The sequence below is a fragment of the Mesocricetus auratus genome, unplaced genomic scaffold (assembly GCF_017639785.1).
Source record: "Mesocricetus auratus isolate SY011 unplaced genomic scaffold, BCM_Maur_2.0 Super-Scaffold_100018, whole genome shotgun sequence".
Taxonomy (NCBI): domain Eukaryota; kingdom Metazoa; phylum Chordata; class Mammalia; order Rodentia; family Cricetidae; genus Mesocricetus; species Mesocricetus auratus.
Genome location: NW_024429199.1, coordinates 26,542,326 through 26,673,808, shown reverse-complemented (window position 1 = coordinate 26,673,808; position 131,483 = coordinate 26,542,326). Strand labels below are relative to the sequence as shown.

The 131,483-nt window shown below is 42.2% G+C and overlaps 2 protein-coding genes across 3 annotated transcripts; both read right to left on the bottom strand.

Moving 5' to 3' along the window:
• Positions 1–61,661: 61,661 nt before the first annotated feature.
• Slc35d3 (solute carrier family 35 member D3) lies at positions 61,662–64,846 on the bottom strand. Its single transcript, XM_005065838.4, has 2 exons — positions 64,383–64,846; positions 61,662–63,437 (listed from the first exon to the last, which is right to left on the bottom strand). Exons 1-2 carry the CDS (start codon positions 64,819–64,821, stop codon positions 62,608–62,610), a joined length of 1,269 nt encoding a protein of 422 aa, XP_005065895.1. The 5' UTR covers positions 64,822–64,846; the 3' UTR covers positions 61,662–62,607.
• Positions 64,847–73,745: 8,899 nt separating this feature from the next.
• Pex7 (peroxisomal biogenesis factor 7) lies at positions 73,746–129,603 on the bottom strand. 2 transcript variants are annotated; one of them, XM_040728135.1, is made up of 10 exons: positions 129,365–129,602; positions 127,735–127,792; positions 126,425–126,575; positions 114,372–114,449; positions 113,878–113,986; positions 104,504–104,610; positions 102,964–103,077; positions 101,436–101,491; positions 86,104–86,203; positions 73,746–74,210 (listed from the first exon to the last, which is right to left on the bottom strand). In XM_040728135.1, exons 1-10 carry the CDS (start codon positions 129,477–129,479, stop codon positions 74,142–74,144), a joined length of 957 nt encoding a protein of 318 aa, XP_040584069.1. In that variant the 5' UTR covers positions 129,480–129,602; the 3' UTR covers positions 73,746–74,141. The 2 variants fall into 2 exon arrangements, with proteins under 2 accessions (XP_040584069.1, XP_040584070.1); XM_040728136.1 differs by lacking the exon at positions 114,372–114,449 and having other exon boundaries at positions 129,365–129,603.
• Between the last annotated feature and the right edge of the window lie 1,880 nt (positions 129,604–131,483).

Sequence of the window (131,483 nt, the reverse complement as noted above, 5' to 3'; positions counted from 1 at the left end):
AGGCGGGCTTCTCAAGCTTCACTCAGTGTGACAGTGAGTCAGTCCACTTCCTGTTGCCTCTGAGTCAAGATGGAGGACTCTCAGCTCCAGCACCACATCTGCCTGCAGCCGCCATACTCCCCATCCTGGTGATAATAGACTGACTCTCTGAACTGTAAGCGAGCCACCTCACTGCATGATTTTATTTTTAAGAGTTGTTGCGGTCATGGTGTCTCTTCACAGCAATAAAAACCTAACCAAGGCACCCACTGAGCCACCTCCCCATCCCTAAAATTATTTGAAATGGAAACAGTGGAAATTCTGTTATGAACACATTTAATCTGTGATTAGTATCTCCCTCAGGAACAGAGAAGCCTTTGGGGCTAGTGCATCCTTGAGGACTAAAGCCTCTAGAAAAGGTTAAGAAGATGGAAGAGTGAGAAATAAATGGGTAGTATCCTTATAGGCATGTTAAAAAGACAGACATGTCATAGAAGCTCAGATAGGAACATTCAAAATGCATTAGAAGTAAGGAAACACTAGATGACAACACCTGGCATGAACCATTCTGAGACAAACAGCAGCCTACTGCTGTCGGTAAGAACAAGACCAGTTGTTCAGGTCAGCCACAGAAAAGGTGCTGTCAACCCGTGGACGCTTCAACTGTAATTGTCTAAAATAGCAGTTCTCAATATCAGGTCTAGACTCCCACAGGAGCAATATCTGATATTTATATTACAATTGTTAACAGGAGCAAAATTACATTTGTAAAGTACCCCACCATATGAACTATATTAAAGGGACACAGCAATAGGAAGGTTGAGAACCACTGGAAGAACAGGGGATATAGTTCTGTTTGCCTGCCGTAGACTGCGTCTCCATCATTGGAAATAAATGAGTCAATGAACCCAAGTTTACTGTGCCGAGGATGAACTTCCTTCTGTTTTAGTGTTAGGCATGGAACAGGGGTTCACTTAGGAAAGCTGTGCTGGTCTTGATTAGAATGTGTAATTGTATAAGCAAATGTCTTAATCCATTCAATATCCTCTGAGGCCACACGTTGTATATAATAGAAAGCAAAATTACCATGGATTCGAAGTTTGCAAGAATTTTACAAAGACCTGACATGAACAGTGGAGGAGTGAGTAAATATGGCCATTTCCGGTTTGGATTTGCATTTCCAGCTTGAGTACAGAAGACTCAGTTTGCAATTAAATTTTGGAAATGGGGGAGGGGAGATTCTTTGCAGTACCATGAATGGCAAATACAATATCCTGGATTCCATCCCTATTACCAAACAGATGTGGAGTTTGAGAACAGCAACAGCACACACCAACTTTTCATTTATTGTAACATGCACTAACTCAGCCCCCTCTCCCTGTGTGTCTGTCTCTCTCTGTCTGTCTCTCTCTGTCTGTCTCCCTCTGTCTCCCTCTGTCTGCCTCTCTCTGGCTTTCTCTGTCTCTTTGTCTCTGTCTCTGTCTCTCTCTGTCTCTCCCTCTGTCTGTCTCTCTCTGTCTCTCTGTTTCTCTCTCTGTCTCTCTCTGTCTCTCTCTCTGTCTCTGTCTCTGTCTCTGTCTCTGTCTCTGTCTCTCTCTCTCTCTCTCTCTCTCTCTCTCTCTCTCTCTCTCTCTCTCTCTCTGTCTCTCTCTCTGCAGCACAGAAGGTTCCCGGTGTTACTTTTTTCCTAGGGAGTTGTTACACCCAGTCTAAATCACTTTCCTCTGACTACTCGGGTACCCTCTGCTCTCGTGCAGAATCGCAGCAATTCTGGCATTTGAGATGTTGCGCAGTGTGGGACAGAATCATGGCTGCCTGCCACGTCTCTGCGGAGCCTGCAGATGTGCTCTAGGAAGGTGGGTGGTTAAGTGTGGGGAGAGGAGTGCAGGGAGGCAGCACACAGCAATTAAGTCTTCCTCGAACTGCGGAGAAGCCGCATGCGTTTATATCCAAAAATGACTCGATCTGATCTCCGTCTTCTCAGAAAACTCTCGTGTCCTGATCACCCTGGAATCTTTCCTAATAGGGAGATGACAATGTCCGTGACCCCCGCCCCAGTTCAGAAGTGGAATAGAGGCATTCACTGCCCCACCCACCCACCTCGCCACTGCCCACCCTCCCGCTTCGCTTTCTTCTTGTCTCTCCCACAGTGGGTCAGTCTGTCCCACACTAGCCACCATGGCCCCTCACTGGGGACACTAGAATGAGAAGAGCTACAGCGGCCCAAGTGTCCTGGCTCTCGTGTCACCCTCTTTCTGCTCCAGGCAACCTACTAAATGTTTTCAGAATGAACTCCCTGCAAGATGTGGCTAAGGGAATAAATAGCTCACCTCAGGTTTGCAGAAAATCGTTACAGTTTCCAAAAGAATTGAAAGAAAGCAGATAAAGCAAGAATGGATGGTCTGGCCAAGAGACATCATAAGCTAAGCCCACTGCTATATTTCTGTTGTAGTTTAGTGATTTACACGAGGCTGCCAACCAGAGATTTGGGAGTGCAAAATCTGCTATTCAGCCTCACAGATTTGGTGATCTGATTCTGATATAACAGAGTGTATTTTTCATGCAAGAATGAACACAATTGGGAGGGTTTTAGGATCTTGTTCCCTTGTGAGATTTTTGTTTTGTTCCTGCTTTCCAGTCAACTGAGGTTTTAAGTTGCGTTTTTCTTTTCCTTTTTTTCTTTTTTGTTCAGAGAGATCAACCATGACTCAGAACTTTTTGATAAAGGATAAAATGCTTCCATTTCTCAGACTTGAAAATTAAACACCCAAATGAGAAAAAAATTAAAGTAATTGCCACAGTAGAGGTCAGTAATTAAAATCATGAAAGCATTCTTTTCCAGGAAGCTTTATCATGCATCTAGACTGTTCTTTCTCTGTGTCCAAACCTGACGTAATTCATATCTTTTCTTTTGAGTACATCTCGATTTGTTTGTAGGTAAAGATGAGCTCCCCACCTCCATGCCCACCCCCATGAATGTACTAAGGAGAAGGGAAAGTTTTGGGGCACAATTTGCTCTACACGTTGGAAAATGGAAGCTTCCTCTGTTGAAGGAGTGGCAATCCTTGCCTGGCTGTATAAGTATATCGATGGCACAGGGCCTTGAGGATCAGGAGAGCTCCTGAGGTGCTCCTTTCTCTGCTGAGCCAGGCAGGTGATTAACATCAGCAGCTTAAAAAAAAGCCAACAACAACCCAAAAAGATCAGCTGGAGCCTGAAGATATGGAAAGGGTGATGTCACAAGCTCTTGTCCCATTAGACAATATGGGCCTTTCACTTCCTTGCTGAGAAACAAGGTGTGGTGTATGACTTGATTCAGGACATGGAAAAAAAGATGAGGAATTCAAGGCCAGCTTTAGTCGCATAGCAAGTTAGAAGCCAGTCTGAACTCATGAGATCCTGGACGGTAGGAGAGCACCACTATTAGTTAAGGGACCAAAAACATCTACACATTTCTTTGTCTTATTTCACTTGCTACTGGAAGTGGTGATGAGAAAAAGTCAAGATGACTTTGACTGGTTTCTAGGAATCAAATAAATGCATTATTATTATTACGAATCTACCATGGGCACTGGGGATGTAGGATAAATGATGTATGCTCTACCCTCAAGTAACATCCAAGGCTCTCTGGGTACCAGCCATTTAAAATGAGATGCTTCTTTCCCTGGCAAGGAAGTCAGTATTAAGTGGATTTTGTACTCCTCTGAGCTGTTTTTTTTTTTTTCAATTTCCAAGTCTTCATTTCAAATGTCAGCTGGATGAAAATGATGACAGCATCCAGAGACTCAGGAACCCCAAACATTTCCACAGCAAACAAACTTTTGAGCTGTACCCTAGACTTTCTCCTCCCTTACACCAGGTCTCACAGCCTCCACCAGTAATTCTGTTCACATCCTTGTTCAAGTCTTACCACTGCCATAGCTTGAATAAGAGTTCCCCCATGGGAACTCAAGTGTTTTTTTGATCCTCAGCTGGTGGTGCTGCTGGAGAAGGTTTAGAGGGCGTGGCTTTGCTGGAGGAAGTATGTCACTGGAGGCAGGCTTTGGGAGTTTAAAGCCTCCTATCACTGCCTTGGGTTTGGTTTGAGCTCCTTGCTGTTTTAGCTGCCTTACCCTCTGCCATGCTGTTCGCACTACCAAGTACTCTAATCCTCTGTAACCGTAAGCCCAAATAAGCTGTTTCTTCTCTAAGTTGCCTTAGTCTCGGTGTTTAATCACCAAAGCAGAAATCCAAACTTACAGATTCACTCTGCAATTTTATGGCCACTGTCTTAATTCAGGCTTTTAATCTTCTTTTGGGAGCACTTAAAGGCATTTTAGCTTATTGCTCTGGCATAAGCCCAGTCAATCTCCATTTACATTATCATAGTGTTGTTTGCTGCTATGTTATAACTCTCTGAAGTAGCCACCACGTTTTTGACTGTTGGATCCTGGGAGTGCACACTGTGATTGAGAAGGAACAGTCCCTTAACTCGGGTTTACTATAAGTATTCAAGAGTAGTGAATGATAGATACATGTGCCATTGACTGTCTCCAAACTACTGTGAATTTTTTTCTTTTTTCTTTTTTCATTTTCAACATTTTATCTAAGAAAAGTGTTGTTTTCATCTGTCATGGGGTTAACAAACCAAATCAGCACACACTGGACAAAATTTAAATCAAGAGGGTGAATTCTGTGAGTCCCTCATCTCCAATAAAGCAAAGGAGTTTCATGGCATTGATTTTGTGGACACTGTCTCAGTGGCTTAGAGAGCTTTGTTCTATGGCTTTGGTCCAGGGTACAGCTACCACTTACTTCTAGCTCATTAAAGTGCTGCATTGATACTTTTTTAGTGATCAGTGATCCTGCTTCCCACTTTCATTTTAACAGAAATCTTCCAAATTCACCTGTGAAAATATGACAAGAGTCTTTGTATTGTTACATTTTTATTATTTGTTATCATTGCTGTGTGCATGCCAATGGCATGCATGCAGAGGTCAGAGAACAACTTTGTGGAGTTAATTCTCACCTTCTATCTTTGTGTGGGTTGCAGGGCTCAAATTTAGGTTGTCTGGCATGTGAGACACTTTATCTACAGAGCCATCACACTGATCATTAGTGTCACTATATTTTTATGACAAGCATATGTCTAGACCTGGGTTCAAACCCCAATAATACACGCACACACACACCAGACTAGAGCCCCACCCTCACAGTGTTCTTCAATCCTGCCTTTAATCATTAAAGACCCTTTCTCCAGATCAGTCCCACTGGAACTCAAAGTGATATCTTTTTAACACACAAGAGGGAATACTAACCCATAGTTCATTGTCTTAGTCAGTGTTCGATTGCTGTGAAGAGACACCATGACCATAGCAACTTTTATAAAGGAAAACATTTAATTGGGCTGACTTACAGTTCCAGAGGTTTAGTCATTATTGTCGTCACAGGACACAGTAGCGTGCAGGCAGTCATGGGTCTGGAGAAGGAGCTGACAGTTGTACATCTTGACCTGCAGGCAGCAGAAGGAGACTGTGTGCCATACTGGGGATAACTTGAGCATAAGACCTCAAAGCCCACCCCACAGTGATATATTTCCTCCAACAAGGTCGCACCTACTCCAACAAGGCCACACCTCTTAATAGTGCCACTTCCTATGGGCCAAGCATTCAAACATAAGAGTCTATGGGAGCCATCATTTTTACCAAGTAAAATGTCATAATCTTGGATACTAAATAATACTTTATGTGATATCTTGGCCAAGCATATTTTTCTGTCATTTCTGCGTAATTATATACTAGGTCATCAAAATGTATTCTTTTGGCAGCTTTATTTCCAATCAATATAATTAAAAGTAATACAAGTTTCTCTTGGAAAATAAAGATTGCAAGCATTTTTTTTTGGTAATTTTAACTTTGAGGAAGGTATTTCTGCTGATGCAACCATTAAGAGTATTTTATGAGCTGTGAGAATACTGAGCAATTTCTGATAAATTATTTTTGAAATATGAATATTGGCAAACCTAGGGCTGATAATTATTACAGAAGAATATTCTACAAAGATTTGATTTTTCATAAAAATCAGTTTCATGTCAGCCTGAATTTGATTTTAAATGCAAATTTGTACAATGGTATTTTAATGTTTCCTTTTACATTTTCTCTGCCTTGTGCAAAAAAACTTGACCCCACAGTTTGAGTAAAATCCAAACTCCTGTTTATCTGCTATCACCGAGTCATTAACTGCAGAAGAAAATTGAATTTGAAACTGCCTGCTTTGTTAATGACTGCGTCATCTGAGTCTTCATATGTAAATAGCATTCTATTCCATCAGTAGGATATGCCTTTAAAAATGATTTTTTCCAAGTTTTTAAATATTGTTGTGATAATTTTCAAAACAAGTTTAAACTAAAAAATATCCTCATAACTCCCCAGAAGACATTATCACAACACCAATGTGTTCATTTTTATTTTGTAATAATTTACCAGCAAACGTTTGCTTGCCAAGAAGGATCAATTATTGGCTAAAGATGTGTGTCTGTACTTCCAGGACAGACTGGTAAACTGGACTCTGGGCAGGGTCTTGGTGTAACAGGCACAGAAAACTTCCCGCTGCTGCTGCTGCTGCTGCTAATGCTGCTGCTAATGGTGATGATGATGATGTTGATGATTTTGATGCTGCTGCTGCTGCTGATAATGATAATAGTGATACTGCCACCACTATCAACCAGGGAAGGGCAAAAATCTTGACTATGTGGCCAAATGCATTGCAGACTTCTTCACCTTTTGTTTGACTCTAAAGAAAATATATTCATACATCAATGACTGAAAAATGAGGACATGTTCAACTTAGCAGAGTTGATATCAAAATACAAAAAAAGAAAGCCCAAAGATTTGAAAGATGATTGTCTTAGTTTCATTTCTCTCACTGTCTGAAATATGCCAACATAATCTACTTTAAGGTAAAAAAGTGTTTATTTGGTTCACAATCCAGGTTAAGTCCATCCTTGTGGAGAAGTCAAGGCAAGAACAGCTAGTCACAGCTACAGTCAAGAGATCAGAGAGAATGAATGCACTCAGTCTGCTCTCTGCACTTAAATGGCCATCATATCCTGCCTAGGGAATGGAGTCACCAAAGATGGCTGAGGTGCCCCCACATCGATTAACACAATAAAGACAATTCTTCAGCTAAGTTGTTTTCCCAGATGATTCTAGATTTTCTCATAACGACAATTAAAATTAACCATCATAATACTTACTTACTGTTTGATTCACACTCCCCTTGATTACATTAGAGAGTATTTCTGGTATGTTCCCAACTAAATCTTAATGGTGTAATTTAGTCTCCACAGATGAATTACTCATCTTTCCATTAGATCTTATTGTCTCTTCTTTTTTTAACCTTTTCCTTCCTTTCCTCTGCACCCTGAAAATGATCAACAAAATACTTTGAAAGGCAGATATGCCATTGTGTAGGCCACTTCCTTATAAAACACAAAATAAATCTACTTCTCTTGAAAATAAATTTTGAGCCTCAATCTGGTTGTACAAGCCTATAATCTCAGCAAATTCTGAGGGTGAGGCAGAAGTCAAAGGTTTAAGACTTAATTGAGATATGGGGTAAATTCAAGGCCAAGCCAAAGTAACTTAGTGAGACCCTGTCTCAAAATATAAGGAGAGAGAGTTCTGGAGACACAGTAGTTCAATACTAGAGCCCTTGCCTCCTTCATGAAGCCCTGGATTCCGCTACTGGGGAGACAGTTGTAGAAAGAGAGAGACTGATTAAACCTGTAAGTGTGCTAATCAATGCCAATATACTGAGCCAGGCTTGGGTTTGCACTCTTGACACCCCAGCATTTGGAAGATGGAGGCAAAAAGCTCAGGAATTCAAGGTTATTTTGTCCTTCCTTAGCTGCACAGTGAGCCCCAGCCCCAGGCTACATGAAACCCTGTCTCAAACAAAACATAAAACACATTTTTCTTTTTCCACGCAGTGCCACAGGCCTAAGCCACGGACTGTGTTCTGCCTCATACAGCACAATCATCCAATCAGATTCACTTACAAAACAGAAGCTCAAAGATGAAGTTAATCTTTATTTTAAGATGGCAAGGACAGATATTCACCCAAACATGGAGTCCCTTCAGAGTTCAAGGCTCTTATACCTGTCCTCTCTCTAGTTCTGATTGGCCAGTTCTCCTACCTTCCCAAGTTCTCTTTTTGTCTTCTCCACGGAAACTCATAAGATGGCCTATTGTCTTTTCAAGAAGAAAGAACGGAAAAGAAGGAGAAACAGAGAGAGAAGACACACAGAGATTTCCTAGTGGATACCTACTACTACATGCCCATTAATTTTACTTGAAGAAAAATGTGGTTCTTCTCGGGGGAGCTATGGCCACCTTCCTAAAATGTCTGACCTCAAAAGTATGGGATTATCAGTTATGGCAAATTAAAGCAGAAGTTGTCTGATAGAGGTTTCTGGAAAACATTTGCCTTCTACCTGTTCCCCTTCCTCTTCTGAGGAGGAATGAAGACAGAAGGCTGGAGGTTGAAGGATCGTCTTGCCACCCTGGGAAGACAGAGCTGGAACACTGTTCGTGGATAGCATCATGAGGCTGCTACACAAAGCCTAAGCTGTCAATCAATCTCTGCACTTGGTGTTGCAGTGGAGACATTCCCTCGGTTACTCATTAAGTCAGGTTTCTAGCCCCTGCGGCCAAATGCAGGGTTAATTCAGATGCCATGTACAGCTTGCTGCTTGTCTCTGTCCGCAGTCTCTGCTATCTCTTCTGTTGTCAGCGCCTTCCTTCATTGTGCTTCCACTCCTGCCCAGCAGTACCCATCCCTCTGCAGTCTAGGACTGACCTCAGACTGAGCCCGGGGAATTTCCATCCTCTGGCTGCTACTCTTACTCTTATCAGTTGAGAAGTTACATTGTATACTGCCTTGGAGTACTATATTATATATCACCAGGAATGGTATGGTGTGTATCCCCAGGAGTGTTACATTGTGTACTACCAGAAGTGCTACATTGTATACTACCAGGAGTGTTACAGTGTATACCTGGTACATTGTATACCAGTAGGAGTAGTGCATTGTGTACTACCAGGAGTGTTACAATATATATCACCAGGAATGTTACATTGTATACTACTTTGTACAGTTCCTTGACTTCCAATTCCCTGGCTCCTACCAGTTTCTCATGGGCATATTTCCTATAGATCATTCTCAAAGTATTCCTCATTTTCTGGACCACTTCTTGAAAACCCAACCTAAAAGACATTCAGTGGTAGCTGAGTAGACCAGGTGTTACCAGGGGTTGCCCGAGAGTGATTTATGAAAGAATCAGCTTCGTATTTCCTTGCTTTTTTAATTTTATTTTTAAGATGTGGCCTTTCTATGCAGCTCTGACTGAGCTCACAACCATCATCTTTCAAGTGATGGGATTATGGGTATCACTACCATGCCCAGATGGCAAACCAAATTAATTTAAATGACTGTCCCATGTCTGAAGAAACCCATGAGACTATGCCAGGAATCTTTAGAAAGTTCAAATGTAATAGTTATAAATACATTTAATTGATTTAAATACACTGTAGCTGATATTACTACCAGCCAAGACTGCCCCATGCTGATACCACAAAAAGAAAGAAAAACAGAATAAAAAACATAGTTGTTCCAGTGTTGATTGGGTCTTTCTCGCATCCGAGAGCAGTGTTAGTGAAGACACTTTGCAGCATGGTGTCAGCTCCTGTAGGAACATAGCTTGACACCCTCAGCCTTCTGTCATCTCAAAAATGTGGTTAACTATTATATTGGAGGGGGTGCATTCAAGACAGGGTTTCTCTGTGTAGCCCTGGCTGTACTGGAACTCACTCTGTAAACCAGGCTGGCCTCAAACTCAGATTCACCTGCCTCTGCAGGTGGTATTAAAGGTGTATGCCACCACCACCAGGCTGTAATTACCTATTCTTAAAGTCCCAGAAAGCATGCTGGTCTTTTCTATTGGTGATATGAAACCCATTTCAGAGTTCTGTTTGGCATGAAAAAAGAAAAACTGTTTTATTCACAGATAGAACTTTCTTATCTTGATGTTGATGAGGCTGGCAATTGACTCTAATGACCTAAACCAATACTTTCACTGAGAAAACTTCCCAGTTCTGGCACAGAAACACAGAACAAACTGAACTGAGCCACTGAGGCCCTGTCTATCAGTACCCAACTGAGGTCCAAGATGGAAACTGATGGCTCATCCTCCCTTGAGGTGACTGGATTATCTCTCATTGCTTGGGGGCCTAGTGGGTTAATGGGGAGACACAGGACAGCTGTAGTTACACCTCTAAGGAAGCAAAGGGACCCTTTGAAGTCAATGCTGGAAGGGCAAAGTATTCTTCCTGGTTTACAGAAGAAATAATTTTCTTAAAATTGCCAAGTTCTCCCTGCCTTGAGGAATCTTTGTCAATAATACATTGCCTTGTGGCTCCTACCTTTTATTGACTCTTTTGTTAATTTAGCATTCTACCAAGCTGGGTTTGAAAAATGTCCCCAATATAAAGCTTCATTGGTTTTAAAGATTCACTGAACTATATGGCTGGGAGGAAACTTCCACTTCGGGTTCATTTAATGTTGAACTCAATGCTTTTGATTTTAGAGAGAGGCAAGTGACCCTCTGCCACTGTGAGTCCACAGAGCCATACTCTTTGCCCTGATCTATGGTGCAGAAGGAGGTGGCGATGCGCCCAGGAAAGGTTTTCTAATGCATAATCAGAGACCTTCTCCAAGTGCCCTAAATAAAGAGGAGGAAAGTGTTTAATAGTAGCAACCCTGCAGTCTTTCCACAGCATCTGAGGACAAAGAGTATGTGTGAACTCACCGGAAATGCGAGAGACTTAAAAGAGCACCCTGTTCCGCTCAGAAACCTCAGGGATTGCTGCATATCTGCATGCTCATCTTGCACGTGGCCCAACACGCTTGCCACCTGCTCCTTCTGGCATGCGCTCTCAGCTCGCTCCAGAGCTCATCACAATTGACTGAATAAGCTAGGCCCTCAAGAGGGAAACTTAATTGGTCTCACTCACTGTTGTGCCAACCTGGCCACTGGCTTCCTACCCCGGGGTCAGATGCTCAGTCCTAGCAGCCACCTGATGCCTATTGCTGGAAAGAGCTGAGCCACTTTACATCAGTGACAGAAAGCAATGAGCAATGAGAAGCTCTAGATCATTTGTTTTCCTACAAATACTGTCAAGCAAAATTATATCATGTGGTGTATATTAGCGGTTATGTAATATAAGAGTAGTCCAGCATATAATTTATCTTTGCTGCAGTAGTATAATGCATCTATGGATTTAAAAGCAAGAAAGATTATCAATAGGCACCAATGAGGCATTTGATAAAATTCTATAGTAACTATTCATGGTTATCTAAAAACACCATTAAGAAGACAAATTGCAAACCTATTAAAATTTGTTATGGACAAGAAGTTAGAAGCTTTCATATAGAAAGAATTCTTACAAGATAGTAAGTTCTTTTATGAGCTCTCAGTGGGGAAAAATGGATGGGGAGTGTGAATATATCATTCATACATACAAAAAGAGTCTCATGAGAGATTAGTATGCAAATAAGTGAAGATTGAAGCCTATAAATTCCCAAGGGTGTCTGGTTTGGATTATTTACATAGTTTCCTGCAATGATTTTAGATGAGATCAGAACTTCTTGGGGTGGTATGACTGAACACCCTGCCATGATCTCAGGAGTACACCTTGGAGAAACTTTTAGGTGCCTTTTTTATATCATTTACCAAAAGTCTTAAAATGTTTTACCAGTCATTTTCGCAGAAGACAAAAGTCACTTGGGCTTATCATTCCAGAGGGGTAGGGTCCAAGGTGACAAGGTGGTGGGCATGGAGGCTGGAATAGCAAGCCCAGAGCTCACATCCTGAACTACAAGCATGAAGCAGAGAGAGTCATACTGGAAATGACTTGGGCCTTTAAACTCCCAAAGCCCATCCCCAGTGATGTACTTTCTCCAACCAAGCCACACCCCTAAGCCTCCCCAAACAGTTCCAGCAAACTGGGGACCAAGTATTTAAATGTATGAGTCTGTGGGGGGCATTCTTCTTCAAACCACCACAAATACATTATGTACTGTTACTAGGAATTCATCAGACGTGTACCAATATTTATGTATGTAGATTACTATCCAACATCCCTTGCAATGCAGGAAATTGTAAACAATGAAATTATATGGCAAATATGAATTATAATGATTTATAGCATTTATTATAAAACAGAGGTAACATGAGAAACCAAGAAAGAATTCACACAAAATAGTTCACAGTCTGATTTTCAGGTAGATTATGTATATGCTGTCTGTGGTTTTTATTTTATTTCATTGTGCTTCCCCCAACCCCCAAATAAAATTTCATAATGTGTAGGAATTACTCATGGAGGGGGAAACACTTATAAATGAAAATAAATTAAAATTACAGAAGAAAACTGTGAAGATATACATTTCTTCCGGATACCAACAGCAAATACTACAAGCATGCAACAAACTCACATTTTGCCAATCCAAGGAATCAGACATAACAGGACAGAGGTTAATCCACAGCAAATAGTTTAGAAAAACTAGTCAGATGCAATAAGATAGCAATCAGGGGCTATGAGCCCTCCCCTTTCCAGGCACATACGTTAGGAAAGGGGCTGAAGAGGTTCTTCTGATAACCTGAGTCCTTTATCTGCTCAGGAAGGGGTGATTCTGCCATAGACAGCCTTTGGGGTACAATTACAGCAGCAGATACCACTGCTGAGTGCCAGTCTTACTGACTAAAGTCAGTGCCTAGAGCTGGCCATCAGACCCTCCATGGGGAAAAAACGTGGGGGGATTTCAGCTGAGTTCATCTCCAGATTATTGCGAGTAGGTCAGCAGATAAGACCTGGTTCATCTCAGTCTTCTAAAGACATGAAGCTCACTGTTTCCTAGCAAGGATTGTCCCTGAACTCTGCCAAGACTTTGGGTGGTGTGAGCTTGTTTTCTGGGCTTAGTTTTTAACAAGACTGGGTGATCTCTAGAGTTCTCCTCTCTCTCTCTCTCTTGCTCTCTCTCTCTCTCTCTCTCTCTCTCTCTCTCTCTCTCTCTCTCTCTCACTCTCTCTCTCCCTCTCTCTGTTGTTGCTGAGTGCCATTGCTACATTCTTATGTTGAATTCCTTTTGTACATACCACACAGAAAGGGCTTTTAATTTCATTTGCATTTCATTGTTGCTGAAACATAAAATTACTAGGGAGGCTATGGCAGGACTGCAAGTTCAAGACTTGGCTACATGGTAATTTCAAGGCCAGCCTGAACTTACTGAGACACTGTCTTAAAAAACTAAAGGAGAGTTGGGGATACAGCTTAATGTTAGAACACTAAGAAATTACAAGTACATATGCATCCAACAAACTTGCCAAATAAATTCATGCATTTTGTACATCCATATTATGGGATCTTATACACATATAGTCATATCTTCTGTGAGTAATAATACTTTATTCCTCTTGTGCTTGTGTGTGTGTACCTGTATGTGTATGTATGTGTGTGTCTGTCAGTGTCTGTGTATACAGATAGGTAGATAAGTGATTACATGTATGCAGGTAACCTTGTGCATGCAAGTGTGCATTCATGTGTGCACATGTGACGGTCAGATGTCAATGTTGAGTGTCTTCCTCCATCCTTCTCTACTCCACCTTATTTTTTGAGACAGGGTGTCCCAGTGAACCTGGAGCTGACAGATTGGTTAGACTGGCTCTCCAGCCAGCCCACAGAAACCAAAACCCACGTTCCCCCATGAGGATACATTCATTGTTAACATCCAGTAGAACAAAGGCATAAAAGAGAAAGATTCATAGCAAATAATTTTTTACCCCCTTTCCATGACCACCCTACATCTTTCTGGGCTTGACACACAGAGAAAGCAACACATGAGGAGAAGGCATTGAGGAGCCCTCTCTCTCTCTCTCTCTCTCTCTCTCTCTCTCTCTCTCTCTCTTCTCAATGTAGGTTTTTATTTAAATTAGAAACGTGAATGTTTCACATGTCAGTCCCAGCTCCCTCTCCCACCCCTCCTCCCCCCAACCCCCCACCCAATCCCCACATCATTCCCCAGGGAGGGTAAGACCCTCCTTGGGGGGGATCTCTAAAGTCTGTCATTTCATCCTGGGCAGGACCTAGGCTCTTCCCCATGTGTCCAGGCTGAGAGAGCATCCCTCTATTTGGAATGGGCTCCCAAAGCTCATTCATAAACCATGGTAAACACTGATCTACTGCCCAAGGCCCCAGTGATTTCTGTGGCCTCCTCCCTGGCCCTACATTCATGGAGTCTGGATCAGTCTCAGGAGCCCTCTCTTAGACAGCACAAGAGCCTTGAACATAAGAAGTGCATAGAAGCTGACCTACAGTTATGATGCTGTTACTGTCTAGTACAGTGGTCCCCCACCCTTCCTAATGCTGTGACCCTTTAATACAGTTCAACATGATGTGGTGACCCCCAACCATACATTTATTTCATTGCTACTTCATACCTGTAATTTTGCTACTGCTATGAATCGTATTGTAAATATTTTGGGGGACAGAGGATGCCAAAGAGGTTGAGAACTGCCGGTCTAGTAGGGGGCAGGTGTACACAAGCCAAGGTTATTTCTGCTCTCCAGAATGTGTGAAGGAGTAGGTGTCATCCTGACACGGATTAAGAACCACCTGTGAAGGGCGCGCCCATGAGAAATCGTCTATCTTACTTTGACCTATAAACAGGCTTGTGAGAATTTTCTTAGTTGGGTTGGCTGGGGAGGGACAATAGATGTGGGCAGCATGACATTGTGGACTGGGATCATCCCAAGTGGGTGAAAAGAAGAAAGGGGGCTGAGCATTGGCATGCATTCGTTACATCATTGCTGTCTGCTCTTGGCTAGGGCTGTAATGTGACTAGCTATTTCAAGTCTTTGCTGCCTTGGCTTCCCCTAGAGTGATGGATTGTAGCCTGGAATCGTGAGCCAAATACATGCTGTCTCATGGGAAGTGCTTTTATCAGGATATTTTATCACAGTAACAAGAAAGGAAAATAAGACAAAATAGAATTTTCCCTAGAAATTCAGAGGATTGGGGCCAGAAGAAACAAAAGCAGAGGCAGAGAGTTTAAGAAGAAATTAGAGTACCTAATTATTAAGGTGTGCCTGGCACTACAGAGATGGCTCCGGTGTTACGAGCACTTTCCATGCAACATGAGGATCTGAGCTGGTACCCCAGCACCTGCACAAAAACACAGGCACGACTGCAAGCGCTTGTATCCGCAGTAGTGAGGGTTGGAAACGGGCAGATTCCCAAACTTGCTGGCCACGCAGCCTAGCCAAAACGGCAAGCTTCCAGTTCAGTGAGAGACTGTCTCAAAACGATAAGACTGAAACAGATACAGGAAGACAACCAAAATCCCCACCTGGCCTCCACATGCACACACACCTACACACTCACACGCATACACTGCACATATAATATGGTTTTGTGTGTACCGTGGAGAGCACAGAGAAGAAGGAAGTAGGGTGGGAGAGGGAAGGGGGGAGGCGGAGGCAGGGGTAGGTGGGGAAGTGGCGATGATTTCGTGTTTCGGGCCAAGTCTCCTAATCAGACAGGCACAGGCTCTTAGGTATGGACAGCTTGCCTAGGAAAAATTATCCCCTCTTGGGAGTTTAGAAGTACCTCATCTACATTGTTGCACAGTTCTCTGCTTTTCCAGGGAAACAAACTCCTCAGCCGGACAATCGATTTCCACTAGACTAGATCTTGGCCCAGCCGCAGTTTCGCCTCTAGACTGCAGATAAAGCACTAGGAGCTAAGGCTCGGGGAGTGAGCAAGTTCTGACTTAAAATACTGCTTCCACATTTGAACTCAATGTTTCCCTTTCTCTCGTTCTGTTTACAGACCCCCAGACCTATCACTGCAGGGAGTCTGATGTAGCTCTGTCTGCTCACCCAATTATTCTAGGGCAACGGCTTCTCATCGCCGGAGTACTCACTTGACTTCAGCAAAGACTGAGCTGAACACAGACCCAGAGGTGTCAGTGAGACAGGGACGACTTTAGAAGGCACGTGGGACCAGAAACAATAATTGTTGACAGGAAAAGTAATGCGAAAGTTGAGAATTGATTTAGGAAGGCAAAGGTCATTAATGGCCTTGGGAAGAGCAGTGTCAGTACAGAGATAGATCAGTAATGTGTACTTAGTGTATGATTAGTGCCTTAATTCTTTGTAATTTTTCACCACTTTAATTTTCCATTGATATTTTAGGCTTTTTCATTTTGAATTCAAAGAATTCTGCACGTGTTCATTGTGTCAATTATGTGTGGTTCCCCTGGTTTTATCTTTTTTTAATTTTCATTTTCCTAGACTTTTTAATTAATTTAGATTTTCACAAACATCTGCTATTACTTTTGCAGTTAGAGTCATTGACTTCCTAAGAAGCAATAAATAGGCACCTGTACTCTTCTCCTTTTCTTTTTTAACCTTTTCGTATTTTATGGTTAACCTTATCCATTTGAAGCCTATTTTCCACCAAGGAATCTGTCTAACTCCCTCACCCTAACTCCAATAATTAAAACATATCTACATTCCATTTATTGAGCAATCATCTCTTTCCTTCCATTTTTATGTTACTACCTATTACAGGTTCAATTGTGCCTTCCAGAGAGAACTCACCATTTTCCTCATTTAGAAATAGGGTCATTGCAGATGTGGCTGCTGAAGAAGAGGTCATATAAGAGTAGGGTGTGCCCTAAATCCAGATGACTAGTGTGATGTCACAGACACAGATGTGGAGAGGAGAATGCCAAATGAGTAGAGACACAGGATGAAGAAGACAGCCGTATGAAGACAGAGGCTGAAACTGAGTTGCTACAATCCATGGCATAGACAGAGCCATAGCAGCTGAAAGATATTGGTCCCCAGAACCTTCACGAAGTTCATTCTCTACCAGTGTCTTGGTTTCAGACTTTTGGCTTCTAGAAAAATAAAAGCATAAGCTACATGGTTTGAAGCTGAGCTGTGATACTTTCTTGCAACAGCCACAGGAAACACATACATCCTCAGAACCATACAGAGAATTTTCTTATAAACTGGGGTCCGTCCTTGTGACTTCACTAATTTATATTGATTATGGTAACAATGATTTTACTGAGAGTATTATTTTAATAGCATTTTCCCATTGGCTATCTTTTTCTGTATTTTGTAGGTAATCTTTGAAGTATCTCTTAGTTATTTTTCTATTGCTGTAAAGAGACACCATGGCCAAAGCAGCTTATAAAAGAGAGATTTTAATTGGGGACTTGCTTGTAGTTTCAGAGGATTAGTCCACAGCCATCGTGGTGAGAAACATGGCAGTAGGTAGGAGCCTATAGTGCTGGAGCAGTAACTGAGAGCTCCCATCTGATTCACAGATGCAGGCAGAGAGAGAGACAGAGTGGGAGAGAAAGTGAGGGAGAGGGAAAGGGAGAGAGAGAAAGAAGACTGGGCCTCGCATGGACTTTTGAAACCTCAGAGTCCACCGCCAGTGCTCACTTCTTCCAATGAGGCCACGCTTGCTAATCCTAAACAGTCCACCAACAGGGAAGCAGCCATTCAAGTATGTGAGACTACTGGGGCCATTCTCACTCAAACCACCACAAAGTTGGTCTTCACACTAGCATTATTTCTAGAATAGATGTGTCAAGCCTTGTTTCTCCTAACACAAATCCAATAATTTCCATATATACATTACTTGATAACTTAATAATAATGAAATCACATTACAGGGTGGAAATTAAGCTTAGTGGGGGAGCTTTTGCTAAGCATGCATGAGACCCTGGGCTCAATCCATAGCACTGAGAAAAGAGAAGTGGTATAAGATTACACTAAACAACAAAATCTGCAGCTCCCAAAAAAGCCGTTTGCAATTTTTAAAATCGGCTTACACTTAGCCAACTTACATCTTTTCCAGAAATTTGGCACACTATGTTTTAAAAAACATTTCTAGTTCATAAAGCATATCAAAAATGCACTCTTAAAGAGAACTTTAAAATAATTATTACTGATCATTATGTATATTGCTTTGATTTCTTCATGATTAAAAAGTCCTTTCTATCTCTTATTCCAAGTAAACAGTGAAACAGGATTGCATTCGATGAAAGCTTCCACATCCACCACACACCCAGCATCAATCATGGATGTTTATCCCAAACCCCACCCTGTTTTCCTACATCTTCCCCTTCCTTGGATTCTTGCCTGGATCAATCGTTCAAGGCCGCTCAGGAACTGCTTGCACCATGTTTCAAGCCACCCATGTTAGAAGTATTTCTTTCCCTTGCTAAAGTTACCACTTCCTGCCTGTAGTTCATCTTGTGTATTACAGCATTAACTACCTTTTATCTATGGCTTATTAACTTTTATTAGTTTCACCAACATTTTTTTTTTGCTGCATTACATCTGAACACCCATTAGCCAATAAAAAATTAGATTTGCTAATTCCTCCTTTTCCTCCTAAATCTGTTTGTTCTTCCAGATCAACAGTTTGGGGGCTATAAGTGATGAAAACCGGTGGTTTTATAGAGAAGAACCCAGCATTTAAACGCAGCGTTACACAGGACGTAGCTAGTCCCTGTAACCGTGCCTCCACACACTAGACTCCTGCGATGTTTTCCAGTGAGCTCGCATGCTGAAATCAGAAAGAACGCACACGGGGTCTGGTTTTGCTTTGTCCTCCGTCCTGTGGGCCCCTGTTGCTTCATCCATTTAATGATGTTGTTCCAGACTGCTGGGAGTTCCCCGGGCTTTGGGGCTTTATTTTGGTTTTGGTCCATATGCAGCAGCAGGAGAGGCTGTGAGAAAATTCAGGTGGGGGAGGAGGCTCCAGTCAAGAGCAAGCCGATCTGTTGGGAGATGAAGAATGGGGTGGGGATGTGCCATCTCAGAGCGGCCTTGGAGTCTTGAAGCCCAGGTTAGTGCTTGAGAACACTCCCTGGACCAGTGAACTAGGTCAGGGTTACCCAAGCGTAGCACAATTGCATACCACCTTCGCATTTCCTCCAGAATCACTTTTTATCCAGTCGTCCATTCCACAAAGACTTAAGGAGGACTTGCTCTGTTCTGGGACCCAGAGACCCAAAGCTCTTTGTCCAAGGTCTGATCATGTTCTGGAGAGGTGTGTTTTCTGATGGTTGGAAGTCTGGATACTCAGTTCAAATTCTTCTGAATCTGGCTGGATTCAAGCAGATTTGCCTTCTCAATATGGCAAATGGGGGCAAAATATGCAACTTTCCTTTGTTTCAATCCAGGTTTTTTTTTAAATAGAGTTCAATGAATCAAATATTAAATGGGGAACTGTATTCAAAGCATTGAATGCTAGCTGTTATCTCTGGTCTGCCTTTTTTAACAAAGTGTTTTCTTTAGCTCATTCTTAGCAAAGAAGTACAATATACTACTTGTGATGTGTCTAGTACACTTTGAAAATATATGCACGATAACTCTGCAAGTCATTTTATAATGCATATGACACATTTGAGAAGCAAAGTACCCCTCCTTCCTTTTAGTACTAGCGGTGTGTGCCCCTGTAGGTTGGCGCGGCGTGTGAGGCTTCATGATAGCATATCTTTCCTTTGTGTGCTATCGCTCCCACCCATCTTACAATAACAGCCATTAAATGCTTGATTACTGCAATGTTTGGTACCTAGGAAACAGCCTATACCTAGTCCTTACCATGCAAATCAAAGCTACACAAGACGCATCAGACCACAGCCAGCCCTTCTGGAACATCAATAAAAATAATGAATCAGTGACTAGAAAGGTGACAATACATTTAATCATATGAAAGTTGGATATCCCCTATCTGGAACATTTCAGTGTTTCAGCTTTTAGACTGGGGCGGAGGTGGGATATCTCCATATGCATGATGAAATATCTTGGGGATAGAACCCAAGTCAAGACATGAATTAGTTTATGCTTCATGTACACATTGTACACATAGCCTGAAGGCCATAAAATATTAAGTTTTCAGTTTGCCTGCATTTTGGCTGTAACCAAACCTGTAAGACCATGTGTGGAATTTTCCACTTGTGGGAGCTGAAAACATTTTGGATTTCGCAGCGTTTCACATCTTGGATGCTCTATCTGTTTTGCTTAAGGACTTTGAAGAGAGAAGACAAGAGCAAATCCTAGTGAAACTGCCCATGGAAGCTCCACGTTCACACCCCCAAGACACAGCCTGTGAGTTCTTACACACTGGGGATACTGGGCCACAGGGTTGGGTTTTGTTTTGTTTTGTTTTGCCCCCATGGTGGACTTAAATAAAGGCTGGACTTTCCAAAGACTCTTCTATACATGAGTGCACACACACGATTTTTTTCACTGTGAGTTACTTCCCACCATTTAGAGTCAAATGCCAATCACACAGACGTGTAGGGAATCTGTAGTGAAGAGGTTTTCTAGTGGCTGGGCTGTGGCTAACCCTCAATGCAATTCAGAAATTCTCTGCACATGCAGCTGCTGCTTCAAGCCTCAACAGAGGCTGCCACCCCCATTCCTCACCTCACCTGTCCTTACAGCCCACAACCTGAATGGTGAATGTGTCTGGGTTAAGCCAGATAGGTGGTCTGTGCTGTGGTCTCGACTATCAGTTGTCAGCTAATCTGTGACAATGAGCGAGTTCCATCTTTTTGCCTCCTCCTCCTTCTTGTTCTCCTCCTCCTCCTCTTCTTCTCCTTCTTCTTCTTCTTTTATAAAATGAAGTGTTTTATAGGACTTCTAAGATCCCTTCCAAAGCTGATATTCAAGCAAACAGATTCTAAGCTCCTCTCAGTGACAACCCTTCCAATATTTAAATGAAGCTGTCACATCATCTTTCCTCTGCAAATGTCCCCTTCCCTTTTGAGTGTCCCTGTCACTTCTGGTTTCCAGATCCTTCTCTTCTCTGGAAGCAGGCCAGTTCATAAGCTCGGTTCAGATAAGGGGCACAGCGGAGCCTGCCGGGACTTCTTCCAGGCATTTGACCAGTGCCAGAACCAAGACTGGCAGACTCAATTAGAACATCTGGCCACCTTCCTTGTCCCCACAACGCCATGGCACAACCACCAGCTTCACAGATCTAATGAGCTGGATTTAAAATATGAGCTATTAAGAAAAAATGATAAAAAGTACCTGCTGATGTTTCCAAGACTTTTTAACTTAAGCAAAGAGAAACAATAAGAAAATCCACTGAAATATGTACTCCAACACCACTCAGTTGCCAAGGAAAGACTCGTTCTGAAGGGATGGAGGAAAGAAAAAGAAAAGAGCCGTCACCCACCAGGCTTCACAGCCAGAGATGTTGCTGCCACCGTGTGGCAGTTGCTATATCCTTTCTGTGTATGGACAGATGCCTGAGAATAAGATTTTCATTTAGGAGTCCCTCGCTCACATGACTGCTTTCCTCCGAGCCTCTGTAACATCAGAAGGAGTCCCTGATATAAGATATCCATCCATAGAGGAGCAAGGACAAACCAGTGCTCAGTCATACCAGAGAGCGGGAGAGCTTCAGAATCACAATGCCCCCCCCCCCGTAAATCCCACCCCGCTTCCTTTCAGCCAGTCTGAGTGTGTCATTGGGAGAGATCATGTGTCAAACTTTCTCATGCTTTTGCCCCCACCAGAAAGACAAAATAAATATCTAAGAGTGATCATCATTACCCGGAATGGAGAGGATACAGCCTTACAGAGATGGTGGCGAAACTGAAAAGGGGGAGAAATATTGGGAAGATACTCCAGAGCCGAGGCAGAAACATAAGGGACGGCAGATGACACCAGAGCTTGTGACACACCACCTCCCCCTCGCGCTGCTCAGACTGCCCCTTCCTGCTTCTTTTCACCTTTAAGTCTCCAGAATGTTGCTGCTGCCCAAGAGTATCACGTGTGACATGGGGAAAGAATGAGCGGGAATGACCTGGGGACAAGCAGTCTACACTGATGCTTTATAAATATGCATGCACGTGTGCGTGTGTGTGTGCATGCGTGCACGCTTGCGTGAGTGTGTGTGTGTGTGTGTGTGTGTGTGTGTGTAAAAACGAAACGGCAATGCCCCTATTTTCCCTAAGTACCCCATCGTTAAAATAGCATACCTCATTGTGATAGACTGTTTCTGTCTCTTCCTTTTAAGACATTCTTCAAGAACATCTTACTGTTCTAATGCATGAGGCATGGATCTACAAACAGTGTGCACACAGACCTATAGTGTATTTATGGCATTACATTTTCAGAGAGGGCATCAAAAATTCAAATATGTTCTTTAGGAGCATGATAATGGGAGAGGGCGACCCTCCAGGGTTGAGAGGCTCTGCCATAATAACAAGCGCCTTAAAGTCAGGGACACAGAACACATTCATTCACTATCTCGCATGCCAAGCAGAGAGGCCGTGTGTAATGGGGACTGACCCTGGAGGGACAGAAGAAGGGAGGGAAAGGAGTATCTGCATTTATGTGTGCATGTAGGGTTGCAAACAAGGGCAGACATGTTACGTGCTTAAACAATGAACAGCAATGGCTGGCTTTGTTGGGGCTGCCTAAAATAAGAAAGTTCTGACCTGATCTCCAGAATTCACCCCAAGATAGAAGGCACCTTGTTGGGGATCCCGTAGGCTGCCACAGATTCCCCTATTCTCATGGACCTGGCCTGAGTATACCCCTTTTCCAGAGGATGAATACTTGGCTGTTCAACTGACCCAGAGGCAAGAAGTTAAGGTATCCCCTGAGCCACAGATGCTGCCCAGGGTTGGGGAGAGGGGTTGATGGACAAAGGTCAGGCCAACCATAGAGTTTATTTAATCCCCATCTCCAAGAGCAGTTTTATTAGGAGTAACAGGCTTCTCCCTGGCCCCTACAACTTAATAAAGCATACAACTTTTAAATGTACTATTTTTATCACATGTGTTTTTTACTAGCCATTAATTTAGACACATTAACTATGGCTCTGTCTCTCATGCCATTTGTATGTATTTGCTGTGGTCTCTTATTTAAACAATGTGAAAGACAGGTATGTAATATTGAGGCTCAGGAACCAATACTTCAAAGTTTGAGGCGCCAATGTGCTAAGAACTTTAAACTAAAATAACAGCCTCAGAACTAAGGTCCCTCTGATCTTCTCCCACACCCCATCACTTTCCCTCTTCTCTCCCTCAAGTGCGGGCACCAGCTTTCTCCAATGACCCCCTCTTTGGGCAAATCCTCCAGAGGGTTATGTGATAAGAAAAGTTAGAGAGAGACACCACACCAGAGTGCAGGGGAAATTTATCACAGGCTGAGGTCTGTTCTTCAGGTTCATTCATAGACCCTAAAACAAAACTTCCCCTGTCCTCCTGTATAAAGAGGGCATTCACCCTTCCAGATGTCACTAAGTTGTTAGACATTCACTAACCTGTGAGGTGGCCGTGCTCACAATTAACTTACATATCTCCTGTCCTGTGAATCTGTATACTGCCTGCTCACTCCAGGGAACCCAGTTTCCAAACCTTTGGGGTCAGGGGACAGAGAGAGTGTTTCCTTTGTCCCTATGAGGAATTCATGAGTGGATAAATATATAAACAGACAGATAGATGAAGGGGGAGAGTGAAGAAGGAGGGAGGAGAGAGGGAGGGAGTGGGAGGGAGAGAGAAGAGGGAGAGGAAGGAGTAGAGGGAAGGGAAGGGAAGACAGGCAGGAGGAGGGAGGAGGAGGGGGAGAGAGTAAAGGGAGGGGGAGGGAGGGGGAGGAGAGGCAGGACTTTGTTTCTGGGGACATAAATAGGATATCAGAAAAGAAATATGGATGTGAGACGGAAAACAGGACTTTCACTTTAACGTTTCTAAGTTAAATGTGTGACAACTCTTTATATCTCAGTTATGAAATAAAGAGTTTATTAAAGTCCCTTCCATTCATCAGACTCTGTCTTGGATATCCTTACAATTTTGGTCCAGTGCAGGGGGCGGGTAGGTACTCATATCTGTCTGACAAATATTTTGTCTTGTTTGTAATTTTTTCCTAACAGTGTGAGCTGATACGAGCTGTCGATTATAACGTTGTTTTGATAGGAAGCTGCAATCCATTCATCATATCACGGTTCTCCGTGAGAGAGAATTTGTACCAACATCAGCAGCCTATTACATTCAGTTGCAAACAATCACTCTGTCTTTGAGATAGATAAGTGGGCGGATGTGCAAACAGAAAGAAAGACGAATGGACAAATATCTTTTGCTGTCTAGCATTAGGTAGAATTCACTGGGGCACCACGGAAATTAAGTGGCAGGTGTATGTCTTTTAGCAATTACAGCATTGGATGTTGTCCCAGTTCTGAGAACAGGTGCATAGTGAGGTCTGCAGCTTGAGTCCACACAGGCAGGGCCCTCCCTCTGTTTGCCATCTTTCCAAAGGGCTCAGCGGCATTTTTATTAGCCTCTGCTCCCTTTCTGCTGACACATCAGAACCAGTGTGCTGCCCTTGCTAAGGGAGCCACGATGTTAAGACTACAACGGCAACAAAAATCCCTGGCGATAGGTATGTTTCCCTCGTCTCCTTCCCTTCACAGATGTGGAATTTACAGAGCGTTACTAACAAGTCAGAGTCTATTCTCTTCTTTACGGTATCTCATGCAAACACAGCAAGTAACTAAATACATGGGCACATCACCATGTACACTCCAGGCCACTCCCAAAGTGGGTAGATTTTGAGATTCTTAAGGGCAGGGATGGATCATCAATGTTCCCACAGAGACATTGTCATCTAGGACTTTTTGTTTTCAAGGCCGCTTCCTGCTAATTCTATGAAATAGCTGTGTTGTTTGGTTATTCCCAGTTCATACAGGAAACCCCAACCACCAAAGCTCCTGTTAGGGTCCCAGGATAAGAAACTCCAGACCAAGCTTCTCTGTGGTCCCTCAGCTCAACCGAAGCCCTCAGCTGTCAGCTCCTCCTTGCAATTGTCACTCTAGCAGCCACTTCCTGCAGCTGCCATCTGGCTGATTAGAAGCTAAAGGCCCCCTGGAGACAAGCCCTGGGGCAGTGCTCCAGCCCTTTAGGAAACAGAAGGAAACTTGGGGCTTTAATTGGAGACCCAGAGATCACTAATAAGTAGTTGGAGCAGCCTTCAAGCTAAGGGAGGTCCTCCCTTATCATTTCTCACATCTCTCCCAGCACCAGCATCTCTGCTTTGACCTATCCCTGTCTGTCTTTCTTCTCTTCTTTATTTTAATTATAAATTTTAGTGCACAGCCATGGCCCCATAACCAAGAATTTCTGCCTTTCCATCTATTCTACTAATATCCATCAGGTACCAGGTATGGAGTCAAATGCTGGGAATCCAAAGACTGCAATAGTATAAAACCTCTTAGGACAGCCAGAGCTGTTACACAGAGAAACCCTGTCTCAAAAAAAAATAAAATAAAAAAATAACAACAACCAAAAAACCCTTCTCTTTCTCTCTCTCTCTCTCTCTCTCTCTCTCTCTCTCTCTCTCTCTCTCTCTCTCTCTTTCATCTCTCTCTCTCTCTCTCTCTCTCTCTCTCTCTCTCTCTCTTTTAATTTTGGTTTTATGAGACAGGGTTTCTCTGTATTGTTTTGGAGGCTGTCTGTCCAGCCCGGCCTCCAACTCACAGAGATCCGCCTGCCTCTGCCTCCCCAGTGCTGGGATTAAAGGCGTGCGCCACCTTCTCTTAAAGTACTTACAGCATATGTGGTTCTATATCTTGAGCCATTTCTGTCTATTTCCCCTCTCTGTGCCCCTTCATCTCCACTTGCTTACTTCTGCTCAGTATAGCCATTGGTTAAAAATGTAGGCTCTGATGCCAGCTTTACCCTCCACATTCTGCATTTCTCGACTTCAGTCACGACTTCAGTCACATATCAAGCAACTTACTCAAAGTCCAACAACCTTTAAGACGTCTTAAAAGGAGTAGATTTCATCCATCCGTCTGGCTTTGTGCACTAAACCACTATGCTGTATTGTTTTTCCCAAATTACACAAGCCTTCCCCCACTTAAAAATACAACACAGAGCTGCACCGTGGCTCAACGGTACAGCACATGACTAGCATGCTTGAGTTCAGTCCTGAGCATTGGAAAAAATAATGTTAAGTAGATGCATAAATTTTTCCTGTAATATACATTTATCTAATTGTTTAAATAATTTACTATTCCTAGTAGTAGTCTTTCAATACCTGTTCACATAAATATAGGTATACATACATAAATAAATACATTTCTTGATTGTCTTTATAGATTAAACCCCACCCCCATTTTTAAAAATTTTTCCATGTCTAAACATTATAAACAACGGTGACCATCACCCTACAAACATAGGAATATCCATGACCCTGCTTTTCTCAGGGTGAGTATTTTCAAGATCAAAGTCTCTTCCCCTCAGTGGTTCTCAACCTGTGGGTCGTGACCCCGCTGGGGATTTGAACGACCCTTTCACAGGGATCGGGTAAGGCCACCGCATAACACAGATAGTTACATTATGATTCATAACAGCAAAATGACACTTATGAAGCAGTATTGAAACAATTTTACAGTTGGGATCACCACAGCATGAAGAGCTGTATTAAAGGGTCATGCCGCTAGGAAGGTTGAGAACCACTGGCCGATGCTGAGGTGCTCCAGGAGGCTTCTAGTTAGGATGTCCTTCTGGCCCTCAGACTTTTACCGACACTGGTTCTCTTTTTGTCAGTTTTGAGAAATGAAAACTTCTCAAGTATATACTTACACTTATTACTACATGGATATGCCTTTATTAATTAACTACCATTAGTAATTTAATTCTCTGGGAAATAGTTTTTCCCTGATGTTTAATGGTGCATTTGAATTTTTCTTGTTGATTGTAATGTCTTTCTTATGTATTAACGCCAACCTTTTGTCTAAAACAGGTTGGAATATTTTCCTCAACTTTTAATGGTGAGTGAGGGGTTTTAAAATTCATGTATATGTCTACATATAGATGAGCCATGAACTCCTAGAGAATGAATTGACTCACTTTCTTTGTCTCTAGTCCTTCTAAAAAGTCATTTTTAAAGCTAAAATTCCCACACAACTACTACTCATGTGTAAGAAGCAGCTGGCATAAATAAAGAAATGCATTGTAAGCCAACTATATGAGAATATCGCTGTTGAAGGACCTCAACTTTTAGAACTATAATCTTAGAATAAGTTTGAAGACGGGGTAGGGGTGGGAGGGAAAACGACACACATGGGGGAGGGGATGACAAAGGATGGACCATAATCTTATAGTAAGTTTGAAGATGGGGAAAACAAACTGATGAATGACTCACAAACGAGGCGTGGCAGCACAGAGCAATTGAATGACACGCCAGAGTCCCAGCATTGTAATTGATCAAACAGAACCGAACCACAACCATCTGGCTTCTGTGTGAACTCCACTGCAGTCAATTCTTTAAAAACCAAGACTGTGGATAACCCAACTGTGGTGGTCCGTGTCATTAATCCCAGCATTCCGGAGGTGGAGACCTGACGATGGGAAGTTGAAGGTCATCCTTGGCTAAACACCCAGTTCCTGACCCTGGTGGGATACACGAGACAGACCCTGTCTGAAGAAAATGAAAGTAGATTTCCTTCGATCCCACATCTCCCGGCTTACCACCACTGTCTCAAACACCCAGTGTGTCAGCTTTCCTTTGGGCATTTTGGTGAAATTGTCAGGATGGTGGCATCTCACTGTTTTGGCTTAGGAGAGCTAATGTGTCCCATCTACTGCCTGGCCAGCGGCTCAAAATCTAGTGGGAAAGGAGGCGCTCTTCCCCACTTTTTCCCCCACCCTTTTCCTCCTTCCTATCATTGTTTCATCTGCTCATTCCTGACACGATGCCAGGAGCACAGGAATACTTGCCGTGGTGAGAGAAGACAGTGACTTGCAGCAGGGAGGGCATGGAGGACTGTGGGTGGGATCCCTGGAGGACAGGAGGATGGGAAGTGACAGAGCTCCAAGCCCCCAGCTATCCCATTCCTACCTCGTTTAAAGCACACAAATTCAACACTTGCTCAGAATTACAAGGCGGCACTTGACATTGGAATAGGAGCCTCTTTGCGGGCAGGGATCTCCTAGGTCTGCCCTGGTCCCGCATCCAGGTGGAGGGCAGGACCGCTCCTGACCTCCCGGAACTCTGCCAGCACTGTGCCATAATGAACTCCTTTCCTCCTCTGCCGGCCGCCCACAGCCCACCATCGGCGGCCCCCTCCAGCTGCAACCCTCACCACCCTCAGCCACCAAACTAGTAGAGATAAACAGAGGCACCGGGAAGGCAGAGTCCTGATGCCCTTCCGTGTGAGGTCGGCTGCAGCCCAGAATGCAGGCACTTAATTACCCGCCCTCTAGCACTGCTTTTTGAGACTATTCCTAGAACCAATTAGCCTGAACCTTTCATTTAAATGCAACTTGAAAATGCACAAACAATTGGCGATAGCACTGTATTTTAACAGTTTAAACAGCTCCGTTTGCTCAGCTAAAGGCGAATGAATAGCTTTCCAGAAATACACAGAAGGGCACTTGGGGTCTGATGAATGCCTAGCAATGACAGCTGTGAAGTCACAAAGGAAATACCACTTAGGTGGCATTTGCTAATGAGTTGTCTTTGGGAAGAGAAAGAAACAAGTTGTTAGAATAATGAAAAAAGCGGAAGTAAATATCTTCTCCCGACCACTTTATGAATTAAGAGCTCCCTCCTTTATCGCTTCAGGATGTGATCTGCTTGGGAACAGTCAGGTGAGTGTGTTGAATGAGCCCCGCCCCATCTTTTTTACCTCTCACATTAAATAGCTACCATCTACTGGGGTGTCACACCATCTACTGGGGTGTCACACCATCTACTGAAGTATGACATCGTTCTGTCACACCACACAATGCATTATCCAGGCGGTGTGCGTGTGTATGTGTGTGTGTGCGCGCGCGTGAGTGTGCGCGCGTGCACGCGCGTGTGTGCTTAAAAGCAACAGCTAGCAGAATTTCAGCAAAAAGCCCGTAAGTGGTTTATTTCAGTGAACACATGTAAAGGTTATGTTAAAAACTGAGAAACACATTTGGTTTTTCTTTTTTTTCAATTTTGACATCATGTACTCAGGATCAGTTAACAACTGGATTTTGTGAACTTCGAATTCAAGTGAGGATTTTAAATTTTAATCTTGTTTCACTTCCATTCTCATTTAGAGATGGTTTTTAAATATTAGCTTAATTGATTTTCCAGCTGGAGCCTAACCCTAACCAAGGTGATTTTTGAATTACATCCCTAACAATGTAAATCCAAAGCAAACATTTCCTTGAATTAATACAGACCTGTCAGTTTGCAAGCGAGTAGACTGATCAGAGACACAGCCTGCTTCCGAATGACACCGGAAACATCACATATGTTGCCTTAGAAACCAGGTCCCATGCAAACGAATGGCCAGAAGAAGTTTTGAAGTAAAGAAAGATCCTATTTCCAGTTGAGATAGAACCGGGGCTGGATTATTCCAGACCAAAGCACATTTTAACTTAATTTGGGATGAGGAAGCTACATCCGCATATAAATCTGTGCTAATGACAGAAACCAGGGACACAGAAGCCACCTGCTTAGCCTTGATCATGAGTCCTCCTTCCAAACTGTCCCCTCCTTATCTTCTGATCCGGACTTCCTTGATGAATGCCACTCTAGTCTTCTTCCTTCTTTCATCATCAAATCCTGGAATGAAAACCAGCCCCTCCCAAGTCCTGTCTCTTAGTCAAATGTGCATTGCTCTGTTGGACTGATTTTCTGTATACAAGTCATTGTATGGTGGCTTATGCTGGTGGCTCCTGTCAGTGGCCAGCGAATAACACCAAGAGACCAGACACCAAGTGAATGAATTCTGTGTTCCTCTCTACTTGACTGCCCTCACTACCTTCCCACCCTCACTGACCTGTCTAGGCCCTGTTCCTGTCCTCCTCCACCCCAGCCTTCAGAGGGTTCCTATCCCTCTTCTCATTAAAGTCCATCATTCCCTGCTCAGGTGCCTCTCAGGCATCATTGTAGAAATCTGTTCACACTAGAGCTGAAGAAGGCCCTGTGATCCTCATGAACCTGAGATTATCCGGAGAACATGCCGGCCCTCTGTACCCATCCCTTATTTTCTAATACCTATCCTTCTCCACAAAGAAAGGTGAGCACTCACCTCACCTATGGTTACTAGGGAATTCCACATCCTTTTCTGTGGGACCTTGGTCCTCTGACAAAGCAGTCTAAAGGTTGACTCAGAAGGGAGCTCAAGGACCATTTTATCAGAGTTGGAAAGGAAAAAAAAAAAACAATAGGGCAAGCAAGTTCTAATCTCCAAGCTTCCAGGGGGAAGGAGCCAGAGAAGAAGAGGGAAGTTCATGGCTTTTTAGAAGACCCAGAGAGGGGTTATCATCAGAGAAGTGGTGAGGACTCCCAAAGCATTGGGGGCATCTTTTGGCTGGTATCTGATAAAGAGATAGAATGAACAAAATTGTATTTTTTAGTCAGAACTCAGAAAAGCAGATAGACTTAACTGTGTGGCTGGGAGGATGCTCTGTGAGCAGCTCCATGGGGGAGGGGCTTCTGGGAGGGCTGAGTGCATTATCACATTAAAGAGAAATAATTATTCTCCCTTTAGCCCCAGCATGTCTTCCGGTGAATCAGACTTCCTGTGGGGTGGTCTTCCACTCAGATGATTGTTAGACTTACATCAATTAATTCTAAGAGAGGAATGTATAGTATGAAATGATTTTTGCCTCTGTAGCTTATTGGAATGTTAAATCTCTACCCAGGGTCATAAATGGAACTCAGATTCCATTCTTTTGACAGTTAGTGGGCTTCAACAGAGTCCTGATACCTTCACCTTTCCATCTGGTTATTTTAAATCCTAAGGAGAGGTCATTGTAAAGTTGTTCTTTCTGATATTGTTGGAGAACCAGAGTTGGGATCCAAAGCCAACTATGTAGCAGGGTCCACCCTCAATGGCCTCCAACACTGTTAATTTCTAGCTAGTGACTTTATACTACCAGGTCATTGCATCTCTTCAGGGCTTAAAACCCTTAGAGCCATCCAGAATGAAGTCAATTTAAAATCTTGGGTTTGATACCAAATGGAGATTGACCTTCATATAGCAAAGGCACCTGAAATTTTCATAAGGAAAGGTCTTTTAGGCAGTCATCAAGCCAAGAGACCATGATAGAAGAAAGAGAAACAGCAAGAGAGACACAGACTGACAGACAGACACACACACACACACACACACACACACACACACACACAGAAAGAGAAACACGCAGGAATGGGACACCCAAATTTGCCTCCCATATCAGCTGGGAGTGAAGGTTATTGAAAGAAAAGGGGGAAAAAAAGAGGTAAAGTTGCTTTTTGGTGAAACGTTCAGAAACCAGAGTTTTCAGACTCTTTTGCCCAGGTATAAACAGTCACATCTCTTTACAATGTGGTTCTTTGAGTGGATTTTGAGCTTGTCACATCAAAACATCATTCACCATTGAGATGGTTTCTATGCATTTCTGTTCTCAAAAAATCAATTTCAAGCCATCCTCGAATGAATTCTGGTAGCTTTTCCCAAAGAGAACTTGAGAAATGTGTTACTTAAGGAACATGTGTCTAGATGTGTCTAGGCTTAAAATGACTTCAGAGAGAGTTGGTGTTGAGACTGTGAGCAGGTCACTATTGGGTGACAAATCCTTTTCAATCCAAGTGACAGCCAAACCTTCACACAGATCACATAGACTTTGTTAGAACGTACACTTGTGGATCATTTAAAGGCAGGGGTACATTCAGAGAAATGCAACAGTTGACAAATTTGTCTTTAGTACCATAGAGCTGCTACAGGCACAGAGCTGGCCCAGAGGACACACACACACAGATTTCTAAAGAACTGGGCCAGGGACAAATGGATGGTGAGAGATGAAGAAAGAGTTTGTTAAGGAAGAGAAGGGCACTTGGACTAGAGAGCTGGAAAAGGTCCAAGAGCCATGATCCTAGTCCTTCATAGGCCATTGAAATAGTACTCACTTTCTCCTGTGATTGTGGTCACTGGGTTTTTCTTGTAGGTGCTCTGTTTTTGTTTGATTGGTTGGTTTTAGATTTGTTTATTTTATCTTATGGAGATAAATGTTTTGACCGCATCTGTGTATGTGAATCACATATGTGTCTGGTACCTGCAGAGGTCAGAAGAGAGTGTCAGATCCCTTAAAACTGAATTTACAAATGGTTGTGAGCTACCATGTAGGTGTTGGGAACTGAACCTAGATCCTCTGCAAAAGCAGTAAATGCTTTTAACCACTAAGCCACCTCTCCAGCCCTGACATGCTCTGTTATTTGCAATAGTTCAGTTAAAAGACGATTCCAGTCTTCCTCTGCCAACTGTTTTCTTTCATATTGATAATCTTGATGGCCCTTTCTTCATGTTCCTCTCCTGCCACAAAAGCCACTTACAAAAGTGAAGGAAGGGCAACTAGTATGTCTGTTACTGTGTAACATAATCTTGTGGGACCACCACCACCAGTGTCTGCCTGGGTCTTGAGAAATGAGGGTCTTTCCTGTAGCAAAGATGTTCTCATTCACACAAGCTTATTTTAGTGAATGAAGTTTCTCAACACTGAACATCTATAAAATGTAATGGAAAGAATGGGAGCTGAACCCTGTCTCTTCTCACTAACAATAATATGACTCCATGAATATGTAAGATAACTGTTTAATAGCCCGCTATATCACAAGCGTTATAATAGAATTTTGTTTGCTATTTAAAATCTTTAACATTCATAATGTAGACAGTAAGCACCAACTAATAATTGTAATGATTAGATGTGATAAACCCAGAAGGCCTTTAAATACTTAGGATCCTACAGTCAATGGAAATTAAAAGCCAATTTCCATTTTTAATTATGTGGGGGTTTTTGTTTCAGAAATATATTCAAGCTTGCAAGAAAAGAAAATAATGATAAAAAGATTACTAGTGAATAGAATTAAAATATGATTTTAAAGAGATTAAGGGATAAGCAAATAAAATTAAAGTTTCCTTATTGTGTTTAAATAAGACTCCAATAAAGACTGTAAATTACATATCAGTTTTATGTCAAATAAAACAATAGCAGAAACTGAATCCTTTGCAACTATCCACATTTAAGTTGAAAGTTTTAGATAATCAACTTTAAAATGTTCAAGAAACATACAATTCTAAAGTTTGTCCTCTGGAATCTCGAAAGCAAAATTGCTGACAGTCAGCCCCAACTCTGTCTCTTTCCAGACATTGTCACTCCAACATTGTCACCTGGACTGTTTTGTTTTGTCCACATCTTCGTTGCAGTGGCTGAAAGCGCAGGAAGTACCAAGCATTGTTTCCTGGGCCAAGGGTGCAGTGAGTGTTTATAGTTTTATGGCTATGTGGATTTCCTCATTTGAAAACACACAACAATGTACACATAGCACAATGTTACCTAAATACCCAAAGAGTATTTTGAAAGGAGTTGCAAAGATTGGGTTCTATTGCAGTGGAATATTCCTGTACACTGTGTGAATATATGTCACTGTGATTGGGTTAATAAACAAGCTGACTGGCCAACTGAACAGGATAAAGTTAGGCAGGCAAGCCAAGCTGAGAATGATGGGATGAGGAAAGGTGGAATCAGGAGAGACACCAGCTAACCAGCCTTGGAGGAAGCAGCAAGTGGCAGTATAGATTTAAAAACATACAGGTTAATACAAATGTAAGAGCTAGTTAGTAGCAAGCCTAAGCTATTGGCCAAGCATTTACAATTAACATTAAGACTTTGAGTGGTTATTTGAGAGTGGCTTCAGAGCAGGAATACTCCATCTACATTCTAGGTGTTTGTGGTCAGTGTTCTCACAGGAACCCCCAGCCCTTACCTCCCTAAACTTTGTCTGTTAAGTGCCTTACCTCAGTTCTTCTTACTTATTACTGGGTTCTTCTGGACAGTTACTTAGTTTCTCTGAGCCTCAGAATCCCCATTCGTAAAACAGGGAAAATAGTGACTTTACAGTATTTCAAGGGAAGGTTAAAGTAGAGAGATGGAGAGCATTTGGCAAAGTGCTTGCCGCGGCTGCCGTTCAGTACAGGTTGCTGATGTGTTCTGCCCAAGGAAACTATCTGTAAACCTCCTAATGAGGTTTATAGATAAACCTCTCTCTATCTGTCTATGTCTCTCTATCTCTCTGTCTCTCCCCCTCCCCTCCCTCTCTCTCTCACTCACACACACAGCCAACTGACTGCGAATATGGTCTATAGGAGAGAAAAAGCACTATCCTTCACCTATGTCAGTGGTCACAGCTGACACCCACAGCACAACATAGATTTACAAAAGGAGAGCATGCAAACTTACTTAAGTGATGTTTTACGTGGCACTAAAGCCCTCAGAAACAAAGCCTGAAGACCCCAAGGGAAACTGTATTGCTATGCTTGGGTTTCAGGAGGGATAAGCAGTTGTGGAGAAGTAAGACTGGCCAATAAGGGAAGGTAGCCTCATGGTGCTAAACCAGCAGGCAGCTTCTTAGCGTGCACGGGGCTCCTCTGGGATGAGGGGCCACCAGTCTGCTTTCAGGTGAGGGAAGGCAGGAGAAGGTGGGGGTAACCTTGCTCCCACAGCTTTCTCACTGCAAAGGGCCATATATGGGGCTATCACACTCTGCTGGCCTCAACCTTCCTCCATGTCTCATGCCTCTCTCGCCCACTTACACCGACTCATTCCCTTTCTCTGCTCAAGCCTGTTCCCCCCTCTCAAAACAGATGCTAAAGGACAAGCTCTGCCTTTACTAAATACATACATGTAAGGGCTCAGATATGTGAATATATATGTGTATATTTCCTATTAAGTTTTTAATTATTTTTATTAGTTGCACAAAGTAGGGAGTTTCACGACATACAAAAGGTATGCTCTGATCATATTCACCCCCTATATTGCCCTCTCTTATTCAATTATGCTCCCCTCTACATTCTTGATAATCCCCCTTATTTTCATATTCTTTCCCCATCCCCCAGATTACAGAGACAGCAGAAAATGTGTGATGCACATCCTGCTAAGTCTGGCTTATTAACTTAGCATGATGATCTCTTTATGGCTACGTAAAACTCCATTTTGCATAAAATTCCTGGTCAAATATTTAGTTTCTCTGAGTCTCTGAATCCCCATTCATAAATTGGGGGAGATAATAACACTCTACAGCTTTATCCATTGATGGACTCTAGGGTGATTCCATAATTTGGCCTTTGTGTCTAGAGTAGCAATAGACATTGGTGTGCTGAAACAACTGTATACTCATCTGACTTTGACGTCTTCCCTTCTTTTCTTTTCTTTTTTTTTTTTTAGGCAAATCTTAGAAATGTGCAGCAGTTCTGTTTTTAGCTTTGTGAGGAACCTTCATACAGAGTTCCCTAATGGTGATACTAATTTACATCCCCACCAGTAGTGTAGAAATGTTTTCCCCCACTTCCCCACACCATCCTCACAGTGTTTATTGTTTTCTTGATCGTAGACATTCTAACTGGGGTGACATGGAATCTCAATGCAGTTTTGCATTTTTAATGTTCAATCCCCTGAAGGCTGAAGATATTGAGTGCTTTTTCATGTATTTCTATGTCCATTTGCGTATCTTCATTTGAAAATATATTACCATTTAAAGATGGGGCAATATAATCTAGCAGCATGCTCTCCCAAAGAGTGTTATGAATGGAAATACAAAATAATGCCTGAGAATGCTGGGATCGGCGTGAATGTGGTACATAAATGCATACTGTTTCTAGGGATGATTAATAATCTCCTCTTTCACTGTCCGGCTGCTAGAATCCATCTGTAGGACCCAAGTCCGCCCTCAAGCTTCCAGTCCCCAAGCACTGAATGCAGATGGCTCAGGACAACACTCCAGGAAGAAAAGAATTCTAGAGGAGGAAACACACGTCCACACCCTTCCTGCCCTAGCTTTAACATTAAGAGGACATAATTGATTCCCATCCCATGCCTTCCTGTTTGTTTTCTTTCTAGTTCACTAGCAAATATATTTGCTTCTGTTTTACACAGCCATGAGGTGTCAAGAGTTTGTTCAACCTGCCACTGCCCTGGAAGGAAGGAAGATGTTCAAAGACAGACACTTGTGCCCCTCACACTGACCACCAGATTATTGACAAAATGGTCCCCTAAGAATTAAAATTTCCTCAGGAGTTTTATGCTGGAAGAAAGAAAAGGGCTTTGTCTATAAAGCCCACCAGCCAAGAAGAACTTGTCTCCAAGGAAGAGGTTTCACAGTGCTGTCAACTTATCAGACTATCGAAGAGTATGTCAGTGATAGGTGAGACCACACCTTGACCAGGACTCCCTAGGTATACATACCTCTTGGCCTCTATTTAAACCTCAACCTCCCTCATGTCAGGACCCTGAACTTGGGGTCCCAACAAGACCAGGAGGCAGAGGATGGCAAATTCTTGGGTTCAACTGTCTTATTTTTATTCAGCCCAGGACCCCCAGCCAGTGGAAGGGTGACATCCACAGTTAAGGTGAATCTTTCTATCACAAATAGCCTAATCTAGATAATCTTCATAAAACATAGTCTCTAGCAGGGATGCCCAGAGGCATGCCTCTTAGTTTATCCTGGATCCCATCACGTCGACAACTAACACTAACCATCACACAACATCATAAAAAACAATTTCACCACCCCAAAATTCCTCTGTGCTCCCCTTATTTACTTTGTACTCTTTAGCCACTAATAATCACTTTTTTATGTGTCTCCATACTTTTGCCTTTTCCAGAATATAGTATAGAGGAAATCATGTTGATGGACTTCTTTTGATTAGTGGCATGTATTTTAATTTCCTCCATGTCTTTCTTGTGGCTTATATCTGGAAATTTCATAGCTAATTTATCAACTGACCTTCTGAAGGATTTCTTAGCTCAAGCTTGAGGAGTTATAAATAGATCTGTTGTGTACATCTTGTGTAAGCCTTTGTATGATCATTAGTATTCAACTTGACTGGACAATGTATTGGTTAACTTTCTATTGCTGTGACAAAGATCCATGGCCAAGGCAACTCTCAGAAGGAAGGGTTATTTGGTACTTAAGGCTGCAGAGGGGTAAGAGTCTATGACCATCGTGGTAGGGAGACATGGCAGCAGACAGGCATGGTAGCAGGGACAGCGGAGAGCTTACATCAGGAACCACAAACAGGAAACAGACAGAGTTAACTTGGAATGGTATGTGACTCTTGAAACCTCAGAGCCCACCCCCAGTGACACACCTTCTCTAAAAGGTCATGCCTCCTGAGCCTTCCCAAACAGCATCACAAGCTGGGGACCAAGTATCCGAATGCTTGCACTAAGGGCAGCTCATCCAAACCACCACAGACAACTACTAAGGACTATTGACTGCGCTATGCATGGTAGGAGTATGTTTAGCATTGTATGAACCTCCCCCCCTCCTCCAATTGCCATCCACAGGGGCTGTGTGTTCGCCAGTTCTGAAATGCTGACGGCGCTCCAGAGCGTGCCACTCTGATAGGTGTGGCATCTCACTGTCGTCTGTTTACATTCCCCTGGTGATGTGAAATGTGGACACCTCTTCATAGGTTTATTTTCCCTTCCAAAGTTTTCTTAAAGATGAGTCGCTTAAGGCTTTTGTCCCACTTTCTTGGGACAAGAAATGTTTTGTTTTTTATCATTGAGTCTTGAGAGTCCTTTATGTGTTTGGGATAACTGTTCCTAGGGGATGTGAGGTGTTTTTGGTTTTTCCTTTTTTTTTTTTGTCAATATTTTCTTCAAGTCAGTAATCTGCCTTTTCATTCTTGAAATTGTCCTTTGGAAAGGGAAAAATTAATTTTAGTGACGTTCAGTTGGTTATTTCTTTAAGGAATTGTGTCTGATGTTTCATCTGGCCATTAGATTTTCTTCTGTGCTATCATCCAGCGTTTGTATGGGTTCGTATTGTATGCATTGCATGTAGGTCTGTAATCCACTTTTGTTCGAGCTTTTTGAAGTGGGTAAGGCTTATATCAGTTTCATTTTTTTGCGAGTAAATGCTAATATGTTGAAAAGTCTCTTTTCTCTGTGGCATTACCTTTCCCCCTTTTTGAAGATCAATGGCCTGTGTCTGTCTTGGTCCATTTCTGGACTTGATACTCCATCCCATTGATATGTTTATTGACTCATTTTTCCAATCCCAGTGTCTGATTACAATAGCTTTACATTAAACTTTTTGTTTGCTTGACTGTTTCTGAGGCATGGCCTCACAGAAGCCAGGCTGGTCTTGAATTTACTATGTAGCCCAGGTTAACCTTGACCTTCTGATCTTTCTGCCTCTGACTCCTCAATGCTGAGCTTACAGGTATGTTCTACCACACTCAGTTTTATGCAGCACTAGGGGTCTAATCCAGAGCTCAGAGCTAATGCGCACTAGGCAAGCACACTATCAACTGAGCCACAAACCCAGTCCTCCACTGACCTCTTCGATTACTTTTACCAATACCAATTACTTAATAACTTTACAGTAAGGAGTTAATTGTTGTGTTTGCTTATTTTATTCAAGTCAGGGTCTCATGCAATCTAGAATAACCTTGAGTTTGCTATGATCCTTCTTCCTGTATTGCCCACCTTGAGAGCATTAAAGGCATATGCCACCCTTCCCAGTAAAACATGGTGAAATCCTCAGGCTTCATGCAAGCTATGCAAATGCGCTACCAACTGAGCAACATCTCCAGTCATACAGTAAATTGTAAAGTAATAACAGTCTTCCAACTTCATTCTTTTCCTTCAATGTTGTGTTGACTCTCCTGGGTTCTGAGTTTTTTGACAGCCAGGAAATAAATCACTTACTAGGTTTCCTGGCAATCTTTTTCTGCATGTTTTCTGTTGATGTGTAGTGCTGTAAGGTTTTTTTTTCTCAATAAATGACTTAATCAATGATCTCCCTTTCTGAAAAAGACCCTGTCCAGATCAACACAGCACAAGGTTATCATGCTAAAACTCCAGATAAATAGAATATTCTAAAGAAAATGTCCTCTTTGGCCAGTGATATGTAGTCAATCCCATCACCCCCCAAATCTCAGAAAACCAGTCTCCTAGAGAGCATTTTCATCTCACAGGAATCAACTCACTGGCAAACCCAACAAGCAGAAGTCCCACACATAGGTGCTGTGTAAACATCGATACCAAGGTAGGGTAAGAGGATATCAGAGGAAAGCCAGAAAGGAAAGAGAATAAAGATGGGTTGGGAACTGGCAGGGAAGCCTGTATCACTAAGGGACTCAGCTATGACTTTGCAATTCCATTTTATTTCTTCTCTTTTCAATCGTCTCAGTAGCAACAGCGGCAGATAGCCAAGAGCTAGGTCACAGCTGAGGAATTAGCGTCTGTGTTTACTGGTATAAAAGATTTGTTAGAAAAAAAATAGAGCTTGCTTATTAACTCTGAAAGGGAAGCTGCTCAAATAATTACCCCAGCCTTCCCATTTTATTAGTAAAGCTCTAAAAATGGAGGAAGTCTCTGATTAAATGGTACCTGCAAGAGATGTTCTCTCAGCTAGGCAATGTGAGTCTTTATTATTGTAAGGTAGCTGCTTCAGAGACTGACTTCCACAAAAGGCACAAAATCGCCTCCCTGTTGCACGCTCCCCCACCCTGTGCCATTTTTAACTCAATGAGTTTGCCAGTCTCGCACAGCCGTGGGATAGATACTCTTTCCCTTATAAATTAAGTGGGTCTAGTCTTTGATGTAGAATAGCAATGAAGAGAGTTATTAATAAAGATAAGGTTAAGCTTAATCATTCACCTTTGAATTTTTATCCTCTGGGTTATGATAGTACTTCTAAAGGGAGACAGACGGGGTCAAACACATCACAACCAGTATTTCCTCCTGTTGCTTCAAAGGAAGAAACATCTTTGTCGCAGTGGACCTGATGGAGCTCTGTTTAGCTTCTGTTTCCTGCTAATGGACACTCTGTTTTCTATTTCACAATTGGGATTTTTTTTCTCTTTTATAATTGGGATTCAAATTCCATATTTCCCTTTGATGCATTCACAAAGAAAGATTCAAACTGCCTGTTGTTTTCCTTGAAGTGAAATATTAAGATCTCATTCTATGCCTTTCTTCTAGGTACTTAATAAAGAATTTTTCAAATCAATAACTTTGTTCTATCCGCAGAGGTCTATTGGAGGAGAGTGCGGTTGGAACAAGATAAAGGGGATGAATTGTTCCTGAGATGAGAAAGCTCCCAGGCATATGTAATAAGTTTAAGACGAATTAGGAAAAAGCGGGTTGGGAGAAGTCTGCAGCTGTGGGTGGCAAACTCAAGAGGCTGCGCTCAGTCTGACATGTTTCAGATCTTTTGACACGGTCATGCAAGCAACAGAAACTTATATGGTTTTTAGTCTCCCAGGTAGCAGGGAAATGATGATGTGGGAGGACTAGGGAAAAATGACTTTCTCGGTTTTTTATTGAAATTACTTTCAAGCTAGTTCTAGAATGTGGCGTAGTTGATAAACTACTCAGTTCACATGTGCTCACATCTCCTGACTCGTCAACAGCACGACCTAAGTTTCCCAAGGACTTGTTCTAACCAAATCTCAGCTCAGCCCACTCAGATTGTATGTGTGGAGGGACTGGTCTGTGTGGTCATAGTGTTCATCATGGCCTGAGAACACAGCTCGTGCCTCTAGTGAGAAAGTCAGACGAACAAACACAGAAGGAAAGACACTGCAGGAAGTCTACTGATGGGCAAAACCATGTGTGCCAGGCCCTACCCTGGCTAGGGCAGCATACAGAGGGTGACAGAAACCCTTCCCAGAGGAGACGACAGCTCACATTCCATGGAAAGGTGGACAGAAGTAGTTCAGGGAAAGGAAAGGCATGCCCAACAGTCTTGGCTGCATGTTTCCTCGATGTAAGATGACGCTATAGAAAAGGGAGGTTTGGAAAGAGAAGCCAAAGCTCCCTGGAGGCTGTGTGGATTTCATTCTGGAACGGGTGGGATGCCATTGTTGGCGTAATAAAAGGGGAATCATTCTGGGTGTGTATTCACAGAAGCACTGCTGTGCAGAGCCTTCCAGTCAGCCTAGCTGACTGGGACAAAAAGCACTGTGCAACCCCTAAACATGTGAGACCAAAAGGACGTGAAAGACTCAGAAGGTAGTTCTAAGAAAGGGGGAGGCTGGAGGAGCTGGTGAGCTGGATGGAGACAGTGAGTGAAAGCCGAGGCACTGGAATCGATGTTACAATTCAGGGCTCAGAACTGGGGTGTCCAAGAGGAGGAAGACACGGAGAAAGAGGCCCAAGTGGGCACAGCCTGGATGGCATGGCATGCATTTCATCAGTGGAAAAAGAGGACAGAAAGATGCATTTGGGTGCTGGGGGGCACGGAAGTCGCTGGTGAGAACATATGGAGGACCCTCAGTATCTAAGTGGCCCTGCAAAAGAGATTTAAAAAAAAAAGACCAGACATATAAGCAAAATGAAAACCCTGAGAGGCCTGTAGATCCTAGATCCTAGCCTTAGTGAAGTGGCCCAGGTAGAATCCAGAGTCCAGAGACTAGATGAAGCTGAAATTCAGAAGGCAGCAGAAATGTAGACTCCAGTGCTGGAGGCTGTGGGGACACCAGATCTTGAGCAGAAACCCACTTCCCCTTAGGCCTGGGAGCAGGCAGCTGTGAGATAATGTTTACTGAAAACAATTCAGTGCTATAAAGCTCTTGATAGGGCTCAGATAAGGGCTTGCTCACTGAAACACCATGACTTTGACACCCCCTAGGCTAGATGCTTCTTCCTGCTGTGTCATCGTCCCCCCCACCCATTCTGGGGCCGGAGATTAAACCACCAGCCAGGAGGGTAAGAAGTCTGGAAAGAATTGTATGTAGATGGATGGGAGAAGTCCTTAAAAAGGGAAGGGGGGGTTCTTGGGGTCATCTCTCTCCTAAGCGGACTTGGGGTCTCCTCCTGAGCTGACTTGGGAAGCATAAAGTTTTCTTAAAGCAACTGACCGGTCTCTGTGTCATCTATCCCGACCACCTCGCTACATTCTCGGATGCAGGCTGCACAGCAGGTGCGACAGGAGGCAAGTCAAAGTGTCAAAGTGTCAAAGTGTGTGTGTGTGTGTGTGTGTGTGTGTGTGTTTGTGTGTTTAAAAGAAAGAGACAGAGAGAAAGAGAGAGAAATAAATTGTGTGCCATGCCATTTTTTGCCTAGAGAAAGGCTTTACCGAGCATTCACAAGGTTGAATCCCCAATACTCAAAAAGAAAATTACTACATAATATATGCACATTTATCTGTATTTATACACATTTTTTTCAGTTCAGTAGGAACTCTGGGTCTAATCTAATTCTCAGGAAAAATAGCAAATACTAGTGTATGTGAACTAGGAGTTGGATATTCCTGGTGTATGTAGTCTAAGAACCAATATTCCTGGTGTATGTGGTCCATGAATTTATACTCCTGGTGTATGTGGTCCAGGAGTTTCTATTCCTGATGTATGTGGTCTAGCAATCAATACCTCTGGTGTATGTGGTCCAGGAGTTGATATTCTTAGTGTGTGTAGTCTAGGAATCAATACCTCTGGTGTATGTGGTCCAGGAGTTGATATTCTTAGTGTGTGTAGTCTAGGAATCAATACCTCTGGTGTATGTGGTCCAGGATTAGTACTCCTAGTGTATGTGGTCTAGGAATCAATACTCACAGTGTGTGTGGTCTGGGAATCAATACTCCTGGTGTGTGTGATCTGGGAGTCAATGCTCCAGTTACACTGCTATGCATCAGAATCTTCACTGACGTTTGTCCCTTTGGTTCTCTAGAAACCCCACCACATGGACATTTTTACCTCTATTTGTGCTTCAGGGAAACTGAGTCAGAAATATTCTCTAGTCTGTCCAAAGCCTCCTGCTGTTAGCTACACAGCTGGAATGTGATTCTAGGAATTGGTGGCAGGACTGGGTCTAGTACCAAGGCCTTGCCCATGATAGATGTGTGCTCTACCATTGAGCCACATAAGCCTATGCCTTCCAAGTCTTTCTGAAGCTAAACACTAATGCCCTGGGGTGAGGGGACAGCTTTGCCATGATCTGTTTCCCCATCAGTGAAATGTCAAGGCTGATCTGGGAGGGGTTTGGTACAATTTGCAATTAAGACCCAAGTAGCCAATTGCAGAAGTCAGCCACTGACAGTCAGACCATGTAAAAATCCATCTATTTGAATTCCTGCCCCTCTAGCTCCCATCTATCTATACACATGAGCACACAATCCTATTCTTTCCAGACTCTATTTAAGTCTAGGAGGAAATAGGTTGATGTTTAGCACCGTAAGTGCCTGGCTCAGCACAACACCCTTCCTTGACAGTCTCACAAGAATTCATCCAATAAAGGGTTTTAGAAATTGTTTTCTCTTTTAATGTCAGCCTACTTAGAATATTTAAATTTAAATTTTTCTGGGCATGGCATGGTGGCGTATACTTAGAATTTCAGAGCTTGGGGTGTTAAGGCGTAAGTTCAAGGCTGAGTTCGAGGAAAGCCTGGGCTACATGGTAAGAAGATGTTTTGTTGCTTAAACAAACAAACAAACAATCCTCTGGGTTAAATTCCCAGAACAGCATAAAACAAGCATAGTATCAGAAGTCTTGGTTCTATAGTGAGTTTGAGACCAGCCTGGGCTGTATGAAACCGTCTCAAAAAGTACATAAATGAATAATTTACCTCCTTTTAACTTTCTTCGGCTCTGAAGTGTGCAATAGTGAAAACACCTGAGTAGTTTGCTGGTAAATTGGCATGAGATGAACACACCCAGGCTACCAGCACCTACGCGACTGATTCTTTTGGAGAATTATTTGTTCTTTGTTCTCATGGTTATAAAGCTTACTTGGTAATTCAACTCTCTTCCTCAGTCAGAGTGAATTTAGAAGGGCTAACTAATTATAGCTTTAAATGTAAAACACTTTGACAAACTTGAAGTAGGAAGAGAGCTTCTTAAATTGATTATAATGTCACATGGTTTCTACTGAAATTATTTCACCTGGGAGAATGTCAAACTGTCCTCATTAGCAGATCACAGAAGAAATGTGTTTGAAATTCAACTTAACAGAGACTTGTGAATTTTTTTGGCGGCTTGTTACCTGAAATATTCCTGTTTAGATTCTCTGAGTCAACCCCTTTCCCCTGGCCATAGCATTTTCTCGCTTTCCGTTCCTCCAACAATGCAAACCTCTGTGTTGAAAATAATATTGGTTGCCTCACCACAACCTCCATGCACTGAGTCCTGTCCTCAGATGCCACAGATCCTCAGCCTTAATTCCTAATTTGCAGACAGTCTTAACACTGCTCTGTAGAGAGCCATATTCAGGTTTGAACTCCACCCAGCTGTGGGCTACCTGGAGACTGCTGTTTGTAGCCTGGAAGATCCAGGCTTGGAACAACTCAGGTGGGTTCAGCTCAGGAGTTATGCAAGAAAGTAACTGGTAGGGCTGGAGAGATGTCTCAGCAGTTAAGAGCACTGGCTGCTCTTCCAGAGGGTCTGAGCTCAATTCCCAGTAACCACATGGTGTCTCATAACCACCTATAGTGGGTTCTAATGCCCTATTCTGGCCTGAAGGCATACATGCAGATAGAGTGCGCAAATAAATAAATACATCTGGGAGGGAGGGGGAGAGAGGGAGGGAAGGATGGAAAGCAGGAGGGAGGGAGAGAGGGTGGGAAGGAGAGAGAGAGAAAAAGGGAGGGGAAGAAAGAAGGGAAGAAGGCAGGCAGGCAACTGGTGCTTCTACCTCCTGGGTTAGGGGTGGGATAAAGACTCCTGGAGGAGACCAGTGACAGACCAAGGATGGAACAGAGTCGCTGTCTTAAACTGCAAGAAGGAGACAGAATTCCCAAGTCCAAAGTCAATGGTAGGCTGGGAAGCAGGCCAGGTGAGTAAAGTGCTTTGGCTTGCAAGCATGAGAACCTAGGTTTAACCCCCAGAACCCACAATCATGTATGCTTGCAATCCCAAGCACTGGAAAGGCAGAGACTGGCAGATTTCCAGGGCTTGCTAGCCTTAGGTAGCTGAGGCTACTCCAGGAGCTTAAAAAACAGGAACAAAAATCATGAACGGTGCCTGAGAAATGACATCCGAGGTTGTCTTCTGGCCTCTACACTTGTGTGGACACATATATACACGTATCTCCTCCCACACACACACAAGCCATTGTTACATCAGGCAATATAGGGTAGAGATAACCTAAAGAATAATGAGACTCCTTGAGGCATGCAGAGAAGGTCTCCTTTGCGCTATCAGTATCAATTTTATTGTTTGCATCCATAACCTAACAGAGACTATCTGGGGTGATTGTTTCACTTTCTGTTATGGTTTAAATGTGAATTATTTCCCACAGGCTTATGTGTCTAAACACTTGGTCCCCTGTTGATGGCACTGTTTTGGGAGAAGTTAAAAAACTTGAAACAGTGAGGTGGTTTGAAATAATAATATAGATCCATAAAGATGGCTCTTTGGGGAGGTTGTGGAGACTGTGGGACTTGGGGCCCGGCTGGCAAAGGCCATAAGGGAAGGGCCTGAGGCTTATGGGCCAGCTTGCTTCTTACCCAACTTCTCTGAATATGTAAAGAGTTCCAGCTACACAGTCCTGCCTCTGTGAACACTGCCATCCTTTCCTTGCCATGTGGATTGTACTGTTGAGGTTTGATATGTTGCCAACCAAGTATGTGGTCGATTTTTGAGAAGGTTCCATGTGGTGCTGAGTAGAAGGTATATTCTTTTTTATTTGGGTGGAATGTTCTATAGATGTCTGTTAATCCCAATTGGGTCATAACTTCTATTAGCTCCTTTGCTTTTTTGTTAGTTTCTGTCTGGTAATCCTGTCTAGAGGTGAGAGTGGGGTGTTGAAGTCACTCACTATAAATGTGTGGGGCTTTATATGTGATTTGAGTTTTAGTAATGTTTCTTTTATGAATGTGGGTGCCTTTGTATTTGGGGCATAGATGTTCAGAACTGATACTTCATCTTGGTGGATCTCTCCTGTGACGAGTATGAAGTGCCCTCCTTCATCTCTTTTCATTGATTTTATTTTGAAATCTAATTTGCTAGATATTAGGATTGCTACCCCTGCTTGTTTCTTGGGTCCATTTTATTGGAAATCTTTTCCCAACCCTTAACTCTGAGGTAATGTCTGTCTTTGAGGCTGAGGTGTGTTTCTTGTGTGCAGCAGAAGGATGGGTTCTGTCTTCAAATCCATTCTGTCAGCCTGTGTCTCTTTATGGGCGAGTTAAGACCATTAATATTGAGGGATATTAATGATCATTGATTGCTCATTCTTGTTTGTTTTGGAATAGTTGATGGTGGTGGAATTATATGTGGATTTCCACCTCTTTTCTTTTGGCTTTTGGTAAGGTGGGATTATCTATTGCCCATGTTTTTCTGGTTGTAGTTAACTCCCTTGGGTTGGGGTTTTCCTTCTAGAACTTTCTGTAGGGCTGGGTTAGTGGATATGTGTCTAATAACTGGAAGTAAGCATCACATGTAAGGATGCAGGTATGTAGTTACAGCAGCTCCCATGTTCAGCCAACACCTATGACTGAAGGATTGTGTTATCAACTTCAGTGCCATCTACCAGCCTATTTCTCTTGGTTTTAACATCTTAAGTTTGTTTCTCTCTGTGTGTGTATTTCTCTATGCCATATGAAACCTGGTTTTGGCAGGGATCTCAAGGTAAGTCCAAAACAAGGCTATTTCGGGTAACTGGCCAGCCATTCCCCTAACTCTTTTGGAGAGAAGATCCAACAACCAATGAGCAGACTGCCAGTATTTTTTCTTCTAACTGAAATCTTCAGCTACTTAATCGGTGTCAATTATCAACTATCTAGTTCTATCTGAGGCTGGCTAATTTTCATAAGGCACAGATAAACTTGCTTAGGAAGTAACTCCATCACAAACAAAGGCGTAACTCTTAACAATCTATTAACCTTCTCTCTATGAAAATGCCTTTCCCCCAGGAACACAGCCTTCCACTTCCTGGGATGCCTGAGGTGCCATCCACAGCAGGGTGCTAATCGATATGCATTAATTAGTTGATTGGTTAAAGAAATGCTATAAAAGTCAATTTTAAAGTCAGTCCAATGTTGCAGACAACCAGCAAAACTACTATTAAACAAGGTTGATGGTCAGACAGAGCAACACGGCTCCTCTCAGGATCCTAATCCTAGCTTCTCCAGCTGATACCCCATCTGCACCTCTCTTTTCCAAAGACCCCAGGGTAACTAACAAAACCATCACACACAAATGGTTCTCTACATCTTAGATTATATTTTGCCCTCAGCTTCAACCACTTGGTACCATCTCAAGAAAACATCACCTGACATGTCTTACAGTGACACTTATTCTCTTAGCAAAGTACAACACCCCTCCTTGGGCAACTTGTGTGCACCGCATGAATAGAGGGAAATGAGGAAGCTACTTGAGGATGCATGTAAATGAGTGAGGTAGAGATTCATTGACCTTCTCAGACAAAGGGCTCTTTATAAATCTTGAATACTGGTATTACTGAGTATTTCAAATGCAAAATATGCACATATCTGTTTTGCTCATTAAGATGTCTATTCAGCCAAGGGTGTAGCACCTCATTTAAATAATTATCTAATGGAGTACGTCCCACTTGTATGCCGCTGTGTCTTAAGGGTGTTCAACCAGGAGACTCTCTCACACACTTAGGGATGTTTGTTAATTAAAAGATGTGGAGTCTGAATTGGAGGATGTCCAGCTTTGGGAGAGTGCTCAAAGTTAGGTCAACAAAAATGATCACAGTCACTATTCATCAGAAGCTAGCAGTATACTCTCGCAGAAATTTGAACCCGCCCTCAGATGCACAGAGGTACCTGTATGAAGAGGTCATTTTTAGAGGGCCACCTTTGCTAGCCTTCCACAGCTGAGCTCTTTCTGTTTGTCTAGCCTTGCAAACATCCCTAAGGACCATTTTTCCATTACTAAATGTGAAAACAAAGCCAAACAGCAAAACTTGTGTATCTCTAGCTGTTCGGCTTACATAACACATTTCTTGCCCAGGTTTAAGGAGAGCCTCATTGTTCAGCAAGAGAATAATAACCCACTTTAATGAAAAGAGAAGAAGAAATTAGATGTTGCCTGTGCTGTAATTTGGTGCTGGTATTTTCGCAACAATCCCCCAAATAGAGAATTCAGTGTGGATTTCAGCAAGTTGCCAATTTTCAAGGGTCCCTTTGTTGCCAGTGTGGTTGTTCATTTTCATAATAAATGTGTTTGGGGAATTTAGGTTAACTTAGAAAATAATTCTAATAAGTCTAAATACACACTGGATGCACCCGATGAGATTTGTGCATTGAGAAATCACTTATTTAATGCCAATGACATTAAAAAAAAAACCCAAAGGCACAGAAAAACTAACAGAAATTGAACCCAGTCCTGTTCCATGGCTATTCAGTCTAATGGGGACAGAAGCATATATAAGCAGTGACATATATAAAAACATAGCACAAGGTTGGTCCCGTGTCACAAGTTCAATAGACTCTTTTAGAAAAGCCAGAAGAGGTTAGCAAGACTGTTTAGATTTTGGAAATATTCTGCTTGAAACTGTGTTTAGACTATTTCAGCAAAGTAAATCAATTATTACATATTTAACTTCAGACGAGGAACTAAATATTGGGGTTGTGGCTCAGACATTCAGGGTATATGAGGCCCTGATTTACACCTACAGTAAAAGAAAAAAGAATATAAAATTAAAAGACAGTTGAGATAGACTCATCTTTTTTGTTTTATTTTAAGGATCTATTCCTGGAGCTCTTCAAGCATCTTGGTATTCAAAGAGGAAAATGAAACTCCCCAAGGCAACAGGAGAATTTGCCATGAGGCACATAGTCCTGGCTTTAGGTTCTCTACCCAACGTACTGCTCTTTCCTCATACTAACTGAAGACTTGGCATTTAGGTTTAGTACCTTTGTCAGCAACTGGTTAGCTGTCCTCCAAAGGGAGCCATTTCTCTGACTTTTCTTATGGGACTACTAAACTTCAAATTACCCCAGACTAACAACTTCTCTTAGACTCTCAAAGAACAACACCTGTGCTGTTGCTTTTGAGTGAGTGACTGTAGTAGTACTTTTCTCATCGGGACCTCCAGCCTGCAAATAATGACAAGAAGATTTATTATTAATTATGAAAGCTTGGCCTTTAGCTTAGGCTTGTCCCCAACTAGCTCTTATAGCTCAAATTAACCTGCTTTTATTAATCTACCTTTTGCTCGTGGCTTTTACCTTTCCCCAGTACAAGACATCTTACTTGCTCCGAGCCTGCTGATGAATCTTCACATCTAGATTCCTCGTTGTCTTCATTTCTCTCCCTGGAAGTTCCACCTATCATCTCCTGCCTAGCTATTGGCCATTCAGCTCTTTATTACACCAATCACAGCAATATATCTTCACAAAGTGTATGGATATCCTACAACAAGTGACTACATTTTCTTCCTCATGATCGTTATTTTATAGTCACAGGCTCTCTTGGGTATGACTTAATTTGTGCTAGTACTGAGATAATGCCATGCCACTGGCATTCCTAAAATTATCTTAGACATCATTAAGGTCATGTTGATGCATCCTCTTGATGTTCTTAAAGAAAGGCTCCCCTAGATAAGCCTGGTGGCACAAACTGGGGAAACTGAAGTCAGGATATTAAGTTCAAGTCCTGCTTGGGCTCTGCAGTGAGTACAAGCACCACATGGGCCACTTAGTGAGACCCTGTCTCAATATTTAAAAACAGGAAAGGAATGAAGATATAACTCAGTAGTACAGTGTTTGTCTAGTATGTATGAACCCCCTAGGTCTAATCCTCAGTACCAAATAATAATAATAATAATTATGGAAAAAGTGGGGAGGAAGATAAATAAAGGAGAGGATGAGGAGACAGAGAAAGAGAGAGTTGGCTAATTTTATGTCAACTTGACTCAAGCTAAAGTCATCTGAAAATGGCTCCATAAGACAGGGCTGTACACAGCCTGTAGAGCATTATCTTAATTAGTAATTGATGGGAGAGGGCCCAGCCCATTGTGGGTGGGGCCATCCCAGGACTGGCGGTCTTGGGTGTGTAAGAAAGCAAGCTGAGCAAGCCTTGATGAGCAACTCAGTAAAGCAGCTCTTCTCCATGGCCCCTGCATCAGCTCCTACCCCTCAGTTTCTGCTGCAATTGAGTTCCTGTCCTCATTTCCATGATGATGAACAGTGATGTGGAAGTGTAAGCCAAATAAACCCTTTCTTCCTTAAGTTGCTTTGGTCATGGTATTCTGTCACAGCAATAGTAATCCTAAAACAAGCATGTGGGGAACAGGCAGGCAGAAATTCCCCTGCCTTGTTTCCATGCATCCTCTCCTCTGGCCTCTTTCTTCTTCCTTCCATTCACTTTCTTGCTAGTTCTTTTTTATTTTCTTTTTTTACATTGTACTTATATACCCTATATACCTTCACCAACATAACTCCTCCCTAATGTAGTGGCTGCTAACTACCCCATTAAGGCCTACATTTCTCCATTTGGGACTGGCTAGGCAGGGATTCCAGGACAGCTTCACGTGGGGCCACATTAGGGAGGCGTCTGATATCATATACCAAGTCTAAGCATTTCCTTTTTATTAGTTATATTGATCACCATCCCCAGAGGAAAGACAGAAACTCTGGCACAGATATTTTGCAGAAAAACTTGCAGCTGCCAAGAGCTATTTCAAATACTTCTCAATGATTAAAAGAAAGGCCAGGACGACTTCACCCTCTGTTTTTTGTCTGACCTATTTCTAGTTTCCCCCCTGAATCATTAATAATGTTCCGTATTATTTTTCTAGACAAGTATCCTTGCCACGCCAAAAAAAAAGGTTCTTTATGAACATTTTTATTGAATTGAGTCAAGGAAGGTCTGAAAGCTAACTGAAGTGAGCCCCAGGGCATCAGGATGCTGGGCAGGGGCACTTTTGGCTGAGTGGAAGTCCAGCCTTCACCAAGCCATCCTGCTTGGCTGCCTTCGATGCAGACACCACAAAGCATGTTCTGCATCAGATTCAACTCACAGCATTAACTTTTCCAAGAACGGCACCATAGCCAAGTTAGACTTCCCATCAGACCATGTCAAAGGGAGTTGATAATCCACAGTAGTTCCCTACTGAATGAGGAAACTAAAGTCGAGATTTTATTTCATGACTTGGGTTTCTTTTGTCAGTCAGCCAACTAATATATTCATCGAGGCTTAGACCATGGCCCCAGAGCTGCGTTAGGCACATGAAGTATAAACGCAGATAAGAAGGCTGGAATGCTGCCTTTCCGAGGCATACTGTCTGGCCTCTGTCTCCCTTTCTACAATCATCTCTCCATGTGGTTAGGAAATTAAAGGAGAGGATCTTTACTTACAAAGTCATTCATCAGCCGAGAAAGGCAACGCTGTCCTGCGATTGCGGCGGTGCTCTGGAAGGCTTAGGTAACATTAAGCAAAGTGGATTTCCCTTTGTACTATTGCAATGACAGTAAGTGCCTACAGAAATGGCTGCTTACCAACTCGGTAATAATGTTTATGAAATATATTGCAGAGTTTGGAAGATGGCCACTAGGTGCATTGCAAGATGTAAAACTTTTTTTTTCTTTTTGGCCTGTCCAATTCATCAGAAACTGATCGTTATTCCTTAAGGAAGAGAAGGAACTAGTCGTTTGAACTGAGTTGCTTATTATAGACTGCTGCGGGGACCTGGGAATAGCAATTATTGATGAGAAAGGATGGGAGTACTCTGGAGAGCCCGGCAATCAGTGGGAAAGCACTCTGCATATAGCCAGGCTATTGGATTCCAGTCATGACTGTGAATTCAAGGTAGGCTGCTACAGAGCAGAGATTTATAGCTGGTGGTGCTATACTAAATCACACAACAGCACTCTAGGTACAACTGCACGGAAAGCCAGTCCCAAGATCAACAGTACTTCCCATTTGCTGAAAGTCTTAAATACCACAAAACACACATGCACAGTCTACATGAAGCCCAGTAGCAGAACAAAAGTCACCAGAGTTGATTACGTTAAGCACCCAAAACATCAAGACGAATAGATTTTTATCCAAACATTTGGCATCAGATGATTTGAATGAAATTTTCTCTCTTTTATTCACCAAAGGGGGCTGACACAGAAAAAAGGATGCATCATTCATATCTGCCATCATAGCAGGGACAGGGACCAATGATGCCTGTTGTTAGTCCGGTCCCATTACTTAGCATGTCAGCGAAGGCATCAGGAAGCCAGGTTTTTCCCCATGTTCCTGGAAGCTGCCCTCAATATAGTGCCCATCCTTGTGATTTTCCTCTCACAGTGGCAAACTATCAGACATCACACCTTCACCACCTTCCCCTACAGGCTGAATGAAGGGAGTCTCTTCCTAGCATAAAAAAAGACCTCTCTCGTGCCCCTTCTCTCAAACACTTGTTCCTTCATCTCATTTGCTAGAGCTTGGCCACAGGTGTTTTCCCTAAGTCAATCATTGGCCAAGAGACACCAGTCTGCATCAGTTGATCTAAGCACAGTGTGACTGGTACCTAAACAACTTCCTCCCATCCAGTCTCTTCTAGCATCTACCATCTCCAAATTAGGACCACCAGGTAGAGTCCAGTAGCTCAGACACCAGCCTATGGACATCATTTCCTATTTAAACTATAGCAGATATCTTCAACATTCCAAAGAGTGGTTAAAAAATATATGAAGTAAGTCTGCCCTTTCATTTTAGAGAACAATTTCTCATCCTTCTGGTTACTTCTTAAGAAAAAAACTATTGAGGAAATGGGAGCTTGAGTGCACAGTGAGGGTGACCATGAGGAAAGTCTTCCTTCTGAATTTGAGGAAATAGCCATGTAGCAACAGGGAGGGTGTCGCACCTGCTGTGCAGCCTGCATCCGAGAATGTAGTGAGGTGGTCGCGATAGATGACACAGAGACCAGTCGGTTGCTTTTAGAAAACTTTATGTTCCCCAAGTCAGCTTAGGAGAACTCCCCAAGAAAAAAACGCTTCCCTTTTTAAGGACTTGTGACAGTTACTGAAGCTTTATTCTTTTCCTGTAAGAAAACACAAACATGCCCTTGACCCCAAATTAGGGTCTTCTCCACTGTCTAGTGTATGGATATTTCCATTTGACCTGAGCAATAGTTGCTTAAGTTTTATTATGTCAGAATCTGTCTGAAGCAGATTGCTCACTGGCATTTACATTTTAAAAATTTTAAAATGAGGAGTGGATTATTCAATGAATCATGTGGGGACTGGGGACATTACTCCCCCTTTTTTATTTTTTTAAATTTTGTATGAACTGTTGAAGTTGAACCATAACAGTAGAAGGATTTGTCCACCCTCCTTAGTCAACTATCTAGGTGAATTGGGATCACTATTTAAATTATTAGTAGATGTCCTTTAAAAGGGACAACCACATAACCATTAAGTACCTTTGAGAATCATTTAAGGATTATAAACTATACTATGTCCCAAATAGTCCCTTTTTTTTTTTTTAACCTGTAGCTCTCACTAGCTGACAAGGCCTAATTTGCATCTACACAGACACCTTTGGGGGTGGGGCCTGCCAAAGCGGCAGGGCAGTTCCCTGAAAAAACCTCTCTCTCTCTCTCTCTCTCTCTCTCTCTCTCTCTCTCTCTCTGACTGGCTCTGAGGGCTTAACTTGAATTTTTTGTTAAAATATTAACCGACTGACTGAATGTTTCTTTTAGCTATATCTAAATCGATTTAGGTAGTCTTTAACTGTTTGAAGGGATTTAAGTATCCCTTTAATCATATCCAAGGCAATTAGAACAGTTGCTTTTGTCAACATTTATGTATTTACATTTCACACTTTATACATATTGACGTGGCCACGTCCATACACACAGACCATGTATACATATCTCTCCTTTTGTCTAGGTTATGATTAGTTTGTTGAACTGAAACTTCTTTAACAGAACAACTCCAGTCAATCTTTGAATTAAAACAAAAGGTAGAAAAAGTCCTGTATGCCCCTCATCATTTCTTCATTAGAGAAGTTTTGAGTTACACTCAGGGGCTACAGCCATACCCACTCCTTGTAATTCTGTAGATGTAAAGTGGAAAGGCCAGGCTTTTGCCAAAAGTTTTTAGAGATGACTCACAAAATTGACCTTAAATTTGTATCAATAACCTACCCCATATAAATGTAACCAAACATTTTTATTTTATATACCTTTGCCTTTTTCTTTACTGAATACTAATACCTCATTTATTAACTGTTACCAATTTTTTAAATTGACCTTAAACTTGTATCAATAACCTACCCCATATAAATGTAAACATTTTTTTATTTTATATACCTTTGTCTTTTTCTTTACTGAATACTAATACCTCATTTATTAACTTTACCAATTTTTTAAATTTACCCATCTTTAATCTATCCTCCCATTGAGGATGATCCTCCAATCCACCCTCCAATTGAGGGCAACTTTTTATCTTAGGTTCCCTTTCTTTCTTGACCTTTGTTAGGTGAGGGCCTAGACATTTAATCCAATCCACCCTTCAACTGAGGGTGATCTCTTAGGTTCCCTTTCTTTCCTGACCTTTGTCAGGCAAGGTCCTAGACATTTAATCTGATACCCCTAGTTTGGTACCCCCTTTTTAATACATACTTATAGTCTTACTTGTTGGCTATCCTTTTAGATCTCTGAGTTTTTCTTTACTTTCCTGACCTCAGTGGATCAGGTGAAAGACTGGAGATTTTTTTATTTTATTTCTTATTTTACCCTCCTCTTTTTTTTTTTTTTTTTTGACTGGGTTTCTCTCTATCCTTTTGGAAGCTGTCCTGGAACTCGCTCTATAGACAAGGATGGCCTCCATCCTACCTACCTCTGTCTCTTGAGTGTTGGGATTAAAGGCATATGCCACCAACACCTGACTCTAAAGATCATAGCGAACATCCTTCCAATCTGGGACATTTAAGCCTCCCCCAGTAATGAACCATGGACTCGCACATTCAATCCATTTTAAAAAGCCTTCCAATGTTTTAGACTTTACTGTAGTCCCATGTCCTTCAAGTAACTTTTTAACTTGATACTGTAATTCAAGCTTCCCAGAACTATTCCCCATGGTTTCTTTTCTTTTTTCCCCAATCTGTCCCTGGCCAGAAAAAGAGACAAACCCGCTCACTTACCTCGCTTTCACAATCTCGGTGGGACCTCCAATTGTCGCACCTACTGTGCAGCCTGCATCCAAGAATGTAGCAAGGTGGTCGGGATAGATGACACAGAGACCGGTCGGTTGCTTTTAGAAAACTTTATGTTCCCCAAGTCGGCTTAGGAGAACTCCCCAAGAAAAAACGCTCCCCTTTTTAAGGACTTCTGCCATCCATCTACATACAATTCTCCAACAACTCTCCCAGACTTCTCACCCTCCTGGCTGGGGGTTTAATCTCCGGCCCCAGAATCGGGGAGACACAACAGGGAATAGAAAGAGGCATCTAGCAGTAGGGGGTGTCAAAGTCATGGTGTTTCAGTGAGAGAGCCCTTATCTGAGCCCTATCAAGAGCTTTATAGCACTGAATTGTTTTCAATAAACATTATCTCACAGCTGCCTGCTCCCAGGCCGAAGGGGAAGTGGGTCTCTGTTCAAGGTCTGGTGTCCCCACAGGAGGGTCTAAGGAGAGACAAGGAACTCATGAGTCTAGATGTCAGTTTTGTCTTTCCTTCATTGAAATGCCCTTGTCATAGGAGGCTTTGGGTATTCAGTAAATTGTAAAGCATATCCCAAAGCCAGCTTTGTATTAGCAGCATCTTCAGTTAAAAAAAAAAAAAACAGGAAGAGCAATCTGAAAAGTAATTTCAAAATAGCAAGAACTCTTCATCGATTCAGATAGGCAAGCAAATCCAACTAGGTGAGAATTGCCCAGGGCTGGGGAGGATGGGGTAGAGAACAGTGCTTTGAAATGGTGCATGACTTCTTCTTGGGGTGATAAAAATGCTCTAAAATCAGACGGAGGGTGGATGTCCTAGGTAGGTTTCTCTGCCACTGTGATAAAACACTGAGCAAAAGGCACTTGGAGAGGAAAGGCAGGGACTGAGGTAGAGACAATGGAGGAATAATGCCTGCCTTGATCCCCATGGCCTCCTCAACCTGGTTTTTATATGCCCCAGGACTACCTGCCCCAGGAGTGAACTGGGCCTTCCCACATCAATCATTAATCAGCAGAATGCTCCCGGATATTTGTGTACAAGTCAGTCTGATGGGGAGCACTTCTCAGGTGCGGATCCCTCTTTGCAGATGACTCTAGCTTGTGTCAAGTGGACAAAACTAACCAGCACTTTGGCAATGATTGTACAGTTCCATAAGTATATCAATGCCTAGTAGTCAAGCACTTAAAATGAGCAATTATTTTGGCACCTAACCATATTTTGATTGTATTCTAAAGATTTTAATCAGAAGCCATCAGCAGCATTGAACAATGAAAGTAGACAGAGAGAGGATGTGCTAGGAATTCTGGGAAATCCGGTGAAGGACTGACCTCTTCAAAGTTACAGAAGGCGAAAGGGTGAAAGAGTTATTTTAACTTTAGTATTAAAGGAGCCATTGATCCAAATGCTGGCTAGCCAGGTATATTGAGTTATAAACAGCAACTGAGTCTCTTACTCTGCTTGGCTTGTCAGAGCGTCTCAACCCTCTCTGGTCACTTACAAACAGAATTCTACACACACACACACACACACACACTTTTCTTAAAAAGTAAATTGTCGTTCATAACCATCCTCACAGGAATATGAGAGAGAGAGACAGAGACAGAGAGAGACAGAGGCAGAGAGATGAACAAACCAAAAATCAGTGACTGCTTTTGGACCAATTTGAGAACTGAAGAAGCAAATTGCCACCCCTAACTCTGGAGGGCTAACTCTGTATGGCTGATGGAGACAGATACAGCTAAGATCTTATGTGAATTAGAAGCCACTAGAGCTATATTAATAGAAATACTTTAATGATGATTTTAATAATTTATGGATGAATTTGATTATCTATGAAAATAATGAATAACTAACTGGGGATCAGAGTCTTGTGTGTACTCTTCCATTCATAGGTTTGACATCTGGAACTCCACAATTGGAAAAGGGTTGAAAAAGATTCCCAACTTTCAGGCAGAGGAAGGTGAAGAGTGACTTTTGTAGCACATTCACAGAGCACTTTCCCAACAAAGATCCCCTCTCCAAGTAACAAGATGTAGCAGAGGCTCTCCCACCTGGGGGAAGTGCCTTTATTCCTCCTAAAATAAGTCTCTCTAGCTTTCCTGTATGTTCTATGAGGAGAGGAGAGGCTAAGAAACATTTGCAAAGAGGAACAAACCTAGGGACATAGGCCCACTAAGAGTGGGACCTGGTAAGAATGCATAGCCAAGATAGGGAATCATCTAAGGTTTGGATAGATGAAGAAAAGATTGATGGATTGAAGATGGGTAGATGGATAGATGGATGGATGAATGGATGGATGGATGGATGGATGGATGGATACATGCATGCATTTATGGATGATGGGTGGATAATGGAGAAAACTGACATGTTTATATAATATGATACTATTCAATAATGAAAAAATAAATCATTTTCCTTGTAGCACCATGTATGAAGCTGGAGGATACTAAGTATAGAAAGGCAATTACCACATGCTCTCGCTCAAATGTGCAAGCTAAAAATGTTGACTTTGTAGCACTAAAGTGTTGAACAGTGATGAGCTAGAACATAGAAAGAAGGATGGGACACTTATCACATACCACAATACAGCTAAATAGAAGATCCAAGAGTTGTCAGTTCAGGGTGCCTGTGGTTCACACCAATTTATATGGTGTATAAATGACTAGATGGGAGGAGTTTGGAATTTCCAAAGAAATTATAAGTATGCATAGAAAAATGTTTTACATTCTCTTCTATTGTTGGGATAAAATACTCTCACCAAAAGCAACTTTGGAGGGGAAATGGTTTATTTCACATTCCACTTCTAGGACACAGTCCATCATTGAAGGAATTCAAGGCAGGAACTGAAAACCAAGAACCTAAAGGTAAGAACCATAGAGGAATGCTTATTCCTGGCTCATGTTTTGTAGTTTCATTACAGAGCCTGGGACCACCTGCTTAAGGAATGGTGTCATCCACAGTGGGCTGATCCTGCCTACAATTAATAATCAAGACAATCCCTTATATATATATGCCCAAAGACCAATCTGATCTAGGCAATTTCTTATTTTTGGCTTCTCCTCTCAGATGACTACATGCTGTGTCAAGTTGTCAAAGCTAACTACGAAAAGAAGGAAATGACATTTACCCTGAAATGGTCCCGACACATTTCTGTAGAGCATATCTCTTACCCCCACACCTTATAGCCACACCATTATAATGCCTGGACTGCAGCAGAAGGAACTGAAGACAACAGAGAGAGATAACAAGTACAGACTTTGGAGTCTAGCACTACCATTGCTGCAAATAGTACAGAGCCTAATTTTAACCCTGTGAACATGATACCTCTCATTTAGAGATCTATTTGCCTCAGCTCTTATCCTCCAGCATTGTCAATCATCTGGCTTTCCACACAAGAAATCATTAAGTATTGTCATGTAGCTGTTTCCTCCAAATTGAAATAGCCCTTTCTAGAAAAAGTAGTGAGGAGCCTCCAGAACTAAAATTCACAAGGAAGTTCTAAGACTCATGAGGCCCCTCCCTGAGCTTATGTAAGACATAAATAATTGCTGGGGGAGAGGGAACTCTTGAGAGGCTCAGCATGCAAGTTGAGCAGAGAGTTCTAGGAATACATCTTTGTGAGTCATCACTCGTGCTAGGTGGGTCTTTGGTGATGCAACTGTTTTTGAGTCATTCAAGCTCCTGTAACCCCTCTCTCCTGCTCCATGGAAGAAACCCATTAGTTCACTAGGCTAGACTTGGGTGGAGTCATTTCTTAGGTCTATGGTAAGTACCCTATCTGAGATAAATAATATCTGTTCATATCCCCCCAGGGAAAGTCATAGAAACAGTGGTGCCAATGGCAAGAAAATAAGTAGGTCTAAAGAGACGAAGCAGGTATCCGCATTGGAATCGGATGTCCTTTAGAATTTTCTGAGCAGGCCAGGGCAGTGGTGGCACACACCTTTAACCCCAGCACTCAGGAGGCAGGGGCAGTTGGATCTCTGTGATTTGGAGGCCAGCCTGGTCTACAAAGCTACACAGAGAAACCCTGTCTCAAAAGGCAAAAAAAAAAAAAAAATGAATGAATGAATGAATTATCTGAGAGGGAATTACAAATAACTATGTTAATGTTAAGGTCTCTCGTGTAAAAAGCAGACAGTATGCAAAAACAGACAGATCAGAAGCAGATCATAGAAACTAAGCAAGGATTGAAAAGAAATGCTAGATGTCGATAACAAAAACACAAAGCAAGAAAAGTAAATAAAGAATTCCTCTGACTGGCTGGCCAGTGGACTAAACTCAGATAAGAGTCAGTGAACTTATAGATGGCTCCATCAAAAAATCCCTAAGCTGCGATGGAGTATGCCTATGATCCTGGCGTTGGGAAAGTGGAGACAAGAAGGTAGGAAGTTTAAGGTCAGCCTCCACCTCATGAGAACTTGAAGCCAGCCTGGTTTATGTAAAAGCCTATCTCAGAAAAATAAAAATAAATAACCTTCAAATTAATTAATTATCCTCCTCCAAATAAGCAAATAATCCCCAAAATATGCAAATAAATCCTACCTCTGTTGACTAGATCAGGATTTGTGAATTTCACCTGTTTGTTTGTCTTTTTCTGAACATTGCTATCAGTGACCTAGAGAATCAGGCCCTGTGACGAGGGGTGACTGCTCTTATGGGAGTTTAGGTCCCTGGTCAGCTGTGCTCCTTTCTCCAGTAATACACACCCACCTTCCCATGCGTGCAGCCCTGCCCATCCTTTCCCCACTGTTTCTCACTGATGTATACCACAAGCATTAGCTGAGAGCCAGAGAGCATTCAGACAGAGGAGGCCAGCACCAAGAATGATAGTATGACACCTTGTTGTGCTGCAGAAAAGAGTTACAGTGTTAAGAGAGGGGAGTGTGAGGCAGGTTCCTTCAGTGGTCTTGAGAGCTAAGGACAGTGCAGGGATCTGGGGAATGGGATCTGGCCTGCCAGCTGCTAGTGACCAGGGAATGGGTCCCAGCACTCACTTGTGACCCTGGGATGTACTTTCTCCTAGGGATTCTTTGTTTCTTGTTACCTGCCTTCTCTTATGTACTGTGTGCTCCTTGCCTGAGAGACCTTAAGTAGAGACTCCCAAGTTTTGTCTAAATAGTGTGACAGAATTTTTGTGATATGTCTTTCTGGATTTTTCTTATCCTATCACCATAATCACCTCCAACTTGACTAAACTGTAGTTGGGGACATCTTAAATATGTAATTAACAATTAAAACTAGTAAGTAAACTTTGAATAAACCAAATTATTCCCACATTAGCATGGATAGGCCTCTTCCAATTAGTTTTGAGCTTAGGGCCAATATTAAGATTCCTGGAGGGAATTCTGCCTCAAGACTTCAGCACAGGGGCCATGCCTGAGTTTACCACAGATCTCATACTAAGCACCCTCACAATTATGAATTCCTGGATGCCCTGATCACTTCTATTTCTCTAGTGAACTCTAAAAGAATGTTTCATCAAGTTTGTTGTCAAAGGATTCATCTTTTTGCAACATGTAAAATCCCACACTTGTGACCAAAGGGAAATTTGTTCAGTAAAAAACAATTATTCTTTGATGGTATAAAAAGAAATCCCAAGATTCCTTCAACTTTGTTGCTTTTAATTAATTCTCAGCTTTATATTGGTGTAGCAGGATATTGTTCTCTGGTGTGCTGGTGTCAAAATTAGCACTTTTATTTTAAGTTTTGAAAAGCCATTGCAATTCTGATTTTTCTATTGTGACCACTTCCAACTTCTGTACTTTGGTGGCACTCCTGGAAGCAACTGGCTGCCTGGAAGAAGCAGGAGAGCAGGGTCAGCCATAGCCCCAATGTCATTTGCTCACCAGATTGCAGAGACCTGCCAATGAGCCAAAGCCTGACTTCTGCTTTTTAGGTTGTCTTGGTTTTCTTAAATAACAGAAAAATATAAGATGCCACTATCTGAGTCTTTCAGGAAGATGCTGGCTAACAAGAGCAACCCGGTATCAGGGTCTGCCTCTTGTATTTCTTTTGGTGGCTGCTGCCTTCTAGACTATCTCCATTTCCATTTGTACTTCTGTCTGACATAGGTGGCTTTCATTCCTCAGTAGGAGATGGTGTTTACTTCCTTATAGTTTTCTTTGCGGGAAATTCTTTGTTGTTGTTTGCTTTATCATTTTAAATCTGACTGCTGAGGTAATTTAGGAAGTTCCCAATGGCAGCTGGAAGTATAGCACAGTTGTAGAGAGTTTGCCTAGCCTGCAGGAAGCCCTGGTATCAGTTCACAGCATCACATTAGACTGGGCTTTGCATGCGGGCAATTGCAACACTGGGAAGGTAAAACCAGGAAGGTCAGAAGGTCAGTGTCACCATAGGAAATGGTAAAATGAAAGAAAGCTCCCAATAGGTTTGTACCTGCACAACAGTTACTGTGTCCCACACATGGGAAGCAGCTGCCAACTGCCCAACAGAACATAAATGTGTCTGAAACAAACTCTAACAACCCACCACTTTACAGATAGACTCACACTTTATTTTTCGACAAATATAAGATAGAAAAATATCATAATGCGAATATAGCGGTTGCTCTTTTTGTAACAGAGTTCTGGGGTGTGCAATGTGACTCGGGTTGCTTTCCACGGTGGCCTGTCTCCCTTCTGGCTTTTCTACAGTCAACACTGAATTACATTCCAGCCACTGCATTTGCTTGCAAGAGTATTACATGGGGGGAAAATGGGCTTTTTAAAAGGTTATAGCATTCAATAATAAATATTATAAAGCAAAGAACCCAAACAGCCTTTAAGATACATAATTACAAAGAGCAAACTTTAGACTTCATAATGAAAGCTAAGAACATGTCTTCAAAATAGCTTCAACATTTCCTATTAATATATAATAGAATAATAGAATACTCGTTAAAAAATGAAGGAAGGAAAAATTCGAGTAAACATGATACTGCAGATGACCCGAGGAGTAAACAATTCAGTATATTTATAAATGTCATGTCAACAATATACCTTTGCCTCACAGGCAATAAAAACTATAGTCTGTCATCAGAAATGTGCCCCTGAATGTGATCTTTGAACTTACTAAGTGATGTCATCGTTGCTACAGCCATCTTTGGAAGGGGAGGCTGAGGGACTCTTGGTACATGCAAATGGTTGGATATGATTATAAAGACAAAAAAAATGAACGTCCAGGAGTCTGAAGCTGAAACCACTTTTGATTTTGCTAAGCACCTGCACGGGTATCTTCCTTCTGTGGCACCCCAGGCAAAGTCCCACTAGATAACTAATAACTAATAAATAGGTGCCAATTAGTCTCTGCCGGTCCCTTTCAGCTTACCTTTGCTTTTCTTCCCCTACTCCTCAGAATAAAACTGGAGGTCCCGCCTTAGACGTTACTTCTACCATATAAAATGACCGTATGTACATATGTACATACATGCATGTCTTTTTCAAGGACTCGGTAACTCCTCATTTTCTACCAAATAATCCTTCTTCATATACTTAGTTCCCCTAACCAACCTCCACACTTCCAAGTAAGCATCCTTCAGGGATCTCCTACCCACTTCATCAGAATGCTCTTCTATTCTTGAGCTCCCAGCGACCAGAGAGACGCCTCTGGGGCTCTCCCTCGCCTCTTGCCCAGCTTGCTGTAAGGAGCCACCTGCCCCTTGTGCACCCTCTTGCCAGCTATTTCCACCCTCGGAGGGCAGCTCCTCCATAGCAAAAGGCAACTGGTCCCCACTTGGCTGTGCTTCCTCTCCTGCTGCCTGAGATTCCAAATTCTCGTAGTTGCTCTGCCTTCTGGTCTCCACGAATTTGGCCACACAGTAAATGATGGAGCCCAGGGTGTTGACCACGACTCCAGCAATAAATAGAGAGGTGGGCTCCACGTCGCTGAAGGCCACCATGCCCACCGTGATAGTGGCTATGCTCTTCACCACGCCCACGAAGCTGGTGGTCACCGCGGAGTTGATGTAGGTGCAGTGCAGTGTGGTGAAGTTCATGGCACAGCCGATCAGGATACAGGCCACGAAGATGGAAACCATGGCCGGGTCCTTCCAGCCTGGGAAAGTCCAGGCGTGGATGGAGTCGGTGCTGGCGAATGAGCAGATGACCAGCAGAGGGGTGGCGGAGACCGCAATGACATACTGTGCCGTGAGAGGCCCGTGTTCCGTGTCTGCACTCGCCTTCTGGATTAGCACCAGGTAGGCTGCGTGCACCAACACCGCCAGCACGCCCGTTACATACCCAACGGGGTCGCCTGTCAGGTCGCCAGCTCCTGAGCGCACCAAGACGGAGCCAGCGCGGGAAAGAAAAAGAGAGGAGACACAGTGTTGGTGCGGGTGGGTATCCACTCCGGGAAGCATGTCGCGTTGGAAAAACCCGCTTAACATCCCACTTCTGCCCACGAATTTCGCGGGTACTCAACAGAAGCCCGTCGCGCTCCCATCACTGTGTCAAAATGCGACAGTCAAGCCCAGTCAATGCACCCTGTCTTAGCCAGGATGAAGGCCACCGAGAGCTCAGAAGCTCTGGGGTGGGCCCCTTGGCGTCTCTGAACCCGAACGGAGGTCACCTGGGCGGGTGGTTCCTCCACCCCGCCCAGTGGGCACCGGAAGGGAGAGGGAACCCCAGTTAGTGGCCTCTCCCGGGCGCCGGCCGGGACCCCGGAAAGAGGGTTTCCCGCTGCTGGCTGCTGCATCCCTCAGGGTCCTCCCGCCCCCTCCCGTACCTGAGTCCCAGGCGGGTCCCTTCTGCCTAGCGCCCGGGTACTCCAAAGGAGCCTGGGTCACCCAGGCTTCACTCCCATCTCTCTAGCTCCCCGGCCCCGCGTGATCCGAGGAAGTTCCCGGGTCCCTTCCTTCCGGCTCAGTCCGGGGCTGGACTCCAGCTCTCGGTTCAGGCGACTCTCCATCCCTCCCCGAGGAAAGGGTTGAACCAGAAAGACCCGGGTGGGGACGACGCTCTGAGAAGAGGGGCGGGGGGCGGAAGCGGGGACACGGGGGTTGGGGGCAGGGCTGATGGAGGAGGCTGGAAGACAGAGAAAGGCTGCACGGGGTCTCAGGAGCAAAGTCCCTTTTGTGAGCCCTAGGACCACTCAAAGCTCTCCGCCTCACTCTGCCTCAGTCTCCCCATCTGGCAGTGAGGGCTTTGCACTGAGTGGCCCCGCGGTCTCTATCGGGTGGGGTGGGTGGCCCGGGGGGTTGGCGCGGGTCCCGCTCACCTGCCAGGGCGGCGCCGCAGGTGGTGATGAGCACGGCCGCCAGCACCCCCGGCGAGGGCGCACCGTTCTTGAGCACCAGCACGCCGATGAGCATGGTGACTAGGGGCAGGCAGCGCTTGAAGACTACATACATGGGCAGGCTGAGGCCACGCAGCGACCAGAGAGTGAGGCTGGACTGCAGCGTGGAGAGCACCGCGACCCCCGCGAAGGAGCGAGCCAGGCTTAGGCCGAAGGGGGGCACGGCGATGAGCCCCAGGCGCCGCAGCAGCTCCAGGCTCAGCGCCGCGGTGGAGCTGGTCAGGCACTGCACCAGGGTCAGGAAGGAGAACTGGTAGCGGCTGATGAGGAACTTGAGCAGGATGTTGAGCGAGCCGGAGAAGACCCCGTGCGCGATAGCCACCGAGATGCCCAGCACGCGACCCCGGCACAGCTGCCGCATCGCGCCGGCCCCGCCGCACTCGGCGGTGGTGGAGCTCCGGACTGGCGGGAGGGGAGCGGAGAGACGCGGGGCGAGGGCGGCGGGGGCGCGGGCTCGGCGGCGGGGCGAAGCGAAGGGCTGGGAGTGCGGGCTTGGCTGCCGAGGGCAGCTCCAGCCGGGCGTCCTCGCTGCTCGGCGGCTCCGCGTGTGACTGCCCCGCAGCTCCCGGGAGGCGGGGGCGGGGGACTCCGAAAAGTGACAAGGGTGGGGGACCGTTCTGAGAGGAGTGGCGGGAATCCTAGCGACCGCGACTTGGAAGTAGGTGAGGAGCCGCGTTGAGCTGTGTCCCGCGCGGTTCCCGGGTCAGGCAGGACGCTCTGCGGAGTGCGGGCTGGCGACTGGTCCTCTGGGGCGGCTGCCCCGGGAAGGGATGAATCTGCGCCCCTCTGGCATCCAGTGCCCACCTGGGTCAGCTGTCGGGGTGCGACTCTTCCTTCCCTCCCACAACCGCAGAACAGTGGGGTGCGGGCTGGGGGATCCCCTGCACAGCAATTAGTAACAACAGCGCTCCAGCATTGAACACCGTTCATTGGTCGCAACAAGTGACGGCGCCCCCAGCCCGGTAGCCCGCGAGTTGCAGCGGATTTTCCACCCACGGTCTCTCCCAGCGATGCATGGGAAACAGGCACGTCGGTGCTGGAGGGCGGCCGAGGACCCTGACACTCAAGATCCCAGTGACTTGAAAGAGCCACTGCCTGGAGATGCTTTGTAGCCTGGACGCTGGCCTTTGCTGGGCTGTGAGTCTGCGACCCTCCTAGGAAAGGTCCTGGGATCATGCATGGCCCTGTGGAAGCTTTATCAGGGAGGATGGCGTCTGGGAAGCGGATCGTGGAAGTAGAGGGTCACATTTAATTTAGACAAAGAGATAAAATAAGCCAAACAGCAGAAACTGGGAGGAGGGGGACACGCAGATAGTACTAGTAGTGGAGGATCTTGGAAGGGAAGCAGCCCCAGAGGGGGAGGGGTAGCGCTGGATGCATGATACAGGGAATAAAGTAGGTGGGCGCAGCAGCGATGACCTCAAACACCCCACCCTATCCGGAGATTCGTCAAAAACGGTTTTTGGAGCCCAGGGAACCGACCTCAGCCTGCTAGACAGTCAGGGGCAGCTTTGGGGAGTAGGATGGTGTGGGTGAGAAGTTCCTCCCCGTGAAATCTACTTTTCTTTTTGTGACCCCACCCCCACCCGCCACCAGTGAGGCTTTGATCTGAATTCACTTGTGGGAAATTATGCTCTGACCCGCAGCGAACTCAGCACGAACAGAACGCTGGCTGGTCTTCTCCAAGCGCCAGCCACAGCAGTTCCCATGCTATTTGAAATCTACAGCCAAGGCCAGGCTGTGGGGGAAAAGTGAAGAGTCTGAGGTCTTCCCATCGTGCTCCTTTCAGTTCCTGGGGTCTCATCTGTTAGCCACCGGGATTTCAAGCTTGTAACCTTTGAACACCAACCTCCTTGCCTGGACACATAGGCTACACATTTCCTCAAAATCTCATATATATATTACATTTCTATGCTGAACGCAGTAGTAGAGTACAGATGCGGAAACTGATTATTAGCTCGTCAGGGGGAAAAGAGAAATCATTGGAGCAGGAATCCCAGGCTCACTGCAGTTCCTCATCGGACCAGCTTTTGTGTTGTGGGTACTTTGCATTGAGAGCACTTGTCCTCAAGCTCAGGCTGGCTACTGCCCAGCGCCTCGTACAGCCACCTGCCTGTCCCTGACAGGTGCGCACTCAGGAAAGTTTGGACCCCACGGAGCTGACTTTGCAGGAATAAGTCCCAGAGGCAGTGTGCTGAGAGCTTCCGGTCCCCCTGAGAACCCTTCGGTTTTATTACTGTAAGCTGTGGTTACACACTATTAGCTATTTAAGAGACTCCGGTTTTCAAGGGGTTAGAATAGCGAAGGCTGAAGCAACAATACGAATTGGGTGTGTGGCTTAAAGGTATATTAAAAACATGCAGAGTACGGAGATCAAGACTGAAAGTGAACTTTTTTTTAAAAAGATTTTCAATAGGAGATTTTTTTTTCTCCCGACCACTCCAATTACAGGGCCGCTGCTGGAAGACATCCTATTATAAGCGAATATTATAAAGAAGTGGTTGTACAGACCTAGTTTTGGAATGATTCATTTCTGCCAACAATTATAATTGCTTCCATTTGTGATACTAACATTAGGTGGAGGACTATGGCTGACTCAGCTACCTTACCCTTCTCATTTAGGCAAGACTACTTAGCTTAATATTTCTGATCTACAGTGTATGAAGAGCAGGTTCTCTCTGCTGTATTATATATAGTTGCCTGGTAGGACCTAACAAATTAAGCTCATCTCCGACAAAATTAGTTAATAGATAAGTTCCTAAAGAAAATCAAGAAAAAAAATAAAGATCATAGTATATTTAGTAAGAACAGTTGAACCAGAATTTGGATCTGAGGTCACAAAGCCATTTGACCAATTGGCATCAAGTTACCAAAGGTCTAGACACAAGCTCTTTATCTTTAGAGCTACTCAATAAATATTAGTGGCATAAAATCAATCTTTTAGTTCATTCATTCAACAAACAGAGTGGACAAATACTCTGTGCTGGGTAGTCTGTTAGCCAGAGGACTCAAGGATGAGCACTCAGCTTGTCCTTGGGGAGCCACACGTGGGGGAGGGGCAGCACCAGCAAGACAATACAGCAGGGAAGTCTTGCAAAGAGACAGAGACCCAGGAAGGCAATTACATCAGCTTGACAGGGAGCACAGATGGCTTTCTGGAGAAAGAAGTGTGGTTCTAAATAAATTTACTTTATCATTGTAATTGTGAATGTGGCACAGGCTCTTTCATTGTAGTACATATTTTAAAAAAAGCAAGCTATAAAGAACAAGAAAATGCTTCCTCCACCTCTGCTCACAGCTGGCTGCCCTGTAGTCTCGTATCCAGGTAGTCATATACAATGCCTTCTTTAAAAAATAAAACTGGGAGGTCCTCCATTTGCACATACAGTTTGTTATTTTTAAAAGCACCTGGTCATAATCAACTTTGAAGGTAGTTCCATTCCCAATGGGGTCCTGTTTCTTTATTCACGCCCTTGTTGACTTCTTCACTGGACTGTAGTTGGTCTTGGTGACCAACAAGAACATGGCGGGAATGAGTATGTCACTCTGGAGACTTCAATCTTGGATTTCTCTTTACCACCTCTGGTGAGATCCAATGGCCTCTCATGTGGACACCGCCTCACACAGCCTGTGAGGAGTTCACATGGTGACTGGAGACCAAGTTCAGATTCTCATGGTTGAGCGGTGAGCTGAGCACCTTGCAGATTGAACTGTTACCACAGACACTCTTAGATGATTGTAGTATGACTCTTTGTATGCCCCCTTCTTCTTTTCCCCCTTTCCCCTCCTCTTCCTTCTCTTCTTCCCTATACTGGGAACTGAACTTAAGAGTCTCACACATACCAGGCAAGGGCTTTACCACCGAGCTATATCCCAGCCCTATGGAAAAATCTTTCTCTGTAGACAGGCATTTAGGTTTACCAAATGTGCCCTTCCACTTCTTCCTGGACATTCTAAGAATACTGGCAGTGGGACACCTGGGGCCCAGGGGAACTTACCATGTTGACCTGTTGCCAGATTGCTTACCAGAATCGGTGTGTGACCATACTCTCAGTTTAACCAGCATTCCATTTTATCTGTATGTCAATGCTTGTCAACGCAATATGCAGAAAAGGGGGAGAGACCCCACTTTCATTAGTGTTTCCGTATCATCAGTGAAGAATAGTCAAACATTTTAAAGCATACCCTTCCTACCCCTGTGACCTCTCCATTGATACCCTCTATCTACTTCTGTGTTTTCTTATCTAGGAATTTTTTAAAAGATTAATTTTTTATTTATGTGTAATTGTATGTGTTAATGCCATGTGTGTCTGGGTACCTGAGAGGCCAGAAAAAGGGGTTGGATTCTCTGGGGCTGGAGCTACAGGCAGTTGCCTCAAAATGGGTGCTGAGAACCAAACATAGGTTCTCTGGAAGAGAAAGAAGGGTTATTAACTGCAGCATCTCCCCATCCCCTGTAAATGATCTTTAACAATTCTTTATAAATTCTGGGTACTAGGGCTGGGGAGATAGCTCAGTCATTGAGCCACAATCATGTGGACCTGAGTTTGGTCCCCAGAATCCATATAAATTTACTCAGACGTGGTGGTGCACACTTGTAATCATAGCATTGGAGAGGTCGATACTCGCCCAGGTGATGCCCTGGCCTCGCCAGTCAACCAACCTAGCCTTATCATTGAGCTTGGTGCCAGTGAGAGACCCCATCAAATACCAAGGTGGAGGTTGTCCTTTGGTTGACACATACTTGGGCACCTGCACATACACAAGCATGCATTCACACACACAATAATAAACTCTGGCTATTAGCTAACAGGAGTTAACGCATCCTTGAAAGTATATCCTTTTGATGTTCTCTCTCCATTAGCTCTGCTAACTGTGTGTTTGCTATTTTAGAATTTGCTGTCAATCTTGTTCTTTAGTCATTTCATGTAACTTTTTAAATGATGAGTAAGAAGTTGCCGAGTCAAAGACAGAACACCTAAGGTACACAGACTAGCTCAAGTAAAGATAGAATTAAAAACTTGCCATGATTTCCATGGGCCTTTGTGGACATGCTGGTGTTGCTGGAGAAGCCATGCTACAGGCAGCCACTAGGACGGAGCTGTCCTGTTAGTGGAACTGAATTATTTCTTGTAGGCAATCCTACATGCAGAGAATGGTTTTACACTAAAATTGGGATACTCTGGTTACATTTTAGATGAGTCTTTGGCAGCAGCACAGAGGAGGGTGGCTCTGGAGGTACAGAACTAGAAATAGAGTAGCTACTTAGAGACTGGTAGCAATTGTTCAGAGAAACTGGGGTGATGGTACTTGGGTTTAGGAGTAAGGGGACGGGACACAGAATGGTATGCTCAGTGAGTGGAGAGGGTCCAGGAGCTGTCGGGTTAGGCCTTTAGCTGACCTACACTGTTGTTTAACTTGACTCTTCCTTGGCAACTAATGAACAAGCACATGCAGGGGGAAGCTGCTGTAGTGGGTCAGATGATCTTGGCTGGAAGAGAGTGGGTTCACAGGCTTGTGGGAGCACCCGCAGGGGAAGGCGGGAGGCAACCAGTGTTCAGTTCATACGTACAGAAGTTAAAACAGTTAAGGAGACTGGCACATCTAAAAGAGATCTGTTAGTAAGAAATTACTAAGGATTCATCTTTGGACAAGCCAAAACACTGCTAAGACATTCAGTGAAGAAGGGCGAAAGACAAAAACAATGTCATCTAGAGTGACGATGGCTTCCATAGGGTCACCCAAGCTCACATTCAACTTCTTTGCCTTTCAGGCTGGAAATGCAATTTTGTTAGTCCTCTCAGAAAGGTCAGAATAGAGTCACCAGAGCTCACATCTCGTTCTTAGCAAGCCAGCTCATCTTATTAGAAGGCTGTCACACGGCAGGGGCAAAGGTTTGGAGTCTGCTATGCCAGATTTCAACTCAGCTTATTACTTGCTGTTTATTGTGACTCTTGACACCCATGGCTTCCTTGTCTAGAAAGCAGCACGGCATTGGGCAGTTAAGTAATTAAGATTGAGAAGGAATGTCTTTAATCCCAGCACCAGAGAGGCACAGGCAGGTAGATCTCTCTGAGTTCAATACCAGCCTGGTCACACAGTGAACTCCGGGACAGCCAGAGAGCTACATAGTGAGACCCCATCTCAAAAAACAAAAACAAAATAACAAAAAAGACTGCATACATGGAGCATGCCACACACACCCCTGATGGCAGATGGGTCACGTGGTCCCTCACTGTCCTGTCACAGCAGGTGCAGGGGTAGTCTGGAAGGCAGACAGGGTGAGTGCCAACAACAGGTGGCCAGGACATCTGTGCTGATTTCTCCCATGAAGGACTTTTCACCTAAAGGCTACTGAGTTCATGAGCAACCAAGAAAACGCATGCCTCTTTGCTTTTAGAGCAGGCTTCAGCTGGGTCCTTTTTCATCTTCCAATACTCGCCCCAGAACCAACTAGATTACACTCATAGGCAGACACCACGAACCTGAGTTATATGTATCAGAAAGTCAGAGTCTAAACATCCCTCACATCCCTGAATATGGGGAGAGTGGATCAAGAGAAATGCTAGGGAATTTTGTTGTTTTGGGGTTTTATTTTCTTGAAACAGGGTCTCATTTTGTAGTCCAGGATACTTTCAACTCACAGTGTAGCCCAGGCTGTAATCCTCTTGCTGCAGTCTGAGTTCTGGAATTAAAGGCATGGACCTCCATACTTGGCAAAAATTTTAAAAGAGCTTTTGCTTTTGTTATCTGATAATTTCGTATATGAATAATGTGCATTCTGATTATTGTAAATGCCTCCAATTTCTCTCCCACCCGTTACCCTCCTCCCCACTAGACTCCTTTCTATATCCATGACTTTCGTTTCTGAGACCCACTGAGTGTGTGACCATGAATCTGGAACCATCTGCTGAAGTCTGTCTGAGTCTTCAGTGAGTACTGAAGACAAGGACTGTCCCTCCCCTACAATATATCAGTAGCTAGTAGTTCACAGAGAGGGAAGTTAGCTTTTATTTTTATTTTTTATTACTATTGGTTTCTTTGAGACAGGGTCCCACTGTGTACTCCTGGGTGTCCTGGAACTCAACTCTGTAGACCAGGCTGGCCTTGAACTCACAGAGATTCACCAGCCCTGCCTCCTGGGTGCTGGGGTTAAAGTTGTTTATCACCACTGCTGTTCTCCCTTTTTTTTAAGTGTTATTTTTATTTTATATGTATGGTTTTTGCCACCATGTATTGCAGTACCCTCAAAGGCTAATGTTAGCTTTTAAATCCTAAGGTTTTTGCTTCAAAGGATACATGGTAATACTACTTTGTTACTACAATCTCTCATATTCAAGGAGGAAAATAACTTCCTTTCATTGTAAATATGATCTGGATTTACTACAGGTTCTACCAACACAGAGCCCACTGTGGACCCATTTTGTTATTGAGACACAGCTTGGTGAAGTGCTGTTAGTTCCCGTGGAGAGAAAGGATAAGCATCTCTGCAGTCACAACTGTAAGAAAGAGTTGAGTGCCCCACTCACTATCACCCGCTTGTTAAGTAATGTCCACTGCAAAAAGAACTAGTAGTATTGCTGATCCAGGATCCAAGACAGCAGGTGTCCTTACCCTGACATGACTCATTCACTTAACACCCTCTGAGTGTCTTCTACAAGCCAGGCCTCATGATAAGACAGTCTGGGTCCTCGGGCCATGGACACGGAGCTGCATAACTGATCCTGCTTATCATTTATGACACTGGAAACCATAGAGGCGAATCTTTGGTCCAGTCAGTAGCAACTAACAGAACCTTGTGGTATGCGCTTCCCAGTCCTGTTCTGGCTCCACTTTGTCTCCTGTTGTACTTCTGGATTTGTGTTTTGTGTCTGAAGTTGTTTTCATCTTGTGCTTTCTGGAATACAGCATAAATATGTATGGCATACACACTAGGATTCATTTCTGTTCTGAGTGTTACAAGTACTTATTTTTTTTAATTCTCAAATATTAGGAGATCCCGTTTTCCTAGCACCATTTAGAAAACATGCTGTTTTATCTCCAGTGTGTATTTTTGGAATATTTGTTAAATATCTGATGGCTGAAATTATATGCACTCACGTTTGGGTGTTCTATTTTGTTCTATTGATCTACATGTCTGTTTTTGCTCCAGTACCATGCTGTTTTATTACCACAGCTCTGTAATATAGCTTGGGACCTGGCATGGTAACTCCTCCAGCACTATACCTTTGCTCAGGATTGCCTTGGCTGCTCAAGGTCTTTCATGCTCCCCTAGAAACTTCAGCATTGTTTGATTTTTTGTTTGTTTTGTGTTTTTTTTCTATTTCTGTGAAGAATGTCACGGGATTTACATTAATATTGAGTTGAATCTGTAAACTTCTTTTGGTAGATTGCTCATCTTCACAATATTAATTTCAACAATCCACGAGCATGGGGGATCTTTCCATCTTCTAATTTAAGGGCTGATGAGCTGGATCAAAGAGTTAAGGTGCTGGTCACCCAGCCTGACAATCTGACTTCCATCAAGACCTACATGGTGAAAGGTAGGAACACTTAAAAGCCACACTCAAAAGACACCCATATACACACATACATCCACACTAAAAACAAATATTCAATAAAATTAACATTTGCAAAAGCTTAAGACCCCACATTTCTACAAAGCATATCTGACATAAAATAAGTGCTGTGCAAATGATTTCTTTTACTAACTTTTTCCTTTAACCTTTTCCAGCCACATTTATAATTTTGTCATTAAGGGAGGTAGCCAAGGGGGCTTAACGTATAATTTAAAGCTACTTAAAGAGCAATAACTAGATGAGTTACTAGGACCAGGGCATTGGGGGGTGAGCAATAAGGATAGGGGATGGACAAAGTCTCATTAGGTAACCCAAGCTGGCCTAAGACTTGCACTCCTCCTGCCTCAGCTCCCCAAAGCCTGGAATTAATAGGTGCGTGCTGCCACATCTGGAAAAAAGTTTTTATAGTGAAGAAGTGAGAAGAGAAAGAAAAGTCATGGGTACAGTACCGAAAAGGATTTAAATACAAATTTAAAGCTGTTAACTCACAGTATTCTACAGCTTACAGCATTACTATCCTGAGAGAATTTCACTCAGTGTATATGTCAGACACATGGTGAATGCTCAATAAATAACTACCAAATAATGTAAACCTATATTAGAGATCATGTACAAACATCAGCTATATCTACATTAAATACAAAATTAGATCCATATACACAATACATTTTTACAAGACAATTGCATTAGGATGTCACAAATGATATATGATCAAGAACACAGTTTATTTTGATTTTTATCAACAGGAAGTTATATTTTACATTCAAAATGACAAATTAAAAATGAAATATATTACTGCCCATGTAATCTACTAACTTTCCATATTTTAGTTCATTTTACAATACAGAGATAACATTTTAATAGACATTACAAGATATGGCATAACAATAATTATTCTTTAGGAAAATATGGCTTGTATACCAAGCTTACAATATGATACAATGTTTTTATCAGCTGCCTTAAAACTGATTTCAATGTAAGTTTGAAAATTCTAAAATCTCAGTAAATATGAAGGCCTGATTTCTACCCTTTCAGTAGTTAATGTTTTCTTGTTAAGCAGCTCATCAGTCAATATCTCAGTTCCAGACTAAAGCAGCATATCTTAACCAGGAACAGTGAGACAGATGGGATCATAGATCTTTATGGTTTCATCCCAGGAGCAGTCAGCTACCTACAAAACACAAGCAAAATCAGAAAGAAAAAACGCATGCAGCAAACAAATTCAAAGTTAGCGGCAGATGCAAGCTCCTATCACTCAGCATGTAGGCCAGTAAGCACAATTCTAAATAAAATACACAGGGATATGTTTCTAATTGGAAACTATTTCTCTTTTAAAGATACGTTATGGGGACTGTTTCCAACTGATTGAAGCTGCTGGTGCATTCCCTTCCTCACTGGAGAGCTACATAATCCTTTGCCTCCTGAGACAAGATTGAAAAGATGTACTCCTAGCCTGAGAAATGAGACTATTTGCTCAACAGATAGGTTAACATTTTCCTGACAGTAAAGACATAGGGAGAGAGCAATAAGGCATCGTGGGAACAATATCCAGAAAGATGTGAACACATGTCTGAAGGTATAAGCTGGTGTGGATGGACAGATGGACAAGGTATAGCTCTTCTCATCACAAAATGGCTCTTTTGAGCTTAATCTGGGACATACTCTAGAGTACTGCAGCACATTTGCTGGTGTCAACGCCTTCACAGAACCATGGTATTCCAAATGAAGGTCCAGAGCTGAAATCAGCACTTAAAACACTCTGCTAAAAACAGTCCCTTTAGGGGGATGGAGAGATGGCTCAGAGGTAAATAGCACTGACTGCTGTTCCAGAGGAGCTGAGTTCAATTCCCAGCAACCACAAGGTGGCTCAGAACCATCTGTAATTTGATCTGGTGCCCTCTTCTGGCCTGCAGAACATTGTAAACATAACAAACAAATCTTTAAAAACAACAACAACAAAAAAAACCAAAACAAAAAAACAGTCCCTCAAAAAGGCAAATTGTCAATCATTGCTTGCCTAACCTTAAAGTCAGATTTGACACTGTAGGATACAAATATTAATTTACTCCTAGGTATATGTTTTCAAATGTTGAGACTCTTAGGTGAATATCAACTATATTACAAAGAGACAGTTTTTAATACAAGCTATCTATAAATTATGTTCCTGAATCCCAATCCATTCTTCTTCAATCCAATCTCCTACTTAGTCACCATTTATAATAATTAACAAATGTCAAGGTCACTAAATGAGCAAATGTTCTTTTTTTCTTTTTTTGGTCTTTCAAAACACAGTTTCTCTGTGGAACAGTCCAAGCTGTCCTGGAACTCGCTTTGTAGACCAGGCTGGACTCAAACTCACTGAGATCCACCTTCCTCTGCCTCCCAAGAGCTGGGACTGAAGGTGTGCACCACCACTACCCAGCTAAGCAATGTTCTTAAGACTATACTTGAAGAGTAGTAAAAAAAAAAAAAAAAAAAAAGATGAAAACTTCAATGAAAGAGATTATAGTCATTCAAATTAATGCAAATAAGCATGGCATTCCTGTCAGTTAAACCATTTACTAAGTTCTACAAATTGAAACGTGTTCACAATAAAAATAAGGTTTAAGATACTAGTATTTTACTAAATAAACAAGTCCCTGAATCTCCAGAAATGGCACTGTATTGGCTTCTTGGTAAGCAAAAGAAATCATACACATGGTCCTCGTGGAGCCTCTCACAAGTTACCATCAAGATCCAGAGGCTGCTGGAAGCATGGCTTCCATTTAATCCATAGACTGCTGCAGTCAACAGAGGGTTGGCTATTGTAGACGGAGTTTCTTTTCCACCTGGTCCCACAGCCCTTTAGCCCCAAATAAATACACAGAGTCTTATATTAATTAGAAACTGTTTGGCCAATGGCTCAGGCTTCTTACTGGCTAGCTCTTTCTTAATTATTAGCCCATAACTATTAATCTATGTATTTCTACATGGCCTTATCTTACTGGAGAATGTCTGGATCTGTTACTCCTTCTGCGGCTACATGGTGTCCCTCTATTGGCTTCTCTCTGCCTCCTCTCCCCAGAATTCTCCTCGTCTGGTAGCTCCACCTATACTTCTTGCCTGGCTATTGGCCAATTAATGTTTGATTCATCAACCAATAAGAGAAACATATATACAGAAGGACAACCCCCCCCCTGCCCCAATCAGCTTATCTTAGGATCTCATAGCATCCATCTGTGGCCACCTAAAGAGCATCTTAAAACTGCTCATAATAAAGGCTGACAAACAGACAAATGAACAAAGACTTCTAAAGTAAAAGGCATTATTGAAGGGAAGGACAGCTAAACCCATTTGATGGGTGGTATGGAAACCTAATATAATAGAAGCTTACACACACACACACACACATACACACACACGCGCACACACACACACACACACACACACACACACACACACACACACGGCAATTTAAATGAAACTGTCAAACAACAAGGAAGACAGAGCCTCAACTGGACATCTCTCATGACCAAATGAAGCTTCCAGTATCAGGAATGTATAGGATGTAATTCTTAGCCAAAGTCATCCCATGGAAAGCCCCAAACAACCTAGACTATAGCCAAGGCTATTGGCAGTTCTCCACAAACTGACATCAAGGCACTATTGCTGAAGACCAACACCTATACAATTCACTGAATGTGGAGAAGTCAAGCTAGTGATTCCATACAGCCTTCAGCCCTATGTTTCAGCACCTTTGGTACAGGAAGGTACTCTATACAATACCAAAAAGGAAACACAAACACCAACATAGCTAAACCTTTTAGTCTATAAGAGTGACCTGCCTGTAAGTTATGCTGATGCAATAATGGCAGAAAACATGTGGGAGTAACCAACCACTATCTGATTTAAGGCCCACTCCATGAGATGGACCCCCCTTCCCACTCTGCTTGGGTGGCCAAGAACCTGAGAGTATATAGGCCATGGGCCTAGGGGAACCCAAATACTCGTGTTCTGCTAAAGGAGAATAGCAATGAAATGACTCCCAATGCCATTCTGCTATACTCATAGATCAGTGCCTTGCTCAGCCATCTTCAGAGAAGCTTCCTCCTATAGCAGATGGGAACAAATATAGAGACTCACAGCCAGGCATTATGCAGAGGAGAGATCAGAGAACACTGGGTCCTAAAGGGATCATATCCTACCCCTGCAGAAGAGGAGGTGGAAAGAATGTAAGAGCCAGAGGGGATGGAGGACACCAAAGGAATCAAGGTCTTCTACACACAACAGAGTTGGTACACATGTGAACTCACAGAGACCAAGGCAGTGTGCATAATACCTGCACAGGCCTGTACCAAATGGGGCCTTAGAGCTGGTCCCATTACCCTAGCCTTAGTCTTCAAGGCTAGGCCCCAGGATCAGCATCACTTAGGGCTGACACATAGCCCAGAGTCTTCAAACAGAAGTCCTCAACAGGTTTCAAACATTCGGAAGTGAAACATGATGGGTGCACATTCAGGAGGCAGGGATCGACAATTTTAAGATTCTCAACTCCTGACCTCTAGTCTCCGGCTGAGTGGGAAAGTCCTCTGCAGAACTGTCTAATAAGCAGCTGGCACTGAAAGCCTCAGACACGAAGTACAATGTATAACAACCTCCTTAACTGGGGTTTTGGCACTTAGGTAAGACACAGTCTTTTGAGAGAACTTTATTGTTGACTAAAAGAAACTCAAATTTGGGGGCTAGGCTCACATCTATAATGATACCTCTCCACACTCAGGATGTGGAGGCAGGAGATCAGGAGTTCAAGGTCATCCTCAGCTACAAACTGAGCTTAAACCCAACTCTCAGGCTACCTAAAACACTGTTTCACACAAAAACAAACATCCCTCCCCAACAACTGCAAATTGTCAGAATTATTTAATATATACTTAGAAAGAATCCTCTTCCCTCTGTGGTGAAAAATTAGCAAGGGACGTCACTGATGCAATGGGAAGCAATGTATGCAATATTTTCATTGCATATCTAGGTTTGATAAGGAAGAGAACTATAACCCTGAGGTAGGAGGATCATGAATCTTATGGTGGTCTGGCACAATACAGCCAGACTCTGTCTTTAAAGCACTCCTAAACCAAAGTCTCCATGTCTTCCTTTTATTCTGCACAAACTAAATCCAGAACTGGCACTTAAAGACATGGGGAAGCACTACCAACTAATTAAGCCATAGTAACAACCGTTACTAACAATCATTTAAGTTACAAATAATGTTGTTAATCTTTTTGAGGTTTATTATATAATAATACTCATGCTCGGCTGGGTTCTAACTGACCTGTGGTGGTTTGTGTATTAACTCACAGTGCCAAATAAAATGTATAATGGCTTAGCAAACTCCAAACTAGCAAAAAGCAAAATCTGCTCTAAAGGAAATAACAGCTTCAGACAGAGGTGGGCACATCATGAGACTTAGGCTTCGTGCCAGCCAGATAACGTGGACGCATGCTGGAGGACTGACTAGTTCTAACAGCATTCATATGTAGGTGTAAACTATCTAATTGTACTTAACATGCAGGATTAGCCAGAAAGCTCATGTAAGTGTCTGCTGGGCCAGGGACAGTGGGAAAAGGGAAATGTCTGGGCAGGGGATAAAGAAGACTGAAGGAAGGGCCAAACCTCCAACTCTGAGTCAGCAACTGATTTTCTGATAAAAACCTTGACTTTTGGACATGAGGACTGTGTGTGTATGTGTGTGTGTGTGTGTGTGTGTGTGTGTGTGTGTGTGTGTGTGTGACTAAGCTCCGGGGTTTCTCGAGGGCTGGCAGCCATGGCATATCCCCATTTGACCCGCTCTCCTTACAGGAGAAGTGTACACACGGATGCTGAAGGGCAAGGGCCTCCGGGTCCACAGCCTCTGCCCAAGGCTTTCAAGTGGAAACATATTCTTTCAGTCATCCATTAGCACTTGTGAATTTCTTTTAAACTGAGCCCCAAATACATAAGAACTCGGAATTCTATATCAACACTAGAAGTAAAATGGTGATTTGTCAAAATGCTACATTTCTGTACTTAATGTTAAATTTGAAGAGAATTAATCCATTTCTATTATTTTCAAAACCTGCAACCTCCCAAGGTAGTGAAAACAATTTAAAGGATTTATGGTCTATGCCATGTAAGTTCCACTTTAATGATCTCATTTTCACTTTTATGCATTAAGATAGGTATTTCTAACTTTAAAAATATGCTATGCTATAGAAATAAGAAATACCTAGTATTGTACTAAATGGTCATTTTCCTTAGAACACAGAATGAAGCATTATTGAAAAACTGAATAGAAATGAATTGTTTATCACTGCAGATAGATTGATTGAGGTCAATGATACTGATGGATAGTTCAGCACTTCCTGTGTGCCAATGAGGAAACATGCTACACACACCCAGATACGAAGGAAACAAATGCATTCAATAAGGAGTTTATGGCAAAAACTCATTTTTGGTAAAATACCAGAGAACAGGCGCTAGCAAAACAGTTCATCAGTTAATGGTACTGGCTATTCTTCCAGAGAATCCAGGTTCAATCCCCAGCACCACATACATAGCAGCTCTCCACTGTCTAAAACTCCAGTCTCAATGATCAGACACCCTCTTCTGGTCTCTGTAGGCACTATACACACATGTGGTACACAGACATACATGCAGGCAAAACATCCATACATAAAATAGCAAAATAAATGAATAAAATAATAATTAAAACCAGAGGACACTGTTGACAGAAGTTTCTGTCCCATTTGGTCCTGCAGCATTTAGTCCCAAATAAACACACCGAGGCTTATATTAACTATAAACTATTTCACCGATGACTTAGACTTCTTACTGGCTAGTTCTCTCTTAATTATTAATCTGTAACTATTAATCTACATGGCCTTAACTTACCAGAGAATGCCTGGGTGTACTACCATATACATTCGTCTCTGTGGTGGCTCCTGTCTGCATTCCTCTTCCCAGAATTCTCCTGGTCTGATAGCCCCACCTACACTTCCTGCCTGGCTATATCCTGCCTGTCCATTGGCCAAAACTGCTTTATTCATCAACCAATAAGAGAAACATATATTCACAGTATACAGAAGGACATTCCCCATCAGGACACATTTAATACAAATGGTGCTATGGATCCAGCTTGTAGAGAATGAAACGACACTGAAAATGATAGACTGCAAACATGAACATCAGGAGGTAAATTTATATCTTTGATTTTATTAATTACTAAAAATATTTTCTCATGCCACTGATATTGGCAATTCGTCTCAGATAAGCTGATGTGGCCATTCATGTAATAAAGAATTACCAGGGATTCATTAAGAGATTTACTTTACTGACAAGCTTTCTATTTCCTATTTATCATTCACTATACAATTTTCTCTCAATTTTGTGGGCAATTACTCGTGTCCTTGGAAAACTGTGTCGAAAAACCAAAAATAAATAAATAAATAAATAAATAAATAAATGAAGAACTGAGGAGAGAATAGTATCATCCTAGATGGGAAAGGCAGAGATACTCAGTTATAGGCAGAGGTGGAGGACAGTGAGGGAATTCAGGAATAACAAATAATAAGATACAACAGGGCTGCATAGTAAAGTAAGAACCAAAACCAAAAGAAAGAACACAGTTTATAACAAATTTTGGAAACAAAGATTAAAAGTGCAGGTTCTGCTCTGAAGATCACCATTGAAGGTTTCTAGGCAAAGATGGCATAATGACAACTTTACCGTGTGGGTCTGCAAGAACACCATTAGCACTGTACCACAGAGCTAACACACTCCCAACAGTGCAGATAAGCACTGAGATGGTTAGTCCTTCTGAGTCAAGTGGTAAGATTTTCACCTTCGAGTATCCTGCATGCTTCAGACGTAAAGTAAAATCACAGTTGTGATACCAAGACAAATTTGGGGGATACAAAGAAACAAGGAAATTCAGACGACTTCAGAGGTTTCTAATTGGACTCCATTGTTCAATCAATTGACTAGGTTAGGAATTCTGGAGCAAAAGCAAGACACACAGGTAGATTACACAGTGAAGGCAATTGAAGAAATCAATCAAGAATAACCAGCACAGGATTAAATGATAGCCCCAAGATGAAGCTCTTAAGAGAAAATCACACATACGTCATAATTTAAGAGAAAAACATGTGACTATTGGAGAACAGCTGTTTCTAGAAGGATGGTAAGAAACTAGATAAACATTTAAAGACAGTGGTGGTGCATGCCTTTAACTACAGCACTTGGGAGGCAGAGGCAGACAGATCTCTGAGTTCTAGGCCAGCCTGGTCTATAGACTAAGTTCCAGAACAGCCAGGACCAGGACTACACACACACACACACACACACACACACACACACACACACACACACACACACACACACACACACACGAGAGAGAGAGAGGGGGGGGGAGAGGGAGAGAGGGGGGGGAGAGGGAGAGAGAGAGAGAGAGAAAGAGAGAGAGAGAACCTGTCTCTCAAAATTCAAAACAAAAAGGACAGAAAGGAAGATTAATTGGTAGGCTCTAACAGCAGCTGGGAAAGCCTGGGAAGGGTGTCTGCAGCTGGTGGAGGACAGGTGTTTGTGAGGTGGTAGAGCAGAGAGACTGAACGTGAAGAGGCAGGAGAGTGAAGATGAGACTATTCCAAAAGAGCAACAGCATCCAATGTCACAGGGGAGTGGCAGGAGAGCTGAAAGGTGGAGAAGCTGAACGGGCACCAGCAAAGAGTAGTTCAGGGCTGCTGTTGCCCAGCTCCCTGGTTGGGGGAGGGGCCAAGATTAGCTGGTGTGTTGTCCCTCTTTCTATTACTGTAATAAATCACTGGCCAAAAACAACCAAAGGGAGGAAAGGGCTTATGTTAGCTTATGGCTTGTAGTTCACGAAGGGAAGTCATGGCAGGAGCCTGCAGGGAGGAACTGAAGCAGGACCATGGAGACATGCTGCTTGCTGGCTTGTTTGCTTGCTTGCTTTTTGTCTGTCTGTCTGTCTGTCTGTCTGTCTGTCTCTCTCTCTCTCTCTCTTTCTCTCTCTCTCTCTCAGGGGGATTGGTTTTTCGAGACAGAGTTTCTCTGTGGGAGGCTGTCCTGGAACTTGCTCTGTAGACCAGGCTGGCTCGAACTCACTGAGATCCCCCTGCCTCTGCCTCCCAAATGCTGGGATTAAAGGCGTGTGCCACCCCCCCACCCCACCCCCCACCCCCGGGTTACAGCCTGCTTTCTTATTCCATCCAGAAGCACCTGACTAGGGGTGGCATTACACACAAAGGGCTGGGCCCTGTCATATCAATCATTAATCAAAAAGATGCCCTACAGGCAGGCAATCTAACTGACACATTTTCTCAGCTGAGGCTCTTCCCAGATGACTCTATTCTATGTCAAGTTGACAAAAGCTAAACAAGATGTTTGACAAACTCTGGAACCATCTATCCAGCACATTTTCACCACTAAATAGACAGAGAACTTGTCAGCACCAGCAAGCTACTTGATGTCCACTCTTAGCTCCAGCCGGGTGTTTAATGTCTACTGGATTTTGAAGTATGGAGACAGGTTCATCAGGACAGATCTGTGCTATCAGCTTCCTATACTCCCAAATCACTCAGGACACAGACACTGGCTAGAACATCAGCAACCTCAAGCTATACGAACTGGGGGTTCCAGGAAGGCAGTAAAAGCTGACTGGATAACAGACTACAAAGCTAAGTATGGCCAGCAGAAGATCCTGGTAAGCCAAGAAGGGGAGTTAGTCACATGACTTCCATGGTAGATATCTGACACTTGTCCAGTGCAACTCATATGGAAGACATGGATCTCCAAGTTCAAGGAACAACCCTTATCTTGGTATCTCTGCCTCTGGAGTGCTGATATTACAGACCTGAGTCACAGACACCTAGGTCATGTTTTTCACATGTTTGCTTCTTGGTTTGGAGGACTGAATTCTGGACCTCATGCTTGTGAGGTGAAAATGCACTTTTTAAACTTGAAAGCTTATACTCAAATTAAAAGCTTAAATCTCTTTTTTAATGACTAAAAACACAATATCTATTTAACATTTCTCTCTAACAACCACAGACAGTCTTCCAAATGGAACTGTCCATGTTAAAATATCCTGATGAGACAAAGAATTGTGGAAGAAATGTGTAAGCCAGAGTGTACCTCGCTTACACTCTGTGAAAGCATCAATTGAGCATTCAAAAGACCAGGACTGATGCTGCAGAGCACCAAGTGAGGAGTTCTAAAGATAAATTAATACATAAAAAGAATTTCAGTTATATAAGTGGGCATATTATAGGCCAAGTATCACAGACCTAACAACAGAAAAGGGCTCTCCCATTTAGACATAATAAGGATAAAGGAAGAAAGAGAAAATGCAGGACTGTGTGAATCATGATCAGACAGAAAAATATCAAAGAAAAAATGTCTTAAGGTAACTAAGCTAGTTAACAAGGGAAGACATGAGTATTTCTCAGCAATTGTCCTTAAAGATAGACCCTGGACACTTATTTGTCAGGTTTGAGGCCTTTAAAGAGAAGATCTTACACTCTGTCAAAAGAAAGGTGGTGTCAGAACACCTTTGGACCTATCTTTTCAGATCTTTAAGAATGGAAACACTAAAAAGAACATGGATTATAAATATGACTTGCACAGTCCTGAGAGAACAATCAGTAAAGTCCCATCTTGCTCAGATCACAAGACAGAGAGGGTTTGAGTAGCTATGGAAAGGCACTAAGAGGTGAGGGGCATTTTCTAAGAGAATAAAATATGAACAAAGAGTAAAATTGCACTGATTTGCAATCAATGAATTTCACCACACATTATAAGAAGGATCATTAAGAGACATCAAAACTCTCAAGAATGGTGAACATGGCAAACTTTACATAACTACAAATGGTTTACAGCTCCACAAACAGAGTAGTATGTGACTTCCAAGGCTAGTCCCAAGATGCTTTGCAGCTTTTGCACTGGCTGTCTTGGAAGCACACTATGTCTAGATGAAGCTGTTCTTCTCCAAAGGACTCATGGCCCAGATGGTAACTGGCACTGCCACACAGATGTAAATAAGGTCACCACAGGTCAACCTGCTCTACTTAAGCTGCCAGCTGTCAGGAACCATGTGAGGCCCCAGATGAAACCAACACAAAATCTGATGGGCCCAAATTGCTGACACACAAACCTATAAGCAAACAGAACAATTGTTTTAAGCTATTAACTGTAGAGTAGTTTAACCAGACTGAGAACTGTTAAAATGGGGGCGGAAGAACAGGCATTCCTGTTTCTAGGGTCTCATGTCTGGCACATATGAACTGTGGGTTACAAGTTAAAGATCCCTGCTTCTCCACTCGTAGCTGCTTTCAACAGCAACTATACTTCCTTAACATAAATGGAATTTGGTTAATGAAAGGTTATTGACACATGTCAATTGCCAGGTTACAAACAATAAAATCTCTTATTGTGGTGGTGATGAATAAACCTCTTGTTGCTCACTTTTAGTAGCCTGGTCTAGGGGAGATCTAGGAGCCACCACAGCCAAAGACACTCTAGAGGAGCTGCAAGTGCCACCACAGTCCCAGCCTGGATCTCACAGAGAACAGGTAATAAAACTATGCAACAATGGGGAGTTGAAGTACATTTGTACCTGATCCTTTGGTATTGCCTTGTTTCAATGGTACACTACAGCCTTTTCAAAATTAGAATAGCAAGTAATTGCAATTACCTCCTTTAAAAATACCAATAATAACTGTTTCTCAGAAAAGGAACTAGGTCATTTAAGGCTTATTATATTTACACTAAAGGCAGTTCCATTCCATTTTCTTTTTTTGATAGGTTATTAAGTCAGCTTAAAACAATTATTTTAGTGGTAACTTAAATGTTTAGAAGTTTATTGGGAGTATTTTAAACTTAGAATCATGTCATTATTCCTAAAATAAAATAAGGCTGTGTGCTTACTTCAAGGTGGGTATATAGTAGTGAAAATTGGGATTTTCTTATTGACTGTAAAATTTAATACAAAAGCCAAACTCTTCAATCAGCCCCAAGCCCCACACATCATGGTTTCTTGTTTACGTCCTTCACAGCCTGTGCTATCAGGCTCCTTATCCCTCAGCATGTGCTAGTGTTCCAACCTGACTTTAAAATTTCTCACACTAGGACAGTATGAATTTTAATGAACTCTGAACAAAACATCTCACGTTCTCAAGACGACAGAAGAGGAAAAACACCAAGTTTATTGACTAAAACAGAGCTTCTCTTCCGCTTTGTTCTCTATTTGAAGCCTCTCATTGGGCCTCGGCTGTGAAGATGAGGGTGACTGACAGTTGTGTGACTGCCTGGTGCTGAGGTCAGGACCACAGGCCCTGACGCCTGGCAAGATCTGGGGATAGAGCACCCTTCATCTTTCCCTTCCCTCCTGCCTCAGGGGAGGCAAATCTGCAGAATTTTGAGGGGGAGTTCCATTTTCAGTCAGAGTAGTCAAACTTTCCCTCCCCACATTTAATTATCTAAGATCATCAATGACAAACAAGACAAAGTACCTATGACAATTAAACAATGACAAACATCCCAGAATGGCTTGGCAAGGTTTTAAGAGGAGAGCTTTGAGTCGCTTTTCTGCACACTCCAGTCCTCGCCCTTTCAGCGCTCACTTCCATGCAAAGAAGGCCAGGCTAGTTGAGTGAGTGTTCCCTAAGGGCCACATGTTCCACATGGATCCACCCTAAGGGCCACATTCTACATAGAACCACCCTAAGGGACACATTCTACATAGAACCACCCTAAGGGACACATTCTACATAGAACCACCCTAAGGGACACATTCTACATAGAACCACCCTAAGGGACACATTCCACGTGGATCCACCCTAGGGGCCACATGTTCCACAACCACCCTAAAAGGCCACATGTTCCACATGGAACCACACCAAGGCCAAGTGTTCCACCTGGAGACACTCTTAGGGCCACATGTTCCACAAGAAGATACCCCTAAGGGCCACACATTACACATGGAGAGCTAGTTGTTAATTGTGCAAATAGAAAAACCATGAAATTGCACCCATTACCTCAGTGGGGCTCTGGAGACTGAGGTCTAAGCCACAAGTAAACTCTGTGTGATGTTCCACTGTTTCCAGAAGTGGGTCAGGCTTTGAAAAATTCCAGAATCTGTGACAATAAAAAGAGAGAGGAGAGAAAAAGAAAATGCAAGTCTAAAACACTTCTATTAACAAGCAGATACATAGCATAGAAAAGATTTTTATCACAACAGGCTCAACTAATTCATGAATGCAGACCCAACTATTGATTTACATAAAATATCTAATAAGGAAAGCATGTATTCCATTTTATTAAATCAAAGAACAAAACAGAATTACCAATCTGCCAAGTTTTAAAAAAAAATACTGTGTTCTCATTTTGATGGATTGTAAAATGGAAGCTTAGAAAGTTTCTGTTTAGAAAATGAATTGTTAAGCTCTACAAGGGCATTTGGAATGGGAGACGCTGCTTTCTTTCATAGGTTCCTAAAAGCAATCATGCCCGGAAAACAAGAATATTGGATCAGATGAACTCTTAACATTTTTTGTGATTTTTAAATTCTATTTCATTTCTTAACAAGTAGCATGAAAAGCACTTAGGTTTAATTTACATTTCAACAGCAATTCAATTTCTTTAAATGGATCTGTTCTCTTGTGAACACCACTATAAACGCTGAAACTCTCTTTTCAGGCATAGCCTTTCTTAGAGATTCCCCATCAATGTCATTTCCAGAGTCAAGCCAATATTTTATATTCTACTTCTCCTTTATAAACTGAGAATGACAATATTTACCATAATACAGCTCTGATTTCTGTTGTTCAGAAAATTTTGCTCTATTTTCCATACATAAAATAGTGCCTAAGCTTTCTAAGACTTTATCTGCTTAACTTCTTTCTATTTATTCTAAACATGCTATAAAAACACACATTCAAGAATCCTAGGAATCATCTCCCAATTCAGCTTTGCTAATGATGTATAGCAAGGAACACGCTGAAGGCTGGGCTGGTCCCTCTGAAAGAGAGCAAACATACGGAACCAACAGTCACGGTTTGTTTAACCTGGTGGTATTATTTCCCTAATAAACACAGTGCTGGCCCTATTAAGTTTTGAAAAGGGCTGTTGCTATGGATAATCTCCTGTGTGGGTACCCGAGAGATACTGAGCAAATAGCTCATTTATCTGATTACTGAGAGCTAGAGAATATTTAGGGAGAGAATTTTACTTTTGAAAACTCGCCTTTTAAAAAATAAATTGAGGGTAAAAGCCACAGACCTCAGAAATGCTAATGATAGTTTTCTTGTTTTTGCATACTTGTTCCTAGACAGTAAATTGTACCAAGATCAAATTTTCTGAATCTTAATGATGTTTATATAAGCTAAAGTAATTGTACAGTTTTGTTTCTAAAAACTAGTTATACATTGATTTGCATTACTTGAAACAATAATCAGATGATTTTGCATATACCCACAATGTTCCAACCATTCATAATGGTTTTTAAAATATGCATGAAAAATGAGTTAAGGGAAAATTAAAGCTAGGAAAGTAAGTTGGACCCTTCAGTGAGATTAATAAATAACAATAGATCCCCTGAAGTCATATGTACTTGACAAGGCAGAACTTCAGGATGCTAGGCTTCCTAGCAGCCACAGGAAAGGACCACATCATCAGGTTCTGGACTTGCATCTACAGGCGCATTGTTCATCAATCACACAGGAAGAAACTCTCCTTTGGAAAATCATAGACAAGACTATGGCCATATAATGAGAAATGTTATTAAAACCTCTTTGGTACACAGAGATATGTCACCAGCTGCCACTTGTCAGTCAATGGCATTGCCCACAGAATCTTCAGTGGTCAATTGACATAATCTAGGTATTCAGTGCTCTGATTTGTGCATTTAGACATATTTAAGTAGATTGGGTAAGCTAAATCATCTTTATATAAACTGTAATAATTGGCTCCTTATATTAGAAGTTTTCAAAGATAATAAAAAGCAACAGATTCCCAGAATGCAATTTCCATTATTGCTGCTGTGAGCCAAGTGAGGTAATGCTGCATGGCAATGAGAGTAGACTTCATGAAAATGAAGATGTCCAACAAGAGCATGTGTGTGGCGCCATCCAAAAAGGCTGCAAATGTGAGGAGGCTGCGAGACTTTAACGGAGTCAATTCAGTTATGCTCAGTGTGCAAATAAACAGGCCTTAAAGACCTCTGAGTCCTAAATATAATCACAGTCACCACAATTGCCGAAATATCTATCAAGTATCTGTCTGAATTGATTAAAAAACAAAACAACAAAATATATGCTAAAAGTTCCTGCAATTTTAAAAACAACTAAAAGCCCAAAATAAAACACCAAAATAAGCAAGCCACCACGAAAAACATCTCGAGAACACACATGAGAAACACTGGGGTAAAGTTAAGCGACTGTAATCCTGAGCAGTAAACAGGACAGTGGTCACCTGAGAAGGGTCACTAAACATGGAGAAGGACAGCTTCTATGTTCTTTTCTCTTCTACTTGTTTTCCCCTTCAGTTTTTTGAGACAAGGTGTCATGAAGCCCAGGGTAGCCTTGAGCTGGCTATGCATCTAAGGCTGATCCTCCTGTCTTAGCTACTGCCTATGCACTGGAATGACAAGTATGCTATCCCCTACTTCCTATGTGCTGGGATGACAGGTATGCTATGCTGTACTCCAATTCTGAAACTTCAATTTTCTTAACCTGGAGGGAAACAGGAGCTAGGACAGTTAAAATACTCCCCCCCCCACACATACTAATTTAAACTTTGTGGGAAACTAACATGTATTTTTAAAGTATTGTTAAATGTGGTAAATTTCACAAGCTAAATAAACAGAAAACAAACAAGGCAGTATGCCAGCAGACAATAATTTATCTTCAAATTGCAAATGGCATTTTTAATAACAGAAGAAATACTTGGATTACTTCCCTCAGTCCCCTGCAATAGGAAAAGAAATACTTGTAACAGCAGCTACAGTGATATTTCAGTATGTACACTTCCAGAATGGCTACACTTATCTCCACTCAAGCTCCAACTAAGAGTGAGCTCTGGGGGCAAAGTGTGTATGTTTCCAGGCTTCCTCACTGTGCAATGGTGCGAGCAGCTTGCTCTTTCCTCGTAGCCTTCTGGACTCGAGGGTTCAGCACAGCAGAACAGGGGCTGCCCTGCCCTGTTCTGGTAGAAGGCAGCCCACAGACACCATTAGCCGGGCAGATAAGGCACATTGTTTTCAAGCGAAATGTCTGTTTGGGTGCAGCATATACTTGGTGCCCTTCTGTCTCTAGGCTGATAAAATCATTGACTATTTAAGCTCTCTGATGGGAAGTAAATAGTGGACGAGGCTCCAATGACCAAAATATGGCAGAACTGTAGAACATTTTTCATTTAAATTGGAGATCATATTACAAGTTACTTTTTGCCTTCTGACTCCACAGTTCTTTAACAAAGCAAGTATAAAGCACTGTTAAACAGAACATCAAAACTATTTCAAGAATTAAGCAGAAGCTCCTTTTTTCATTGAAATGTAATCTGCTTGAGCAACAGATAGGATGAGCAAAAACAAAGTATTCTTAAACCTCACCCTTTCCCTTCACCAACTACAGCCTATGAGTTGACTATCAATTCTTTATGACTCTACTACCACAAAAAAAAAAAAAAAAAAAAAGGACAGGGACCTACTTGGGCTATTTTCAGTGTGTTGCCTGTGTATTAGTTATAACTGTATTTTCAAATTTTAAATGGTACCACCAAATCTCCTTCATTTGTGTTACTAATGGCCAAGTAGTCTCTACAACAATGAGCATAAAATGTCATGCATCTTTTCTATTCGTTTAATAATTTATCAACAATCTACAAGTCCCACTACATGTATGCTATGATGCTAAACACCGTAAGTCAAAGGAACATGGCTCAGCCTTCCTGCAATTCACAAGTCAATGAAACAGACTGAGAGACTACCTCCCCCTTTTCTTTTTAATTGCCAAAGCAGAACTAGGAGGTTAGGTTGGAGGTTGAGCATGCATTTAACATATCAATGGGGTCCAGAATCAGTATTCAGCAATGAAAATAAGGAAGTAAATAACGGCAAAAGCTATCAAAACACTTATGACACCAAAAATGACATGTGCCCCCTCCTTTCCAAAAACAATGCAGTATACTATAAGAATGACAGCTAGAGGAAGGGACAGTGAGCTTGGATCTGAAGGCCAAGGACTAGTCAGGTAGAAAACAAATAACAGAGATGAGCATCTCTGTCTGAGCCAGCAGAACCCTGGCAGTGGGCGGCGGGGCAAGAGAAGAGAAAGGGGCCTAGAACAGGGAAAGGGGAGGTGTGGCTCAGGAAGCCAACAGTGTCAGGATGCCTCTTGTATCCCAGGCTGACACTGAACAAACTGTGCAGGTGAGGATGACCTTGAACTCCTGATCCTCTTGCCTCTAACTCCCAACTACCAATATTACCAGCACATACTACCACACCCAACTAGGAAAAGTTTAAATTTCCAATCTAATATTACAGAGATAGTAAAGAGGGTACTTATAACTCAGACAACTGTTTAACAGTGACATCTTTATGTAGTATAGTTAGCTTTGCACTAAAAGGTGTCTCTGGGGCCAGGCATGGTAGTACTCAAGAGGCAGAGGCAGGTGGATCTCTGAGTTTGAGGTTATCCTGGTCTACACAGTGAGTTCTAGGACAGCCAGGGCTATGTAGAGAAACCCTGTCACAAAAAAAGAAAGAGACAAAGAGAGGAAGGGAGGGAGGGAGGGAAGGAGACAGGGAAGGAGGGAGGGACCCACATGGGGCACAAACCCACTACCCTGAGATAAAGTTCCCCTTAGGCCAAAAGTAATTTCAGACAGAAGGAAAATATCAAAAAATGCAGTGGTTCTTTGTCTACACTGAAATCAACTGAGAAGAAATGTTAAAAAAAAAAATCAGTGAGTCCCAGCTGTAGGCCTGTAGAGTCACAACCCAAACTCTATGTTGGGTGGGGGGGGGGGGGCATTACCCAATAACTCCATCACTGATTTTTAACCTGTTGTTTTCAAACTTAAAATCGACATAAGAACTACTTGGAGGCCTTAGCCAGGCAGTGGTGGCACACGCCTTTAATCCCAGCACTTGGGAGGCAGAGGAAGGTGGATCTCTGTGAGTTCAAGGCCAGCCTGGTCTACAGAGAAAGTTCCAGGACAGCCTTCAAAACAATACAGAGATACCTTGTCTCAAAAAAACAAAACCAAAAAAAGAAAAAAAAAAACTACCTGGAGGCCTATACACAAATATACACTATACACAAATTCAAAAGGTCTAGAATTGCTCAAGAATTTGTGCAAGGAAACAAGTCCCAAGTGACTGATGCCCAGGCTGCTATCCCAGGATGGTACTGTGAGAGTTCCTGTCCTAATGTTGCCAATGGTGAGAAGTCTTTCAAATTCTTGCAACTCCAGCAAAACTCTGGAGAGGGACAAAGAGTCAGAGGTAAAGCAACACTGTTATTTCAAGTAAATTATCTTAGCAAACTACAGACAAGTCTGCTTTCTTCTACATTTACTAGAAAACAATGAAATGCTAGGTTAATTCTTCCTTCTCAGCAACAAAAAGTTAAGATGACCCAAGACTGAGTTTCCCACTTTACTCAATCTATCTCCAGCAAGATTACTTATTTATCCGTTTGGATGGTGCTTTTGTGTTGTTTTATAAACTTGCTTTTGAGGGTCTAGGGAGATAGCTTGATCAGCTAAGTACTTGCCATGAAAGCATAAGGACCTGAGTTCTATCCCCTGTACCCACATAAAGCCAGACATGGTGGTGTGTGCTTGTAATCCAGCCACCTAGGGGACAAAGACTGGGGGTTCAATGGCAGCCAGCCTAACCTAATCAGGTGCCACTGAGAGACCCTCTCTCAATAAACAAAAGTTGAATGTTTCTATGGAAGACACATGAAGTTGTCCTCTGGTCTCCACCTGTGCATACACATGTCCACATACTGCTTTTGATCATCCCCCAAATTCAAGGCACATACATATATAAGTTCATTTCACAGCTAAGGGGAATAGGCCATGGAAAATCCTTGACATACCTAATGAACAGCAGCCCCAAAGTACACGTTCTATGAACACCATACCCATTGCCTTTTCTACGTAGTCAAGGAGTTCCAAAAATCATATGGAGGCTCCATCGAGGATTCTAGAGATAGTTTTGATTAGCATTCTAAAGGCTCAAATGGGCTTGCATCAACTCAGTTTCCCCCTATCTTCTTAAACTACACAGAAAATCCCACAAGCTAAAGCCCATGCCAGCATTCCATTAGTCAAACAACTTATGCTCAAACCAACACCCTAAAGAATAGTAAGCCAGGATAAATGTGAACTCCCATGACACAGAGTCCAGACATGGCTTTCCTCTTCTAATATTCTTCTAAGCAATCCCTTCCTTCTCTCATCTACTGTCTCTTCATAACTCACATTAACTCAACTGGTCAGCTCCTTTTACACCAAAAAAAAAAAAATCCATCTGTAATGTCAAGAAACTAGAAATCCCTATGGTGGCAAAAAAAAGTTGATTTTTGAATGGCATATAAAATCCAGCACTAAGACTCATGATGAAGTCATGGGCCCACTATTAATTGTCTTATCAATTAAAAATAAAAATTGTAGCCTATCAAAACAATTTGCAAAGAGGAAAAATTCATCCACTCAAAAATATTGATCAGTATCTAGTGCTTACTGATTTGCACAAATGGAAAGCTACTTAGCTTTTTCTTTTGTTTTGCTTCTGGAACTAATAACTGTAACAAAAGGTAAGTTTAAAACTGAAAAGTTCTAATTGCCTGGTAATATAAAATAAATCATATCAAAATGATTCTTAAAAAAGTCACAAATATCCAGAAGCTACACTATGTTTACAGATATTCAAGATGAAACAATCAAAATTCTAGACTTAGCTTTTCTAGCAAAATGAATTAATTATACTATTTCAATTAAAACTTTAATCGGATCAATATTTTCAAGAGGCAGGCTCCAATTCATCACAGTGAGCATCAAGCCCAGGAAGCACACAAGCAGCCTAGAGTACTTGACAAATTAAAGAGAACCATTAGGTGGATGGAAGGCTGGCTCCGGGAGTATGCATGGCTGCGATCCACAGTCATGCAGGATGATATAAGAAGAACACCACATCTCAACAAGAGGAGGTAAAAGAAAAAGCTTCCATGGAGCTCATTGTTTACTAGTATAAAGAATCATGATTTTTTTTGAGATTCAACTTTAAATAAACATTTTAGTAAAAAGAAATAGAATTGGGAAACTTCTTATAAAATATTAGTATCTCAATCAACAATGTCATAAGAACATTTGGACTGCTAACTACTATGGGAAAGTGGGAGACAGGAGGAGACAGACAGAGATGGGGCGGAGACAGGAGGAGACAGAGAGAGATGGGGCGGAGACAGGAGGAGACAGACAGAGATGGGGAGGAGACAGGAGGAGACAGACAGAGATGGGGGAGGAGACAGACAGAGATGGGGAGGAGACAGACAGAGATGGGGGAGGAGACAGACAGAGATGGGGGAGGAGACAGACAGAGATGGGGAGGAGACAGGAGGAGACAGACAGAGAGGGGGGCGGAGACAGACAGAGAGTGGGGAGGAGACAGGAGGAGACAGACAGAGATGGGGAGGAGACAGGAGGAGACAGACAGAGATGGGGAGGAGACAGGAGGAGACAGACAGAGATGGGGAGGAGACAGGAGGAGACAGACAGAGATGGGGGAGGAGACAGGAGGAGACAGACAGAGATGGGGGAAGAGACAGACAGAGATGGGGAGGAGACAGGAGGAGACAGACAGAGATGGGGGAGGAGACAGGAGGAGACAGACAGAGATGGGGGAGGAGACAGACAGAGAGGGGGAGGAGACAGACAGAGAGGGGGAGGAGACAGACAGATGGGGAGGAGACAGGAGGAGACAGACAGAGAGGGGGAGGAGACAGACAGAGAGGGGGAGGAGACAGACAGAGAGGGGGAGGAGACAGACAGATGGGGAGGAAACAGAGAGGGGGCGGAGACAGGAGGAGACAGACAGATGGGGAGGAGACAGACAGAGAGGGGGCGGAGACAGGAGGAGACAGACAGATGGGGCGGAGACAGGAGGAGACAGACAGATGGGGGAGGAGACAGATAGAGATGGGGAGGAGACAGACAGAGATGGGGGAGGAGACAGACAGAGATGGGGAGGAGACAGACAGAGATGGGGAGGAGACAGGAGGAGACAGATAGAGATGGGGAGGAGACAGACAGAGAGGGGGGCGGAGACAGGAGGAGACAGACAGATGGGGAGGAGACAGACAGAGAGGGGGCGGAGACAGGAGGAGACAGACAGAGAGGGGGGCAGAGACAGGAGGAGACAGACAGAGAGGGGGCGGAGACAGGAGGAGACAGACAGATGGGGAGGAGACAGAGAGGGGGCGGAGACAGGAGGAGACAGACAGAGATGGGGGAGGAGACAGACAGATGGGGAGGAGACAGGAGGAGACAGACAGATGGGGAGGAGACAGGAGGAGACAGACAGATGGGGAGGAGACAGACAGAGAGGGGGCGGAGACAGGAGGAGACAGACAGATGGGGAGGAGACAGACAGAGAGGGGGGCGGAGACAGGAGGAGACAGACAGAGAGGGGGGCGGAGACAGGAGGAGACAGAGATGGGGAGGAGACAGACAGAGAGGGGGCGGAGACAGGAGGAGACAGACAGATGGGGGAGGAGACAGAGATGGAGAAACACACAAAAAGCAGACCAATAATGCTGTTTCTTTTCTCGTGGCAGGGCATGGACGTGTGATGAAAAGAAAAACAAATCAGTCCCAAAGGGGCTAAAAGCAGCAGCAGGTTTTCAGAGTAAAGTAGCCTCGGTTCCTTCCTCAGACCGCTGCGTGCCTGGGTCCCTTTCCACTAAGTGTGCAGGGTTTCTGGTTTACACATATGTGCACGTGCAGGAACACACATGCCTACATAATAGGAAGACAAGAAACTGCTGAATATAAGATGAAAACAGATAAATAATTAGTGTTTACAGTTTCTGTATAGTTCATTCCACTCAATTGAATCCATATTCTAGACTGGGGTTTCAGGACAGACCTCAAGGGTGAATTATTTACCCCTGAGTTCTCAGAGCATATTAAACTACGACCAGCCGATGTGTAGAACCCAGTTGATCTGAGTAAACAGTCTCACTCTTGTGCAAATAGCGAGCAGGAGGAAAGACCAAGGATTTCTGCTCAACTACCTCTGTACCTATTAAAAACCATATGCACAGATGCGGTCCCTAATGCGGCGGCAGCCTCCTGAAGAGCCCCTCCACCCTCACTGCAGAGGCAATCACTCTCAATTCTTCTCATCCTTGCTTCTGACTTCATCTTTCTACATAATATACTCAGAATTTACCGAATCCTTTTGCATTTTCAGATATTGTCTTTTACTTCCCAGTACAGAATAAGACAAAGCAAAACACCCTTAAGAGAAAACACACACAGAATTTCAGTGCCTCACTGAAATACACAACAGAACTCTTAAAAAGATAATGCAAATTAGCTGTCAAAATCCATAAATTTTCCATTGGAACTAATCAACACAATTCAGGTTCAAAGCATTGCCCCGCACTGCACTAAACCACGGCTTAATCCCTCGCTCCCTTCCCGTCTATTCATGTGCTTGCATTAGGCTATGGATTAGACATACACTTGGGATGATTCTTAAAGAAAAGTGTTTTATTAAAGAATTCTGAAAATGTTCTGTACTTAAAAATCAGTGCACTTAAACTCAAAAGTCTCACAAGTTCTTCTTAACTAATGTATGTTCTCTCATTTTATAGGAAATTATTTCAATTTTTTTAACTTGGCATATAATTACCAAGCTATAGTTCACCTCATCAAAAGAACTTTCCAATATGGTGATAACTGACACAGGATTTGTACATGGCAAAAGGGAAATAGCAACTTAGAGTATATCACATATTACTTTGTAGTTGTAGGACAAACTGAAAATATCTGCATGAAACTCCTACTTATTAATGGGGATACCAGTATAACTACCCCAAGTGGTTTGGGCTTGCTCTACCTCTCTCGAAGGCAGCCCTAACAAAACAGCCTATTTCTCCTTAAAAACATGATCCCACTAAGACAGAGTGATGTGCTCTTAATGACTACTTCAAACATAACCAAAGTGAAAACACATCTGTGAACTTTTATAATCATAATGACCAAAGTTGTCATAATTTTCCATCTAATGTAAATTCACTTGCATTTGTGAAAATTTGTTTAGCATATCCCAATCGATAGAGACAAACAATAAAATGCATAAATCCTATCCTGGAACCAAGCAATGTGCTCTGCTAACACAAAATACATTTAATACTAAAGTGTCCTTGCAAGAATTAAACAAATATGGGAACAGATGTCCTTCTTAAAAAGAAAGCCAAAGCAACTACATTGAGATACACTACTTGTATCAGAGAAGTGGATCAAACTGTGCTGCAACCTAGAAAAGCGTGCTGAGCCGACAGAGATCTTTGTTTAGCGTGTCTCGAAGGTGTAGTATTTAGACACATCTTTGATCACTTTACTAACTCAGTCACAGGCCTTGCAAAGGTTGACAATTAACATCACACCATTAGCCACATGATGACAACCGTAGAAGAAGTAGAAACCGTCTTAAGAGACAGCCATCAGGAGCTACGCGACGGCAACTCAGCCACACTTCTCATCTGTTTGCTTTCACTGACCTTTTTTGTGGGGAAGGGGCTGGGTAAAGCTGGGATGAAAGGTTTGTGAGACAGAGTACATATTCAGTATACTGTCTGTTTACTCTGGCTGACCTTTTTTAGGGGAAGGGGAAAAAGAGGAGTATCTATCTGCCTGTGGAAATCTCTGCTAATAAACACAAGGATCAAAAAGCCCATCAACCACATAAGAGCTGACACTGGCGGTAGACAGGCAGATCCCATGAGCGAGTGTGACAAGGATAAAAGGGATTTGGTTGGTAATGCATTTTGTCCAGATCCTAAGTTAGTACAATCCGATTAAAGATCGTTCTCCTGCTATGTAGTAAAATAATGGATCCTTATCTTATTCCAAATTAAATACCACGTCACACTATTAAAAGGCATTAGTAAGAAACATTTTAGTATCATATTTAGCATGAGTAAATATTTTACTTCTCACTGAGTGTTATTATTGTAAAAAATAACCAATCCACCCCAAAATTCCAATATTGATATAACAAATGTCATATATCCTTCTCTTGTTCACCAACTACTAAAAATTTACCATATTTGCTTAGCTTCCTCTCTCTACATATGCAGAGTGTGTGTGTGTATATGTGTAATATTTTTCTAACTCATTTAAAAATAAATTTCAGGCATTGTGCCTTGAGTGTCACTGATTTTGTTAGTTTTTATAAATTTAAACATAAATATTAGAACATATATTTATAGTGAAATAGTACTACATGGATGTCTGGTATATGCAAGATATGATGTATACAGCTTCTATTTAAAGATCCTTAAATGTCATATGTAATACATATTAGTAACTAAGTATGAGTATATAACTAAGTATATAGAATATATTCAGTTTATATATATATGTATGAAATATATCTGGTGGTAGAAAAGTCTAGGTTTGCAAACTATTGTAGAATGTACACACTTGTTTATGCTCTAGAACATTTGTTTAACAATGTAAAGATGTGTTGCTTTTATTTATGTTGCATTTGTTCAACTCTGTGAAGCTGCACTACTGTCTAAAACACCTCATGGTCTAATAAAGAGCTGAACAGTCAATAGCGAGACAGGATAAAGAGAGAATAAATAGGAGGAGAAATCTGGAGAGAGAAAAGGAGGAGGGAACAAGAGAGAACAAGGAGAGGAGGATGCCAGAGGCCAGCCGCACAGTCACACAGCCAGACATGGAGTAAGAGTGAAAGTAAGATATGCAGAAGTAAGACAAGGAAAAAGCCCAGAGAAAAAAGGTAGATGGGCTAATTTAAGTTAAGAAAAGCTGGCTATTTAATCCAAGCACCACGGAGGCAGAAGCAGGCGGATCTCTGTGAGTTCGAGGCCAGCCTGGTCTACAGAGCTAGTTCCAGGACAGTCTCCGAAAACAATACAGAGAAACCCTGTCTCGAAAAACCAAAAAAAAAAAAAAAAAAAAAAAAAAAAAGAAAGAAAGAAAGAAAGAAAAAGAAAAGAAAAGCTGGCTAGAAATAAGACAAGCCAAGGCTCAGCATTTACAAGAAAGAATAAGACTCTATGTGCATTTTTTTGGGATCTGGGTGGCAGGCACCCCCCAAAGCTAATAAAGAATAAAAAGAGTAAAAAAACAATCTACAACAGTAAATTCTCTTTTTCTATTGTATCATGTTGTTTCTATTAAGATTCTTTAATGAAAATGTACACAATATATAGTAATTTAGAGAGCTGATTGAAATAGTATGAAACACAGAAGAGGCCACCTAGCCATGGATCTGATAAATGCTGCACATATGCACTGCTGCATGGGGACCCCTGCTGTGGTTGCCACTGCACTCTCCTGCTAGGCACAATTCTACCTCACCTTCACAGTGCAATAAACACTCCACTCACTTGGCTCCTCAGTGGCTCTGAACAATATAATTATCTTATTAATGTAATGCTAGGTAAAGCATGAATGATTAACACCTCAAGTCTCCCTGGGGTTCTTACATTTTAAAATAGGAAACATTACTATTAGCATCTAATTTAGACCATCTGCTATTTTTTAGACACTAATGTACCAAGAACATTTTGGTAATACTTCATCAAATGCTCTAAACATGCCTATACAAAGAGGCACTATTTCCTTTAATCCATGATTAGCAAAAGGAGAAGGCGGCCTTTCACCTCAAGTCAACTGACTCAAAGGTCCACATATCCACTGCATTATAGATGTCTACCCTGAGGGTGTTCACAAATTTCTTCAAAGACAAAGGGATGTGGAGTGACAGGACTGGTTCTCTGTATCTTCCCACCCTCCAGTTTTACTTCTCTCCCAACTAAGGAGAAGAGAGCAACAGACTTGATTTTCTTGCTCTCAAATAAAAATGACTCCTTCACCCTTGAAGATTAGAGTCGAAATGTGTGTTAAGTCCAAAGAGACAGATGGTCTCCTCTCATCGCCAATTCTGCCATTAAGGCTGACAGTGTGACAATATTTGTGTATGTTAGTTGACTGGGTCATCACATCTTAGGTTGTGTGTTCTATCATCTCTATTTTATAGGTGAAGAATCTAAGTCATAAAGTGTTCAGGTAACTTGCTCAAGTTTACAAGGCTAGTAGATGGCCTGCTTCCACTATGAGGACACCGAAGGATACGGTCAAGCCCTAATGATTCTACGAGAATGTCTTCAATATTTTCTATCTGTATTTGTGACTACATATCTCTTACTATGCCAACAGGTAGTCTACAATATGAGATTACACATTAGCTTTACAACTTTTATGACTTGTGGAAACATGATCTATTATACTTATATTTGTTTTGTTTTGTTTTTTTGGTTTTATGATACAGGGTTTCTCTGTATTGTTTTGGAGGCTGTCGGTCCAGCCCAGCCTCGAACTCACAGAGATCTGCCTGCCTCTGCCTCCCTAGTGCTGGAATTAAAGGCGTGTGCCACCACCGCTGGTTATACTTATATTTGTAAGATGTAAAGCTTCTTTAGATATGATGTACACATACTTAAATATAACACAAACTTACAATTCATATACTAAAATAACCATACATCATTAGTTTCAGTATTGACACCTATCATGCTAAATGCTCTAAAAGGATGGTAACAGGTCATCAAAAGATCAATATGCAGTTGATGAGGGTGATCAGTCTCAGACACAGAAAACTTTCTAGATCCTCATCTGGAAATCCCTTGAGTCACACAAGTGACAAGATGTGACGGTGAAGATTCTGAGTCTCCTCTGCATCCTGCTCAGCCTAGCTGAGACACCAGACACATGTGGCCACCCTTCCTATGCAGTTATTGTAATGTGCTGCCCTGGGGCCTCTTCCTACTTTTGGGGGAGTGTGCCCTTCTTCCCACCAATGCTAATTCTCTACTGAAAACAGTGTCCTGCTCGGCTTTCCACACACTCATCTCGGCTTAGCGCATTCATCCTTGCAGACTCGATAATCAGTAAATTAATGGACTTTAAGACTCACATACATGCCAGGCAGTGGTGGCGCACGCCTTTAATTCCAGCACTCAGGAGGCAGAGGCAGGCAGATCTCTGTGAGTTCGAGGCCGGGCTGGACCGACAGCCTCCAAAACAATACAGAGAAACCCTGTCTCATAAAACCAAAAAAAAAAAAAAAAAAAAAAAAAAGACTCACATGCACAACTCTGACCGTCTGGAAATGACTGGGGTGGATGGCAAGCAGGCAACAAGTTTTCTTCCTGCCCATCAGTGCTGTGTTCTAAAACCACCAGTGTCTCCACAAACTAAACCTCTGCAATCATGCCTTACCACTTCATATACATTATTTGAAGACAAAATGTGGCTTGACGTGGTGGCTCATGTCTTCGATGCCAGCATCAGGGGGACAGGGTAAGAGGATCAGGAGAGCAAAATCATCCCAAGCTGCACATGGGGTTCACAGGTAGAGTGGGTGCATGAGGCAAGAAAAACAATGTCCCCAGCCTGCTACAGTGTGATTCTATTCCCCAGTTTTTCTGCATCCTTTATCTTAAATACATGTAGTTTGTTTTGTTTTATGTTCACTGGTGTTTTTCCTGCATGTGTATCTGTGTGAGGTATCAGAAAACCTGGAACTAGAGTCACAGACAGCTGTGAGCTGCCATGTGGGTGCTGGGAATTGAACCTGGGTCCTCTAGAAGAGCAGCTAGTGCTCTAAACCACTGAGCCATCTCTCCAGCCAGCTTGTCTTCATTCTTACATGGGTTCCATCGAGAAAAGCAGGTTAGAGGTGTGTGCTTTCTCTCAAGACACCACTTGGATGTGTTGTATCAGGACACATTACATGAAGACAGTCATGGGAACCCTGCCAGATCAAGCTGTGACCAAGAAGGAACGGAGAGGAACCTTGGGTGGTTAACACAACAAGGCTAGTGTAAGTTCAATGCTTAGTGTCCTCACATAAACCAGACAGACTTTACAGCACACAGGACAAGAGGATGTGGCCTCCAGAGTGACTAGTTAGGAGGAAATGGCAGAAAAGATACACAGTGTAGTAAAACAATCCATTCACTGACCCAGAAAATTGCAGATACGAATGCTACTTAGTATTGCACACAAAATGTATTTAAAAAAATCTCAGTACCTTACAGTAAAATCATAGGAACAAGAGGCCAGCACTGAAGCATGAAATGGTGAAAACTGCAGGAGAAAAAAGTCAAATGTAGTCACAGGCTACTACTCCAACAGTCAGTCCATAAACACAATTGAGATTTACCTAGGAATGTCACTTAAAATTGTGCCTTCCTGGGCCTTACATACTTATTTTGATCATTCAAGTATCCATTTATAGCAAAAGTTTTATTTTTACATTCTCCAAAGAAAATACTTCAAGCTCCATAGAGATAATTTATAACACGAAAACACACACACACACAAAAAACCAAAACAAAGCCAGGCAGTAGTGGTGCACACCTTTAATCCCAGCACTTGGAAGGCAGAGGCAGGCGGGTCTCTGTGAGTTCGAGGCCAGCCTGGACTACAAAGCAAGTTCCAGAACAGCCAAGGATGCTACACAGAGAAACCCTGTCTTGAAAAACATAGATAGATAGATAGATAGATAGATAGATAGATAGATAGATAGATAGATAGATGTTCTTACTAGCTACCTAAACATGACTCTACAAATATAAGGAATTGAAATGTGTGATAGTATATAGATAGACAACAACTACAAAATTTGTTCATTATATGAATACATTTGATGTTCATACACTCTCGGTAAAATAATCACTTAAAAGTTAAATATAAATTTTAAATAATTGAATGTTATTTATACATCATAGCTCATGAAAAATAACACCAAAGATTAAAAATGCAAATTTTAAGTCCTATGTCCCAGTTTAAATGGGAAATGTTCTCTTACAATGGAGGTGAGCCTATTGGCGGCAGCATCAAAAAGCTAGCTCATCTTCTGTTCAAAGACTGGGAAGCTTCTACACCCCATACATTTGTGAATTTTTATATACATCATCATGCTAGAGAAAAAAATTAGCATCTCTCCATATTATCAAACACACACTCTCAATGAATAGGCAATTTAAAAGCATAGAAACACTAAATATAAACCACTACAGTTAGAAATAATGTTAAAAGATATAATCAATTGACTATAACAAGATGAGAAAAAGGTTTTTATTTAATATCAAGTAGTGTATTTTTATATCACCCCAGTTTACTCAAATGTATGACCTAATTTTAGCTTCTAATTAGCTCACACACACACAGACACACACACACACACTAAGAGTTATTTGCAAAAGCAAAATACTATCTAATACTATCATTAGTTGGATAATAAAAACACACATAAGAAAGAATCAATAATACCAGCACTTGAGAGGCTGAGGCAGGAGGACTCTAATTTTGAGGTCACTTGGCCTACACAGTTAGACCCTGTCTCAGAAAACCAAGAGCCTTGGATGTAGCTCAGCATTAGAGCATTGCCTAGCCTGTGCCATGGATGTAGCAGTAAGTTACCACTGTGCCACGCCCAGGCTTGATCCCCAACACTGTAAAACTTCAATCCCTAAATACTTTTATACAGGCTTCATTGATTATACTGATGCTTATGTTTTTATTCTATGTGTATAAAAATAAAGATGAAGACTTACTTTCACTCTCCTAATAGCATACGTGTGACCAAGAAGTTCAAATACAGGTTGTCGTACATTCCTTAAGTCCCAGCCTCTCAAACTACAATCAACTGCTCCTGTCACCACCAAATTCTGAAAACAATTCAGAAAAAAATAAAAACAAAACTATGATGTCTTTGCAATTAAACAGTACTAAGTTTTTCCCACTAGAAACAATAACACACTTTTGTAGTTAAATATATACCCAGGATCTATTTTTTAAAATTGCATGACAAGCATAGAAAGGAACCAAAATAGTCATCTCATAACAAAAACAAAAATATCTAACTCGAGAGGAAAGAAACTAAGTATGTTTAATGTACAAAACAAACACCACACATAAGAGAAAGAGGCAAAGTCTCAAAAGGTAGATTAACTTACCTTTTCAAGTAGTAATAGATACAAGGGATTAAAAATTGTGACAAATCAGCCTGTCCTTCTCTTTAAGAGGTTTAGAACATGCTCTGAGCACGTTCTAGAGGAGTAGACACATGAAAAAAAAATCAAGGCATTAAAAGGCAAGAAACTGAGCTGACAATGTAGCTCAGTGACAGAATGTTTCTCTACCAAGCAGGAACTCATCCCTGAGTCCAGTCCTCAGTAAACACTCTCTCTCTCTCTCTCTCTCTCTCTCTCTCTCTCTCTCTCTCTCTCTCTCTCTCTCTCTCTCTCTCTCTCACACACACACACACACACACACACACACAGACACACACACACACTAAGAGTTATTTGCAAAAGCAAAATGTTTAAGTCGTGTTTGTTTTTCTAAGCCTAAATACTTCTATTGAATATATATATTTTCTTTCTTTTTATTTAAAAAATTCTGCCAGTGTGGCATTCTTTTAACTTTTACAAATTAATTTAAAGCTAGGGCAGAGAGAACAAGGTAGACAAAAAGCCTCTTGAGGAATATAGATAGGTATATTAACACAATCCATTCCTATATTCCTACTTTTAATTATTATGCTCAGATATTTTAACTGAAGCTTCACAAAAAGTTTCACATGGGCACCGCCATCTTATAGAAGCATGAAAATTGCTTGGCTTAAGAAGGAAGATAAAACAAAATCCTAAAAACTGTGGGACTGTTAAATTGAAAATTGAGTAATAAACACTTCAGCAGCCTGAGTAGACACATGAAAAAAAAAATCAAGGCAGACTATGGAGTAGAACGGTTTAGAGCAATCACACACACACACACACACACACACACACACACACACACACACACACACACACACACACACAAATTACATAAACTGCAAAGCAATTTCCCAAAACAAACTAGAAAGACTGCAATGTTGAACTTTTAAGAATATCTATTCCTTATTTTGCCTGTTTTAGGAGCACTTAAGTCTAATTAATGCTAATGCAGGCCAGTCACTTATTCACCACAAGTGACAGGGACTGAATTTAACTTAATCATCCAAAAACACCACCCAAGTCCACATCACCGAGACAGATAAAGGGGTATGGTAGCATTCAGAAGAGCGCTCTGTGTGAAGCCATGCTGTACCTCATTGTATTTACACCAGTCACAGCTCAGGATCTCTGTTTGATGTGCTGGAATCACAATCCGGACTCCTGCGGTCTTCACATCCCAAATTCTCAGAGTCTGATCACCTGATAAGAAGCAGAGACTTGGTCAACCTCCACAGCTCACTTGAGTGCCCAGAGCAAGATTGCGCTCACGTCAAGTCAAGGGGAAATATGCCACTACCAGGATACTGCACCTAGATATATCTAAAACCATCACAATGCCCATGAATTACCGTTTAGAGCAACAAAGAGTAATCCATGGTAGTACTTTTACATCAAAGAGGAAAATCTGATTCCCACAAAGAGATGCCAGAATGGAGAAGTTTTACCTTAGGAGTATCTGCGTCTGTGTTGGTGCTGGAGAGCTCAGGACCCCAAGCATCAGAAGCACACACTGTACCACTGAACCATGTCTCCAGCTCCTTCGGTTTTCATATATACTATGTTTTAGTGGGGCAGCTAGAGGAAAAAAACTCCTTGGAAAAGCAAGTTCAAATATTATAAAAATTTGAATTATTATAATGAGATTGGCACTGTTTAAATGCATAGTCACTTTGGTAGATGAAAGTAATATTTTGGGATCTAAGAATGGCAGGGATGAAAGAATGAATTTGAATGTACCAAGTGGGAATAGTTCTGGTACATGTGAGAGCTTCAAATATCTTCAATGGGCCTAAAAATAATCACTATCTCCAGTTTAGCCACCAGCCAGGAGAATTTGTTTCAGAATTCCAAACAGTCAGGATTAAATAATCTCTTGTTGTTTCTTCTAGCCCTCAGTGCCAACATTAGTTCCGTGGGTGTCTAGTGTCTGGTCTGCAGCCACACATTTCTTCCAAGGGCTGCCCATGACCTCCATACCAAGGGACTCTGAAATGGCCTAAGGTTCTAGAAGGACCCAGACCTTAGCTGGCAGCCAAAGGTTAGTGTCCAGTTGTTTTGCTTAAAAAAAAAAAAAGTCAGCCCCTCCTACTCTCTCTTAGGTCTGACCACAAGTATGCAATTTTATTTGATAAGCTTTTCAAAACTACCTCTCTTAAAACAGAATTCACCAAGCACAGCATCTGGAAGCTAGTGGCAACCAACCTTCTCACCACATAGAGAAAGCTGGGCTGTGGAGTCCTCACGAAGGAAGCAGGGACAAGTCCAGGTAAGAGACACACGGTGGGCGGGCGGTCTGAGCCTCACTCCTGGGGCAGATCTACTTCTATCATTGGCCCACTTGCCAGCATGGGGAGAGGAAATGGGATTCTCCCTAAGTTTCTGCCTCCAGAAAAGACAAGACTCAGAGGAAAACATTTGATTCAGCAGGAGGCATCTACTGAATCCCATGAAATCCCGAGGGATGCTCAGTGACCTCTCCAAACTTTCCAACACTAGGTTAGAAACCGTAAAGTCGCTCTAGCATGAACAAAAGCCCTCTTGAAGCCCTATGGGCTTGTGTTCCCTGGGTAATTACCTTATCTGAGGGTGGGAGGTGATTTAAAGCGTCAACACATTACAATGAATGAAGAGCAGATGAGGAAGTGACTGGTTTTAGGCAGGGAAAGCAGACAGCAGAGTGTACACTAAGCAATATCTGTCATTAGAAGGCAAATATGGTGATCCTGGGGCAGCAGGGAGTGAGGTGGTACCTTGCAGAAAGTAAGCATCCTTTAGAACAATTCTCTCTTGATACCAATGCTGCTTGCACAGATGTGTTATGAAAACTCCAACTGCAGACATAAGGCTACAAGTGCCCTATATGTGCATAAAAGACTGAACAACAAAGCTATGTAAATGGCTCCTCTATTTCTCTGACACAGTATCTGGCTCTGCTCCACATATGCAGGTAGCATTCCTGTTGAAAGCCATGGTTTTCAGGTCATCCTCTCTGCAGTTAAGGAGACTGCCCTGTAGACGCTAGGGTCCTACTTCCTTGATAGTTGTATAGAGTTGGCATTCTGTCCTCATCACTATGTTTCCGGTAAGAAAGGAACCTTCTGGTCAAACGGTGCAATGACATACGCAACTCTTCCAGCCACCAGGACATACACTGGCTTTTGTTCGTCTGACTTTTTAAAATGGTATCTCCAGACTGTTGACCGTTTGCTGTCACCCAGGCATTTATGAGGACATTGTGGTCGTGCCGGAAGCCCTCCTGAGTGATCAGTGTCTGACAGCTGCAGGCCTGCACTGACAGCAGACCAGCAGAAGAGGAGGTGCTGCTGTACAAGGCTCAGCCCAGACTACAGGAAGCATGGAGAGGTTGGGAGAAGCTGCAACAGTCTGAAAGTGTGGCATGAGGAGAACCGAGCACCAAAGGAGCGCTTTGGGCCCCAAATAAATGAATTTAATTGAAATACCAGATGTCTGTCAGATGTAATATGACTTTTTCTTAAAGTAGAACGAGGCTTATCTAACAACCAGCTGGAACCCACACTCAGGCCTGGCTATGACTTATGCAATTATATGGAGTCTGCAATAACAATAATTTGGTTTTCATGGTTCAAAAGAAAGTTTACTTCATATGAATCCTCTTTATAGAAATAGCACAAATATTCTTCCTCTTAGCCCACAGTTTATAAACATGAATTCTGTTAATATAACTAACAGGAACGACATGAAATACCATGTTCTGAGAGAGCTCTGCTAAGGAGACAAGTGTAGATCTGTTGATCTCCTAATTCTTCCTCTTTGGTATTAATAACTAATGACAACAAATTTCTATTTTTGCAAATACTCCACAACTTTGAAGGTAATGAATTCCTTCCAACCCCTGCTGTGTGTGTGTATGGTGTGTGTGTGTGTGTATGTGTGTGTAGTATGTGCATGCTATGCATGTTATATGTGTTCTGTGTGTGTGTGCTGTGTGTGTTGTGTGTGTGTGTGTTATGTGTATGCTATGTGTGTGTACTGTGTGTATTCTGTGTGTGTGTTGTGTGTGTGCTGTGGGTATTGTGTGTGCATGCTGTGTGCTGCGTGTATTGTGTGCGTGCGCACGTGTGTGTGTGTGTGTGTGTGTGTGTGTGTGTGTGGTGTGTGTGTGTGGTGCATGTACATTAGTTTGCAGGTGTACATCCCAGAACATACCCATGTGGAGGCCAGAGCAGTGTATCAGGTGTCCTCCTCCAGCCCACTGTGACTGAATTCCATAAGACAATGTCTTTCACTGAACCAGAGCTTGCTATTTCTGCTAAGCTGATTGGACATAAACTCCCAGGATCCACTTGTTTCCTTTCCCCCAATGCTGGGGTCATGGCCACCCTCAGCCACTCCTGTTTTTTTTACATGAGTGCTGGGGATTTGTACTCAGATTCTCATGCTTGCATAACAAACACACTTACCTACTAAGCCATCCCCCAAACCCCAAGGTGACTAAATTCTTGGAATACCCTAAATGCTATATTTTTATGTACTATCTTAGAACATGTTCTTTTGGACAGCTGGATTATCTTTTGTGTGCCACAGAATTAGGTATAAAAATACATCATGATTGCTATTCATGTAAGCCAGTGGTGTTCTACCTTCCTAACTCTGTGACCCTTTAATACAGGTCCTTACGTTGTGGTGACCCCCAACCACAAAATTATTTCATTGCTGCTTCATAACTGTAATCTTGCTAGTTATGAATTGTAATGTAAACATCTGATACACAGGATATCTGTTATGTGACCCATAGGTTGAGAATCACTGATGTAAGCATTTGCCCTCCCACTGAAAACAAGCATTTTAGGCCAGGCAATGGTGGCTCAAGCCTTTAATCCTAGCACTCTGGAGACAGAGGCAGGTAGACCTCTGTAAGTTCAAGGCCAGCCTGGTCTACAGAATGAGTTCCAGGATATCTGGATGGCCAGACAGCCAGGGCTCCACAGAAAAATCTTGTCTCAGAAGAAAAACAAAAGAAAAAAAAGTAAGAAAAAGAAATCACTTGAGTTTCATTGTCATAAGCTTTGTGATTGAGATGATTTTTATGATAGATTTTTCTTTAAGTAAGACTTTATCATGAGCTAGATGACAAAGCAAACTGTTTAAGAGCGTAATACAACTCACAAACTAAAAGGAAAATAGCTTCAGAATTCTCAGACCAACGGTGTTCTCTCTGAACTCAGCCCTGGAGCTACTCTGTAGGTTTCTAAATGCAGATGGATATGTGTCTATGAACACCAGTGTGGCAGCTCCCATATCAACAGAAATAAACCATTAATTCAGCAGTTCCAACAGAGCCGTTCCAAGACTAGGAATTGCTTCCCAAATCAAGCAAATCACTTGATTCAGTCACTAAACACCCAAACTCACTCCTCCCCAGGGCATTTTGGTCTGACAGGATTACAAAGGCTCAGAACTCTGCTGTGTTTAAGCTTCCCAGATGATTGTGGTGACAGGATGTTTGGAATCATTAGGCTAGTGAATTGTTACATAACTGTACACTCAAAATTCTAGGAGGAGCAGGAGTTCAGGGTCCAGCTGGGCTTACATGAAACCCTGTGTGTAAAAAAAGTGGGGATCTAGCTGAATGGCAGATTGCTTGCCTAGTAAGGGTGATGCCTGGTCAATCTCTATATTGGAGTGGGATATTTGTACACTGTGTGAAGATATACTGTTGAGATTGGTTTAATAAGGAGCTGAATGGCCAATAGGCAGGCAGGAGGTATAGGTGCAACTTCCAGGCAGGGAGAGAGAAGACACAGGGGGGAAAGAGTAGGTCCAAGATGGAAGAGAGGTAATGCCACATGATAGAATGTACAGGAATATGTATGGGTTGATTAAAGTTATAAGAGCTAGTGCGATAAATCTACGCTAATGGCCAAGATTTCATAATTAAGAAGAAGTCTCTGTATCATCATTTGGGATCTGGCTGGTGGCCAGTTACAAATGGTGTCCAATGTGGAGATACTAATATCCAGACACAGGGCCTGAGGAACCTAAGAGAAGTTCTGGACAAGGAGTCAGACATGGCTTCCTAGTCCTGCAGTCTCTCAGGCGGGTTTCTGTTTGGCATACAGATGTGTGACCACTGGCTGCTGCCTGTGGACTGAAGCCAGCCACCGGCATCATGAGATTGTACTATGTGCTAAGCTGAGTCACATGGCTGCTGACATGGTAGTTTAATACTTGTTGCACGCAGTCAGAGAACACTGCAGGTGCTTAGTAAAGCCAGGCCCAGACACAGAAGATTTCTAAAATGGTACAACATGTTTAAAGATGTGCTTAGATGCTAAAGAAAGAAAAGAAAATGGGTATAGACAGTCATAGAAAAAATAATTCAAAATAATAAAGTCTTTAAAGAAAGAATAAAGTAATATAAAAATAAGATGAAAACTAGACAGGTGTCTGGATCCTGTATGGTGCTTAGCTGGCTGTGAATTTTTAAAATGCTGACGTACAAAAAAACAACAGCTGCTGAGAGACACTGGATTATGGAAACTGCTAAATTAAACCAACCGATATATTTTAAGAATGCCTTAACTTCAAAATGGAAGTCAGAAAATACGTTGCCTTTGTTTCCATTGAAAACAAAAAGTTATGGCTCTCCAGAATTAGTGAAGATCAGATTTGATTGGGGGAGACCTCCTGAAAAACTTGGCTACAGAAATGAAAAAAGAAACCAAAAACAAGCAAACAAAAAAACACGCTAAGGACAGGTGATATATACATGCTGATCCTTCTACTATGGGAACAGCTCTAAAACTGGATGGAACATGATAAATCTTATTAGCTCAAGAGTCCTCATGATTTATTATTACATGCCATCCTTTCATATGTCACGGATAAAGGTTTTCTTATGTAGTCCACACAAACTCATAAAGTTAACAAATGCCTTTTACCTGTTCAAACATAAAACAAAAAAGTCATCTTTAGCTGACCTATGCACAGTGCACATTCCATACTTGGGCTAACGCAGATATATATGTTACCTTTAAAGTTGATGTGCTCTTCAGAAAAAAAATGGATCAGAAACCAATACAAACAAGGAGCCCAGGTAATTCAGTCTCTCAGAATGTCTCTATTGCAATTTCCTCAAAATTCTACATCCAGAACAACTTCAAACCTCCTAGCTAAGATGGTCCAGCATCACAAACTACTCTAGTAAGGATTTCAGATAAACTGTTCACTTTCCCACCACACAGAGACTAAACAAAAAAATAATACAGCTAACTCTCACAGGACTTGACCATTATCCTAATTTTCTCAAGGTCCCATAAAGATGAAATTGTCCCCAAACAAAAGGAAGCAGTCTAGAGAACACAATGCCCACCTTCCCAAGAGGTGGGGTGGGTGATTTTTGGTCATTCAGTGGGTTATGGATGTTTGTCATTATTTAGGGGGGTTGGTTACAATTTTTTTGGTCATGATCAGGAAAAAAGCTGAACAAAGGAAATCTGATTCAGGGGTCTCTTTGTGAAGGGAAAAAGGGGGGATATAGTATAGAAATGATGGGATAAAAAGGCAGATTGTTGAGTCTACTTTTGGACTTAAAAAACAATTCTACTCTCAAATATTTTATATTGGTATGGATTTTTGTATATTGATACAAATTTAAGGTTATTTTTGTTACTATATTACATGTATATATTTCTACTCTTCTTTAAAGTATTGTACCTATGCACCTACCTCATTTAATAATGTAATATAAATTTCTAGACCTTAAAAACTATTTAGGATAATAAAGAAATACAGGTTAGTAGTTAGTCATCTATAACACTCAGACTTATAGTCACATTAGGTATGTTTTCAAGGTCAAACAGAGATATATTTGAAATAGATAGATGGTCCCCACCTACATTTTAAATGGTGGCATTTAAAATGTTTGAATAACATACGCTTTTCATGACAGTGAGCCATATCTGCTCCTGGCAGGACCAATTTACTTCAAAAAAAGATGATGGACATGGAAGAACCTTCATAGGGAGTTTGCGTTCCATTGTGGCAAAGCTAGACACTGGGCTAAGAAATTGCCCTTGCCTTGACTGCTGACAGTATGCTATCCTAACTGGACCAGCAGAACACATATACAAAAAAAGGTGACTGACAAACTTTGCCATGACAAGGTAAAATAGTCCTTCGAAATTCTTGATTTCTAGAAAAGTCTGTCAGATTTCTAGGCCTGTGGGCCAAAGATGGATGCCCCAATGTTGTAGAGTAACGCTGGGTGACTATGAAGGCAAACAGATGTCTCTGTTGTTTCTTAGTCTGGAAGTTGCTTGCTCTGCACTTCCTGCTTAATAAGGTAATATTATATCCTTCTCAGGTCTCTGATGGGGTTGTAGATTAGTTATAATTACAGTTTTTCATAGTTATGATAGAAAGTCAATCAGGTACAAAACTTTGGACTCATCAAGATAGGATGTAATTTTTTGAACTTGCCAAAACATAATGGACTGGACATTTTGAAGGCATTTCTTACTTGATACTTGCTCTTATTGTATATAGTTTTACTATATGAAAGTTACAACCTTTTCTTTTTATTTAGACAAAAGTGGTAAATGTTGTGGGATATTTGTACACTGTGTGAAGATATATTGCTATGAACAGCCAACAGCCTAGCAGGAGGTAGAAGTGGGACAGAGAGAGAAGAGACAGGAGATGCCATCAAGAAGCAGAACGAGTCAGACATATAATGACAGAGAGGCAAAAGTCATGTGGTAAAATGTAGATTAATGATAATATGGGTTATTTTAGTTATAAGAGCTAGTGGGGCAAGTTTAAGCTAAGGCTGAGCTCACAGTTAATAATAAGTCTCTATACCGTTATTTGTGAGCTGGTGTCCAAAGGAAATTGAGATTACACTAGATCTTCAAAAAGGAAAAGAAATGAAACTAGAAAAATGTATTACAAGACTCATTCCAAAAGACTTGATATTTTGGAAAAGATTTTATTCCAATCATAGACTTTCAAGAAAGCTAGGATTTAAGCTCAGAAATGCTAGACATAATAGTACTCATTCTATAGACTGATAGAGTGTATTGCTCTTCGTTTCATAAAAGAATACTGGTAATTTTTATCAAGGAACAAAGCATTTCTTAAACTAATGACACTTTCATACATAGATAGTACCATTTCAGCCAGGCATGATGGCTGAAATAAAGAGTTCCAGGACAGTCAGGACTACACAGAGAAACCCTATCTTGAAAAAAACAAACAAACAAAAAGATATTACCACTACTTACTATTAGAAATCTCAAAAATTACATAATCCAAATGGACAAAATTACCTTCAATAGACAATTCAAGAATTTAGGAAATATGAGTATTTCTTAATTTTCAGAATTAAAATATAAGAAACCAACAAAAGATATCTGTGAATTTTACTTCTATAGAAGCCACTTCCTAATTCAGCATCTCAGGACACTGATACAATTTACTGGCAAGGAAGAACACTAGTTCTTCCTGGTTGCCGCCTGTCTTTGTCTGGGTTATTAAATACAGAGACAATGCTCAGAGCTCATGGCCTCCTTCTCCAGCTACTGCCTTCTCTCCTCTAAACAACTCACTGTGCAGAAGAGCTTCTAATTCTCTCTCTCTCCCAATGTTTCTGGGATCAATACATTATTTCCTATAAAAGGCCAGAAGTAAACATTTTAGCTTGGAGAGCCATCAGGTCTTTGTAACAACTACTTTATTTGCTAGGACTGTATGAAAGCAGCTACAGATGATATGTAAACTAATCGATGTGCCTATGTTCTAATAAAACTTTATTTATAAAATCTGCCTGCAAGTCATTTGGCTCTGAGGGCTGTAGCCTGTCTGTCCACCTGTCTCTCTTCTATCTTCCCCGAGTGCTCTGGTTAATTGAAATGGCTTTAATTAACCAACTGTGAGCCAAGGACACAATTTTATTCAGCAAGCAATGTATCCCAGCTCCAAACTCAACCTATTTGTTGAAAAGCCCACTGTGTTTCACAGGTTCAATAGTATTCTGAATCAAAACAAAAACAAAAGCAAACCTCCCCTTGCAAATGTATGTTTAAATCTGTTAGACATTATAAACTACAAATCTGTCCATACAATAACTACCATTTATTGTAAAAGGGTTATATTCATTGAAACACAATCTGGGACTCAAATAATGACAAAATAAACAAATAAATGAGGAAGATAAATAAAGGAAGAAAGAAGGGAGGGAGGAAGATTAAAGAGAGGGCGGGGTACTAAGGGCTGTGGATGTAGCTCAGTACATGGTCAGCATGTCCAAACTCTGGGTTCAATCTCCAGCATTAAAAAAAAAAAAAGAAAAAAAAATCAAATATTGTAAAAAAACACAAAATGGGTACAGGCTCTCATTTTCTCTGAATCTAGAGTACACAGCGCCACCTAATGGTAAAAACGTAGTACACCCATAAGGCTTCTGGGAAATCCAGAATTACTGACCTGAGGCTGAAGCAAAACACCCAGGGATGTGGGGAGACCAGATTGTGCTGTAAATGACACTTTCGTGCCCTCTAAAGGTGCACAGAGAATTTCCAACAGTAGGATCCCACTGAAAATAAATGAGCAGATCAATTACTCAACAAAGATAAATATAAATGTACACTTTAATATATACTCCATAGCATTATATGTGTAAATATGACATAAATAACATACACAGACATATATAATACATATATTCCCAAGGTTTTTAAGACTTATTTTTCCATAAAATAAGATGGTCTTTAAGGTACTAAAATAATCACTACTAAGCTAATTATTAGGTTATAGCCAAGACTAAATATTTTTTAATTTTGATAAACATTTTAATATATAGTTTTGAAAAGAAAATCAATTGATCACATTTAAAGCTACAGAATATTTTGGAAAATAAAATATTTCAGTGGAAGCTTGGAAGGGAACTGTTTGTTTTAAATGCAGTAATGCTGACATACCACTTTGACAGTTTGATCCCACGAGCCAGACACCACAAGTTGTTCACCTCTGGTTTGGCTCCAATCAACACTATACACCTAAGAAAAATTCTTAATGTTTAGAAAGCAAAACAGCATCAAGTTAAATATTACATTTTAGCTCTTTATATCACTGTCAACCTGTAACCCACTCTATCAAACATCAAGTGTCACCCATTTCTCCGTGGTGTCTGAGAGGGGACCCTGTCTATTCTCCCATGCCCACTCCTTAGAGACTGACTCCATTCTGCTTTCACAGAGACAAATTATACACACTTTTAAATCCAGTTACAGCACCACAAAGAAATATCAAAGCAGACAGGAAAGTCATCTTAAAGCCAGGCAGTAGTGGTGCACACCTTTAATACCAGTACTCAGAGGCAGAAGCAGGTGGATCTCTGTGAGATTGAGGCCAGCCTGGTCTACAAAGTGAGTTCCAGGGTTACCAGCAGTTCAAGTAAGGATCTGACAGCTTACAGTTTTTATTCTGTCACTTCAGACAATAAATTATAGGCACACTAACTTGCATATTTGCTAGTTATCTTTCATAGTCCAGACTTACACCCGAGCTTGTCACTATCACCAGCCAGCAGGCTATTTTGAGTCTTAAAACTCTACCTCCTGCCTATGTGTTGGAAATTTCAGTGTTTGGGGTTTGTTGTGAAGAGGCTTCAGGGAATCATCAGTCATACTGATCTGGATTTTATTTTAAAGTTTGATATTTTGTTATTTAAGACATTGTGGTTGTTTGAATAAGAATGGTCCCCACAGGCTCATACATTTGAGCACTTATTTACCAGGGAGAGGAACAGTTTGACAGGATTAGAAGGATTAGGAAGTGTAGCTTTATTGAAAGGCGAGTGTCACTGGGGGTGGGCTCTGAGGTTTCAAAGGCCCACAGCAGGCCCAGTGTCTCCCTCTGCCAACAGACCGAGATATAGCTCTCAGCTACTGCTCCAGTGCCAGTCTGCATGCTAGCATGCTCCCTGCCATGACGGTAAGGAACTAAATCTCTGAAGCTGCAAGCATGTCCCCAGTTAAAAGCTTTCTTTTTAAAGACTTGTCTTTGTCATGGTGTTTCTTCGCAGTAACAGAACAGTGACTAAGACAGACATGGAATCCAAATAAGTCAAACAGAATAGTGGTAGCTAGAGGCTAGGGGGGTAGAGAAAGAAGTGGCTTTGGTCAAAAGGTAAACTTTCAGTTATAAAATCAATTCATTCTAGCAATACAAGGTACATCATATTACTATAGTTAATAATAACATATGCCTAAAAGATGCTAAGGGAAGTTGATCTTAAATGTTCTTTCCATGTACAAAAAAATGGTCACTATGTTATGTGATGATTAAGTTAATTAACTTTACTATGGGAATCATAACTGAGAGTATATTCAGTTTTTAGGTAAATATGCCTTACCTAAAATATTGTATGCATTAAATATAAATTATATTTATTTGTTAACTACACTTCAATAAAATTGGTGGGGGTAAATTATTATCCAGAAAAAAAGCAGATAAGTGATACATTTTATGGTTTATATATCAAGGCCTTTTTGAATTTTTATTTCTTAAAGTGTTGCATTATTTATGCTAGTGAGATGACTTGCATCTTGGGAGGCAGAAGCAGAAGGCCAACATGGTGGATATAGTGAGTTCAAGGTCAGCTGAGGCTACATAATGAGACCATGTCTCAAACACCAAACAAATTCCTTTGTTTTGTTTTGTTTTTGGGGGGGATTGGGGTGGATTTGGTTTTTTTTGGGGGGGGTTGGTTTTGGTTTTGGTTGTTTCATTTTTTTCAAGATAGGGTTTCTCTGTGTAGTCCTAGCTGTCCTGGAACTTCCTCTGCAGAAAAGGCTGGCTTTTAACTTAAGGGGTCAGCCTGCCTCTGCCTCACAAGTGCTAGGGTTAAAGACATGCACCATCACCACCAGCTTTTGTCTTGTTTTTTCCAAACAAACAAACTGCATTAGCAGAATGTCCTGAGTGCCTCACACTTACCCTAGTCTACCCCTTCCACTGCCAGTGCCCATACAGGAAGAGAAGAAACAAACAATAACCAAGTACAGTAGGCAGTGCTTGAGTGAAAACAGAGATTGTCTACTGGCCTCTAAGTGCATGTGCACTCATTGTGACATGAACTCAGACACTCATGCACACCACATATGCAAAAAAATTAAATTCAAAGTACAAAAGGAGTACTATGGTGGTTTGAAAGAAAATGGCCCCCAAAGGAAGTACTAATGGGAGGTGTGGCCTTGTGGCAGTAGGTATGGCCTTGGTGGAGGAACTGTGTCACTGTGGAGGTGGGCTTTGAGGTCTCATATATGCTCAAGCTACACCCAGTGAGTCAGTCTACTTCCTGTTGTTTGCATATGCACATGTAGCAGCTCCCTCTCCAGCACCATGTCTGCCTGCACATCACCATGCTCCCCACCATGATGATAATGCACTGAACCTCTCTGAAACTGTAAGGCACCCCAATGAAATGTTTTCCTTTATAAGACTTGCTGTGGTCATGGTGTCCCTTCACAGCAATAGAAACCCTAACTAGAACAAGTACTATGGTGGAAGAGTTGGCTTGATACTCAGAAAGCAGGCTCCAGAAGAACATGGAACTGGCTAAAACTTTCTAGGCTTAAAAAGCAGAGGTGTATCCGTGACCAGAGACACTGCCAAAGACATAAAGAAGCTGGACATGATAGCACATGCCTTTGAACCAAGTACTTAAGAGGTAGAGGCAGAGGTAAAGCCAGTGTAGGCTGCATAGTAACACCCTATCTCAAAGAAAGAAAAAATATATAAATAGGATGATTCAGTACCCAGGGATTAGGGCTAGGAAACACTAAAGATAACATCATGATTTCAGGCAACTATGAGCCAGGGCAGTATTTAAAAAGTGGAAGACCAGAGGAAGGAAGATAATATGAAACTTTACACATTCTGAGTGTCTAGGACAAATGGGCAATTACCTCAAGTTCTAAAAACACTTCATAGCCTGAGGGATGCTTGGGGATCAGCTGAAAAAAGAAATCTGGGCTCCACTCAACTAGTCTCAAGTAGATTCACTCCTTTGTCAATAGACACTAAGTCTAGAAGTGAAGGCATGAAGGTGAGATGGTTGGAATGCTAGACAGGAGCAGCCCTGGAGGTCCTTAAATACACGAATATAAAATTGTGTCAGTCTCTAAAATCTAGGAGGAAAGTAAAGCAGGAAGAGACTTAACAAGGACAGCCAGTTACTTCTCAACACAGTGAGCAGGGAAGAACCCGCCTAGCAGAGACCTGAGCATCATAAAATATTAGCCTTTGGGGAGAGAGAACGGACTTGAGGCAAGGGACAAGCCTGCACTCCCCCAGGAACACAGAGACAAGAATTAAGAGGGAGCATCTTAATGGCCATGTCTGCATTTGCTGATTCCTCAACGTGACTGTCATCAACCATTAGCTAACCACTTAAGAGTACAGCAACTCTGACTGCCCTCCCCACCCATTCCTGCCTGTTTTATGCAGTGTTGCCTTTATCCAGGCCACATGATAGCATATTTATAAGTACAGATTAATGTCACTGCCCTGGCCAAAGCCTTTCAACATTATATGGCCTCTGCAGCTTTTCAGTTTCACTCAGCATTCTGTTAGATTCATCCATGATGATTTGTATTGCCCAAAGGTCAAAATCATGCAAAACTATGCATGGCTTTGGACTGCATACATATGTAAGCAAAGAAAGTGTAAGCAGAAAACTGAAGGAAGTGGTTGCTTCTGGAAAAAAGGAAAGGCAAGACAAAAGGGAAGAAAGATTGTAAAGAGGAAATCAGGGGACTCCCAGAGATAAGGGAAGCTACAAATCATCATGGATAAAGGCCTATCTTACGAAATTACTCTTGGCACTGAGTAAAATTAATTGGAAAAACAAGAGAGACAAAAACAAACAATAAGTCACTGGAGGTATTTTGTGTCACTTTACCAAAGCTGTACTTCATCAAAACCAGTATGAAAGGATGTATTTTATAACTGAAACCAACTCCCAAAGAGCTCGTGCTAATCTACCCTAACGTGGTGCCCTTTTGTAAGCTGGTCTACTTAATTAAAAATGGTCAGATAGAAACTTGTCAGCATTTTCACTTGCCTGCATGAATGCAAAGGAAGGAACAGTGATTTTTAATCACTGAGTGATTGAAAGGGGGCATATATTTCTTCTGCTGTACAAATTGTGAATCTTTTCCAGTTTGGAAACTTGAAAGTATATATAAAGCTACAGAGTATTTCACAGCTGTCAACATTTTGTGCATCATTTCGTTCACTGTTTCCATTACCGACTGACTGCTGGCTAGAATATTTTACTATCTGATCAATTCATTCCTGAGTACTTCAGCAGATAAGGACTTTCTTTCAACATTAGCACAAGGTCATATGTATCCCTAACGAGATTGGCAGTGGCTCCCTAACAGCAACGAGGAGTGTTTATTTGTAATTCTCTGATTGTCAGAAAAATGCCATTTACAGCTAGTCATGTCTCCCGAGTCCCTTCTAGACTAAGAATGCATGCCCCTTCCCACTCTGCTCTCTCTCCCCACCTTCCCATGGCCTCTACTGCTGAAGAAACGAAGCTGTCAACGTGCACAAGGCTCGCACACTGGATGTGACAGTTTCCTCATGGCAGTCCCTCACTCTTCCTATTTCCTTGAAACTGGAAGTTAGATCTGGGGGCTTAATCAGACTCAGTTCAATTGTTTTAGCTTCCTATTGAATCAGGAGGCACATAACTTCTGACTGGCCCACTTTTCGTGATCCTAGATTGTGCAGAGGATGCTTCAATCGTGTGCTAATGGTTTCAGCATCTACAGATGACCCTCTCCCGGAGTCACTATTTCATTAAAGGCCACTAAGTGCCAGTTTGCCATTATTCCTTCTACATGTTGCACAGGATTCTAGTATGAGGAATTTCCTAATTAACTTTTTGCTTGCTCCACAATGAATTCCTACAGAGAAGGCAAGACCTGCCATGATTTCTCATTAGTGGTCAGAAAAAAAAGAAGTTGGCAATCCTATTAATCTTTAACAGTGGTGACTTTCTTCTGGTTATCACAATTCCATGTACAAAAAAATATACACACATGATTGCGTTGATGTGTGCATACTTATTTAATGTTTTCATTTATTATTTCTGATGTCCACACTGTGTGATCTTTTGGCCACTGGAAGTCTCATCAAATTGTCTCTTCTCAATTTTAGGCATGGCTCCAAAGTGTTCTCATTGCTTTCTTGTTTTTTGACATAAGATGTCTTAGAGTCATCGTGTCTATTTCCTATCCAGCCCTAGAATCAGTGAGCTCTCCAAAGCCCACCGCATGTGCTATTAGACTATTTAGAAGCTGCTCTCCACACACTAGAGATGCTCACTGCTGAAGAGAATGGAATGCTTCTCTTTACAAGGCAAAGACCCAGGAAATACACATTTTCAACGGAGAAAAATAAATCACAAGTTCATCAGCTAGTTCACTCCCAATTTCAAGACGAATGTTCTACAGATCTTCGTTGTTCCCAAGCCTCTTCTCTTACAGAAAAGTGCTTGGTTTCAACGGCAGGACTACTGTAAAGCATCATCTTACCATAAGAAGATGAGACGTGCCGAGTAGCAACACTGATTTTTCTGAATGAAGTTTACAATTTCTTTCTATTATCTTTCCATTCTTGACACACACACATCAGAGACGGCAATCACAACACTCTATTTTCAAAGTCACTTGAAATAGGGATTTCCAACACCTGACCATGGAGTCAGCCCCAGGCCTTAGACCATTTCTTTGGTATTCCCTTTTTTTGTTCTGCTTTAAATTGTGACTTCTAAGTTTGTGAAATGTTTCACTGGCCCTAGGTCTGAGTTCTAATTAGAGAAGTCTTACTTCCATTTTGTCTCAGTGCCCTTCTCTCCTACTCATTTACATGCAACTAACATTGTTAGTTTAGAACTGAATTTCAAGGGTTTCTTTTCATTAACATGTAGCATATATTTATAACAATGTAAACAATTTAAACTATATGGTTGTATCTGTTAAATTATATTTAACAGATAAATATTTAATTTATAATATATATTATAAATATATAATTTAAGTATTATATACTTTAAAATAGTTCTCCATGTGATAGAATTTATCATGAGCTTATAACAAAACTAAAAATAATTTCCAGTTTCATAGATAAAGTTATAAAATAAGACTGAATAAAAGAGGTCTCTCAGTGACACATTCCTATAATCACAGCATTTGAGAGGCTGAGGTAGGATGATCCTGAGTTCAAAGCCTTTCTTGGCTACATAGGAACTTCAAGACCAGCCTATGCTACACAGCCATTGTGGTAGTTTGAATGTAATTGGTACCCCAAAACCTCATAGGGAGTGGCACCATTAGGACCCTTTTTATGGAGAAATGCAGTTTAAAGCATTAAAACATGTCTAAAAGGACCACAGTAGTGTAAAATACATGGCTGATTATTGTTATGTTAATATTTTATTGGTATCCATCATTACAGATATCTTAGCTTCAGTCATTATCAAAGGGTAGACTTTACTAATTCACATTTTAAAGACTTAGATTATATGGCACATTATTACTATAATTATTAATATTACTAGCAGTGGTATGCTCAGTGCAAAGATCATTTTTTATAAGCATTTGAAAACTACACATCTTGTTTTTTAAAAAATCGAAGCTGGAGACGTAGTTTAATTGGTAGAGCGTCTGTCTAGTTTGCATTAGGCCCTGGGACATGAGTTCCATTTCCAGTGCCACATACACTGGGCACAGCCAGACAGACTGCCACCCTAGCAGAGGTGGAAACAAGATGAGAAGCTCAAGGTCACCCTTAGATACAACAGAAGTGGAGGCTAGCCTGGACCAAACTGTCAAGAAAAAGAACAGAAAGGAGAAGTGGGGTGACTGACGGATTCAGCAAACTGATAATCTTGCTATTCAGCAAGGAGGACAAACTTTCAGGGTTTTCAGATTGTGCTAGCAAACTGGAAGTGAGAAGCTGGAATAAGCATTTCTGCACACACCTTTGAAGCCACTGTACCTCAGTTTCAACAGCGCGGTGCCTCTGTACGTCATGAATTAGAGAAATCAAATTCTCAAGTCACTCTTTTCCCTTTGTTCTCCTAGCTGAACTTTACATTCTTTCCTGTTCTTCCACCCCTGTTATATTTGGAGCTGACTAAGGCAAAGTCACTGTATAGAGCTTAAAAGGCCCAGCAGCCTCTGCAGACACCAATTAAACAACACAGAGAAGAAGCAGGTCCCTGCTTGATATTAAGTGTGGTGGCCAGCACCTTGACCCACTGAGCAATCTCAGCCACCAACCCTTGATGTTACGTTGTTTTCTTTTTTTCTTTGATTCCAACAAGACCTTCAATCCTCAAGGCCTAAAGCTCATCTAAATCTTGTATTTCTCCTTTTGTCTCTAACTGAAAGCTGACTGTCGGACATTCTTCCCCCAGAAGGGATGCAGCAGAACAAAAAGGAAGGGCAGATAATGGAGGACAAAGGGTACAGTGGAGAGACATGAAATACATATGGAAACCCACAAGCTAATAGTCAAAGTTAATGAAATCAAGTACCTAGAGACAGGCATGGTGGCACATGCCTTTAATCCTAGCACTTGGGGCAAATCTCTGGGAGTTTGAGGCCAACCTGGTCTACAGAGTGAGTTCCAAGGCAGCTAGGACTGTTACACAGAGAAACCCTGTGTTGAAAGACCAAAAAAGAAAAAGAAAGAAATTAAATACCTAGAGAAACTCGGTGTTTTATTTTCCTAATCTCACTATGAAAGCACGTACTACTAGCTCATACTTGGTCAGGGTTAGCTATAGGTGAAGTATTCATAGGACCCTGACCTAAACTACTACTATACCCAGTTTAGAAATGAAGAGACAGGGGCTTATGAAAAATAAATAATTTACCCATGTTTACTCTGCATACAAGTTATGAACACTGTGCATCCTGTCAACTCAGCTGTACAGGAGATGGTCCGTTGCTGTTGTTTTACTTTGCAATGCAGCTTTCCTGAACACACTGGTGAAACACAGAGCTGTGTGTGCATCCTCAGTTACAACTTTATTCAACAAATACACATTAGTTTCTGACCTGAACTTACTTTTTGTTTACTTAGCACTCCTCGGAATATGCAATGGGCTTGCATCCCTGCTTCCCTCACTACTCCCACCTCCTGGGCTGAAGTCACAGCCACCAATCTGATGTGATGGGGCTGAAGTCACAACCACCAATCTGATGTGATGGGGCTGAAGTCACAACCACCAATCTGATGTGATGGGGCTGAAGTCACAACCACCAATCTGATGTGATGGGGCAGGTCCTTCAGGAGGTAACTCAATGAATGGAGTTAGTGCCTTGTAACTATAATCCTAATGCTTGGGAAACACAGCCAGGGAGATTGTCACCCTGGGCTTCATACTGTGTGCCAGGCCAGCCTGGTCTACAGGGCTAAGAATACGACTTTACCTCTGTTCAGTTGGAACCCCATAACCCCTTGCACAAGCTGGGAAATCTCATATGCTCTACTTCCCCCAGCCCCACCCATGATGAGAAAACTCTGACCAAATGAATGGCAATCAAGTGCCCTCTCAGAGAGCTAGCTTTTGATCATACTTTGTCACAGTCCCAGCTCCTGGATGGTATGTCATCACCCTCACCTCAGGTTTATAAAATCTCCCTGCCTTAGCCCCATTCTTTGGAACCGGTGAACCCATCTAGGAACCACACCCAATAAACCTGCATTAATCTGGTCCAACCTGGCTTTTTGCACAGACAGAAACACATCAACCTCAAACAATCAAACATCCTTCACCCTCTTCCATCCTGTGACGATACAACAGGACAGCCTGTGTGCAGCGGGAAGAGGACTGAACTGATCTTGCGGCACTCTGACCTTGGACTTCAGCTTCTAGAACTGTGACAGCCTGGAGTACTTGGTGTAAGTGGCTCCTGAGTTTCCTTGGCTTATGGTTCTAGTAGTAATTACAGAAACCCTGCTTCCCAGGAGCGGCCCACACTAAGACACAAGTCACTAACACATGAGTGTGCACTGAAACAAACATCTAAAAAGGCTGTTCACACATACTAGCAAGTCAGTAAAAGTAGTAACAGTAGTAGTCATAATCAAACAATAAATCTCCTCGCCAGAGTCACTTCCAGCTAACAACCAAAGTGTCCTGATATAAATGTTTATCAAAAGTTGCTCTGGGGGATCTAGAGAGATGGCTCAGTGAGCAAGAGTGCTTACCCCACAAGCATGAGACCAGGAGTTCTAATCCCCAGGATACCATAAAAGGCGAAGGAGGTGTGGCTGCAACCTGTCACCCCAGCACTGTGGAGGGCAGAGCGGGGAGGATCACTAGAACCTCCCTGCTGTTCGGCTCGTCTGAGTTCAGTGAGACACTGTCTCCCAGCAATAAGGAGGAGAGTGATAGGAAAGGACAAACAGCATCCCCCTCTGGCCTCTGCACACACACTCACACACTCACACACACAACATACATGCCACCCCCACACACTCACACACACAACATGCATGCCGCCCACATACACACTCAAAAACACGAAATGCATGCTGCCCACATACACTCTCAAACACACAACATACATATGCCGCCCACACACCCTCACACAACACACATGCCATCCCCACACACTCGAACTCACATGTGCACATATAACACACATGCCCCCATACTCATACACATGTGTACATATATAATGCACACACATATGCACATATATATAATACACATGTTCCACACAAAATACATACCCTAATAAAACTTTATAATTAAAAATAATATTAGAGGAAAGCATTCTAGAATAGTAAACACTTATACACAGCACAAAATCAAGTATATCTTCAACTCAAAACAAAACAGAAGCCCAGTTTCATAAATACAGAATAAACAGATTCAACACCAGTTCAAATACCTTGTGAACCCAAAGTAACCTCAGCACTGAGACAGGACATGGCTAGGAAAGTCACATGACCATTTCAAAAATATTACTAGAAGTAAAGGCTCAAGACTATGGAGTACTGACGATGACATTTCAGAGTATATTAAATGCAGGTCATTAAAAAGACAGGGGAGTATCAAAGGAGAGTTCTAGGAGGGCAGAGGTCATGTCAGCTGAGGACAAGATGAAGAAATGCCAAGTTTTCTAAAGGGGAAAACCAAAGGGACATGATGGCTATTTCCAAAGCTTCTCTCTGGGTTAAGAGGGTTTGGGCACAGGTTCACCTCAACAGAGAAAGGTGTGTGAAGCAAGGCTTAGCTGCTATGGGAAGCAGACTTGAGCATAAGTGAAACCATTTTTTTTTCTGACCATTATTAGGACAATCTGAAAGTCAAATACATTAGCTCCTGAAACAGAAAAATTCATAAAGATGAGGTGACAAGCCATCAGGGACATTCTACACAGAATTTCTTTGAGAATATATAGAGACCACTGCTTATATGAAAATGGTCTATACTTTCATTACATACTTGCTTTAACATACATTAAAAACTAACGTTAACCCGATGGCTTATGACTATTACAAAGAAATAAATGTATATAGTCATGAACCCAATGGCTCATGACTATTACTTTTGGAATAGATGAAAAAGTAATTAAAGATAAAGGAAAATACTAAAGCAGTGCTCTGTTTGCTGTAACTAGATCTCACCTCATGATCTGCTCCTTACCAGCGTATCATTTACATAAATAATCAAAAAAAGGCAGCAACATTGTAAAAAATCCTCAGAGGAAAAAATAGCTTTAAAGAAAGAAGGTAAAAAACATGAAGTTATTCTTAACACAAATTATATACGAAAAAGCAACATAAGCAAGGCGTGGTAGTTCACATCTGTAACCCCAATCCTTGGGACATGGCCATTTCAGTTACATCGTGGTCTCCAAGCTAGTCTGGGCTATGAGAGCCACTATTCCAAAGAAATAACAGCAAAACTGTCAGCAAAAATGATGGAACTTCACTGTGTCTGAATTTTGGACTTCCTGCTCTGAAGGGATTCTTTCATTAAACATCCGGAAACCCAAGTTCCTCCTTTTCCAAAGCTGCCATTACCCATGATTTTTCTAAAAACTTGGTAATTTACCACCACAATATTCAAGGAGCTGTCCCAATACAAGAAAGTAATAGACCATGTTCATTATTTTTAGAACTAATTGTAGAAATACTGATTTTTTAAAAAATAGCTATAACTGTAGAATACTGATTTTTAAAAATAACTATAGCTATGCAATGTTATCTAGGATGCTCACAACTCAACTTTTGTTACAAAACACTCATGTTCTTCCATCTAATTAATAAAGACTTGCTACACTGTGTCTGTAGGTAAAAACCGGAAAGCTCATTGCCTATTGCACTAAGGAGGCGAGTTTAAAAGCACATTTGCAAATCTTTATTTGAGGACTCTATTGCTACTCTGAGGTTAAAATATTTAGCATTCCTTAAGATTTACACATGCATTTTGGTTCTTCCAGAGTCTATTTCCTATGTCCCATATTACTTACACACACACTGAAAAACAATGACTCTTAAACTTCCTTTAGTAAACTCAGCCTCCTGGATGGTATTTGATACTTGAATGTATTCTGAGTCTCCCTGAAGCCTCAGGACAGTCATGACACAGCTTGTGAACAGCCCACCGCCCTCTCTTAGGGCACTGCACAGCAGGCGTGTGCCCAGAGCCTAAGGAACACCATTCGCCCCAGGGAGGAAGCACGCCACAGTACTAGAGCTGCAGGCACTTGTATTGCCCCGTGAGGAGCCTGACCTTTCCTTTTCTTGTCTTAGGCCGAGAGTTACTTAATGTCTGCAGAATAAAATAGTAAGTGGCATCTACTATGAACAAGAAACATTAAAGCTTAACCTTGTCCCCTGAAAACATTTCCCCATGTTCATTCCCAAAGAGATTTCAAACAAAGTCTAAAAGAGAAAAGCCATCATCCCAGAGAGATTCCGATCATACCTCCTGAGTGTGCTCTTTGTAGACCTGGAGGGGCCCTGTAGCTTTGGCAGTGTCCCAGAGCTGCAGGGAGCCGTCACCACTACAGGTGACAAGGACATGCTCATTGTCTTCACTCCAGGTAACATCAAACAATCCATCACTCCAGTCAAAGCTACACCAGAATTAAAGAAAAGAAAGCCCATGAACTGCTCATCAGAAAAGGATTCACATTCTTAATCATAGTCATTTTCCTCGGTTCTTCACATACTGTAACATACATCATTTTATGATCATCAACATAAGCAGGACTTCACAGGAACCGGTTCAGGAAGGCAGGAAGAATGGCCTAGGAAGCACAGGTTGACAACTAGAAAGCTAATCAAAGAACGACACAATCTACCCACGGCATGCTGTCACACCTGCTGCTTGCTGTGACTCAGTATGCACGAACGAGCACCTCAAAACCCTGGGACCAGTCATTGTAAATACTCCCATAAATCCTTCCTCTGAGCTGTGTGACACTTATTGCATAAATCTTTCACCTGTGAACAGGTAGTCACCTTCCAACAGAATCTCTTTTCTCTGCCTTTCACTAACCCGGATGAAGTGTTATGAGTCCATCCGTCAACATGGAAGTCAGGTACAGAGAGAAGAGAAACACTGGATAATCCACAAGATGGGCATTAGCCCTTGCCCAAGTAAAGCTAAATTATATTAAGACAGCAAAGGGAAGGTGTCACAGAATGTACTCATTGGGTCACTGTTGTTTAAAATATACAATTTATAAGTGGACATTAACAAGCTTGAGAACACAGCATAATCCTAAATGACAAAAATAATTTCTATATTATGCCAATGCAAAAGCTTCTTTTATATCATAAATCAAAACCTATTAGTAGCAAATATTTAAAAGGGAACGTATTAAGACCCTGACAGTGGTTGAGAGATACGTAAGCTTAGGAAGTAGAGTCACCATAGCGGTTTGAAGGAGCGTGGCCCCCATGGGCTCATGTGTCTGAATACTCCATTCCCACTTGATAGAACTGTCTGGGAAGGTTTCGGAGGTGTGGTATTGTCAGAAGAAGTGTGCCACTGTAGGCACTCTCTGAGACTTCAAAACACCTGTCCCATTCCCAGCATGCATCTCTCTTCCTCCTACTTGTGGATCAAGATGTGGGCTCTCAGCGGCTCCTATATCCATGCCCTTGTTCTGCCATCATGAACCCCACCCTCCTGAGACCACACACTCAAATTAAACATTTTGTTTTATAATAAAGTGTTGTCTTGATCATGACATCTTATTGAAGTAACAGGAAAGACAGCCACTTTACCTTCTAAAAACCTGTAGTCCAGATTCATTTTGATCCAATACTATTAGGGTTCCACAGCCTAGAGAGAGAGAGAGAGAGAGATTAAAAAAAAAAAGGCCATGCTGTTGAAACTTCCAGGGGACATCTAAGGTGAAGTATTAAGCAGTATGAACCTGCATTAACTACCACAAATTTCCCTTAAAATAACTGTGCCCATGTAAACAAAAGGACTAGAAGTTACACAGTATGCTTCAATCATTAAATATTCAACTTACCATCTGGCCTGACTGGAATCCAGTCACCAGCCTAGGGGAAAGACACCTGAGTGCCAATCAAACCAGGCCAGGTGCTAAGCACACAAACCTTTCTACTAACAGAAGAGAAACCTTATGCTTATAAACTCCCAAGACTATGATTCCACCTTGCTAATACAGGGAAAACATATCTGACATAGCTTTTAAACACAAAGTATGGTGGAAATACCAGATCCTCTTGGACCAAATGTTTAGATATTATTAACTCCATTATCTGCCAGCGATTAATTATTATTGGTAAAAGACCAAAGTCTCTTTCTCTTCCCTGACCATTCCCTCCACTCTAATAACTGATCAAGGTGCATTTGAGCTTGGAATACTCAAGGTAAGATGACTAATTATTAAGCTTACATGCACACTCACGTGTTCCCAGTCTTAATAGTTATACTTTGTGTTCTTGTGATCAGTAAGATGTTTTCATTTGTAAGGTGTTTAAGCTCTTCCACTTAAATACGATTGGTGAAAAACTCCCATTTCTAGGGCTGGAGGAATGGTTCATCCCTTATGAGCACTGGTGGCTTACAGAGGACCAAGTTTCTGGACCCAGAACTCACTTGGTGACTAACAACTATCAGGAACTCCAGTTTCAGGGGATCCAATCCCTGTTCAAACCTCCTCTTCTAGCCTTACAGGCACCAGGTATGGCTGAGGTTCACAGACATACATACAAGCAAAACACTCAGACACACCCCTCTAAAAATAATTCCTAAATATACCAACTCCTTATAAGGAACAGTTATAAACGACTTAAAGTCTTTATCCTAACCGGGGGCCAAGGACTGTAAACCTGACCACGAAAGCACTCAGAGCTAATGATTAAAACTATAGAGTTATTTATCACCGAATTTCAGAAATCATATTTTTTCCTACAGTAGACAAAATGAATACTATGAATCGCTGACATTATGCAATGGCTTGCCACACACTGCTCCAATGTGTAAACAACAGAGGGGGTGTGATTAAAAGAAGGCTGATACATGGCTTGGGCGTCTAGACAGCTCTGCAAATTTATCCATTTTTCATGAGACAAGAAAAAGCGAGAACAGTACTTTCTAGTCTTTTTTTTAAAGATAGGATCGGAGTATCCCTACGTATTAGTTGAGAGTGGCTTTGAACTCGTGACTCCGTTGCCTCCCCCTTCCAAGTGCTGACAAGTGCACCCTTCTTAAGGAAGGGAAAGACAAGCTGTAGATGTCTCCAGGGCTCAAACCAGGAGAAAGGGGGACCCAAGAGGGCGGAGCGGCCCTCTGTCTCCCCCTGGCGGTGGCGGGCCGCCCCGCGCGTGCTCAGAAGCGCGTTCCCGCGCCCGCCCCGGCGGCGGCGCGGCCCGGGCTCACCCGCGATGCCGTAGTGCTGCGCCGCGGCGCAGGCCAGGCGGCCCGGCAGGTACGGGGAGAACTCGGCGGCGTAGCCGTGACGGCCCGGCACCCGCAGCGTCCGCGCCGTGCTCATTCCGCCCGCCGGCCCGCAGCTTCTCGGCCTCCCCGCCCAGGCTGCGGAAACAGTCTCGAGGAAGAAGCACGCCGCGGCGACTCTCTCACAGAACTTAGGAGTCCAGGAAGGCCAGGCGGAAGTGAGGGCGCCGTCGCCCAGAATCCTTCACTTTGATTGGCCCACACAGAAAAGGGAGATGACGCCAAGGAGACCATTTTTCTTTTGGGCAAACATCCACTGAGTTGCGCTGGATGAAATCAACTGGCCTTCTAGACTTTGTTCTAGAACTAAGGGACAAGGTTTGAGTTAGGGAACGCATCCGACAGTTGTTCATGTTCCATCGCAGCCTCTGTGGAGGATCAACTTGTTTTTCTATTAATTCCTTGAACTTTCAAAACGTTGCTATTCTGACATTCTCCTGATGATTATAAAATAAAAGCCACAACAAACTCTGAAAGCAGTTAACGAGTCCAAAGACAACAAATAAAGTGCTATGTTGCCCAAGGTAATTTGAAGCCAGACAACAATGAAGCTAAGGGAAAGATATGGTAGATAGTTATCATATCTAATTAACTGTCTATAGATGTTGTGTAGTTTCATTGTGCTTGTATCTCTGGGTAATTAAGGAAAACTTGGGCTCATTAATTCATTCATTCAAACATTTGCCAAGCATGTGCAGTGTGGATGATGAGTGCATAATTTGCCAAACCAAACACTAAAGAGTAAAAGAGATTGTTGTTAATATTAAACCACTCAACCTGCATAAACCAACTCGCACACAAAGCTCAGCACTAGGCTTTTCACACTCAAAAGCACTGTTGGGGTACATGGTTGAACTCAAGAGATCACATGTAATGAAAACTGTTAACTGTAACCAAAATGCTATTGATGCTATGATAAATATATGTGGGTGTTTTCGAAGGGGAGGGAGCAGAAAAAGCTTTATGAAGGAGATAATCTGTGGTGAGTGCATACTTATGGGTTTTCTTTACATAAAAAGTTGGAAGCTATTGTGGGGTCAGGAAAAAGGTAAGGAACCCAGGAGCCCTAAATCCTTAAGGGATGGGAGATGTCAAGACTCAGCATGCAGAGAGAGGGCGTGGTGAACAAAGGACACTTCATGTAGACAGGGAAGTCAACCACTAGTGATGCCCTCCAACATGAAGTCTTTACACTGTGCCCAAGGAACCAGACTTTCAAGGCGGTTTAAATAACAGAGAACTATGCAACGTTCCAGATATGGGTAGCTAAGTGAGTCTTCGCTCACTAGCAACACTAACTGGAGACTAGAGATTGGCGGTGGAGTGCCATTTAGAGACTTTACCAATAATTCAAGCAAAAGATGCTAAGTCAAGATAGGATGGTGGTATCTTGTTGAGAATTATGGTAAGAGGAGTAGAGGGTGAGATTAAAGGTCAAATGAAGACAAAAAGTTTAAATGGTCCCCAACTTGCTTACTGTAGTGCCTATATCAGCACAGGAATTGTTCATTGAAATAAGGACAAAGGGAGAAGGAACAAGTTTGAGAAGACAACAAACTCTAGTTTAACATGTCGAGTGTAGATTGTGTTAAGTGTCTGAATACAGCAGAATGAAACCCTGGCAACGCATGTAGATAATATTTAAGCCATGGAAATGACAGTTTTCACTTAGGAAGAAAATGGTGTAAAAAGAGAAGGGGGCTAAAGACCGAATGTGGGGAAACACTACCACGGGAAAGCTTGGCAGTGGAGAAGCTATAGAAGGTTAAAGAGAGCCACGGATGGATTCTATAGACTCATTTATTACTTGGTTTAAGAATACTGCTCAATCCAGATGTGGTGGTACATGTTTTTAAGCCCAGCACTTGGGAGGCCTGCCTGAACTACAGAGTGAGTACCAGGACAGCCAGGACTATCAAGAGAAACCCTATCTTGAAACCACCCTCCAATCAAGCTGGGAAAATTTGCACACTATTTTCCTACGTAGATTTAGAGGCTTAATGAGTGGATCTGTATTAGGCAATGGCACACAAAGCTTCAC

Coding starts and splice junctions, on each gene's coding strand:
- Slc35d3 (XM_005065838.4), bottom strand. CDS start 64,821: ATGCGGCAGCTGTGCCGGGGTCGCGTGCTGGGCATCTCGGTGGCTATC. Junction 63,438..64,382: donor CTGCGGCGCCGCCCTGGCAG/GTGAGCGGGACC, acceptor TGGTGCGCTCAG/GAGCTGGCGACCTGACAGGC.
- Pex7 (XM_040728135.1), bottom strand. CDS start 129,479: ATGAGCACGGCGCGGACGCTGCGGGTGCCGGGCCGTCACGGCTACGCC. Junction 114,450..126,424: donor ACAAAGAGCACACTCAGGAG/GTATGATCGGAA, acceptor AATTTTTCTTAG/GTGTATAGTGTTGATTGGAG. Junction 86,204..101,435: donor TCCTATGATTTTACTGTAAG/GTACTGAGATTT, acceptor TTATTGTCACAG/ATTCTGGAATTTTTCAAAGC.